This window comes from Pleurodeles waltl, chromosome 12 (assembly GCF_031143425.1).
Source record: "Pleurodeles waltl isolate 20211129_DDA chromosome 12, aPleWal1.hap1.20221129, whole genome shotgun sequence".
Classification (NCBI taxonomy): domain Eukaryota; kingdom Metazoa; phylum Chordata; class Amphibia; order Caudata; family Salamandridae; genus Pleurodeles; species Pleurodeles waltl.
This window is the reverse complement of record NC_090451.1, coordinates 26,078,579-26,222,757: the sequence shown is the minus strand read 5'-3', so window position 1 is coordinate 26,222,757 and position 144,179 is coordinate 26,078,579. Positions and strand designations below refer to the sequence as shown.

At 49.4% G+C, this 144,179-nt stretch overlaps 1 protein-coding gene across 1 annotated transcript; it reads left to right on the top strand.

Moving 5' to 3' along the window:
• The first annotated feature begins 56,011 nt into the window (after positions 1 to 56,011).
• FSTL3 (follistatin like 3) lies at positions 56,012 to 131,265 on the top strand. Its single transcript, XM_069216373.1, has 5 exons — positions 56,012 to 58,071; positions 69,310 to 69,495; positions 96,337 to 96,552; positions 120,070 to 120,300; positions 124,752 to 131,265. The coding sequence occupies exons 1-5, from the start codon at positions 57,993 to 57,995 to the stop codon at positions 124,802 to 124,804; spliced, it is 765 nt and encodes a 254-aa protein (XP_069072474.1). The 5' UTR covers positions 56,012 to 57,992; the 3' UTR covers positions 124,805 to 131,265.
• The last annotated feature ends 12,914 nt before the right edge of the window (positions 131,266 to 144,179 follow it).

Here is a 144,179-nt window from a genome sequence, read left to right as displayed (position 1 = left end):
GCCTTTCCGAATCACTGGGGAGACATCAGCCCTCATACCTGAGCAAAGGCCTGTGATCTGGTTCAGCATCTGCAACGAGGCAGTCAGCGTCTAGTTGTGGTTCTCTGGTCGGAATCTCCCTCTTGCGTGTATTGGGACAAGGAAGTGATTTTATAACTAACATGTCATTGTGATCACAAAATGTCCCTACACAGGAATGCCAAATCTAAACTCCTACCACGTCTATCGGCAATGTACCAGACTGTATCCTTGACTGAAGCACAGAGCGAATATGTTATGGAGAACTCCAGTGCTGAAGTAGGCAAAACAGTGTGATATGAATAAAAAACAACACCGTAGAACTGGCTATCTCAAAAATAACAGTACGAAGCCTAATAAAAAGCATTTAGAGTAAAGTGCACAGAGGCTCTAAGCTGTCAGCAAATGAATAAAATACATTCAGGGCAAAGTGCACAAAGGCCTAAAGCCTGAAGCTAATGCGCAAAGGATACGTAAAACTAACCACACTACACCCTCCCCTTGTCGGTAGCAAGTGGTTCCAATAATATAAAAGCATGCCCCAAATATAAACAATATATTTCGACAAGGTAAGAAGACAACAAAGTCATAAATTTAGGAAACATGTGACGATAAAGCCAAATTCAATATAGTGTCAATTTTGCCGGAGAGAAAAAAAAAATCCAATTGTCAGACAGAAGCAATAGAACGTAGGAGCTCCTCCACTTCGATATATGTTAATATCGGAAGATCCACACCACAAAGTACCATGGAGCAGGTGTGTTCCAAAGCCCCAAAACCATTCAGGGCGGCACCCCGTGCAGGGCCTATGAAAGAGACAATACCATCTTCCTCCAGGAAGGGAATCTCATAAACCGCCTCACGAAGCAAACGCAACCGTAGTGCACAAGTCTGGGAATGAGCCCTAACCGGGAACATCAACAGATCAGGATCGACCACTGGAGGGCGCTGCAGTGAGAGACAGAAAGCCAGTGCATGTTCAAACGAGCACCAAAGGCACCGAAACATGGGTTGCACACAATCCAAAACCGGTCTGAATGTCAGAGACCAGTCACACTCCAAATGGCCCAGGAGTGTAGCTCCAAAATGCTGCATCATGCGTTCACGACACAGCTGCGCTGATGGGAGCAGCAATATAGGATCTCATCGTGGCTGGACAGCCATTGCGAAAAAATAGCAACAATAGCAAGACTCCAGCCAACAAAGCCAAAGTAATCGGGAAACCCCCAAAAATGCTTCCGAAAATAGAGTGCATAGCCGAAGGTATCAAACCGAATATGGAAGAGAAGGTGTGAGCGAAACCAACACCAACGGCTTTGAAAAAATGAGCAATACCAGCAGTGCTGGATGCATTTATATATACGTCCCACAAGTTCACCGAAGTGACTTGGAAAGTTAGTATTCAAAAGGGACTGTATCTCCGCCGATGACCTTGCCACCTGAAGTGCGTAGGTCTTGCTAGCAGATGTAAGGGCCACATGCTTTTGAAACAATAAAGCTTTCAGCCGACTCAACTTGTCGAAATCAACCTTGGAAGTAGCAATATGAGGCCAGATGTCCGCTACCTCCCTAATTTGAGTGGGGGGAAACAACACATTCCCGCAGCACGTAACGGCCTTGTTGACAACGACAACGTAAACTATTCCGGCACGCATGCCACAGCAGCGTTCGCTGTTAAGAACAATGTAACTGCCGTTAGAAAGCACCTGGAAAGTGTTTTTAATAACCGGGACTGGAACACCCTTCAAATAACAAGCTAAGTTAGCAATCGAAGCGTTACACGCTCCGTGCAAGGACAGCTGTTTACAAACCATGGAATGGCTGACAGAAGCTTCGCATTCGCTACCGCTAAGAAAAACTTCCCTCAAACCATTAACACATCTGTATTGAAAGGGAAGCTCCCACACCTCGTGTATGTAACTAGCTCCCAATAGTTCATATCTACCCACCGGAATGTGCTTCAAACAAGAAGTAAATTGCAGAGTGGAGATAGGCAAATTCATAACCCATTGAATCAACCACTCAGCTGACGGAATCTCAGCCACCGTGAAAGGCAGTTTCTCCAATTTCTCAATATTCAACATAACATATGTCACTTCCTTTTTAGCCATCAACTGTTGTTGACGAGTCAAATTAAAGGAGATAAAGATCTCTCTGGCACGAATGTGCTGCCATGGAACGCGACCCGCCTTCAAGGTTTGAAGAGTCCAACCCAGCTGCATGATGGACCGCATCTGACTCTGCCCATGATATAAAGAAGACATGTCCGATTTAATAATGTCAATAGCAGAGGAAACAATGCTGTCAATCGTGTAAACACGGTCAGAAAGGGTATGCATGCCATTATCAACAACAGACAAAGGGGGTCATTCCGACCCTGGCGGTCCATGACCGCCAGGGCCAGGGACCGCGGAAGCACCGCCATCAGGCTGGCGGTGCTTCCTGGGCCATTCTGACCGCGGCGGTAACGCCGCGGTCCGAAAAGGGCAACCAGTGGTTTCCCGCTGGTTTACCCCTGGCCCAGGGAATCCTGCGCCGCCATGGGGATTCCGACCCCCTTCCCGCCATCCTGTTCCTGGCGGTTTTTACCGCCTGGAACAGGATGGCGGGAACGGGTGTCGTGGGGCCCCTGGGGGCCCCTGCACTGCCCATGCCACTGGCATGGGCAGTGCAGGGGCCCCCTAACAGGGCCCCATAAGGATTTTCAGTGTCTGCTTTGCAGACACTGAAAATCACGACGGGTGCCACTGCACCCGTCGCACCCCTACAACTCCGCCGGCTCCATTCGGAGCCGGCTTCATTGTTGAGGGGGGTTTCCCGCTGGGCCGGCGGGCGGCCTTCGGGCGGTCGCCCGCCGGCCCAGCGGGAAAGCCAGAATGGCCGCCGCGGTCTTTTGACCGCGGTGCGGTCTTTCGGCGGTTCCCTCTAGGCGGGCGGCTCCCGCCGCCCGCCGGGGTCAGAATGACCCCCAAAGTCTGCAGCAGATTTTCCTGATCAATCTGCCTCAACCGGGCTGCAGCCTCCTGTTGTGAAACTTTCCAAATCTCATTATAAACTTCGTATAAAAACCTTTTCTTCCGTGGTACCTTGGGACCTGACAAAAAATCTTGTAAATCAGTACCATTAGACAGTAACTTGAGATGTGACTTAACTGCATCCAGCGTGGATGACTTCAACCATTGTTGACAAAGCTTCCCCACGCTGTACGTAGTTATAATATCAGCATGTTCTGGTGAAATGTAACGAGGGTCTGCCCTACTAGTCCTGAACCCCCCTGAAGAGGTGACAAAACGTTGATGACACTTATTAGTGTCTACAGGCCATAATAACCACCCGCCCGGATGTAACGATGAAGTGTTAAGCGTACCATTCTGGACCCAATGTGTAAATTCACTAAAAGTAGCATTCACATAGTGCTGCCAGTTGTTTAATTTGGAAGGGACAGGTATACTAGGCAAATTCAACTCTCTAATTGTCGCCAAGCCCAAACAGCTAGTCTGTTGTATTGTGTCATTGAGGAAAATCATCTGCTCAGGGATAATACATGCTCTAAATAATGTATCCCTGCCTTGCATCTGCCAATTTTTCGTACCCCAAACACTTTTCAAGTCAACAGTCCTAAACCAGTATTCATACCCCTCGACCGAAAGTTTAGATACAAACAAATTTGAATACAGTAATTTAGTATCGGTCAATAAAATTTGCTTAGTAGAATACGGAGTAACTTTAAAATAGTAAGACTTAGCATTCTGTTGATTATGCCCAGAAAAATATGCAAATTTATCATAATACGTTTTAGAACTCCCCTGTGGAGGAGTTGGGCAATGTTCCCATTGCACATAATCAAATATGGACTTAGGGCTACTTGCTTTATGAATAAAGTGGTGTCCATAATAGTTGTAGCAAAACATGTCACCATTATTATCTCTAAATAGGTAAGCATCTTCATCGTCATAGACAGTATAATATTGCAAATCCTTCAGCATAGAATCTACTGTCTTCACATCCCAATCATCAGAAACAATGCCTGGTATAACAATATCATTCATTGATAACTTGAGGACATACGGTATTTGAATCAATTCAGTGGGACCATATATATCAAACATTACTTTATCCCACACAATCCCATCCGGAATCGGAATAGCAGAAATATTCACATTGGACAAGTCTCTTCGAACCATATGAGACGAAAAATGTGGTCTCAACACAGTCTCCACGTGCTCAATGTCTGATCGATCAGGAAGAAAATGACCATGTATTACTAGAAAAAAAGTAACTACAAATCCCAACCATAAAAAAAGAGTCATTACAGCAATAAAAAGCCACAAATAGTTCCAAGGAATAACAAAATATGTACGTTTAAGCCAACTCAGTAGCTTACGTGGACCTCGGACAGAAGACATCGATGACGAAGAGCTGGATACAACTGCATCCGCGTCGTTGAAGCAGCCAGAGGCAGTTCCTGCAAAAGGTGCAATTGTGAACAAAGAAGCAGATGGAGGCTCTCTCCTAGGCACGCTATAAACCACATGTTCAGAAACATCAGTAGAACGTACAGCAACTTGATCAAAAGATTCCATATTAACCGTTGTCTGTGGAACAATCGCAAGATCATCTTCCACCCTCCCCAAGCTCGCAGAGGAAACAGCGTCGGTGTAAATCACCTGCAGCGGGACTTCTTCCCCAGTAGTGAAAGGGATGCCGGAACTACTGGGTGTCCCTCTTGGTCTGCTGTGCAGAATCGGCCACATGTTGTAACTTGACATTATCAATGGAAATAAAGCGATTTCCTTTGGCCCCTTGCAGCGGCGGTAAAATCACAGTTCTCGTGCCGCTCACCCCTAACACAGGGACAGGTGCTCGATAAGAAGGACCAAATTCTTTCTTTACTGCGACCTTTTCACGCACTAGATCCCCAATCCTGGGTATCCAACCAGTAGGTGTTACTGGCTCATCCTTAATTCCTGAGGAGGCAGCACTTGCAGAAGAGTTATCTTCACGGAATTGTTGTAAATCCTGCAAAACAGTGACACGATCATTTATGTCAAAGGGCGTAACTGCCGCCTCCACACCAGGACCATCTAGATCAGGAACATACATTCGTGTTCCAAACAGGCACTCATATGAAGTACGACCCCCCAGTGACCGTCTAGGCAAGTTATTAAGTGCTCTCTGTACTCCATACAGGTGGGCTAGCCAACTACGACCCGTGCCTATAACTCTGGCCGTTAAGGATTGCTTTAAATCACAATTTAAATGCTCCACGACAGAATTTCCCTCGGGATGAAATGGAGACGAGAATTGGAGTTGGACCCCCAACGAAGCCATGGTGTCCCTGAATGTCTTAGAGGCGAAAGCAGGGCCCTGGTCCGAATGAAAAGCCGCAACTGCAAATGTATCGACAAAGATGCGCAAATCTTTAATAACAGTCCGAGCGTCAGCCGAGCGTTGTGGCCATACCCACACAAATCTGGAGCACGAATCTACAACAACCAATATATATTTGTATGCACTATCTGGTGTCAGCGGACCACAATGATCCAAGTACACACACTGTAAAGGTTTGTTTGAAATCAGAAGGGGCGTCTGCTGCGGGCGTCTAGCCGACAAAGCTTTAATCTGTTGACAAACGTCACAACAAAGGACATATTGCTTTGTCTCTTTATAGAGACCAGGCCACCAGTAACGAGCCTGTAAAAGTGAAATCGTGGCATCCACACCAGCATGTGCAGATGCCACCCCCTCATGTGCTGCAGAAATTAATCGAGGTCTCTCAATTTTATTGGGTAGTTCGCGTACACCAATGCCTGGAATATTAACAACAGCATTTAGCGCACTACTCAAGCAGTAACCATATTTAGAAGGAAATCCTATAGGAAACGGCGTGCCATCAGCCGTAGCTTTTATGGCAGCCGAAATCTCTGTGTCTGGTTTGGAACTCGAACGAGTCACTGCGGCCACAGTGGCGACAGCCACTGCTGACTTTGCGGCTTCATCAGCCAAAGTATTCCCAGCAACATGTATTCCAACGCGCTGGTGTCCAAGTGTATGCACAACATGGACCTTAGGAAGCGTTTCTTTCAGATCCGCAACCTTACCACACAACAATTTATGTTTAATGGTGTTGCCTTTAGAATCTCCGAACCCATTCAACTTCCAATAGTGCAGATATTCATTGAAAGACTGAACACAGTAGTAGGAGTCACAGACCAGCAAGGTCAAAATCGCCGGATCCGCGTGCTCCAACGCTAACAATAGAGCTTTGAGCTCAGCCAGCTGCGCCGTGCAATCTCCCAAGGTTTTAGTATAAGTATGTCGGGGGCAGAACACTTCCCCCTCCATAGTGCCGCTTACCACCGCACATGCAGCAGAATACTGTTGTTTAGTCCCAACCGCTGGTTGCGCAGAGCCATCGGTATACATGACCACCTGATATTGGTCAATAGGCAATGTGCCAGCAGGAACTGGGTACTCTATTTCATATTGAAGAAATTCTTGAGTCTGCAGTTTAGGGTCAAATATGTAATCTACATCAGTGGCTGTCAAAGACGTAGCCCATTGTATCCATCGCGGGTGTAAAGCTTTCGAATTAGGAACACTCGCTTTTGTAACAGCCTCTAAAGCCGGAATCGGGGAAACGACAATAATGCGTTGGCCCTGGGCAAGCGGTCTTTCTTTAATCACAGCCATCTGTACTGCAGTGAGTATTTTCTCAGTCTGTGCAAATCGTTGTTCTGCAGCAGAATACAAGTGGGACTTGTATGCAATCGGGACTGTCTCACCCTCATTAAAGGTGACATACGTAAACGCAACAGCCCCAGGTATCACCCTGATGACTAAATGTGTCTTATTGTCCCGTGTGTGTAAGTGTTTAACTGCCAAGAGATCAGTCTGTAACTCTCGCAGTATGTGTGTATGCTCAATTGTCCAAAATCTACTCTAAAAATTCGGGCGAATCAGTTCGTATAAGGGTTTTATACGCGTAGCATAATCAGGAATGTAAGTTCTGCCAAAATTCAGAAACCCCAACAATGACTGGAGCTTCCGAACCGTATTAGGAGGCTGCAATAAAGCACATTTCTCCAAAAAATGTGGCGCTAGGCTCTTGCCCTCACTCGACAACTCATATCCCAGGAAAATGACGCTGAGGAAGGCAATCTTTGATTTCTTAAAATTAAACTTATAGCCAATATCAGTAAACCCCACAACAATGCGCGATACGCGCCTTAGATGTTGCAGAATCTCATCGTCTGTCAAATATGTCATCAACATATGATAACGCTTCAGGGTCCAACTCGTGCACCATTTCAGTCACACGAGCCGAAAACAGTCCTGGGCTATTCTTATACCCCTGAGGCAAACGACAAAAAATTTCTGAGAGCCAAACGCACTGAAACTGGTATAGTCCCGACTTTCGGGCGCTATATTTTGGCAGAAAAATCCATTCGAGATATCCAACGTTGTTTTGTATTTCTTACGCACTATATTGTTCATAAGCGCTGCGCTATGTGAATTCTGTATTGCATATGTGCGTGTGTGACTATTCAAATGTCTGTAATCCACCACTATCCTATATGAATGGTCCGGTTTAGCAACCGGAAATAAGGGATTATTCATCGGTGAGACACAGGGCTCAATTACACCCTGGTACTCCAATTGTGTAAGAATTTTCCTAACCGATGCCCTTGCCTCAAATTTAATAGGATACTGCGGCTGTGGCTGAGGTGTGCCCTTTATTGGAATTACATGATAAGGTGATTGTCTATCCCACCCCACGTTATTTCTATATAGGTCGGGAGCCTGTGCTAGAGCCCATGAGTTACCATAGGACTCCGCTAGCTCTCTCGGAACAAGTGGTGAGAAGGAAGGTACTATAACATCCTCTCCAACCGGACAGTCGCGAACAAAGTCAGGTGGCCAATCCTGTTCGGCCAACAGAACATCATATGATTTTACCACATGGTCCCAAAAGATGGCGTGTACAATGCGGTCAATGTCCCCTTCTAATCGTAGAGTCACTTGATATACTCTATCAGAGACTCGCATGTCCGCCGTTTCGACTTGTATGAAGTCATCAGTTGCTTTCACCTCCAGATGCTCTAGAAGACTCCGGCGAACTATTGTGACCTCTGCCGCGCTGTCTAACAGTGCTAACGCCCATGTCCTGTTCGTCAAGAGAACTCTCTTCTTGAGCGGCATGTCTAACTGAGACTGCTGCCACTTTCTTCTTTTTAAATTGCTGTTTTTGTTGCAGCAGTTTCTCTTCTTGTTTAACAGAAACCTCCGCTGAGCGTTGTGAATCCTGTCACGGTTTCACGTACTCCGTCCTCCGCTCTGACCGCCCACCTCTCTCACTTCTCTTCTCTGAGGAGTCCTGAAAGGAACGAGATTGGCGTGTATCAGTATATTGATATCTATCAGGCGTCTTCAAATTATCCCTATTCCTGAGATTATACCTATTCTGCGGGATCTCCGGTTGCGGAGACTGTCCCCCATCTTTTTTAGGTGTTTGCTGTTTCTTTTCCCAGCGCTTTTTTGTACCCTCAGGTTGCTGTTGCTTAGCATTATCCTTATTATTGTTACCCTGCAATTGGGGTTTCTGCGGTCTAGCCCCTAGGCTATCGCGACCAATACTGGAATATGTCTCTGTTATTATTCTCGGAAGTTCCCGCTCTTGATCAATCTGCGGAACATCCCGAAGACGCATCCGCACTGCTAGTGCTACTGCCTCTCCCTTGAGATTACTCAAAATAATAGAAGAAACCGTGGCAAAATTGCCCATTAACTGCATGCCCAAATCTAAGGCAGGGGCAGCCCCATATTCATCTTGAATTTGTTTAAGCACTTCCGGTAAATTAGCTAAAGTCGGTGTACCGTGTGCTGTAGTGTAGAGCGCGGCAAACACCGTGCCCCAGGTATTACAAAGGTCCACCGGAGGAACCATCCCATACGGCAAACACATCGTCAAAATTCTATGTTTATCCTGAGGTCCCGTATGGGGAAATACTGCTTCCAGCGTATTAATTTTTTGCGCCAGCCAAAATGGAGTCTCCTCATGTTTAGCCGGTACCTTACCCATAACTGAGTGTACCGTGGCCGGATTGATTCCCGGAACCACTGCTTGTGGGTGCGCCGGAGCAGCACGCGCTGCATTAGTATTTAATGTCTGCATTACAAACTGAACCAGTCTTCTGTATGTTGTTGCTAAGTCTATATATAAACGACGCACATCAGCCACTGCCAAATTTGCAACCGCAGGATATGGTGTGTAAGTAGCCAATAAAGGCCAGGTCGGACCATCATTACTCAACGGACCTAACCTCACTTGTGCTACTTTATGTGGGAGGGCGCCATCAAGCCAATTATGGTGTTCTTGATAAGATAGAGGTATCTCTAAGTAAGCGTAAGCCCTGTATTGTCCAGGGACATTCGCAACAGTGTATTCGTGAAAAGTATTTGTACCCCCATCAACTGCTGGAAATACGACCCAAGAATAAAAAAGTTCTGTCCTATAGGCTGCATGGGCGTCCACCACAAAAGTGACTGGGCCCCCCTGGACTGTCAGTCCATGTGCTATCAGATGTCCTGTGAGCGAGTGACGCATATTGATTGCTATATTCACTACATTAGGATTCGCCATTTGTTAGAAAAAAATAAAACAAATAGCTCTAGGTCAGAGAAGGCACACCAATATTGGGGTTTTTCCTTTCAAAGTTCAAGCTTGAACAACCAACCACTAAGCAATAGGACGTACCTATCCCGTAGTGGCGGAAACCCTCAGCCCCACGGACGTCTCCACGTACGGAACCGAGGAGTCAAAATATATATGAGACCGAGAGAGTCAGTCGGACCTAAACATTAGAGCCAGACCAATCGTTGGCGGCGCCATGTCGCGTGGGCTCTCATTATCCTAAATGAGACTACTGGATTTCTAGGCAGCAGGATCTATAACGGTGTGGGGGACTGAGTCTGACCCACTTGTAAAGAACTCTGTCACCCTAAATCTGGTTTTTGCTCCCGCTAACTAGCAGTGCCTCATTTCTCCCACGGGGAAGAAATGATTAGGCAGCCGAGCGCATGACATCTTTTGAACTTCTCAGGGAAGTCGTGGTCACTCAGATCCAAACCAACTCTCTCATTTACAATATGATCTCAAATACAAATGACAAAGACAGTATAAGTTTTATATAATGTTTTAATAAAACAACTGTATTTTAGATAATAAGGCGTGAGCCGCAATAACCAGAACAATACAACACAGTAGGATTGAAATAGTCACCAGGAGAGTAAAACATAAGAACAAAGCTATCATATTTCCTAACAGTTTCTACTCTCCCTCTGCTAGTTCTATTTAGAGCACAGCATGTTAAGCTTCTAGCTTGCCTTTCCGAATCACTGGGGAGACATCAGCCCTCATACCTGAGCAAAGGCCTGTGATCTGGTTCAACATCTGCAACGAGGCAGTCAGCGTCTAGTTGTGGTTCTCTGGTCGGAATCTCCCTCTTGCGTGTATTGGGTCAAGGAAGTGATTTTATAACTAACATGTCATCGTGATCACAAAATGTCCCTACACAGGAATGCCAAATCTAAACTCCTACCACGTCTATCGGCAATGTACCAGACTGTATCCTTGACTGAAGCACAGAGTGAATATGTTATGGAGAACTCCAGTGCTGAAGTAGGCAAAACAGTGTGATATGAATAAAAAACAACACTGTAGAACTGGCTATTTGAAAAATAACAGTACGAAGCCTAATAAAAAGCATTTAGAGCAAAGTGCACAGAGGCTCTAAGCTGTCAGCAAATGAATAAAATACATTCAGGGCAAAGTGCACAAAGGCCTAAAGCCTGAAGCTAATGCGCAAAGGATACGTAAAACTAACCACACTATAGTTTAAGGTCATAACATTTATGGACAAAGGGTATGGGTGGTGATTGAGCCATGTGATGTCAGGCTTATGCCTCATGGGACATGTAGTTATTGTTTTTCTGTATTTTGATTGGCTGCTGTTTCGAGTTAGTAAAGAAGGAGATAGCATAATCCTCGCGTTCGTGTCCTTAATAGAATTGAAAATTCTTGACGCGTAAGCTAGAATTTTTTTTATTTTGTGCGAAGCCGCTTGCTCCGGGCATGGAGATGGAGGATGGATTGGTGTCTTGGCCCCATGGCTCAGCTCTGCAGAATGTTGTGGATGGCCTCTTGCTCAGGGGCATGGAGATGGAGGAAGGACTGGTGTCTTGGCCCCAAGGCTCAGATCTGCAGAATGTTGTGCGAGGCCTCTTGCTCGGGGCATAAGGATGGAGGAAGGACTAGTGTCTTGGCCCCAAGGCTCAGCTCTGCAGAATGTTGTGCGAGGCCTCTTGCACAGGGGCATGGAGATGGAGGAAGGACTGGTATCATGTCCCCATGGCTCAGATCTGCAGAATGTTGTGCAAGGCCTCTTGCTCAAGGCCATGGAGGAAGGACTAGTGTCTTGGCCCCACAGCTCAGATCTGCAGAATTGTGTGCGAGGCCTCTTGCTCAGGGGCATGGAGATGGAGGAAGGACTGGTGTCTTGGCCCCATGGCTTAGCTCTGCAGAATGTTGTGCGAGGCCTCTTGCTCAGGGGCATAAGGATGGAGGAAGGACTGGTGTCTTGGCCCCAAGGCTCAGCTCTGCAGAATGTTGTGCGAGACCTCTTGCACAGGGGCATGGAGATGGAGGAAGGACTGGTGTCTTTACCCTATGGCTCAGATATACAGAATGTTGTGCAAGGCCTCTTGCTCAGGGGCATGGAGATGGAGGAAGGACTAGTGTCTTGTCCCCATGGCTCAGATCTGCAGAATGTTGTGCAAGGCCTCTTGCTCAAGGCCATGGAGATGGAGGAAGGACTAGTGTTTTGGCAATCTTCAGAATGTTGTGCAGGGCCTCTTGCTCAGGGGCATGGAGATGGAGGAAGGACTAGTGTCTTGGCCCCAAGGCTCAGATCTGCAAAATTTTGTGCGAGGCCTCTTGCTCCGGGCATGGAGATGGAGGAAGGACTAGTGTCTTGTCCCCAAGGCTCAGCGCTGCAGAATGTTGTGCAAGGCCTCTTGCTCGGGGGCATGGAGATGGAGGAAGGACTGGTGTCTTGGCCCCACGGCTCAGATCTGCAGAATGTCATGCGAGGCCTCTTGCTCGGGGGCATAAGGATGGAGGAAGGACTGGTATCTTGGCCCCATGGCTCAGCTTTGCAGAATGTTGTGCGAGGCCTCTTGCACGGGGTCATGGAGATGGAGGAAGGACTGGTATCATGTCCCCATGGCTCAGATCTGCAGAATGTTGTGCAAGGCCTCTTGCTCAAGGCCATGGAGATGGAGGAAGGACTAGTGTCTTGGCCCCAAGGCTCAGATCTGCAGAATTTTGTGCGAGGCCTCTTGCTCCGGGGCATGGAGATGGAAGAAAGACTGGTGTCTTGGCCCCATGGCTTAGCTCTGCAGAATGTTGTGCGAGGCCTCTTGCACAGGGACATGGAGATGGAGGAAGGACTGGTATCATGTCCCCATGGCTCAGATCTGCAGAATGTTGTGCAAGGCCTCTTGCTCAAGGCCATGGAGATGGAGGAAGGACTAGTGTCTTGGCCCCAAGGCTCAGAGCTGCAGAATTTTGTGCGAGGCCTCTTGCTCCAGGGCATGGAGATGGAGGAAGGACTGGTGTCTTGGCCCCATGGCTTAGCTCTGCAGAATGTTGTGCAAGGCCTCTTGCTCAGGGGCATGAAGATGGAGAAAGGACCTGTATCTTGGCCCTCGGCTGAATGTTGTGCGAAGCCTCTTGCTCGGTGGCATGGAGATGGAGGAAGGACTGGTGTCTCTGCCCAATGGCTCAGATCTGCAGAATGTTGTGCGAGGCCTCTTGCTCAGGGGAATGGAGATGGAGGAAGGACTGGTGTCTTGGCCCCAAGGCACATATCAGCAGAATGTTGTGCAAGGCCCCTTGGTCAGGGGCAGCATGGAGATGGAGGAAGGGCTTGTGTCTTGGCCCCATGGCTCAGCTCTGCAGAATGTTGTGCAAGGCCTCTTGCTCAAGGACATGGAGATGGAGGAAGGACAGGTGTCCTTGCCCTATGGCTCAGATCTGCAGAATGTTGTGTGAGGCCTCTTGCTCAGGGGCATGGAGATGGAGGAAGGACTGGTATCTTGGCCCTCTGCAGAATGTTGTGCATGGCCTTTCGCTCAGGGGCATGGAGATGGAGGAAGGACTTGTGTCTTGGCCCCATGGCTGAGATCTGCAGAATGTTGTGCAAGGCCTCTTGCTCAAGGCCATGGAGATGGAGGAAGGACTGGTGTCTTGGCCCCATGGCTCAGATCTGCAGAATGTTTTGCAAGGCCTCTTGCTCAGGGGCATGAAGATGGAGGAAGGACTGGTATCTTGGCCCTCTGCAGAATGTTGTGCATGGCCTTTTGCTCAGGGGCATGGAGATGGAGGAAGGACTTGTGTCTTGGCCCCATGGCTGAGATCTGCAGAATGTTGTGCAAGGCCTTTTGCTCAAGGCCATGGAGATGGAGGAAGGACTGGTGTCTTGGCCCCATGGCTCAGATCTGCAGAATGTTCTGCAAGGCCTCTTGCTCAGGGCCATGGAGATGGAGGAAGGACTGGTATCTTGGCTCTCTGCAGAAGTTGTGCAAGGTCTCTTGCTCAGGGGCACCGAGATGGAGGAAGGACTGGTCTCTTGGCTCTCTGCAGAAGTTGTGCAAGGTCTCTTGCTCAGGGGCACGGAGATGGAGGAAGGACTGGTATCTTGGCTCTCTGCAGAAGTTGTGCAAGGTCTCTTGCTCAGGGGCACGGAGATGGAGGAAGGACTGGTATCTTGGCTCTCTGCAGAAGTTGTGCAAGGTCTCTTGCTCAGGGGCATGGAGATGGAGGAAGGACTGGTGTATTTGCTCTGGGGCTCAGATCTGTTGTGCGAGGCCTCTTGTTCACACTGGAAATATTGAATCATGGTTTCACAGCTGTACCTGCCCTGGTATGTCAGCCCCTTCCTCTGCCCTCCCCCACCTATTTAAAGAGTGAATGACGTTACCGTATGTTCTACAACCTAACTTCTTGGAGACATTTCTGGAGTCCACCTTAAGGCACCTCAGCACACGATGCACCTGGTTCTGTGACAGAAAGAAACAGACTGAGAGGCTGTGAGAAGGTAGCCTCTTTCTAGCCTTGTTACCCCCACTTTTGGCCTGTTTGTGAGTGTATGTCAGGGTGTTTGTCACTGTTTTCACTGTCTCACTGGGATCCTGATAGCCAGGCCTCAGTGCTCATAGTGAAAACACTATGTTTTCAGTATGTTTGTTATGTGTCACTGGGATCCTGCTGGTCAGGACCCCAGTGCTCATAGGTTTGTGGCCTATATGTATGTGTCACTGGGACCCTGTCACACAGGGCCCCAGTGCTCATAGGTGTGCATGTATATGTTCCCTGTGTGGTGCCTAACTGTCTCACTGAGGCTCTGCTAACCAGAACCTCAGTGGTTATGCTCTCTCATTACTTTCAAATTGTCACTAACAGGCTAGTGACAAATTTTACCAATTTACATTGGCTTACTGGAACACCCTTATAATTCCCTAGTATATGGTACTGAGGTACCCAGGGTATTGGGGTTCCAGGAGATCCCTATGGGCTGCAGCATTTCTTTTGCCACCCATAGGGAGCTCTGACAATTCTTACACAGGCCTGCCACTGCAGCCTGAGTGAAATAACATCCACGTTATTTCACAGCCATTTTACACTGCACTTAAGTAACTTATAAGTCACCTATATGTCTAACCTTTACCTGGTAAAGGTTAGGTGCAAAGTTACTTAGTGTGAGGGCACCCTGGCACTAGCCAAGGTGCCCCCACATTGTTCAGAGCCAATTCCCTGAACTTTGTGAGTGCGGGGACACCATTACACGCGTGCACTACATATAGGTCACTACCTATATGTAGCTTCACCATGGTAACTCCGAATATGGCCATGTAACATGTCTATGATCATGGAATTGCCCCCTCTATGCCATCCTGGCATAGTTGGCACAATCCCATGATCCCAGTGGTCTGTAGCACAGACCCTGGTACTGCCAAACTGCCCTTCCTGGGGTTTCACTGCAGCTGCTGCTGCTGCCAACCCCTCAGACAGGCAGCTGCCCTCCTGGGGTCCAGCGAGGCCTGGCCCAGGATGGCAGAACAAAGAACTTCCTCTGAGAGAGGGTGTGACACCCTCTCCCTTTGGAAAATGGTGTGAAGGCAGGGGAGGAGTAGCCTCCCCCAGCCTCTGGAAATGCTTTGTTGGGCACAGATGTGCCCAATTCTGCATAAGCCAGTCTACACCGGTTCAGGGACCCCTTAGCCCCTGCTCTGGCGCGAAACTGGACAAAGGAAAGGGGAGTGACCACTCCCCTGACCTGCACCTCCCCTGGGAGGTGTCCAGAGCTCCTCCAGTGTGCTCCAGACCTCTGCCATCTTGGAAACAGAGGTGCTGCTGGCACACTGGACTGCTCTGAGTGGCCAGTGCCACCAGGTGACGTCAGAGACTCCTGCTGATAGGCTCCTTCAGGTGTTAGTAGCCTTTCCTCTCTTCTAGGTAGCCAAACCCTCTTTTCTGGCTATTTAGGGTCTCTGTCTCTGGGGAAACTTTAGATAACGAATGCATGAGCTCAGCCGAGTTCCTCTGCATCTCCCTCTTCACCTTCTGATAAGGAATCGACCGCTGACCGCGCTGGAAGCCTGCAAACCTGCAACATAGTAGCAAAGACGACTACTGCAACTCTGTAACGCTGATCCTGCCGCCTTCTCGACTGTTTTCCTGCTTGTGCATGCTGTGGGGGTAGTCTGCCTCCTCTCTGCACCAGAAGCTCCGAAGAAATCTCCCGTGGGTCGACGGAATCTTCCCCCTGCAACCGCAGGCACCAAAAAGCTGCATTACCGGTCCCTTGGGTCTCCTCTCAGCACGACGAGCGAGGTCCCTCGAATCCAGCGCCACCGTCCAAGTGACCCCCACAGTCCAGTGACTCTTCAGCCCAAGTTTGGTGGAGGTAAGTCCTTGCCTCACCTCGCTGGGCTGCATTGCTGGGAACCGCGACTTTGCAAGCTACTCCGGCCCCTGTGCACTTCCGGCGGAAATCCTTCGTGCACAGCCAAGCCTGGGTCCACGGCACTCTAACCTGCATTGCACGACTTTCTAAGTTGGTCTCCGGCGACGTGGGACTCCTTTGTGCAACTTCGGCGAGCACCGTTTCACGCATCCTCGTAGTGCCTGTTTCTGGCACTTCTCCGGGTGCTACCTGCTTCAGTGAGGGCTCTTTGTGTTGCTCGACGTCCCCTCTCTCTGCAGGTCCAATTTGCGACCTCCTGGTCCCTCCTGGGCCCCAGCAGCGTCCAAAAACGCCAAACGCACGATTTGCGTGTAGCAAGGCTTGTTGGCGTCCATCCGGCGGGAAAACACTTCTGCACGACTCTCCAAGGCGTGGGGGATCCATCCTCCAAAGGGGAAGTCTCTAGCCCTTGTCGTTCCTGCAGTATTCACAGTTCTTCAGCCTAGTAAGAGCTTCTTTGCACCAACCGCTGGCATTTCTTGGGCATCTGCCCATCTCCGAGTTGCTTGTGACTTTTGGACTTGGTCCCCTTGTTCCACAGGTACCCTCAGTCAGAAATCCATCGTTGTTGCATTGCTGATTTGTGTTTTCCTTGCATTTTCCCTCTAACACGACTATTTTGTCCTTAGGGGAACTTTAGTGCACTTTGCACTCACTTTTCAGGGTCTTGGGGAGGGTTATTTTTCTAACTCTCACTATTTTCTAATAGTCCCAGCGACCCTCTACAAGGTCACATAGGTTTGGGGTCCATTCGTGGTTCGCATTCCACTTTTGGAGTATATGGTTTGTGTTGCCCCTATCCCTATGTTTCCCCATTGCATCCTATTGTAACTATACATTGTTTGCACTGTTTTCTAAGACTATACTGCATATTTTTGCTATTGTGTATATATATCTTGTGTATATTTCCTATCCTCTCACTGAGGGTACACTCTAAGATACTTTGGCATATTGTCATAAAAATAAAGTACCTTTATTTTTAGTATAACTGTGTATTGTGTTTTCTTATGATATTGTGCATATGACACTAAGTGGTACTGTAGTAGCTTCACACGTCTCCTAGTTCAGCCTAAGCTGCTCTGCTAAGCTACCATTATCTATCAGCCTAAGCTGCTAGACACCCTATACACTAATAAGGGATAACTGGGCCTGGTGCAAGGTGCAAGTACCCCTTGGTACTCACTACAAGCCAGTCCAGCCTCCTACATTGGTTGTGCAGTGGTGGGATAAGTGCTTGAGACTGCTTACCACTCTTGTCATTGTACTTTTCATAAGAGAAAAATATACAAAACAAGGTCAGTGTATATACACATAGCCAAAAAGTTTTGCATTTCCTCTTTTCACTCTTTTCTAAGTGCTGAAAAGTACTTCTAAAACTTTCAAAAAGTTCTTAAAAGTTTAAAAAGTTTTTTTTCTGTCTTTCCAAAAAGTTCTGAAAACTTTTTTCTCTTTTCCTATCACTTTAACTCTCTCTAAAAAATGTCTGGCACAGGAAAAAATGTTGAACTGTCCAAACTTGCATATGATCACCTTAGCTGGAAAGGAGCAAGGAGTCTCTGCATAGAGAGAGGTTTGAGTGTAGGGAAGAATCCTTCCTTAGAACTGTTAATTAATATGCTTAGAGTACAGGATAAGGCCATAAGTGCCCAATCTGGTGAAAAAGTAGCTAATGGTTCTCAATCTGATCCAGGGACTCCCCCAGGAAAAGGTTCAGGAAAGAAACTTCTCAGCCTGCCCATTACTAGACAGTCTAGCATAGTTGGTACAGAGGTTGAATCACACCATACTGATGGTGTGCTCTCACATTATACTGGTAGCCAAGCTGTTAGGGTGCCCTCTGTAAGGGACAGGTCTCCTTCTGTTCATTCCCATCATACCTCTGTATCTAGAAATGTCCCTCCCACCCACCCTGATGACAGATTGTTAGAAAGGGAGCTCAATAGATTGAGAGTGGAACAAACCAGACTGAAGCTCAAGAAGCAACAGCTGGATTTGGATAGACAGTCTTTAGAATTAGAGAAGGAAAGACAGAAGTTGGGTTTAGATACCCATGGTGGCAGCAGCAGTATTCCCCATAGTCATCCTGCAAAAGAGCATGATTCCAGGAATCTGCACAAGATAGTTCCCCCTTATAAGGAGGGGGATGACATTAACAAGTGGTTTGCTGCACTTGAGAGGGCCTGTGCTGTACAGGATGTCCCTCAAAGGCAGTGGGCTGCTATCCTATGGCTATCATTTAGTGGAAAGGGTAGGGATAGACTCCTTACTGTGAAAGAAAATGATGCCAATAATTTTACAGTTCTTAAGAATGCACTCCTGGATGGTTATGGCTTAACCACTGAACAATACAGGATAAAGTTCAGAGAGACCAAAAAGGAGTCTTCACAAGACTGGGTTGATTTCATTGACCATTCAGTGAAGGCCTTGGAGGGGTGGTTACATGGCAGTAAAGTTACTGATTATGAAAGCCTGTATAACACAATCCTGAGAGAGCATATACTTAATAATTGTGTGTCTGATTTGTTGCACCAGTACCTGGTAGACTCTGATCTGACCTCTCCCCAAGAATTGGGAAAGAAGGCAGACAAATGGGTCAGAACAAGGGTGAACAGAAAAGTTCATACAGGGGGTGACAAAGATGGCAATAAGAAGAAAGATGGTGAAAAATCTCAAGATAAGCATGGGGATAAGGGTAAAACCAAAGATCCCACTTCAAATCTTAAACACTCTTCAGAGGGTGGGGATAAAACAAATTCTTCCTCTTCTTCCCAACCTGCACACATTAAAAAGCCTTGGTGCTTTGTGTGTAAAAATAGAGGCCATAGGCCAGGGGATAAGTCCTGTCCAGGTAAACCCCCTGAGCCTACCACCACTAATACATCAAGCTCTAGTGCCCCTAGCAGTAGTGGTACTAGTGGTGGGACTGCTGGCAACAGTCAAGCAAAGGGTGTAGTTGGGTTCACTTATGGGTCCATAGTGGAAACTGATGTCATCAGTCCCAAGACAGTTTCTGTCACACCTAGTGGCATTGGCCTTGCCACACTGGCTGCTTGTCCCCTTACAATGGATAAGTACAGGCAGACAGTTTCAATAAATGGTGTTGAGGCCTTGGCCTACAGGGACACAGGTGCCAGTTTCACTTTGGTGACTGAAAACCTAGTGCACCCTGATCAACACATCATTGGACAACAGTATAAGATTATTGATGTCCATAACTCCACTAAGTTTCTTCCCTTAGCTATAATTCAGTTTAGTTGGGGTGGAGTTACTGGCCCTAAGCAGGTGGTGGTATCACCTAGCTTACCTGTAGACTGTCTCTTAGGTAATGACCTAGAGGCCTCAGGTTGGGCTGATGTAGAGTTTTATGCCCATGCAGCCATGCTGGGCATCCCAGAGGAATTGTTCCCTCTCATTTCTACTGAAATGAAAAAGCAAAGGAGAGAAGGCCTGAAAACTCAGGATCCCTCTCCATCAACAGGTAAAAAGGGTATCACAGTATCCCCTAACCACCCTACCATTCAGGATACTATTCCTGTGGTGGGAGAAACCTCTCCTGGGGTGGCACCTGTTCCAAGGGAATCATCAGTTAGCAAAACTGTACTCCCTGAGGTGGAAGTACCTCTCTGTGGGATAACTAACATTGGTGAGAAAAAGAACACCATTTTAGTTAACATGGAGCATCCCTCCAACCCTCCCAGAGAAACTTTAGTGCAGAAACTCTGCACTGCCTCACAACACTTAGGACAGCATCCCTGCCCTAGTGTGGAGCTGATAGGACAGCATCCCTGCCCTGCTCCAACCCAAGAGAAACAGCATCCCTGTTCTCTCTTCCAGCCATATGGACAAAGTTTTTGCCCAGCTATGGCTTTTCTGAGACAGCATCCCTGTCTGGCATTTCCATCACTACAAATAGGTTCAGTGGACAATTCCCACTGCTCTAAACTAAAACTTACTGATAGAAACTCTGAAAATACATCTTCACATTGTTGCTTAGCTAAAAAACTTCAAACAGGGTGGTTTACATCCCCACAGGGAAGTAACCATATAGTGGATGATAAAGGGAGTAACCAGTCTATTGCAGAGCTACTCTCTACTTATCACCACTTAGACAATAAAGTCTCAACTGGCCAAGGTTAGCCTTATTGTCCTTCGTTTGGGGGGGGGTTGTGTGAGAAGGTAGCCTCTTTCTAGCCTTGTTACCCCCACTTTTGGCCTGTTTGTGAGTGTATGTCAGGGTGTTTGTCACTGTTTTCACTGTCTCACTGGGATCCTGATAGCCAGGCCTCAGTGCTCATAGTGAAAACACTATGTTTTCAGTATGTTTGTTATGTGTCACTGGGATCCTGCTGGTCAGGACCCCAGTGCTCATAGGTTTGTGGCCTATATGTATGTGTCACTGGGACCCTGTCACACAGGGCCCCAGTGCTCATAGGTGTGCATGTATATGTTCCCTGTGTGGTGCCTAACTGTCTCACTGAGGCTCTGCTAACCAGAACCTCAGTGGTTATGCTCTCTCATTACTTTCAAATTGTCACTAACAGGCTAGTGACAAATTTTACCAATTTACATTGGCTTACTGGAACACCCTTATAATTCCCTAGTATATGGTACTGAGGTACCCAGGGTATTGGGGTTCCAGGAGATCCCTATGGGCTGCAGCATTTCTTTTGCCACCCATAGGAAGCTCTGACAATTCTTACACAGGCCTGCCACTGCAGCCTGAGTGAAATAACGTCCACGTTATTTCACAGCCATTTTACACTGCACTTAAGTAACTTATAAGTCACCTATATGTCTAACCTTTACCTGGTAAAGGTTAGGTGCAAAGTTACTTAGTGTGAGGGCACCCTGGCACTAGCCAAGGTGCCACCACATTGTTCAGAGCCAATTCCCTGAACTTTGTGAGTGCGGGGACACCATTACACGCGTGCACTACATATAGGTCACTACCTATATGTAGCTTCACCATGGTAACTCCGAATATGGCCATGTAACATGTCTATGATCATGGAATTGCCCCCTCTATGCCATCCTGGCATAGTTGGCACAATCCCATGATCCCAGTGGTCTGTAGCACAGACCCTGGTACTGCCAAACTGCCCTTCCTGGGGTTTCACTGCAGCTGCTGCTGCTGCCAACCCCTCAGACAGGCAGCTGCCCTCCTGGGGTCCAGCCAGGCCTGGCCCAGGATGGCAGAACAAAGAACTTCCTCTGAGAGAGGGTGTGACACCCTCTCCCTTTGGAAAATGGTGTGAAGGCAGGGGAGGAGTAGCCTCCCCCAGCCTCTGGAAATGCTTTGTTGGGCACAGATGTGCCCAATTCTGCATAAGCCAGTCTACACCGGTTCAGGGACCCCTTAGCCCCTGCTCTGGCGCAAAACTGGACAAAGGAAAGGGGAGTGACCACTCCCCTGACCTGCACCTCCCCTGGGAGGTGTCCAGAGCTCCTCCAGTGTGCTCCAGACCTCTGCCATCTTGGAAACAGAGGTGCTGCTGGCACACTGGACTGCTCTGAGTGGCCAGTGCCACCAGGTGACGTCAGAGACTCCTGCTGATAGGCTCCTTCAGGTGTTAGTAGCCTTTCCTCTCTCCTAGGTAGCCAAACCCTCTTTTCTGGCTATTTAGGGTCTCTGTCTCTGGGGAAACTTTAGATAACGAATGCATGAGCTCAGCCGAGTTCCTCTGCATCTCCCTCTTCACCTTCTGATAAGGAATCGACCGCTGACCGCGCTGGAAGCCTGCAAACCTGCAACATAGTAGCAAAGACGACTACTGCAACTCTGTAACGCTGATCCTGCCGCCTTCTCGACTGTTTTCCTGCTTGTGCATGCTGTGGGGGTAGTCTGCCTCCTCTCTGCACCAGAAGCTCCGAAGAAATCTCCCGTGGGTCGACGGAATCTTCCCCCTGCAACCGCAGGCACCAAAAAGCTGCATTACCGGTCCCTTGGGTCTCCTCTCAGCACGACGAGCGAGGTCCCTCGAATCCAGCGCCACCGTCCAAGTGACCCCCACAGTCCAGTGACTCTTCAGCCCAAGTTTGGTGGAGGTAAGTCCTTGCCTCACCTCGCTGGGCTGCATTGCTGGGAACCGCGACTTTGCAAGCTACTCCGGCCCCTGTGCACTTCCGGCAGAAATCCTTCGTGCACAGCCAAGCCTGGGTCCACGGCACTCTAACCTGCATTGCACGACTTTCTAAGTTGGTCTCCGGCGACGTGGGACTCCTTTGTGCAACTTCGGCGAGCACCGTTTCACGCATCCTCGTAGTGCCTGTTTCTGGCACTTCTCCGGGCGCTACCTGCTTCAGTGAGGGCTCTTTGTCTTGCTCGATGTCCCCTCTCTCTGCAGGTCCAATTTGCGACCTCCTGGTCCCTCCTGGGCCCCAGCAGCGTCCAAAAACGCCAAACGCACGATTTGCGTGTAGCAAGGCTTGTTGGCGTCCATCCGGCGGGAAAACACTTCTGCACGACTCTCCAAGGCGTGGGGGATCCATCCTCCAAAGGGGAAGTCTCTAGCCCTTGTCGTTCCTGCAGTATTCACAGTTCTTCAGCCTAGTAAGAGCTTCTTTGCACCAACCGCTGGCATTTCTTGGGCATCTGCCCATCTCCGAGTTGCTTGTGACTTTTGGACTTGGTCCCCTTGTTCCACAGGTACCCTCAGTCAGAAATCCATCGTTGTTGCATTGCTGATTTGTGTTTTCCTTGCATTTTCCCTCTAACACGACTATTTTGTCCTTAGGGGAACTTTAGTGCACTTTGCACTCACTTTTCAGGGTCTTGGGGAGGGTTATTTTTCTAACTCTCACTATTTTCTAATAGTCCCAGCGACCCTCTACAAGGTCACATAGGTTTGGGGTCCATTCGTGGTTCGCATTCCACTTTTGGAGTATATGGTTTGTGTTGCCCCTATCCCTATGTTTCCCCATTGCATCCTATTGTAACTATACATTGTTTGCACTGTTTTCTAAGACTATACTGCATATTTTTGCTATTGTGTATATATATCTTGTGTATATTTCCTATCCTCTCACTGAGGGTACACTCTAAGATACTTTGGCATATTGTCATAAAAATAAAGTACCTTTATTTTTAGTATAACTGTGTATTGTGTTTTCTTATGATATTGTGCATATGACACTAAGTGGTACTGTAGTAGCTTCACACGTCTCCTAGTTCAGCCTAAGCTGCTCTGCTAAGCTACCATTATCTATCAGCCTAAGCTGCTAGACACCCTATACACTAATAAGGGATAACTGGGCCTGGTGCAAGGTGCAAGTACCCCTTGGTACTCACTACAAGCCAGTCCAGCCTCCTACAGAGGCCCACTGAAGTCAGAGACATGCCTAATGCAAAGTGTGAGCGAGCAGTGAAAGTATTCTAAGTGTGAATCTGCAGGGCAGCACAGCAGGGCTTTACCGTCTCAGCAGCTGGAGCACATCTGCACACGTCTTGTCCACGCTTTCTATAATGCAGGAAGTGGGGGCAGAAGTGTGAGGCAGTAGGGAACCCTAGAGAGAGGCAGGGATCAGGTGCCCAGCCCCTCCTGGGAAGAATGCAGGAAGGCCTTGATACAATGGGCTGCAGTACACAGCTGACGTCACTAAACCTGTGCTTCTCGCTTGTTTATGTCAACTTCAGAACGAGGCTAGGCTTCCTCGAGCTGACCGGCCAACCATGCAGGGCAGTGAGAAAAATGGAGGGCAGTGCATTTACATGTGTGTTCAATGGGAAACATTGATAGGACTTCACTCAGGTGTCAAATGATTTTACATCACCAAATAAATGCAAACTCCAAAATACATTTCCATCACAAATGTCTGATAAAAGGGTTCCTGGTGCTCCCCGTCCTCGCTATCTCCATACCATGCTTGGATTACTGGAACAGCGTCCACACTGGCCTCTCTCTCGAAACTTCCGAGGGCCCAGATCTAGGCAGCGAGCTTGTCCTCTGGTCTTAAACACCAAAATCACTTGACGCCAGGGTGGGTGTCGCTGCATTAACTGTACGTCAGAGAAAGACCCTTTAAACTTTTGACTTTGGACCTGGTCCATTGGCCTGTAGTTTGCCAGCCAGCACCTCTCGTCTCCCTGACCATTAGAGAGGAGATTGACTGGCAGGTCCTTCCATGTGCGGGGTGTCTACCCGGGGCATCCATTCACCCTCAGTGAAATCCGATCAAATAAGGTCCGAGGGCCCCGAGATAACATCGACGAACAAAGGAGCGTGTCACCTGGTCGGCGGGGAAAGGCCGCGTTGTAAGAAGCGGTGCGAGGCGCCCTTCATGCCAGGAGCTTCACGGGGCTCTTGTTCAGTATCTCAGGGATGGAGGGACACACGAGGGGCTGTGGCGCTGAGGCGATTACACAGTCGTCACCTGTCACTGCACGTGCTTCCTTTGCGCACACTTCACATCAGGGTCTGCATGACATTGTCACACTTTTCAAGGAACCCACACCTGTAATGTGACTGCTCAAGATGTCTTCCTGAAGAACCGATCCTGCCTCCTGGTACATGACAGGTGAGTGCACAGCAGTGCTGTGGTCATACGTCCAGGTAGTTGTTTCACAGATCCTAATGTCTCCAGAGTTGGAAGTAGTCTTCTGTTATGATAGTTTTGGCCAAAGGTGATACTTCGAAGTAAAATGTGAAGATTATTTGTACTTTTTTAAAACCTGAATAATGTGTTTCTTCCTCCTGTGTGGGCATGTGACGTGATACAGGCAGTTCAGTCCTCCCTGTAGTTCGTTCTGCAGAGCATTCAGTCCTCCCGGCAGAACGCAGCATGTCCTTACAGGACAGTAGTGATGGAACAGCCAAGCCTTTCTAGGGTTCTGTTAAAGTCACGGATTATCGATCACACATTACTAATTGATGGCTCCAAGATGGCTTCACATCACCCTCATTGATCTTGCCACACTGAGGTCTAACAACGAGGCAGTACTCTTCAAGCTAGGCCTGTCTGGTCCTAAATAGTTACCCGATGGCTTCACAGTGGCAAAGAATAAATATCCGCTACCAAGTCACTGCTATTTGGGGTGCCCCTGAAATGCGGCATGACTCCGTGCTGGATGTCGGGGCTGTGGTCATCTTCTATGATTACAGAGGTAGTAATTGTGGTTTCTAGGCTGACACTGCAGAGAACATCACACCAGAACCATATTCCCTCAGCCATACAATGAATTTCAACAATTCAAATATCTTTTCTTCCACAGTAGAATCACATAGAGAGATGTATGGAATTAGTGGACACTCCACCGGACTTCAGTTCTCGAAGTGGAACCATCTATAAGAGTAAACAATTACCGGAACGCTTCTTAGGTCGAGCGCACAAGCGCCTTGACCCCTTGTAAGTATTGTTGACGTCTAATCATGCCCACCTCACGCCCATCACTTTCATTTGTTTGTGCGCCTGCTTTTTGAAAAATCCCTTGATGACATTATTAATTGCTTTACGTTTGTCCCGTCTTGGGGTGGTTTTGTTACCGCCTTGCAGACTGACCCTGTTACATGGATTATTGTACAATTGCCGATGTACTTCAGTGTGGGTGAACTATTTTTTCTTTTGTCTCTCCCCTTCATGCTCCATGGCAGCCATGCCCTCACAGCGCTCACAAACCAATAGTGCAAACTCCATCTGCGGAATTGGAGCGCTGGTCACATTGGTTACACTGGTCCTTAATCACAGGCATTTCTTTTGGCTCTCCCCTCACGCTCTACAGCTTTCTCAAAAACACTTCTAATTCATAAATGCTTTATGTAAAAAACACAGAAATCTGGGCAACAGCTCTCCTGGCACTGTGGGAGAGCCGATTCTACAATATTCACTGCATGCGGGAAAAGTCGCCCCATAATGCTTTGCAAGCATTCTTTTACAAAACATTTTTGCGCATAACTCAGCTTGTGGTAGTCCTAGGACAATGGGACCACCTTGAAAACATTAATCACTACGTACTCTTTCTGTTTCGGTCATCGCTGGGTCCCAATACTATGTTAGTGGGAACCCCAAAATAATAACCCCTCTCACCATTCAGTGTCTTTTTAAGCTCTCTCATGGTTGCATCGTTGTACAGGTGAGAATGGTTTGCATTTTAAGGCTCTTGTTTGTAACGTCATTGTAGTTGGCTTGCCATCTCTGAAAATGTGTAATGCACTACACTCTCCAGTGCTAAATTATGGTTACACTACAATACTTTCAATTATTTTGTTTTCATGTGGTTATGCCCTCTAGGGACTGACTATATGGTAACATGACCATGTTTCTTACAAATGGTATTTTCATTGTGCTATCATCTAGGGGCTATTCTCAGTTTTACTTTCTAATGCCAAACGTTTATTTCTTATAAAGGTTTTTATTGGGTCTATATGCTAATTGTATATGTTCTAATAATCTCTCCTGAATCAGGCCAATTTAACATCCTTATTACACTGTGATTGATTGAACACTCAATATGTTTGGGTGACCCTTCTAGTTTATTTCTACTCTGTGGCTGTCTTGTGTCTTTTTGTGGGGGAATTGTGTTACCCCGCCAGCAGCTCTGATGGTGGGTGGTGAAATTAGTAATCTATAGGAATTAGCATGGCAGATTTAAGTTACAATGAAAAATGGCAACATTATCATTTTTGGCTGTAGACAGAGGAAGAAGGTAAATGGAAGTGCTTTCGTTATATGCAGGGCCACTGAAATTATGTGGCATGAAAAGACCAAAATTATGAGACAGTGTTGACCAACGTATGTGGCAAGAAAAGTCCAGTTATGGATTTACAATGCCAATAGCTGTAACTCAAGCAAATGCGAGACCCTTTGGATTGGAAATGCTTGTTTACTTTGAAAGGATGCTCTCAGTAGATGGTGTGAGAGGTGCCAGCTCTCAGTACAGCTGATTAATCACTTTTGTTTACCTCTGACTACTGTGGGGGGTGGGGGGCTGATTTAGGTTCAAAGACCTCTGCTGTGATGAGACCACGGGAAGCCCCGCTCAGAGCCCCTGGATTCAACTAGACGTGCACTTATTGGTGGGTGTGATACCCAAACCCCCCCCCCCCCCAGAAGCTACGCTCCTGTCACCTACCAGGTTCCTGCATGTGGAAGGTTTGCTCCCTCGTGTGTTTCCTCGTAGCCAGAGTGCTCCGAGGCGTGTAGCAGCGCTATAAAAAACACCTAAATGAAACAGGATGTGATGGTTTTCACCAGAGTCCAGCGCTGGCCTTTGGGTGCTGTAAACCGTGACGTCTGATGGAAGGACACGCTTTATTGTGGTGCACAGACACTTACCCCACAGTGGACTAATGGCCCTCTTCCGGCGCACCCTGCACTCCCCCTCCTCAGCGGTGACCAGCCTTTCAACAGCACTTTACTGCTCCAGACCCACCGGGGGGGCAGACGGGCCCCGCAGAGGAGCCAGGCCCCGCTCACACCAGACACGGGTGCAGGGTCCGTGTGAGAGCAGCGCCGGAAGCACTGCACCAGAGCGGCAGGGATCCCCACGGAGTAGCCAGGCCACCGCTTGTAGCAGGCTGGCCTGGCTTATAGTGGGTACCAGAGGTACTTACACCTTGTACCAGGTCCAGTTATCCCTTTTTAGTGTAGAAGAGGTGTTTCTAGCAGATTAGGCTGATAGAAGGTAGCTATGGCAACGCAGCTTAGGCTGAACTAGGAGACATGTAAAGCTCCTACTATACCACTGGTGTCATATGCACAATATCATAAGAAAACACAATACAAAGGTACTTTATTTTTATGACAATATGCCAAAAGTATCTCAGTGAGTACCCTCAGTATGAGGATGCGAAATATACACAAGATATATGTACACAAACCAAAATTATGCAGATAATAGCAAAAAGAAGTAATGCAAACAATGTAAAGTTACAGTAGATTGCAATAGGAGCACATAGGTATAGGGGCAACACAAACCATATACTCCAAAAGTGGAGTGCGAACCACAAATGGACCCCAAACCTATGTGAGCTTGTAGAGGGTCGCTGGGACTGTAAGAAAACAGTGAGGGTTAGAAAAATAGCCCACCCCAAGACCCTGAAAGGTAGGTGTAAAGTGCACCTACTACCCCCAAAGAGCACAGAAGTCGTGATAGGGGGATTCTGCAGGAAGAACAAACAACAGCAATGCAACAACAGTGGATTTCTGGACCTGAGTACCTGTAAGACAAGGGGACCAAGTCCAAGAGTCGCGACAGTGTCGAGAGTGTGCAGGAGCCCAGTAAATGCTAGCTGAGGGTGCAAGGAAGCTGCCACCTGTTGGAAGAAGCTTAGTGTTCTGCAAGAACGAAGAGGACTAGGAACTTCCCCTTTGGAGGATGGATGTCCCACGTTGTGAAGAAACTTGTAGAGGTGTTCCCACGCAGAAAGACCACAAACAAGCCTTGCTAGCTGCAAGGGTTGCGGTTAGGGTTTTTGGATGCTGCTGTGGTTCAGGAAGGACCAGGATGTCACCACTTGGATGAGGAGATAGGAGGGGCGCCCAGCAAGTCAGGGAGCCATCACAGAAGCAGACAGCACCCGCAGAAGTACCTGAACAGGCACTTGGAAGAAAAGTGAACCAGAGTCCACCCGAAGTCACAAAAGGGAGTCCCACAACGCCGGAGGACAACTCAGAAGGTTGTGCACTGCAAGTTAGAGTGTCGGGGACCCAGGCTTGGCTGTGCATGAAGGAAATCCTGGAAGAATGCACAGGAGCCAGAGCAGCTGCAAATCACGTGGTACCCAGCAATGCAGTCTAGCGTGGGGAGGCAAGGACTTTCCTCCACCAAACTTGGACTGAAGAGTCACTGGACAGTAGGAGTCACTTGGGCAGAGTTGCTGAGTTCCAGGGACCATGCTCGTCGTGCTGAGAGGGGACCCAGAGGACCGGTGATGCAGTCTTTTGTTGCCTGCGGTTGCCGGGGGAAGATTCCGTCGACCCAAGGGAGATTTCTTCAGAGCTCCTGGTGCAGAAAGGAGGCAGGCTACCCCCAGAGCATGCACCACCTGGAAACAGTCGAGAAAGCCGGCAGGATGAAGCGATACAAGGTTGCTAGTAGTCGTCTTGCTACTTCGTTGCGGATTTGCAGGCGTCCTGAGCAGTCAGCAGTCGATCCTTTGGCAGAAGGTGAAGAGGGAGATGCAGAGGAACTCTGGTGAGCTCTTGCATTCGTTATCTGGTGAGATCCCCTAAGCAGAGACCCTAAATAGCCAGAAAAGGAGGTTTGGCTACCTAGGAAGGAGGATTGGCTACCAAGAGAGGTAAGAGCCTATCAGAAGGAGCCTCTGACGTCACCTGCTGGCACTGGCCACTCAGAGCAGTCCAGTGTGCTACAAACACCTCTGTTTTCAAGATGGCAGAAGTCTGGAACACACTGGAGGAGCTCTGGGCACCTCCCCTGGGAGGTGCAGGTCAGGGGAGTGGTCACTCCCCTTTCCTTTGTCCAGTTTTGCGCCAGAGCAGGGCTGGGGGATCCCTGAACCGGTGTAGACTGGCTTATGCAGAGATGGGCACCATCTGTGGCCATCAAAGCATTTCCAGAGGCTGGGGGAGGCTACTCCTGCCCAGCCTTCACACCTATTTCCAAAGGGAGAGGGTGTTACACCCTCTCTCAGAGGAAGTTCTTTGTTCTGCCTTCCTGGGCCAGGGCTGCCTGAACCCCAGGAGGGCAGAAACCTGTCTGAGGGGTTGGCAGCAGCAGCAGCTGCAGTGGAGACCCCGGAAAGGCAGTTTGGCAGTACCCGGGTTCTGTGCTAGAGACCCGGGGGATCATGGAATTGTCACCCCAATGCCAGAATGGCATTGGGGTGACAATTCCATGATCTTAGACATGTTACATGGCCATGTTCGGAGTTACCATTGTGACGCTGTACATAGGTAGTGACCTATGTACAGTGCACGCGTGTAGTGGTGTCCCCGCACTCACAAAGTCTGGGGAATTTGCCCTGAACGATGTGGGGGCGCCTTGGCTAGTGCCAGGGTGCCCACACACTAAGTAACTTTGCACCCAACCTTCACCAGGGGAAGGTTAGACATTTTTTTTTAAACCAGATTTTATTGATTTTATAGACATTTCAAAACAGTTTACATTGTACTTCCTTCTTCACATCATTCTGTATAATACATTGGATGAATTTATTTGTGTGCTTAAACTGGCAGAGATTGTTCCTAGTAAACATTATTTATTTGGTATCATCGCAATCCAACTCCCCACCTCCCTATTCCCACCCTAACCCCTTAGTCCGACTACTTATTTGGTGGAATCACATCTGCAATATGAGAGTTGGAGACTTTCAATTAACTTAACTAAGTCTCTGGGGGTAGTTTGCATGTGTAGGGGTCAGCTGATTTTGACTATTGGAGAGCTATGTTTTGTTTTTGACGGTTAAATGCTTTTGTGTATTTGTGCAGGTAACTTGGGTGTGGCTACGGAGTGTTGGGGGAGTGCTGTATGGTTAGTTCGGTTTTTAGTGAATCCATTATTAGTTCCCAGTTATCCGATACTTCAGGAGGTCTGATCCGAGTTCTGGCTTCTTTTTGTAATAGAGTACCTTCGGCAGTAGCCCACTTAAGTATTTCGTTTTTCCAGTTTGTTAGTTTGGGGCCCACAGGATTTTTCCAGTTACTGGCTATTTCTCTTTTCGCCAGAGTTAGGGCTAAGTCTAGGAATCTGTCTGATGCTTTATGCTTAGTAGAATGTGTAAATGTGTGTAAGAGGCAAGTGTCACCTGAGCATGCCACGGTCCTACCTAATATCTGGGATAATGTTTGGCAAATCTCAGACCAATAAGATGTTAGTGTCTGGCATTCCCAAAACATGTGGCTGAATTCTGCATCTATTGTCTTACATCTTGGACAACCCTCTGAGGTTTTGTTGAAGTATTTGTTAATACGGGCGGGTGTAAGATAGGCTTGATGTAAGACATAAAAATTGATCAGTTTAAATCTGGCATTCCGCGATGCTTTAGGTAAGTTCTGTAGCGTACGTTCCCATTCTGTTTTAGAGATATCTCTGTTAAAAGTTTTTTCCCATTGTTGTTTCAAGTATGGAAGGGGGGCTGTATTATCTGTTCTAATCAACGCATATAAAGTAGAAATAACCCTAGATTTGGGAGTTGAGGATGCCAGGTACGTGCACATACCCTGCGCTGGTGGTTCAGAATTTTTGGTTCGCCAGTGGTTGCCTATGCTAGCCTTTATGGTCCCGTAAGTTAGAAAATGCTTCGCTGGGATGTCATACTGTGCTCTAAGGGTCTCAAACGATTTCAACTTATTGTTCTCAAATAATGTGCCTACAGTATTAACCCCGGCCTCCAGCCAGTCTCTGAGCTCCAGTTCAGCCCTTTTCCGAGTTATTGCTTGCAGTGCGCTGAGAGGGAGTTCCGCTGAATAGGGAGTTTTAATTTTAGTTTTGCGTAAGTGGGATTTCCAACATTTAGCTATTATTTTCACTTCTGGGCTGTCCTGTTTTCCTTCTTTTGTGGAGTCTAGCAGTATTTCAAATAGTCTTGTTTTCTGTGGCAAGGAGGGCTCTGCATTAGGTTGTGACACTAGGCTGGTGGAGATCCAAAGTGCCAGCTATTGTAATTGAGCTGCAATGTAATATGACTCAAAGTCAGGTGTTGCTAGGCCCCCACTTGGCATCTGTCTCTGGAGCTTTATTAGAGCCACCCTTTTCCTGCCTTTACCCCAAATAAATGAGCTTACTGTTGAATTCATATCCCTGAAGAAGGTCTTAGGAATCCATATCGGAAGGGCTGCTAAATGGTATAACAGTCTCGGTAGTACTATCATTTTAAGGATCGCGATGCGACCCATCACCGAAAGAGGGAGAGTTTGCCAGAATGTCATGCAGGATTTTATGGAGCGGAATACGCCGCCTAAATTTCCATCAAAAATGTCTCTAGTCTCATGATATATTTTTACTCCTAGGTATGGAAGCCCATCTGGTATCCATCTAACCATTCCCAAAGTCAGTGGGGGTTGATGATGTTTCACCAGGGGGAATAGACCTGTTTTGTCCCAATTTACCTTTAGGCCTGAATGTTTTTCGAAGTTGGACAGCATTAGTTGAGCTACAGGAAGATCTCTCTGCATGTCACCTAAGAATATCAGGAGGTCGTCTGCATATAAGGCTCTGAAATGTCTTACATTCCCGATCAGTATTCCAGGTCCCCCCAGTCCCGCCCTGGCCGCCGCAGCCAGAGGTTCCATTGCTAGTGCAAACAACAGGGGGGAGAGGGGGCAACCTTGTCTCATTCCGCGTTCCACTACGTATCTGGATGATATAATATGTCCTGTACGGACTCTTGCTGCAGGATTAGTATAGAGCAGTTTCACCCATGCAATATAATCATGGCCAATTCCCATTTGTGCCATGACCTTATAAAGGAAGTCCCATTCTAGACTATCAAAGGCTTTTTCGATGTCTACCGCCAATATGCCCAGAGACTCAGTTGAGGGGGTTATTCCATTCATGACTGCAAAGAGCCTGCGTATGTTTCCTGCTGTGTTACGACCTGGGATGAAGCCCGTTTGGTCTGGGTGGATAAAAGAGGGCATCAGCGGTAGCAGTCTAGTTGCCAAGATTTTGCTGAGTATCTTATAATCAAGGTTCAGCATGGAGAGGGGCCTGTATGCCCCTATCCCAGTTGGGTGCTTGCCAGGTTTGAGCAGCGGGACTATCATGGCTTCCCTAGTGGTTTCCGGTAACAGGCTCTGGTCTTTGGCGCATTTAAACATTTTTTCCAAGCAGGGTGTTAGTATCTCAGCAAACGTTTTGTAAAATTCGGCGGGCAGACCGTCGGTACCAGGTGTTTTTCCCCTTGCCAGGACTTTCACAGCCCTTTTGATTTCTTCTGGTGTAACGTTTCCTTCTAGTGCATCAGTGGGTGTTGGTTCCCAGGGTTTTAAGTTTATGGTTAATAAATATTGCTCAGTTAGGTCCCTATTTAGGTTGGGTCTTTTTCGGTATAGTGATTCATAAAAAGCCAAGAACTGGGCGTTAATCTGTTTAGGGTCATGTATTTGGGTCCCATCACTTGCGGTCAGGTTCACTATGGGGGGGGATTTTTCTGACTGTGATACTACCCAGGCAAGCAGTTTACTCGCTTTATCTCTTTCACCATGCACTCTTGCGAGATACTTCTTATGGTCGAAACATCTGAGGCGTTCAACACAGTGTGCTACTTTTGATCTGTTTTCCTGTATTTGGGGTTGTAAATGAGGGTTCCCAGGCCTATTTTTCTCTGTTTCTCTTAGTATATCCTCGGCCTTCTCAGTCTCTCCCAATAAGGTCCTACGAATTCCTACAGTTTCAGCAATGCATCTCCCTCTTATTACTACTTTAAAGGCATCCCATTCTACCAGCCCGCTAGTCGAGGTATTGTTGTTTTCTTTAAAATAGTGTTCTATGGCTTGGTGGATATCATCTCGGAAGGGGGGATCTTCTAGTAATTCGGGTCTAAGCCCCTCATTCCGACCCTGGCGGTCCTAGACCGCCAGGGCCGCGGGCAACGGAAGCACCGCCAACAGGCTGGCGGTGCTTCATTGCCCATTCTGACCGCGGCGGTAAAGCCGCGGTCAGAAAAGGGGATCCAGCGGTTTCCCGCCGGAATACCCCTGGCAGGGCTGCACCTCCATGGCGGCGCTGCAAGCAGCGCCGCCATGGGGATTCCGACCCCCTTCCCGCCACCCTGTTTCTGGCGGTTCTTACTGCCAGGAACAGGATGGCGGGAACGGGTGTCGTGGGGCCCCTGGGGGCCCCTGCACTGCCCATGCCACTGGCATGGGCAGTGCAGGGGCCCCCTCACAGGGCCCCAGCATGATTTTTACTGTCTGCATAGCAGACAGTGAAAATCGCGACGGGTGCAACTGCACCCGTTGCACCCCTGCAACACCGTCGGCTCCATTCGTAGCCGGCTTCTGTGTTGCAGGGTCTTTCCCGCTGGGCCGGCGGGTGCTCCTTTGGCGGGCGCCCGCCGGCCCAGCGGGAAAGCCAGAATGGCCTCTGCGGTCTTTTGACCGCGGAGCGGCCAAATGGCGGTGACCGCATGGCGGGCGGTTACCGCCGCCCGCCGCGGTCAGTATGACCGCCTAAGTCTCCATGTGGGTATACATGGGATGGGGGACCCCCATCCGAATGACAGCAACTGGGGGTTATGGTCAGATATTGTGCGAGACAAGTATTCTGTGTTTAATACAAGTGTGTGTATGTCTGGTGAGCACAAGAAGGAGTCTAGTCTAACATGGAGCTCGTGAAGGGCAGAGAAAAAGGAGTAGTCTTTGGCACTAGGATGTAGTTTACGCCAGGTATCGATGAGGCCCCAATTTGCCTGCCAATTGGTGAACTGTTGAGCTAACATCACTAAGGGAGAATGTGGTAGGGGAGGATGTGATCTATCTGCACCTATGTCACTTACACAATTAAAATCACCACCCACTATTATCGGTGCTTGCAGGAATGTCGCTAATGAGTTGGATAGTCGAGTAAAGAAGTCGCCCTGTCCTGTGTTAGGGGCGTATACATTGATTAGTGCTATGTCCTTCCCCTCCAGTCTGCCTTTGATCGCTACGAATCTCCCCTCTGGGTCCACTTTGCTATCCGTCAACTGAAATGGGACCCCTGCTCGGATCCAAATCAGTGTGCCCCTCGAGTATGCCGAATAAGTAGTATAGAATGTCTGACCTCTCCATCTTTTTTGTAAGGCTTTGCCCTCTTTCGATGTTAAGTGAGTTTCCTGCAACATAGCTATTTGGATACCCCTTCTTTGTAGATAAGAAGATATCTTATATCTCTTGACTAACGAGTTCATACCCCTGATGTTCCAGGTAAGGATCTTATACGATTTGGGTGTAGTCATAATAGTGTTTTCGATGTTCTGCTGAGGGGCGGTTTCTGGTAACCTAGTATTATGAAGGGTTCCCTGGTGATTCCTTGCTCCCTGCTCCATTTTGCAATTTCTGTGGTGATTCTCGGACCAATATTAAACCCTAGAAAATTCCCCAACATAAAAACTCCCCAACTCCCCATCCTTAGGACAAAAGTTGAACCTTTCTCGCCCAAACTTGTGTGAAATAAAAGTTAACTGTCCAACAACGTGGGGGGTGCCTCGGATAGAGAACCGAAGCTCAGTAGGGCGACCTCTCCTCAGCCCCCGGGTGGAGGAAAAGCTGAAATTCAGTGGCTCCAGGATTTCGATTGTCGGGTGTCAGTGGGCTAGTCTCTTCTTGCAGACTCTTAATTTGATTTTAGAAGCCGTAGGTGTACTCCTTGTTGTCACTGGGGTTTATATGTATCATATCTCCCAGGAGATCTGTTTGTAATTCAAGAATGTACCTCAAATTATGGTGTCTGACGTCCCTGGGGTTACATCTGGGCCCTTTTGGTTAGGCGTGAGTGACAAATCTGATTCATGTTCTGAGTCTGATTGGTTTACGTCACTATGTGTTTGCTTAGGCGAACTCTGTTCAGAACAACCGAGGGATGCAGTTGCTTCCACTGCTTTTTGACGGTCGTTTAGAATCTCCAGAGGGGATGGACTGGTGCGTCTTGATGCATTTCTGCTGTTAGGATTTCTTTTAAGGTTTAGTTGGTGTTTTTCAGGGTTAATCCGTTTCTCATTGAGATGTTGCTTGTCCATCCAGTTCCAAACCTCCTCCGCCGAGTTAAAAAACTGTGAGCCTGTTGCGGTTATTATTCGGAGTTTGGCCAGGAATAGCATTCCGTATTGGACCCCTAGGTTTCTGAGTCTCTGTTTGGCCTCCCTGAAAGAAGCTCTCTGCTTTAACACCTCTCGCGAGAAATCGGGGAAGATCCGAATCACTTGGTTGTCCAATAAGCAATCTCCCTTTTTCCTGCTTTGGGTGAGTAAATGGTCCCTGTCTTTATAGTGCAAAGGTTTGGCCACCACCGGTCTAGCAGGAGCGCCCGGCGGAGGAGGACGTGCCGGGACTCTATGTGCTCTTTCCACTGCAAAAAATTGGGATAGTCCTTCATTCGCTATATTTTCTTTCAACCATTTTTCAAGGAAGTCAACCATGTTGGTTCCTTCGATTTTCTCCGGTAGTCCAATGATTCTGATGTTATTTCTTCTTGATCTGTTTTCAGCATCTTCCGCCCTCAGTTCCAAATCTTTTATTCTTTTCTCCATTTGTCTTGATGCTTTGGAAGCGCCTTGAAGCTCGGGTCCTAATTCTTCCAGCTGTTTTTCTGCCGAGGTCACTCTTTCTGCTAGGTGCCGGTGATCGTCTCTGAGCACTGTGAAGTCTGACGCTAGAGAGTCTATTTTCATCTCAAGAGCGGTTCTGGAGGCAGTGATAGCCTGTATTACATCCTGCAGGGTAGGCTCTTTTGTGGCTCCTTCCTCCACAGAGCAAAATTTCCCCACAACCTCCTGTTCTGGGGGAGCATTGCCTGTTATGTCCTTAGCATTATCGGCTTCTCGCCTTCTATTTGGTTTGCCCATCTCTGGCGGTGTGCAGCGCTTTTGTTGGTGGTCGCTTAATAGTGTAACGGCAGTATAGAGCCGATGACTGTGTTTACCTGTTTTCCAAAAGTTGCTGGATGGGCCCACCTGGGTCCAGCACCTGGGGGGTGGAGGTCTGTCGATTGTTAAGCCAAATGTCTTAATTACAGATTATAAAGCTGGATTGGAGAACAATCTGTTGGACCATCTGATTTGAGCTGATGACTATTTTTATTAACGTGCCGGAACATAGGGGTAAAGCGTGGAGCCGGGCTGTATTTTTAAGTTACGCCACTGTTCCTTTCTTTGTTCGATCGCTAGTTGAGTCATCTATTAGAAAGGTCTGATTTGGGTATCAGTAGGTCGGTGTCTTCCCAGCACCCGTCTTTCAGTGTTCCGGTTTTGGGGGGCGACCCTCTGCTCTGGTTACCTGTATTGTTGGCCCGGTCGATCTCCCACCCCTCCTTTAGTAGTCTTACTGGGTTTCAGCCTGGGGGGTGGAGGCCTGTCGTTTATTGAGCCAAATGTCTTAATTACAGATTATAAAGCTGGATTGGAGAACAATCTGTTGGGCCATCTGATTTGAGCTGATGGCTATTTTTGTTAACGTGCCGGGACCTAGGGGTAAAGCGTGGAGTCGGGCTGTATTTTTAAGTTACGCCACCGTTCTTTTCTTTATTCGATCGCTAGTTGATTCATCTATTAGAAAGGTCTGATTTGGGTATCGGTAGGTCGGTGTCTTCCCAGCGCCCGTCTTTCAGTGTTCCGGTTTTGGGGGGCGACTGTCTGCTCTGGTTCACTATATTGTTGGCCCGGTCGATCTCCCACCCCTCCTTTAGTGGTCTTACTGGGTTTCAGCCTCGTTACGTCAGGCCCCTTCTCACATTCAATTGTTTTCTCGCTACTCGGGTCTTCTGGTTGCGGTACCCCGGGCCAACTCCTCCCGGTGGGTTTATCACAGTCTACGGTGTCGGAAGGTTGCGCCCTCGATCCCCTCTTGACGCCAGGCCACCTCACCTCCTCTTATAACGTCTTCGCTGTGTCGGGTCGCCTCCTCCGGCATTGCTTGTCTGCCGGTTTCTTTCTTCGTTTTGCTCGTCTTGGACCAGTAAGGTTCGATCTAGGCCTCCGTGTTTCCGTCAGTCAGCTGAGGTGACGCCCAAGGGTGCTCTCCCGGCCGCCCAGGTCCCGGAGTGCTTGGCAGCCGCCATCTTGTCCCCTCAAGCTTTCTTCTGACTCGCATCTAGCCCGTTCGTATTAAAGCCCAAACTAGTGGTTTTCAGGGGGACAAAGCCAAACATCGATAGCCCGGAGGGGCACCACGCATTCCGCTCCAACTGTGCGGAATCTGGAGCCGAATTGAGTATTATCGCCCCGGGGGTGAGGAGAGAGAGACGGGAGCCTCAAGAAGAAGCTGCTACCACCATGGCGCCAAGCCACGCCCCCGGGAAGGTTAGACATATAGGTGACTTATAAGTTACTTAAGTGCAGTGGTAAATGGCTGTGAAATGACGTGGACGTTATTTCACTCAGGCTGCAGTGGCAGGCCTGTGTAAGAGCTCCCTATGGGTGGCAAAAGAAATGCTGCAGCCCATAGGGATCTCCTGGAACCCCAATACCCTGGGTACCTCAGTACCATATACTAGGGAATTATAAGGGTGTTCCAGTATGCCAATGTGAATTGGTGAAATTAGTCACTAGCCTGTTAGTGACAATTTAGAAAGCAGAGAGAGCATAACCACTGAGGTTCTGGTTAGCAGAGCCTCAGTGAGACAGTTAGGCATCACACAGGGGACACATACAGGGCACATACTTATGAGCACTGGGGCCCTGCCTGCCAGGGTCCCAGCGACACATAGACTAAAACAACATATATACAGTGAAAAATGGGGGTAACATGCCAGGCAAGATGGTACTTTCCTACACCGCTCACCCCAGACACGGGTGCAGGGTCCGTGTGAGAGCAGCACCGGAAGCACTGCACCAGACCGTCAGGGAGCCCCGCAGAGGAGCCAGGCCCCGCTCACCCCAGACACGGGTGCAGGGTCCGTGTGTAAGGAGCACCTGAAGCACTGCACCAGAGCGGCAGGGCTCCCCGCAGAGGAGCCAGGCCCCGCTCACACCAGACACGGGTGCAGGGTCCGTGTGAGAGCAGCACCGGAAGCACTGCACCAGACCGTCAGGGAACCCCGCAGAGGAGCCAGGCCCCGCTCACCCCAGACACAGGTGCAGGGTCCGTGTGTAAGGAGCACCTGAAGCACTGCACCAGAGCAGCAGGGAGCCCCGCAGAGGAGCCAGGCCCCGCTCACACCAGACACGGGTGCAGGGTCCGTGTGAGAGCAGCACCGGAAGCACTGCACCAGAGCGGCAGGGAGCCCCGCAGAGGAGCCAGGCCCCCGCTCACACCAGACACGGGTGCAGGGTCCGTGTGAGAGAAGCACCGGAAGCACTGCACCAGAGCGGCAGGGAGCCCCGCAGGAAACTCCCCCTCAGGCAGGGATGGGACAAAGCAGGCCCGATCAGACAGAACTAAACACACACACACTGATGCAGAGACAGGACCAGCACACGCCCACACCGGCACAGGGAGGCAGAGATCTGGAAACACCGCACACATACACACAGATCTGGACACATGACACACAGAGAGCTACACATACACACACACACACACACTGATGCAGAGACAGAACTAAAGACACACACACTGATGCAGAGACAGGACCAGCACACGCCCACACCGGCACAGGAAGGAAGAGATCTGGACACACCTCACACACACACACAGATCTGGACACATGACACACAGAGAGCTACACATACACACACACACACACACACACTGATGCAGAGACAGAACTAAAGACACACACACTGATGCAGAGACTGGACCAGCACAAGCCCACACAGGCACAGGGAGGAAGAGATCTGGACACACCTCACACACACACACACACAGATCTGGACACATGACACACAGAGACCTATACATACACACACACACACACACATACACTGATGCAGAGACTGGACCAGCACAAGCCCACACAGGCACAGGGAGGCAGAGATCTCAACACACCGCGTACACACACACACATCTGGACACATGACACACTGAGACCTACACATACACACACACATATACACTGATGCAGAGACAGAACTAAACACACACACACACTGATGCACAGACAGGACCAGCACAAGCCCACACAAGCACAGGGAGGCAGAGGTCTGGACACATCGCACACATGCACACACACACACAGATCTGGACACATGGCACACAGAGGCCTACACATACACACACACATACACTGATGCAGAGACAGAAATAAACACACACACACTGATCCAGAGACAGGACCAGCACACGCCCACACTGGCACAGGGAGGCCGAGATCTGGACACACCGCACACACACACCAACACACACACACACAGATCTGGATTCATGACACAGAGAGACCTACACATACACACACACATACACTGATGCAGAAACAGAACTAAAGACACACTGATGCAGAGACAGGACCAGCACACGCCCACACCGGCACAGGAAGGCAGAGACCTGGACACACTGCACACACACACATACACACACACACACAGATCTGGATTCATGACGCACAGAGACCTACACACACACACACACACACACACACACTCACACACAGAGATCTGGACACATGACACACAGAGACCTACACACACACACACATACACTGATGCAGAGACAGAAGTAAACACACACACACACACTGATGCAGAGACAGGACCAGCACACGCCCACACAGGCATAGGGAGGCAGACATCTGGACACACCGCACACATACACACACACAGATCTGGGCACCTGACACACAGAGACCTACACATACACACACACATACACTGATGCATAGACAGAACTAAACACACACTGATGCAGAGACAGGACCAGCACACACCCACACAGGCACAGGGAGGCAGAGACCTGGACACACCACACACACACACACACAGATCTGGACACATGACACACAGAGTCCTACACACACACACCCACACACATTGATGCAGAGACAGAACTAAACATGCACACAGTGATGCAGAGACAGGATCAGCACACGCCCACACAGGCACAGTGAGGCAGAGATCTGGACACACCGTGTACACACACACACACAGATCTGGACACATGACACACAGAGACCTACACATACAAACACACTGATGCAGAGACAGAACTACCACACACCCACACAGATAGAGAGAAACAGAGATCTAGACACATGGCACACAGAGAGACCCGCACACAGACACTGATGCAGAGACAGAACTACCACACGCCCACATAGACAGAGGGAAACAGAGATCTGGACACATTGCACACAGAGAACTGCACAGACACACACACACATTGATGCACAGACCGAACCACCACACGACAACACAGGCATAGGGAGGCAGAGATCTGGACACATGATACCCAGAGCACTGCATGCACATACAGACACTGAGGCAACATGCGCATACACACACTGATGCAGAGACAGGACTAAATACACACAAACACATACTTAGGCAGAGACAGGACCAGCACACGCCGACGCTGGCACAGGGAGGCAGAGATCTCAACACACCACACACACACACAGATCTGGACACATGACACACAGAGACCTACGCATACACACACACACACATACACTGATGCAGAGACAGAACTAAACACACACACACTGATGCAGAGACAGGACCAGCACACGCTCACACAGGCACAGGGAGGCAGAGATCTGGACACACCGCTCACATACACACACATAGATCTGGACACTTGATACACAGAGACCTACACATACACACACACCTACACTGATACAGAGACAGAACTAAACACACACACACACTGATGCAGAGACAGGACCAGCACACGCCCACACAGGCACAGGGAGGCAGAGACCTGGACACACAACTCACATACACACACATAGATCTGGACACCTGACACACAGAGACCTACACATACACTCACACCTACACTGATGCAGAGACAGAACTAAACACACACACACACACACTGATGCAGAGACAAGACCAGCACACGCCCACACAGGGAGGCAGAGATCTGGACACACGACGTACACAAACACACAGATCTAGACACACGACACACAGAGACCTACACATACACACACACGCATACACTGATGCAGAGACAGAACTAAACACACACACACTGATGCAGAGACAGGACCAGCACACACCCACACAGGCACAGGGAGGCAGAGATCTGTACACACCACACACATACACACACACACACAGATCTGGGCACATGACACACACAGACCTACACATACACACACACACATACACTGATGCAGAGACATAAGTAAACACACACACAGTGATGCAGAGACAGGACCAGCACAAGCCCACACAGGCACAGGGAGGCAGAGATCTGGACACACCACACACATACACACACACACACACAGATCTAGAAACATGACACACATAGACCTACACATACACACACTTACACTGATGCAGATACAGAACTAAACACACACACACACACTAATGCTGAGTCAGGACCAGCACACACCCACACAGGCACAGAGAGGCAGAGATCTGGACACACTGCACACACACACACACACAGATCTGGACACATGACACACAGAGACCTACACATACACACACACACATACACTGATGCAGGGACAGAACTAAACACACACACACTGATGCAGAGACAGGACCAGCACACACCCACACAGCCACAGGGACACAGAGATCTCGACACACCACACATACACACACACAGATCTGGACACATGACACACAGAGACTTATACATACACACACACACACACAGACTTATACATACACACACACACATACACTGATGCAGAGACAGAACTAAATACACACACACTGAGGCAGAGACAGTACCAGCACACGCCCACACTGGCACAGGGAGGCAGAGATCTGGACACACAGTGTGCACACACACACACACACACACCCACAGATCTGGAAACATGACACACAGAGACCTACACATACACACACACACACACACATACACTGATGCAGAGATAGGACCAGCACATGCCCACACTGGCACAGAGAGGCAGAGATCTGGACACACCGCACACATACACAAACAGATCTGGACACCTGACACACAGAGACCTACACATACACACACACACTGATGCAGAGACATGACCAGCACACTACCACACAGGCACAGGGAGGCAGAAACCTGGACACACTGCGCACACACACACACACACTGATGCAGAGAAAGGACCAGCACACGCCCACACTGGCACATGGAGGCAGAGATCTGAACACACCGCACACACACACATACACTGATGCAGAGACATAACTAAACACACACACTGATGCAGAGACAGGACCAGCACACACCCACACAGGCACAGGGAGGCAGAGATCTGTACACACCACACACATACACACACACACACAGATCTGGGCACATGACACACACAGACCTACACATACACACACACACACATACACTGATGCAGAGACATACGTAAACACACACACAGTGATGCAGAGACAGGACCAGCACAAGCCCACACAGGCACAGGGAGGCAGAGATCTGGACACACCACACACATACACACACACACACACAGATCTAGAAACATGACACACATAGACTTACACATACACACACTTACACAGATACAGAACTAAACACACACACACACTAAGGCTGAGTCAGGACCAGCACACGCCCACACAGGCACAGAGAGGCAGAGATCTGGACACACTGCACACACACACACACAGATCTGGACACATGACACACAGAGACCTACACATACACACACACACACACACATACACTGTTGCAGGGACAGAACTAAACACACACACACACTGATGCAGAGACAGGACCAGCACACACCCACACAGCCACAGGGACACAGAGATCTCGAGACACCACACATACACACACACAGATCTGGACACATGACACACAGAGACTTATACATACACACACACACACACAGACTTATACATACACACACACACATACACTGATGCAGAGACAGAACTAAATACACACACACTGAGGCAGAGACAGGACCAGCACACGCCCACACTGGCACAGGGAGGCAGAGATCTGGACACACAGTGTGCACACACACACACACACACCCACAGATCTGGAAACATGACACACAGAGACCTACACATACACACGCACACACACACATACACTGATGCAGAGATAGGACCAGCACATGCCCACACTGGCACAGAGAGGCAGAGATCTGGACACACCGCACACATACACAAACAGATCTGGACACCTGACACACAGAGACCTACACATACACACACACACTGATGCAGAGACATGACCAGCACACTACCACACAGGCACAGGGAGGCAGAAACCTGGACACACTGCGCACACACACACACACACACTGATGCAGAGAAAGGACCAGCACACGCCCACACTGGCACATGGAGGCAGAGATCTGAACACACCGCGCACACACACATACACTGATGCAGAGACATAACTAAACACACACAGTGATGCAGAGACAGGACAGCACACACCCACACAGGGAGGCAGAGATCTGGACACACTACACACATACACACACACAGATCTGGACACATGACACTCAGAGACATAAACATACACAAACACACACACACACACACTGATGCAAAGACAGAACTAAACATACACACACTGATGCAGAGACAGGACCAGCACACGCCCATACAGGCACAGGGAGGCAGAGATCTGGACACACTGTGCACACACACACACACACACAGATCTGGACACATGACAAACAGAGACCTACACATACACACACACACACACACATACACTGATGCAGAGACAGAACTAAACACACACACACTGATGCAGAGACAGGACCAGCACATGCCCACACAGGCACAGGGAGGCAGAGACCTGGACACACCACACACTCACATACCCAGATCTGGATTCCCGACACACAGAGACCTTCAGATACACACACACACACATACACTGATGCAGAGACAGAACTAAACACATACACACTGATGGAGAGACGGGACCAGCACACGCTGACACGGGCACAGGAAGGAAGAGATCTGGACACACCTCACACATACACACAGAGATCTGGACACCTGACACACACAGACCTACATATACACACATACATACACTGATGCAGAGACAGAACTAAACACACACACACACTGATGCAGAGACAGGATCAGCACACGCCCACACAGGCGCAGGGAGGCAGACATCTGGACACATGACACACAGAGAGACCCGCCCACAGACACTGATGCAGAGACAGAACTACCACACGCCCACGTAGAGAGAGGGAAACAGAGATCTGGACACATGGCACACAGAGAACTGCACAGACACACACACACACACACACATTGATGCACAGACCGAACCACCACACGCCGACACAGGCATAGGGAGGAAGAGAGCTGGACACATGATACACAGAGCACTGCCTGCACATACAGACACTGATGCAACATGCGCATACACACATTGATGCAGAGACAGAACTAAACACACACACACACATACTTAGGCAGAGACAGGACCAGCACACGCCCACACTGGCACAGGGAGGCAGAGATCTCGACACACCAATCACACACACAGATCTGGACACATGACACACAGAGACCTACACATACACACACACACACACACACACACACACATACACTGATGCAGAGACAGAACTAAACACACACACAGTGATGCAGAGACAGGACCAGCACACGCTCACACAGGCACCGGGAGGCAGAGATCTGGACACATCACACACACACACACAGATCTGGACACATGACACACAGAGACCTATACATACACACACGCATACACTGATGCAGAGACAGAAGTAAACACACACACACACACTGATGCAGAGACAGGACCAGCACACGCCCACACTGGCATAGAGAGGCAGAGATCTCGACACACCACACACACACACAGATCTTGACACATGACACACTGAGACCTACACTTACACGCACACACATACACTGATGCAGAGACAGAACTAAACACACACACACTGATGCAGAGACAGGACCAGCAGAACGCCCACACAGGCACAGGGAGGCAGAGATCTGGACACACTGCACACATACACACACACACAGATATGGACACATGACACACAGAGACCTATACATACATACACACACACACACATACACTGATGCAAAGACAGAACTAAAAACACACTGATGCAGAGACAGGACCAGCACACGCCCACACTGGCACAGGGAGGCAAAGAGCTGGACACACCGCACACACACACACACAGAGACCCACACACACACATAGATTGATGCAGAGAGAACTACCACACGCCCACACACACAAGGAGGCAAATATCTGGAAATGACACACACACATACATACATATTGAAAGCTCCACCAATCAGCCCTGGATCACGCTCTAACCCTCAATGGAAAAATCCTAGTTTCCGGGACTGGCCTAATTAGTCCGTATTCCAAGGACCAAAAATCATAAATTCACTGTCCAGGGGTGCAGTTACCACCCAGAGTTGGTGATTCCAGCCCAATAATTTCAGCACCTCGGTACTGTGCAGCTGGTAACCAGCCCGTAGAAAGACTGAAGTTTAAAACGCAGCAGCCACACAATAAAACAAGCATATGTAATGCAACGGGTCTCGCATTTCGTCGAGTTAGAGCTATTAGCAATGCAAACTCCTAACCAGAGTTTTCTTGCCACATTAAATGGGAAAAAACAAGCATGATCACGCTGCAAAATAAAGAGAAAAAGTAGTCCAGAAACCATACGGAAAACATGGAGCCTTGTATGTTTCCAGTAGTTGGTCGGTGCACTCGAGGAGGGCTAAACACCAGAAAAGGCATGACATATGCATGCCTTACACTAATGAAAGCAAGCAGATTTTAAAAGGCAAGCTCACAAACCAATGTAGGGGACTGATGTGACATGGGCGTGGCTAGAAGCACAAGGAGAGATTACATCAGGGAACGGAGTGCTTTGCGCTCGCTCCTAACAAGATGCCAGATGCATTTTTAGGTCTTGTCTGAGACAGCGTGCATACACAATTGCTTGTGATGGTCTGTTGTTTCTAAATAAAAAGGGTCTTTTAGCCCACCCATTACTTACCATTGGTTGACTTCCCTGTCAATCTTAGCCCTGGAGCATGGACCAAGTACTGACTGATTTCTGAATTAGTATTCTTCTGTGTTGCCTGCCCGATTGTGATCGTTTTTTTCTATTTTTCCTTGCAAGACAACTTGAAAGCATTAAAATTGAAGCTCGTGCTTTGTACATGCGACTAATTTCTGAAATATATATTTTGGCCGCCTTTCGCGTTAGCACCAAGTTACCCTCACAAGTCACCCTCACCTCCCTTTACCTCTGCCCACCGCTGAATGCTCAAGTCACCCTCACCAGTCACTATCACCTTTCATTACCTCTGCCCACCGCTGAATGTTCGCCACCCTTACCAGTCACCCTCACCACCCTTTAACTCTGCCCACCGCTGAATGCTCATCACCCTCTCCTCCCTTTACCTCTTCCCACCGCTGAACGCTCATCACCCTCACCTCCCTTTATCTCTGCCCACTCTTAAACGTTTGTCACTCTCACCTCCATGTGTCACGACTTACGTGCTGCTTTACCCTGGGGGCCCCAGAGCGAGTGGCGTGGATCCTGTTCTTGAATGTTCGGCCTTGGCCCAAGTAGGGGTGACTCTTTCTGGTAGCCACGGTGCTGCAGGCAATGGGTATGCCAAGAGCAGGCCGTGTCCCTCAGAAGCTACTTGGCCAGAGGGAAAAAAAAACTGAAAGGGGAAAAAACCTCCACAAAGATAGGTTCCTACAACAGGAACAAAAAAGAAGAGGTAACAGCAGGAGCAAATACAGGAAAAAATATACTGGAACTGACGAGAACCAGCACAGGAATACAAGGAAGCAGGAGCGAAGACACCATTCAAACAGAAAGTGTTGCAGTGCAAGAAGAGAAAGAATCACAGTCCTTAAATACCAACAAACAGGAAACTACCAACAGGAAGTAAAAGGACGTCATCTTTGATAGGGAAAAGCACATAGAACAGAATGGACTAGGAACCATAGAGAATAGGGAACAAGGAATGCTGGGAAGAGAAGGGTAACATGGGAAGGGGGAAAAACATAAAGGAAGGCACAACCAGATGTCCAAAGAAAAGAAGAAAAGAAAAAAAAAGAACAGGTGAGTGGGGTGTCAGACCTGCCTAGACATGCGGTGCACAGAAAAAGAATGAGGCCCCAGGCCCTCCTAAAGTACAAAGCAAACTGGGGGCGCATCGCGTCTGAGGACCGCGTGCTGCGGCCTGAGCCGAATGTTCGGCTCGTGCTGCGCGCAGCGGCGCAACAGTAGGTCCCCCCCCGAAGGCCCAGGTTTGTGCGGAAACAAGCGGTGAAAATGACTAATCAGAAGAGGTGCGTGAACAGAAGATGCATCTTCCCAAGAACATTCACTGAGAGGGTAACCCTTCCAATTAATCAAATACTGAAGAAGTCTGTGAAAGATACGAGAATCACAAATCTCCTGTACCTCATATTCAGGTACATCATCCACTAACACAGGAGGAGGACAGGGAAACTGACGAGAGTAAGGATCAGATACATAGGGTTTGAGCTGAGAAACGTGAAAGACCGGGTGAATCCTCCAGGTACGAGGCAAGTGAAGACGGACAGTGACAGGATTAATCAGGTGAAGGATTCGGAAAGGACCATAGTAACGAGGTGTGAACTTATTCTGAGAAAGGCGTAAAGGTAGAAATGTTGACGAAAGCCAGACTTCATCCTGAAGGTGATATTCTGGAGCATCCCTCCGTTTCTTGTCTGCTATTCTCTTCATGTATCTCTTGGTGTTCAACAAGTTAGAGCGAACCAATCTATGGATCTGTAAAAGTCGTCTGGAGAATGAAGTAACAGCAGGAAGAGAAGAGGTAGGCTGAGAAGTAGTAGGAAAAGAGGTAGGATGATAGCCATGAGAACAGAAAAAAGGAGTGACCTTGGAGGCACTATGGACAGACTTATTGTAAGAGAATTCAGAGATAGGGAGGTAAGTGTTCCAGTTGCTCTGAGTAGAATTACAAAAGCAGCGAAGGTACTGCTCCAATCCTTGGTTGAGACGCTCAGTCTGTCCATTGGTTTGAGGATGGAAACCCGATGAAAGTGCTATGTTGATATTCAGTGTCCTACAAAAATGTTTCCAAAACCGGGAGATGTACTGAGGTCCCCTGTCAGATACAATGCTGTGTGGAAGTCCATGGAGACGGAAAATATGATGGATAAATATCTGACTTAGTTCTTGGGAATTAGGTAGTTTTTTCAGAGCAGTGAAGTGAGCCATCTTAGTAAAGGAATCTACGGTGACCATTGTAACCCGGTTTCCTGCTGATGGAGGTAATGAACACATAAAATCAGTCGAAATGGTGTGCCAGGGAGCCGGTGGAACAGGAAATGGTTGTAGTAATCCTGCAGGACTGGTACGGGAAATCATTACTTGAGCACATATGGGACAAGCCTGAACGTATCTTTCGACATCTGATTTCCCGGTAGGCCACCAGAAAGATCGCGAGAGTAGTTCTTGTGTGGCCTTAATGCCTCTATGACCAGCAACCGGCGAATCATGGCACATTTGTAGTGCCTTTTCTCTGACTCCATTAGTAGGGAGAAACAACACGTTTTTATTATAATAATACCCTTGCAGCTTACATATGTTCAGTTTCTTTACTTCTTGATCAGTCAGGTTGGAATATTCCAGTTGGGCTCAAGTAGATACTGTGATGGGGTAGAAGTACAATCTGGATAACGGCGAGACAGAGCATCAGCCAGAATGTTTTGGGATCCAGGAATATAGGTGACATAAAAGTCATACTGACTGAAGAAAAAGGCCCAACGAGCCTGACGACTGTTCTGGCATAAAAATTTACGTAAACATTGTAGATTACGATGGTCTGTTCGTACCTCGAAGGGCTCTTTGGAACCCATAAGAAAATGTCTCCACTCAAGGCAGGTTGTTTTCAGGGCTAACAACTCCCTTTCAAGTACTGAGTAATGTTGTTCTGACGCTGAAAGTACATGGGACAAATAGAACACAGGATGTTCAAGACCGTCATCTTCTTGTTGTTGGAGTAAGGTAGCTCCAATGGCTCTTTCAGAAGCATCTGTAACAACAATAAATTGTTTGTTGGTATCTGGGTGCCTCAATATCGGTGCCTGAGTGAAGGCCTTTTTTAGACCCTCAAAAGCTTGTTCAGCCGCCCTGGTCCAGACAAAGCCTTTCTTTAGATTTTCCTTCTTTAAAGTTTAAGTTATGTGGCTGGTTTGTTCTGCAAAGTCCAATATAAACTGCTGATAAAAATTAGCCAATCCTAGAAAACATTGTGTTTCCTTAATAGAGGAAGGAGAGGGCCAATCTAGGATGGCTTGTACCTTTTCTTGGTCCATAGCTATACCAGTGGGACTAAGGTGATATCCCAAATATTTGACTTTGGTCTTGTCAAAATCACACTTTTCCGGTTTACAGGACAGTTGATGTTCCCGGAGTCTTTGGAGGACCTGATTAATGTGAGAGGAATGAAGTTCAGGACGTTTCGAATAAATAAGGATATCGTCTAAATAGATAACGACCGTATGGTTCAAGAGATCAGAGAATACTGAATCCACAAATCTCTGGAAAATGGAGGGGGCATTAGTATGACCAAAAGGCATAACTCTGTACTCATAATGACTAAATGGGGTCCAGAAAGCGGTCTTCCACTCGTCTCCTTCTTTAATACGCAAAAGGTGGTAGGCTCCACGAAGATCCAGTTTGGTAAATCGTTGCGCCCCTCTGACTGCCTCTAGTATGTCCTTAATGAGAGGCAAAGGATAACGGTCTTTTATAGTTGTTTTATTTAGCCCGTGAAAATCCAGGCAGGGACAAAGATCCTTCGTCTTCTTGGGTACAAAAAAGAGAGGAGCCCCAGCCGGAGAGGACGATGGTACAATAAGACCGCTGTGTACGTTTTCTTGCAGATATTCCTTTAGTACTTCTCTTTCAGTTTCTGTGAGTGAATACATCCTCCCAAAGGGAACCATAGCTCTGGGTTCCAAGGGAATAGCACAATCGTAATCTCGATGTGGGGATAACACAGGTCTGGTTGGTTTTTGGAACACATCTTGAAATTCTAGATAGTGATCAGGAACTCCTTGAACTGTATTGATGGAACATCCAGTAATACTTTCCATAGGCATCAACCTCTTGGGTGACCAATAAGTGTCTGAAGCAAAGCAGTTCTCATGACAAAACTGTGAGGACAAGGAAATAGTCCGGATTTCCCAATTTACATAAGGGTTATGTTTTATGAACCACGGAATTCCCAAAATGATAGTATGACTGGGGGATGATATTAGATCAAAGGAGATGTGTTCTTGATGGATTCCAAATTGTAAACTCAGTGTCATGGTGGTGGTATCAACTGGTCCAGAGGATATTAAGGACCCATCCACTGTGTGAACTTGTTCTGGGGTTTCTTTGGGTCCTGTTGGTATTTGTTGAGTCGTGGCCCAAGTCTTATCCATATAAATGCTACTGGCACCACAATCAAGTAAAACCAGTGTTCTCTCTTGACGGCCGTCCGGTAAATGTAACGTCACAGGTAACATAAACAAAGTAGTGGCATTGTCCTTGAAAGAACTGATGGAAGGTATAGCTGATGATCCTGTCCCCTCCCTTCTTACAGAGGACGGGAAGTGGTGTTTCCCGATGGCCTTTGAGGACGCACGGGGCAGGTCTGGAGCATGTGGCCGGCAGCACCACCATACAGGCATAATCCCCTCCTACGTCTGTCTTCCCGCTCGCTAACGGAAAGCGGTCCTCGAGTGGTATCCACCTGCATAGGTTCGCCTTCGGTGTCTCTGGCGGGAGGACGAGGTTCCTCGAGACGATGCATAAAGACATGTGAAGTGCTTGGCTGAGAAGATCCTCTACTCTTTCTCTTCTCTATACGTCGCTCTTGGAGACGGTATTCGATGGAAAGAGCCTGATCCATCCAAACAGAAAGTGTTGCAGAGCAAGAAGAGATAGAATCACAGCCCTTAAATACCAACAAACAGGAAACGACCAACAGGAAGTAAAAGGACACCATCTTAGATAGGGAAAAGCACATAGAACATAATGGATTAGGAATCATAGAGAATAGGGAACAAGGAATGCTGGGAGGAGAAAGGTAACATGGGAAGGGGGGAAAAACATAAAGGAAGGCACAACCAGATGTCCAAAGAAAAGAAGAAAAGAAAAGAAAAGAAAAGAATAGAAAAGAAAAGAAAAGAACAGGTGAGTGGGGGGTCAGACCTGCCTAGACACGCGGTGCACGGAAAAACAACGAGGCCCCATGCCCAATTTGGGGCCTCTTAAAGTACAAAGGAGAGTGGGGGCGCGTTGCGTCTGAGGACCGCGTTCTGTGCCCGAGTCGAATGTTCGGCTCATGCCGCACGCAGCGGCGCGACACCCTGTGCCTCTGCCCACCGCTGAACGATCATCACCCTCACCTCCCTTTACCTCTGCCCACTGCTGAAACCTCGTCACCCTCACCTCCCTGTACCTCTGCCCACTGCTGAAACCTCATCACCCTCACCTCCCTTTACCTCTGCCCACTGCTGAACGCTCACCACCCTCACCTCCCTTTACCTCTACCCACCGCTTAACGCTCATCACTCTCACCTCCCTTTACCTCTGCCCACCGCTGAACGCTTGTCACCCTCACCAGTCACCTTCACCTCCCTTTACCTCTGGCCACTGCTGAACGCTCATCACCCTCACCTCCCTTTACCTCTGCCCACCGCTGAACGCTCATCACGCTCACCTCCCTTTACCTCTTCCCACCGCTTAACGCTTGTCACCCTCACCTCCCTTTACCTCTGCCCACCGCTGAACACTCGTCACCCTCATCTCCCTTTACCTCTGCCCACCGCTGAACACTCATCACCCTCACCTCCCTTTATCAATGCCCACTGCTAAACGCTCAAGTTGCCCTCACCAGTCACCCTCACCTCCATTTATTTCTACCAACCCCCGAACTTCCAAGGAGGAGAACTGACCAGATTGATGACATCAAGGAAGTGGGCAGGAGCGATCCTGAGCTGTACCCCTCACCCGTGGCCAGCACACTCACCCTGGCCCAATGCCTGACTTTAGTGCACGCCTCCAACAAGGGTAACTTCCTGTGGGGGCACCTGACCCTGATCTGGTGGCTACAAGACTGACCAACATTGGCCTCCTCCTGTTGTGGCCTCAGGGTTCAGGCAACACCCATTGTGCCACATCCAATGACCAAAATTCACAGTGACTACTCCCCAGAACAACAGGCCAAGGTCCTGCGTCCTGAAGGCCCCCTACTCTTAAGGTGTCTGGTCACCAAGAGACAGAGAGTACTCAGGAACTAGAAAACTCTGCTGCAATCAACAGATCTTGAGTTATGGGCTGTTAACCTCGCCTGTGCTCCTAACCATACCTGTGAGGTGCCGGCACCCAGTGGCCACCACTATATTCTGGCCCTATGTGCCCTTTACGTGCCTTTCAATGGTGCCCTGACCACGAGGTGCTGTGGCACGGGCGCTATTTCTATGTGTTGGAGGTGGGTGCAGACACTTTGGCCCTCACAGGGAGAGAGGGTAAATTAGTAATGCAGAAATGCCAAGGGCATGGAGCGGGGCTGTGACTGGGGCATCCACTCCAGCTGCTGTCCACCCTGCAGCAATGGCTTCCAGGAGCCACAACCACTTATAAAGAATCTGTCCAAGATTCACACTTTGAGAAGCTCAGAGAGGCCCAATGCACTGTGCTCAGGCAGGAAGCACTCACAGCTGCGGACGGTGAGATGTTTGCAATGCTGAAATGTGACATTCGCAAAAAGAACAGATGATGGACAGAATGTAGAACAAATCAAACATTCACCCCAGTCACAGATCTGGGTTTATTCCACTGTTCTCTGCTGCCCATGCCATTCCAGTTTGGACCCAGCCATATGCAAATGAGCCTTGACCCTGCTCCCCGTGGGAACAGTCCAGCCCCAACTGCCCTGGCGGGAAACAAGCATCCTGGGACCAGTTTCGGGGTGTCACTCCTCATCAGCCAGACCGTCCTGTGGTTGGTTGCAAAAGTAGGGATCGGTTGTGTCAGAATACTGCGCAGAAGAATATCGTCTGACAGCAATATCTTACTAACCTTGACGGTCCATCCTTCTGTAAATTATATCAAGGACATAGGATTTATCTTAATCGGGATTCTGCCTACGATGTTCTGCTACTGTACATTAAAGATGGAGGCTGCAGGAGACAACGGACATTCACGTTCGCATTGGCATTGCCATGTTTTAAAGAAAACAAGCATTGGCAAAGCCAAAAGATCTGATCTGGGCAAATGATTTTTTTTATTACACGCATATGCCATAAAAATGAAAGAACATGGAAGATAGTATGTGACCACCTAAGTGTGGCAGACACATGCTGGTGAAAAAGTAGATTTAAAAAATAATAAAAGCTATTTCCTATAACTTTAAAAGAACAGTACAGCTGTTTTGTTGAAGGCAGATGTATTAACAAAGGTATAAAATCCTGTATAATTCCAACGCGCCTCACAGGAAAACATGATTCCCATCGGCGGTAGGAAAAGGTCCTGTTGGCTTTGAGTTACTGTTCAACAGACAGAACAGAAAGTTCAAACACACAAGGATGACGAAAACAAGAAGAAAGAATGGAAAAAACATTGAGAAAGTGCTGCCCCCTCCAGCTCCGCACTTCTTTTTAGGCGGATGTGCACGTGTCCTGGAAAGAGATGCGGCCGCCATCAGTAGACGGGAGCCAGTGACCGCAGCGGGCTGACCCAGAACCCCTCGGCGACCGCGGGTTTTTATTTATGCTTTTTTTAAATAACATGATGCAAGTACAAAAGCTACCGCTAAGCCAGACTTAAAAACTGGCACGATGCGAAGGGTTGTGGTGGGAGCTTGCAGCTGTGCTCGGCTGTTGTGTGTTTTGAGCATTGACACACACACACAAATACACTACTACACACACAGACACACACCCTACGCATACACATACACTACTACACACACAGACACACACCCTACGCACACACACATATACACTACTATCCACATACACCTACACACACACATACACTACTATACACACACACCTACGCACACACATACACTACTATACACACACACCTACGCACACACACTACTATACACACACCTACGCACACACACACACACTACTATACACACACACACCTACGCACACACACACACTACTATACACACACACACCTACGCACACACACACTACTATACACACACACCTACGCACACACACACTACTATACACACACACCTACGCACACACACACACTACTATACACACACACACCTACGCACACACACACTACTATACACACACACCTACGCACACACACACTACTATACACACACACCTACGCACACACTACTATACACACACACACTTACGCACACACACACACATACACTACCATGCACACACACACCTACGCGCACACACAAACCTAAAGATACGGGAATAAGCAGATACACACACACACTAACTTACAGACACAAACATACAGAAAGAGACACACACTTAAACAAACACATAAATGCAGACACACTGGAACATAGCAAATGACACAAACAATGACAGGCACACACAGAGACTTAAAAACTGCCCCAACTCACAAACACACTAATTTATGCATATAGGCACAGACACTCTCATATAGCTACACACGCACACAAACACACACACTCAGGTGCACACATACAGACAAGCCGTAAGACAGTCATACATATACAAAATCTCAAAAGACACACAGGCAGACCCATAAATAGCACTGCCAGAACACAAACGTCACACTAACTTATTCATACATACATACATAGACATGCAAGCACACGCATGCACACACAGCAGTGCACACACATACAGACATAGACGCACACTGAAACATATAAAAACACATACCAGTGGCAGGCGCACAATACTTTCAGTGCCACTCAGAACCCGCCCTCTAGTCACAGACACCAATGTACACATATAGACATTTATAGTCACACACACACAAACACACAAAAACTACCATAATACAGGCAAACACTTAAACCCCACCCAAAGACACAGAAACACACCCTGGAACCTCCCTCCCATCACGCAAACACACACACTAACGTGCTCATGTACGCATGGAGACAGACACGCACACACGCCCGCAGACACGCCCAACCCTCACCCCCTGCACGGCCCCTCAGCCCACTGGCTGCCTCAGACCCGCCCCCGGAGCCTCTATAAAGGGGGCCGCCAGGCACATGAAGTGAGGTAGCAGAGCCCACGCGGGAGACTCACCACAGACCACCCAAGGCATCCAGAGGAGACCCACGGCAAGCAGCCGGACACTGTCCGTAAAGTGCAGACCCCCTGGGGACTCACCACAGACCACCCAGGGCATCCAGAGGAGACCCACGACAAACCAGCCGGACACCGTCAGTAAAGTGCAGACCCCCTGGAGGCTCACCACAGACCCACTGAAAAACACCACAGACCACCCAGGGCATCAAGAGGAGACCCACGGCAAGCAGCCGGACACCGTCCGTAAAGTGCAGACCCCCTGGAGGCTCACCACAGACCCACTGAAAAACACCACCGACCACCCAGGGCATCAAGAGGAGACCCACGGCAAGCAGCCGGACACTGTCCGTAAAGTGCAGACCCCCTGGGGACTCACCACAGACCACCCAGGGCATCCAGAGGAGACCCACGGCAAGCAGCCGGACACCGTCCGTAAAGTGCAGACCCCCTGGGGACTCACCACAGACCACCCAGGGCATCCAGAGGAGACCCACGGCAAGCAGCCGGACACCGTCCGTAAAGTGCAGACCCCCTGGGGACTCACCACAGACCACCCAGGGCATCCAGAGGAGACCCACGGCAAGCAGCCGGACACCGTCCGTAAAGTGCAGACCCCCTGGAAGCTCACCACAGACCACCCAGGGGAGACCCAAGACAAACCATCCGGACACCGTCCGTAAAGTGCATACCCCCTGGGGACTCACTACAGACCACCCAGGGCATCCAGAGGAGACTCACGACACACCAGCCGGACACCGTCCGTAAAGTGCAGACCCCCTGGAGACTCACCACAGACCACCCAGGGTATCCAGAGGAGACCCACGACAAACCAGCCGGACACCGTCCGTAAAGTGCAGACCCCCTGGGGACTCACCACAGACCATCCAGGGGAGACCCAAGACAAACCATCCGGACACCGTCCGTAAAGTGCATACCCCCTGGGGACTCACTACAGACCACCCAGGGCATCCAGAGGAGACTCACGACACACCAGCCGGACACCGTCCGTAAAGTGCAGACCCCCTGGGGACTCACCACAGACCACCCAGGGCATCCAGAGGAGACCCACGACAAACCTGCCGGACACCGTCCGTAAAGTGCAGACCCCCTGGAGACTCACCACAGACCCACTGAAAAACACCACAGACCACCCAGGGGAGACCCACGACAAACCAGCCGGACACCGTCCGTAAAGTGCAGACTCCCTGGAGGCTCACCACAAGACCCTCTGAAAACCACCACAGACCACCCAGAGGAGACCCACGGCAAACCAGCCGGACACCGTCCGTAAAGTGCAGACCCCCTGGAGGCTCACCACAGACCCACTGAAAAACACCACAGACCACCCTGAGGAGACCCACGGCAAACCAGCCGGACACCGTTCGTAAAGTGCAGACCACCTGGAGGCTGACTGAAGCCCAAGGAATATCTGAGTGCAGCATCCGATATAGACCTACTCCTGACCAAAGGAAGAGTAATTAACCACAGACCCACGAGAGGCCATCTGCAGACTCACGAGAGGCTATCCACAGACCGACGGGAGGTGATCTGCAGATCCAGGAGGAGCAATCCACAGACCCAGGCGAGACCACCCATAGACCCAGGAGAGGAGAGACCACCCATAGACCCAGGAGAGACCACCCATAGACCCAGGAGAGACCACCCACAGACCCAGGAGAGACCATCCACAGACTCAGGAGAGACCACCCATAGACCCAGGAGAGACTATCCACAGACCCAGGACAGATCATCCACAGACCCAGGAGAGACCACCCATAGACCCAGGAGAGGAGAGACCACCCATAGACCCAGGAGAGACCATCCACAGACCCAGGAGAGATCATCCACCGACCCAAGAGAGGCCCCTGAAGCAGGTGCACCGGCGAGTCTCGTGTCCACACGCCACCCTCGCCCTGGTCTGTGCCCCACAGCCCCAGCATGTCCGGTCTGCAGTATATGCTACTGCTCTGCTCTGCCCTCTGCTGGACACCCCTGGGGAGCGCCGAGGAGCCACGGAGTGAGTGCCTGGGGCCCGGGGGGTGGGGCTGGAGGGGTGGTTGGCAGGTGAAGCACAGTGGGCATGGATAGGGTTGGCAGAGGGGGAGGGGGGAGGTGCCCGGTAAGATGACTAACAAACACCTGTGGGCAGGGGGGCGGTTAACGGGGTTATCATCCCTGTATCTGGTGGGTGCGACCCCCCTCCCACCACCAGTCACTCCCAGTGGGAGCCTTCTCCCTGCCGGGGGGTCGTACACTACACACTCTCTCACCACCACACAACCTGCACAAAACACTCCCGCAAGAGGTAAACATCGTCCACACAGACTCACAAAGAAAGAGACACGACACGCAGACACACACAGGCAGACAACGACACGGACCTTTCCACACACACATACACACATCAGCCCACACACAGAGAGAAAGACACGGAGCCCACAACACTTACAAATACACACACACGAACACAGACACGCTCAGCAAAAGACACACACACACAAACACAAATACCATTGCACATTAATCGAAAGACTGACATTACCAGGGACATCAGGTGTGAGAGGGGACCGTGCAGGTAACAGACACAGGTACATCAATCTATAGACTGACATTACCAGGGACATTAAGTGTGAGAGAGGGGACCGTGCAGGTAACTGACACAGGTGCATCAATATATAGACTGACATTACCAGGGACATCAGGTGTGAGAGGGGGCTGCGCACATAACAGACACAGGTGCATCCATCTATGGACTGACATTACCAGGGACATCCGCTATGAGAGTGGGCCATGACGGTAACAGACAGAGATGCATCCATCTATAGACTGAAACTACCAGGGACATCAGGTGTGAGAGTGGGCCGTGCAGGTAACAGGAGCAGGTGCATCCATCTATAGACTGACATTACCAGTGACATCAGGTGTGAGAGAGGGGCTGTGCAGGTAACAGGGATAGGTGCATCAATCTATATACTGACATTACATGGGGCATCAGGTGTGAGAGGGGGCCGTGCAGGTAACTGACACAGGTGCATCAATCTACAGACTGACATTACCAGGTGCATCAGGTGTGAGAGAGGGAGCTGTGCAGGTAACAGACACACGTGCATCTATCTATAGACTGACATTACCAAGGACATCAGGTGTGAGAGGGGGCCGTGCAGGTAACTGACACGGGTGCATCAATCTATAGTCTGACATTACTAGGGACATCAGGTGTGAGAGGGGCTGTGCAGGTAACAGGGACAGGTGCATCAATCTATAGACTGACATTACCAGGGACATCAGGTGTGGGAGGAGGCCGTGCAGGTAACTGACACAGGTGCATCAATCTATAGACTGACATAACGAGGGACATCAGCTGTGAGGGGGCCGTGCAGGTAACAGGGACAGGTGCATCAATCTATAGACTGACATTACCAGGGACATCAGGTGTGAGAGTGGGCCGTGCAGGTAACAGGGACAGGTGAATCAATCTATAGACTGACATTACCAGGACATCAGGTGTGAGAAGGGCTGTGCAGGTAACTGACACAGGTACATCCATCTATAGACTGACATTACCAGGGACATCAGGTGTAAGAGGGGGCAGTGCAGGTAACAGACACAGGTGCATCAATCTATAGATTGACATTACAAGGGACATCAGGTGTGAGAGGGGGTGTGAAGGTAACAGACACAGGTGCATCCATCTATAGACTGACATTACAAGGGACATCAGGTGTGAGAGGGACTGTGCAGGTAACAGGACAGGTGCTTCTATCTGTAGACTGACATTACCAGGACATCAGGTGTGAGAGGGGGCCGTGCAGGTAACAGGACAGGTGCATCAATCTATAGATTGACATTACCAGGACCGCAGGTGTGAGAGGGACTGTGCAGGTAACAGGGACATGTGCATCAGTCTATAGCCTGACATTACTAGTGACATCAGGTGTGAGAGAGGGGGCCGTGCAGGTAACAGGGGCAGGTGCATCAATCTATAGACTGACATTACCAGGGACATCAGGTGTGAAAGAGGGAGCTGTTCAGGTAACAGGGGCAGGTACATCAATCTATAGACTGACATTACCAGGGACATCAGGTGTGAGAGGGGCCGTGCAGGTAACAGACACAGGTGCATCAATCTATAGACTGACATTACCAGGGACATCAGGTGTGAAAGAGGGAGCTGTTCAGGTAACAGGGGCAGGTGCATCAATCTATAGACTGACATTACCAGGGACATCAGGTGTGAAAGAGGGAGCTGTTCAGGTAACAGGGACAGGTGCATCAATCTATAGACTGATACTACCAGGGACATCAGGTGTGAGAGGGGCCGTGCAGGTAACGGGAAGGTGCATCAATCTATAGACTGACATTACCAGGGACATCAGGTGTGAGAGGGGACCGTGCAGGTAACAGACACAGGTGCATCCATCTATAGACTGACATTACCAGGGACATCAGGTGTGAGAGGGACTGTGCAGGTAACAGGACAGGTGCATCCATCTATAGACTGATATTACCAGGGACATCAGGTGTGAGAGGAGGCCGTGCAGGTAACAGGACATGTGCATCAATCTATAGACTGACATTACCAGGACATCAGGTGTGAGAGGGACTGTGCAGGTAACAGGGACACGTGTATCAGTCTATAGACTGACATTACCAGGGACATCAGGTGTGAGAGGGGGCGTGCAGGTAACAGGGACAGGTGCATCAATCTATAGACTGACATTACCAGAGAAATCAGGTGAGAGAGGGACTGTGCAGGTAACAGGGGCAGGTGCATCAGTCTATAGACTGACATTACAGGAGACATCAGGTGTGAGAGGGGCACTGTACAGGTAACACACAGGGGCATCAATCTATAGACTGACATTACCAGGGACATCAGGTGTGAGAGGGGGCCGTGCAGGTAACAGGACAGGTGCATCCATCTATAGACTGACATTACAGGAGACATTAGGTGTGAGAGAGGAGCTGTGCTTGTAACAGGGACAGGTGCATCCATCTATAGACTGACATTACCAAGGACATCTGCTGTGAGAGGAGCTGTGCAGGTAACAGGATAGCTTAATTAATCTATAGACTGACATTACCAGGGACATCCGCTGAGAGAGGGGCCTGTGTAGGTAACAGACACAGGTGCATCAGTCTATAAGCTGACATTACCAGGGACATCAGGTGTGAGTGGGGGGGCGTGCAGGTAACAGACAGGGGCATCCATCTATAGACTGATATTACCAGGGACATCCGCTGTGAGAGGGGGCCGTGCAGGTAACAGGGGCAGGTGCATCAATCTATAGACTGACATTACCAGGACATCAGGTGTGAGAGGGGCCGTGCAGGTAACGGGAAGGTGCATCAATCTATAGACTGACATTACCAGGGACATCAGGTGTGAGAGGGGACCGTGCAGGTAACAGACACAGGTGCATCCATCTATAGACTGACATTACCAGGGACATCAGGTGCGAGAGGGACTGTGCAGGTAACAGGGACAGGTGCATCAATCTATAGACTGACATTACCAGGGCCATCAGGTGTAAGAGGGACTGTGCAGGTAACAGACACAGGTGCATCAATCTATAGACTGACATTACGAGAGACATCAGGTGCGAGAGGAGCTGTGCTTGTAACAGGGACAGGTGCACCAATCTATAGACTGACATTACAGGAGACATCAGGTGTGAGAGGGGGGCTGTACAGGTAACACACAGGTGCATCAATCTATAGACTGACATTACCAGGGACATCAGGTGTGAGAGGGGGCCGTGCAGGTAACAGGACAGGTGCATCAATCTATAGACTGACATTACAGGAGACATTAGGTGTGAGAGAGGAGCTGTGCTTGTAACAGGGACAGGTGCATCACTCTATAGACTGGCATTACTAGTGACATAAGGTACGAGAAGAGCTGTGAAGGTAAGAGGGACAGGTGCATCAATCTACAGACTGACATTACCAGGGACAGCAGGTGTGAGAGAGGGGGCCGTGCAGGTAACAGGGCAGGTGCATCAGGCTATAGACTGACATTACCAGTGAGATCAGGTGTGAGAGGGGGATGTGCAGGTAACAGGACAGAGGTGCGTTCATCTGTACACTGACATACTAGTGACATCCACTGTGAGAGGGGGCCATGCTGGTAACAGACACAGGTGCATCCATCTATAGACTGACATTACCAAGGACATCTGCTGTAAGAGAGGGGACCGTGCAGGTAACAGGATAGGTGCATCAACCTATAGACTGACATTACCAGGGACATCAGGTGTGGGAAAGGGGACCGTGCAGGGAACAGGATAGCTTCATTAATCTATAGACTGACATTACCAGGGACATCTGCTGAGAGAGGGGCCTGTGTAGGTAACAGACACAGGTGCATCAGTCTATAAGCTGGCATTACCAGGGACATCAGGTGTGAGAGGGGGCCATGCAGGTAACAGGGGCAGGTGCATTAATCTATAGACTGACATTATCAGGACAACAGGTGTGAGAGGGGGCCGTGCAGATAACTGACACAAGTACATCAATCTATAGACTGACATTACCAGGGACATCAGGTGTGAGAGGGGGCCTTGCAGGTAACTGACACAGGTGCATCAATCTATAGACTGACATTACCAGGGACATCAGGTGTGAGAGGGGCCGTGCAGGTAACAGGGGCAGGTGCATCAATCTATTGACTGGCATTACTAGGGACATCAGGTGAGAGAGGGACTGTGCAGGTAACAGGATGGGTGAATCAATCTACAAACTGACATTACCAGGGACATCCGCTCAGAGAGGGGTGTGTAGGTAACAGGCACACCTGTATCAGTGTATAGACAGACATTACCAGGGACATCCGCTGTGAAAGGGGGACGTGCAGGTAACAGACACAGGTGCGTCAGTCTATTATCTGGCATTACCAGGGACATCAGGTGTGAGATGTACTGTGCAGGGAACAGGATAGGTGCATCAACCTAAAGACTGACATTGCCAGTGAGATCAGGTGTGAGAGGGGGCTGTGCAGGTAACAGGACAGAGGTGCATTCATCTTTACACTGACATACTAGTGACATCCGCTGTGAGAGGGGGCCATGCTGGTAACAGGCACAGGTGCATCAACCTATAGACTGACATTACCAGGGACATCAGGTGTGGGAAAGGGGACTGTGCAGGGAACAGGATAGCTTCATTAATCTATGGACTGACATTACCAGGGACATCCGCTGAGAGAGGGGGCTGTGCAGGTAACGGACACAGGTGCATCAGTCTATAAGCTGGCATTACCAGGGACATCAGGTGTGAGGGGGGGGCCATGCAGGTAACAGACACAGGTTCATCAAGCTATAGACTGATATTACCAGGGACATCAGGTGTGAGACGGGCCGTGCAGGTAACAGGGGCAGGTGCATCAATCTATAGACTGACATTACCAGGGACATCAGGTGTGAGAGGTGGCTGTGCAGGTAACAGGATGGTTGAATCAATCTACAGACTGACATTACCAGGGACATCTGCTGAGAGAGGGGTGCGTAGGTAACAGGCACACCTGTATCAGTCTATAGACAGACATTACCAGGGACATCCGCTGTGAAAGGGGGCCGTGCAGGTAACAGACACAGGTGCATCAGCCTATAAGCTGGCATTACCAGGGACATCCGCTGTGAGAGGGGGCTGTGCAGGTAACAGAGGCAGGTGCATCATTCTACAGACTGGCATTACCAGGGACATCAGGTGTGAGAGGGGCCGTGCAGGTAACAGGAAGGGTGAATCAATCTACAGACTGACATTACCAGGGACATCCACTGTGAGAGGGACGGTGTTGGTAACAGGCACAGGTGCATCAATCTATAGACTGATATTACCAGGGACATCAGGTGTGAGAGGGGGTGTGCAGGTCACAGGACAGGTGCATCAATCTATAGACTGACATTACCAGGGACATCAGGTGTGAGAGGGCTGTGTAGGTAAGAGACACAGGTGAATCAATCTATAGACTGACATTACCAGGGACATCAGGTGTGAGAGGGGTGTGCAGGTCACAGGACAGGTGCATCAATCTATAGACTGACATTACCAGGGACATCAGGTGTGAGAGGGGGCTGTGTAGGTAAGAGACACAGGTGCATCAATCTATAGACTGACATTACCAGGGACATCAGGTGTGAGAGGGGGCTGTGTAGGTAAGAGACACAGGTGCATCAATCTATAGACTGACATTACCAGGGACATCAGGTGTGAGAGGGGTGTGCAGGTCACAGGACAGGTGCATCAATCTATAGACTGACATTGCCAGGGACATCAGGTGTGAGAGGGGGCTGTGTAGGTAAGAGACACAGGTGCATCAATCTATAGACTGACATTGCCAGGGACATCAGGTGTGAGAGGGGGCTGTGTAGGTAAGAGACACAGGTGCATCAATCTATAGACTGACATTACCAGGGACATCAGGTGTGAGAGGGGTGTGCAGGTCACAGGACAGGTGCATCAATCTATAGACTGACATTACCAGGGACATCAGGTGTGAGAGAGGCCTGTGTAGGTAAGAGACACAGTTCCATTACTCTATAGATGGACACCACCAGGACATCAGGCGTGAGAGGGGCTGTTGCAGAGACTTCTATAAACCTCTGAACATGAACTGGAATGAATCCACTAGCCTGACTTCCTAGCACTCTTGAGTAGATACTGAGGCAGCCAGGCTATGTGGTTGCCAAGGGTTTGCCACTTCAACAGGACATTTCACTTGTCGACATTTCACATCTCTTGCAAAGCCAAGGTTACAACTTTATCAGAGTTCACCACAGTGACTCGCACACAAGACACCAATGACGCATGACTGATTCATCCCACACAACCAACCCTCACAAACCCAACAGGACATGCTAGCTGAAGCCTACCACGCCTGGGGGAGTCCAGAATGGTGTTGAACTTATACAACTGGTAACCAGGCAGCTCAGCAGCACCAACACCTCAGGTCACCCACTCATAAACCAATAAAGGCTTCAGCCGACACACACACCTAGGGGACTTATCACAGATCCCTGCACCATTGGACATGCCATATACACCCCAGTGGGGGGAAACAAATCAACTATAAACAGACCATTGAACAAATCTATCTTCAATCCCCCAAATCCTTGATTTTACAAGACCACGAGTCCAGTCAAGGAGAAACCCAGAACTTTATCTGAAAAATGCTCCAACGCCTAACATCGGTACAAAGCCGTACAAAAGGCTGACGCGCAGTTCGAATGTTGGTACCACAGCCTCATAAATGGGTGTCCAACATGGGTATGGCAGGTAGGTCCACTTCAGATTTTAAAGCTAGCCGTATCACAGAAATGTATATGCAAACAGACCTAATTTACACAGTGAATGGTTAGTCTGATAATCTGACATTGACGTGGCCTGGCTGGTCCTACACCGGGCCACCTGGCATCTTATTGGATGTTTCAATAAATTGCCCCATTGGTGTTTCTCAAAGGATGTCCTGAAGGGACGCTTCTATTGGGTGATGCTGTGGGATAGAACTCACGGCTCTTCCAATCAGATGTTAGAGAGGCTATTCCCGTGAGAGACTTACACAGTTTAATATTATTGGCTGCTGCAAACAGGGGCAGGCGCATCAATCCATAGACTGACAATGGCGTGTCTGTTTCTGGGATTTTCTCAGAGTGTGTTACAAAGTTTTCTCAGACTGATACTCCTACAACCTTTGCCCGTGGCATATTAACTCAAGATATTCAGTGGCATTTTTGGATGTAGGATCTTCTCAGAGTGATTTTCCTACAGGCTTCACCCATGGTGCGCTAACTTATCTTTCAACGGTATGTCCTTGGACAAGAGATGCTCAAAGATAGATTCCACATGATATTACAAGCGGGTTTCCTATGTGTTTCACCCATGGTGCGCTAACTTATCTTTCAATGGTATGTCCTTGGACAAGAGATGCTCAAAGATAGATTCCACATGATATTACAAGCGGGTTTCCTATGTGTTTCACCCATGGTGCGCTAACTTATCTTTCAATGGTATGTCCTTGGACAAGAGGTGCTCAAAGATAGATTCCACACGATGTTACAAGGGGGTTTCCTACATGCTTCACCCATGGTGCGCTAACTTATCTTTCAATGGTATGTCCTTGGACAAGAGGTGCTCAAAGATAGATTCCATACAATGTTACAAGCGGGTTTCCTACATGCTTCACCCATGGTGCACTAACTTATCTTTCAATGGTATGTCCTTGGACAAGAGATGCTCAAAGATAGATTCCACATGATATTACAAGCGGGTTTCCTATGTATTTTACCCATGGTGCGCTAACTTATCTTTCAATGGTATGTCCTTGGACAAGAGGTGCTCAAAGATAGATTCCACGCGATGTTACAAGCGGGTTTCCTACGTGTTTCACCCATGGTGCGCTAACTTATCTTTCAGTGGTATGTCCTTGGACAAGAGGTGCTCAAAGATAGATTCCACACGATGTTACAAGCGGGTTTCCTACGTGTTTCACCCATGGTGCGCTAACTTATCTTTCAATGGTATGTCCTTAGACAAGAGGTGCTCAAAGATAGATTCCACACAATGTTACAAGGGGGTTTCCTACATGCTTCACCCATGGTGCACTAACTTATCTTTCAGTGGTATGTCCTTGGACAAGAGGTGCTCAAAGATAGATTCCACACGATGTTACAAGCAGGTTTCCTACAGGCTTCACCCATGGTGCGCTAACTTATCTTTCAACTGTATGTCCTTGGACAAGAAGTGCTCAAAGATAGATTCCACATGATATTACAAGCGGGTTTCCTACGTGTTTCACCCATGGTGCATTAACTTATCTTTCAATGGTATGTCCTTAGACAAGAGGTGCTCAAAGATAGATTCCACACGATGTTACAAGGGGGTTTCCTACAGGCTTCACCCATGGTGCGCTAACTTATCTTTCAATGGTATGTCCTTGGACAAGAGGTGCTCAAAGATAGATTCCACGCGATGTTACAAGGGGGTTTCCTACAGGCTTCACCCATGGTGCACTAACTTATCTTTCAATGGTATGTCCTTGGACAAGAGGTGCTCAAAGATAGATTCCACACGATGTTACAAGGGGGTTTCCTACATGCTTCACCCATGGTGCGCTAACTTATCTTTCAATGGTATGTCCTTGGACAAGAGGTGCTCAAAGATAGATTCCACACAATATTACAAGCGGGTTTCCTACGTGTTTCACCCATGGTGCACTAACTTATCTTTCAATGGTATGTCCTTAGACAAGAGGTGCTCAAAGATAGATTCCACACAATGTTACAAGCGGGTTTCCTACAGGCTTCACCCATGGTGCGCTAACTTATCTTTCAATGGTATGTCCTTGGACAAGAGGTGCTCAAAGATAGATTCCACGCGATGTTACAAGGGGGTTTCCTACAGGCTTCACCCATGGTGCACTAACTTATCTTTCAATGGTATGTCCTTGGACAAGAGGTGCTCAAAGATAGATTCCACACGATGTTACAAGGGGGTTTCCTACATGCTTCACCCATGGTGCGCTAACTTATCTTTCAATGGTATGTCCTTGGACAAGAAGTGCTCAAAGATAGATTCCATGCGATGTTACAAGGGGGTTTCCTACATGCTTCACCCATGGTGCACTAACTTATCTTTCAACGGTATGTCCTTGGACAAGAGGTGCTCAAAGACAGATTCCACACAATATTACAAGCGGGTTTCCTACAGGCTTCACCCATGGTGCGCTAACTTATCTTTCAATGGTATGTCCTTGGACAAGAGGTGCTCAAAGATAGATTCCATGCGATGTTACAAACGGGTTTCCTACAGGCTTCACCCATGGTGCGCTAACTTATCTTTCAACTGTATGTCCTTAGACAAGAAGTGCTCAAAGATAGATTCCACGCGATGTTACAAGGGGGTTTCCTACATGCTTCACCCATGGCGCGCTAACTTATCTTTCAATGGTATGTCCTTGGACAAGAGGTGCTCAAAGATAGATTCCACACGATATTACAAGTGGGTTTCCTAAGTGTTTCACCCATGGTGCACTAACTTATCTTACAATGGTATGTCCTTAGACAAGAGGTGCTCAAAGATAGATTCCACACGATGTTACAAGGGGGTTTCCTACATGCTTCACCCATGGTGCGCTAACTTATCTTTCAATGGTATGTCCTTGGACAAGAGGTGCTCAAAGATAGATTCCACACAATATTACAAGCGGGTTTCCTACGTGTTTCACCAATGGTGCACTAACTTATCTTTCAATGGTATGTCCTTAGACAAGAGGTGCTCAAAGATAGATTCCACACAATGTTACAAGCGGGTTTCCTACAGGCTTCACCCATGGTGCGCTAACTTATCTTTCAACGGTATGTCCTTAGACAAGAGGTGCTCAAAGATAGAGTCCACGCGATGTTACAAGGGGGTTTCCTACATGCTTCACCCATGGTGCACTAACTTATCTTTCAACAGTATGTCCTTGGACAAGAGGTGCTCAAAGATAGATTCCACGCAATGTTACAAGGGGGTTTCCTACAGGCTTCACCCATGGTGCACTAACTTATCTTTCAATGGTATGTCCTTGGACAAGAGGTGCTCAAAGATGGATTCCACACGATATTACAAGTGGGTTTCCTAAGTGTTTCACCCATGGTGCACTAACTTATCTTTCAATGGTATGTCCTTAGACAAGAGGTGCTCAAAGATAGATTCCACACTATATTACAAGCGGGTTTCCTACAGGCTTCACCCATGGTGCGCTAACTTATCTTTCAATGGTATGTCCTTGGACAAGAGGTGCTCAAAGATAGATTCCACACGATGTTACAAGGGGGTTTCCTACATGCTTTACCCATGGTGCAGTAACTTATCTTTCAATGGTATGTCCTTGGACAAGAGGTGCTCAAAGATAGATTCCACGCAATGTTACAAGGGGGTTTCCTACAGGCTTCACCCATGGTGCAGTAACTTATCTTTCAACGGTATGTCCTTGGACAAGAGGTGCTCAAAGATAGATTCCACGCGATGTTACAAGGGGGTTTCCTACAGGCTTCATCCATGGTGCACTCATTTGTGATCTTTCAATCATCTGCCCTTAGATCGGAGGTCCTCAAAGATACATCCTACCCGATTTCACAGTGGGGGTTTCTTGCAGGCTCCTCCTTTGGGATCCAGTGCTCGGTGACCTCTGCAAGGAGGGGAGGGCTCCAGTGGATCTCCTTGGCCTGTGATAGGTGTCTCATGAGGTTTGATTTCTTTCTCTCTCCCACAGATGGCATCTGCTGGTTGCAGCAGGGCAGGGATGCCAAATGCAGCCTGGCCCTGATGATGTCTGTCACGCGGGAGGAGTGCTGCAGTGGGGGGAACGTGGACACCGCCTGGTCCAACTTCACCGATCCGGCCAATAAAATCAGCCTGTTGGGCTTCTTGGGCCTCGTGCCCTGTGTCCCTTGCAAAGGTGAGTATGTGCTAAGCTCAAAGCCAATGGTTCATTGCACCCCACGTAACCCCCAGATAATGCCAGGGTGCCCGGTGGCCATCGAGCATGGAACAAAGCCCAGTTTTACCATCCAGAGAGGCGTGTGTTCAAAGCTTTTCTGCATTGTACAATTCCACGTTGGGCTTTGAGGGACATGCCTGACTTTCTCTGCACAGGTAAGTGGCATGTTGGATTCAGAGGCAAAGTGACCCCATTCCCACAATGCCAACTGCAGGTGTACCCCCCTTCCCGTGTAGACGCGGAGGCTGATATTTACTAAACTTTAACGCGTGCTCTCATGCTATGCAACTGGGTGCTACATGCCACAGAGTTGTGCAAACCACAGCATGAATCAACTTTTGCGCAAAAGGGTTTTTGAGCCAAATTGTGGCACAATCACAGAACTGACACAGCACTGCATCTGGTAGCCCATGGTGACCTGTGCAGAGAATGTGTGATGAGAATCCTAGCATCACATAAAGACAGATGTGAATTCTGGGCTATCCCCGTGCATAGTTTGTGTAATTTCCGCACAATGATACTTATTACACGGCTTGCCCCTAGGATGTTCTCAGGGCACAGGGCTCTGCACTGGAAGGTGTGCTTTGAGGGAAAAACTCATGGAAGGCCGGCATCTCTGGGTTTAGTGTCAGGCAAAGAAGGTACTCTTTAGAGGCGTGCAAAATCCCCTTAATTGGCTTTAGTGTAGTTATGTAAAATTGCTGCAGAATCACGTGAAATTATGCACAATTACCTGAAATGCAAATGTGATTTCACACCATATTTTAGAATGAAATGCGTCCTCACGCCAACTTTTGGCACAAGATTCCATTTCATAACAAGCAGCGCAAAGAACCGTGTCTCGCGCTCTGTTGTTCCCAGGGGTTTGCAGTACATTCTTAAAGCTATTTGCTCATTTGCGGTTATTTTTCTGCAAATGCACGAAATTACTTGAAGTGGCGTAATGGAGTAATGTGGGTAATTTTGCGTAAGAAGCGTGACACGAAATTCCCAAAGGATGTGAATGATGCTGTTTCGGACAGGCGTGGTATTTTTAGATGTGTGACTTCACCATACATCGTAATTACAGTGCTGTGCAGATTATTGCCAGGTGTGCAACGTAGCACTGCAGGGTTGTGTGCACTATTGCACTGCGGGGTGCTGCTAAGGTTTGCATTGCAGGCGGCTGCGTCGGCGTAAAGCCTTGCGCAGCCGCCTGACAGCGCAGCCGCTGCCACGTTTAGGGCTGGTGTTGGTATGGGGAAGCATGCGGGACCCTGGAATATGCTGAAATATCCCTCACCTTCATGGAGAAACCTCCCTGAGTGTCAGAGACATCTGCCAGCTCTGCTTTGGGGCGTTGTGGATAAAACCGCAGAGTGGGTGCTCGAAGATGGCAGAGGCCTCCGCTTTCATCGCTAACGTGCCAGGCTGCTGAAGATTTCTAGACATGGTGGGCAGCTCTGTGCCAGGGGGGCGGATGCCAGGGCCTCCAGAACCCGGAAGGCTGCCTGCCAGGGTATGAATGACCCCCAAGAGTCACAGACTTTAATTGTGTCTGCCCCAGGAATGTTAGAAATTCCAGACTTCTATTTTTGTGTGGGTGAAGTTGGCAACACGTGGGAATTTCTGTTGTTGGGGAGCCTGAAAGTGCGCAGTATTCGCATGTGACCACAAGGTAATTTGTTTCAGTGGCTGCATTCTGGGCCCCAGACATGCACACATCTTGTAATTACGGTTTCCGCCCGCCCTTCCGGAGACATTGCGTGGGAACCCTGCCTTCCAGACGCCGCCTGCCTGCTTCCTGCTAATTTGATTTTACTCTTACGAGCAGTACTAACCCCGCAGGAGGGGGGTCAGCGCAGGGTATTTGTAGAACCCAAACAATATAAAGGGGTGCACGGAATGCTCGCGAACGTCTGCTCCTCTGGCACCGGCCGCACCCTAACCCTTAGGTTTTTGTGCCCACAAAACCACTTCGGGGCTGGAGTGGCCGTAAGTGGCAGTGGCCCAGCTCCAACAGGAGCAGTATAGCGCCTACTGCCGAGCAACACCCCCTGGATGGGAACACGAGCAACTCCAGACCGACTTCAGCCTCGGTGGGCCTCATCGGGGATCGAACCTGCACCCCTGTACGGTCCCCAAAACTTCCAAGACTTTAGCTATTAAATCCACGCCCTTTGCCCCGGAGTGCTTTCATACTCACCTTGCTGGTGAGACTGGACTGACTCTTTCTCAGGTTTAGAAGGAATGACAGTTTACGAGTGAATGCGTATGAGGAGTGCAGATACTGCTTTTCGCTCCTTCAGTTTGACTGATCCTTGCCCTCCCTCAGTCACTGCCAGTCACCCACACAGGCCTCGTTCCACTGATGCCAAGTCGTTAGCGGGTAGAAGGTGGCTGTGACTTGTGACTGAATTTGGTGTCAATTTAAAGCAAAATATCCTGAATCTACAAGCTTCGCAATTGTAGGGTCGCAATCTGGGATCACTGACAGAATCTGGGGCCAGATGTAGGAAAAAATCAAATTCCGACTTGCAATTTGCGAATCCGTGCGACTCTCATATTGCAACTCGCAAATTGCTATGCAGAACGGTGTCTCAGACACCGACTGCGACTCGCAATGGGGTCGCAAAGACCCACCTCATGAATATTCATGAGGTGGGTCGCAGTTTGCGACCCCATTGCGAGTATAGGCACTCGCTAACATGGAGGCCTGCTGACGTCAGCAGGCCTCCATGTTAGCGACCTGCCTTTTCAATAAAGGTTTTTTTTTTTTTTGAAGTGCAGCCCGTTTTCCTCACAGGAAAACGAGCTGCATTTCAAAAAATTCCGAAACCTTTTGTTGCGGTTTTTTCAGGGCAGGGAGTGGTCCCTTGGACCACTCCCTGCCCTGAAAAAATGTTTTGGGGTCCATTCACAAAGCGGAAGGGGTCCCATGGGGACCCCTTCCCGTTTGCGAATGGGTTACCATCCACTTCAAGTGGATGGTAACTGCGACTCCATTTGCGACCGCATACGCGGTCGCAAATGGAATTGCATACCATTGCGAATCGTAAATAGGAAGGGAACACCCCTTCCTATTTGCGATTCGGAAATGCATTTTGCGAGTCGGTCCCGACTCGCAAAATGCATTTCTGCATAGGAATCACGCATTTGCGAGTCGCAAACGGCAAATTTTGCCGTTTGCGACTCGCAAAGTGCTTCCTACATCTGGCCCATGGAAACATAAATATTGTATGGACAGAATATTGCGTCAAAAATATCGAGGACCAAAATATCGAGATGGTGAGTCCCAATCGGTAGGTATAAATGTACTATTCCTAACTGCACGTCTGCGTACCTTCAAGGCATATATGTCGTCATGCTATATATATATGCGGAGTAATGCATAGTAAAACTTTGCTTACCTATAGAAACTTCCCCTCACAATATTTTTGTTTCGATATTCAGTCTAGGCGCTGTTGTTTGAGCCGGGATGCTTTGTCCTGGTGCTGCTAGGCCAGGGCTCTGGTTCAGGGAGTTGTAGCGCTTTGTGTGAGGCCCTAGGATAACTCTACAAAACTCTCTAGAGCAAACTGTGTGAGCAGGAGTTCGGGGAGCTGAGATCCGGGCACCCCGCCTTCTTGCCTTCTCCTGGACTTTGCCCCATGGATGTTGCATCATTAGAATGTCAAGTTCCTTCACCTTGTGATGACGTCACAGGGGTTCCCTTGACCCACCCTTGGCACCGGTGGCAGCGTTGGGGACCCTCTAGGGTGTGGACAAGGCGGAGAGGCCTCTTTGTATTCTCTGCTACTGTTGCCCCTTCGGGACTTCTGAGACCAGGAGTAGGAAAGGCTCTGCCCGGGGCAAGCTGGGGGGGTCTACCCCAGTCACTGCGCATGCGCAGCCCCTGGCGTCAGAGGGTTTTGGAGGAGCTCTACACCAGAGTCCTGTGCCTTCCCCCTCTGAGACCAGTAAGACCCCCAGTCCTGACCCTACAACCCAGGGCTGGGAACCTTAGACTCCTGCTCAGGGACTCTGCAACCTACACGTCTATAGGTCGGTCGGGAATGTAACCCTCGTCTCCATTGGCCGAGGGTGGAGCGAAAGCTGCCTGGCGAGGGGGTGCTCCTCCCTGGGGGAGGGGGTGACTGGCGAGGGGGTTCACTCCCTCACACTCCCAGACACTACCTGGGAGCGGCTTCCCTCTTCTAAAGGCCCTTGAAACGCTTCAATGGACCGTCAGCATAGAGGGGAGGGGGGGGCATTTCAGAATAGGGTAGAGCAGAGGGTGAGAAGGAAGTGAAAAGGCCAGAGAGGAAGAGATGGAATGGAGATGGAAAAGGAGCAAGAGACAGAGAGAAATAGGGAAGCGAAAAGAGGAAGGTGGGAGAGCCAGAGAGGGACAAGGAAAGAGAGAGTGGAAGGTGGGAGAGTGAGAGAGGGCCAAAGAAAGAGAGTGTAAGAGAGGAGGGTGAGAGAGGGCCAAAGAAAGAGAGAGGAAGGTGGGAGAGTGAGAGAGGGCCAAAGAAAGAGAGTGTAAGAGAGGAGGGTGAGAGAGGGCCAAAGAAAGAGAGAGGAAGGTGGGAGAGTGAGAGAGGGCCAAAGAAAGAGAGTGTAAGAGAGGAGGGTGAGAGAGGGCCAAAGAAAGAGAGAGGAAGGTGGGAGAGTGAGAGAGGGCCAAAGAAAGAGAGTGTAAGAGAGGAGGGTGAGAGAGGGCCAAAGAAAGAGAGAGGAAGGTGGGAGAGTGAGAGAGGGCCAAAGAAAGAGAGTGTAAGAGAGGAGGGTGAGAGAGGGCCAAAGAAAGAGAGAGGAAGGTGGGAGAGTGAGAGAGGGCCAAAGAGAGAGTGGAAGAGAGGAGGGTGGGAGAGGGCCTAAGAAAGAGAGAGGAAGGTGGGAGAGTGAGAGAGGGCCAAAGAAAGAGAGAGTGGAAGAGTGGAGGGTGGGAGAGGGCCAAAGAAAGAGAGAGTAGAAGGGTGGGAGAGTGAGAGAGGGCCAAAGAAAGAGAGAGTGGAAGAGAGGAGGGTGGGTGAGCCAGAGAGGGCCAAAGACAGAAAGAGTGGTAGGTGGGAGAGTGAGAGAGGGCCAAAGAAAGAGAGTGTAAGAGAGGAGGGTGGGAGAGGGCCTAAGAAAGAGAGAGGGGAAGGTGGGAGAGTGAGAGAGGGCCAAAGAAAGAGAGAGTGGAAGAGTGGAAGGTGGGAGAGTAAGAGAGGGCCAAGGAAAGAGAGTGTAAGAGAGGAGGGTGGGAGAGGGCCTAAGAAAGAGAGAGGGGAAGAGTGGAGGGTGGGAGAGGGCCAAAGAAAGAGAGAGGGGAAGGTGGGAGAGTGAGAGAGGGCCAAAGAAAGAGAGAGTGGAAGAGTGGAAGGTGGGAGAGTAAGAGAGGGCCAAGGAAAGAGAGTGTAAGAGAGGAGGGTGGGAGAGGGCCAAAGAAAGAGAGAGGGGAAGGTGGGAGAGTGAGAGAGGGCCAAGGAAAGAGAGTGTAAGAGAGGAGGGTGGGAGAGGGCCAAAGAAAGAGAGAGGGGAAGGTGGGAGAGTGAGAGAGGGCCAAAGAAAGAGAGAGTGTAAGAGAGGAAGGTGGGAGAGTGAGAGAGGGCCAAAGAAAGAGAGAGTGTAAGAGAGGAGGGTGGGAGAGGGCCAAAGAAAGAGAGAGGGGAAGGTGGGAGAGTGAGAGAGGGCCAAAGAAAGAGAGAGTGGAAGAGTGGAAGGTGGGAGAGCCAGAGAGGGCCAAAGAGAGAGAGTGGAAGAGTGGAAGGTGGGAGAGCCAGAGAGGGCCAAAGAGAGAGAGTGGAAGAGTGGAAGGTGGGAGAGCCAGAGAGGGCCAAAGAAAGAGAGAGTGGAAGAGAGGAAGGTGGGAGAGCCAGAGAGGGCCAAAGAGAGAGAGTGGAAGAGAGGAAGGTGGGAGAGCCAGAGAGGGCCAAAGAGAGAGAGTGGAAGAGTGGAAGGTGGGAGAGCCAGAGAGGGCCAAAGAAAGAGAGAGTGGAAGAGTGGAAGGTGGGAGAGACAGAGAGGGCCAAAGAGAGAGAGTGGAAGAGTGGAAGGTGGGAGAGCCAGAGAGGGCCAAAGAGAGAGTGGAAGAGCGGAGAGGGCGATGAGGAAGAGGCGGGTGAGAGTGGTGTAAACGAAGAGCGAGAACGGGTGAGGGAGGGGGCCGAGACGAGGAGGCGGAGAGGATGGGTGGTTCTAGTGAGAGAGACACAGAGAGCATGGCACCTGAACCACAGACCTGTGGGCGCAGAGCCACTGTCAGGTGCCACTGTGTGGCCACCAGGAGCAGCTCCGTTGGAGGCAAGCGGGGTGTCTGCGTGCAGAGCTGAGCTGGGGGTACTCTCCTTGGAAGCCAAGGCCTTGCTGCCCACCCACCTGGACCACTTACCCTTGGCACACACTGGCATGCCAAGGGGGCACAGCACAGACATGGGAGTCTTTTGTGATTCCCACATCTCTAACTGCTCATAGCAAGTTTAAAGGCGCTCATCTCTAAAATGACTGATCCTGGTCAACTTCTACTGCTTCAAAGGGGGGTCGCAGATCCGGGGACACAGGAGGAGGAACCATGCATCTTGCAAGATGTGTCTTCATGAGGTGACTGGATCCCCACAGTCTCTGACAAACTCATCCCTCTCAAAACATCAATGAAACCTTAACGATGGTGCCCACCGCCCTGGGCCAATGAAGGATCATAGACCATCAAACAAATGGCTGTGCTCCAACGCCATGGATCAAGCCCACCTCCCGGGGCTCAGAGGATCTACAAGCCTGCGGTAGATACTGGCGGACGAGTTACTCCATCACAACCGCGACAGATATCCCCCGCCGAAATCTAAACCCCATTCAATCCTATGGGATTTAGATTTGGTGGATGGGGTATCTTTCACCGTTGTGACGGAGTAGCTCGTCCGCCAATATCTAAATCAGGCCTGAGTTTTTATGAATAAATATAATGGGCCTGGTCGCTCGACCAGAATATCTGGTGGCAAGTGTCCAATGAAGGAACTCCACAGGGTCCTCACAGAGTCAAGGGACAGAGGTCAACAGAGGGCAGGGGAGAGTAAGAGGTGGAGAATAATATGCAGAGAGAGAAGAAACAGTGGAGGGGATGGAGAGACTCAGAAAAAAAGAGGAAGTGCGAGAGTCGGAAGGAGCAAAGAAGTGAGAGGCAGAGAAAGAGAGGTTCAGGTGATGTGAGGGGAAGGGCCAGAATGAAAGACACTGCAGGGGCGGAGGAGCGTCGCCCCACTGGATTGTGGGGAAAGGAAAAATAAAATGATAATGACGCAATGTTATTATCATTTTACTTTCCTGGGTATAAGGGGCGGGGTGGAGCTGTTTTTTTCTGCACACAGTGCACATGACGCTTTGGGTGGCCGCGTCGGACCGACCCAACGGTCATGCGCACTTTGCATGTTCTCTGCCCGGCTGTCTTGCACTGCCGAGTGACACTTTGGGTGGCCGCGTCGGGCCGACCCAACAGTCATGCGCACTTTGCATGTTCACTGCCCGGCTGTATTGCTCAGCCGAGTGGAGAAGATGCCCATGCTCCCAGGCTGCGCAGCGAAGCAGGCCGCTCACACCAATCATGACCCTGCTGTCAGCAGCGTTGTGATTGGCTGGGAGTCTGTGTGAGCCCGAAAGAGGACGGAGGGGAGACAAATGAGTCTCCCCCGAAGGTAAGCTATTTAAAAAAAAGTTTATTTCCCCTCCCCCGTCCTGCCCCGCCACCCCCGTTGAGTGCCAGCTGCCACTGGTGAGATGTGATGGAGTGGTAGGAACCGAGCAAGAGAGAGAAAGAAAACGCAATAGGTAGCAAGAGAGAGAGAGAGGCAGAAAGAGAAAGGGAAGAAAGAAAGAAGTAGCGGAGGAGAGTGTGCGAAAGAAAGGGGTACAGGAAGAGAGAGTATGAAACACTGAGAGATAGAGGACGGTAGGTAGGGCACGAAGGCACACACAGGAGAAAGAGGTTTAGGCAGAGAGAGAGCGTGGAAGAGGAAGGGGTGAACACTAGCACCCGCGCCCTCCCTTTCCCCGTCTCCCTCTCCCTCTCTTCTTCCTCCTCTCGCCCTCTCTCCCTTTCTCTGTTTCTCTCTGTCTCTCTTCCTCCTCTCTCCTTAGCTCTCTCTCTAGCTCTCTGTCTCTCTATCTCCCCCGCTCTCTCTCTCTTCCTCCTCTCTCTGTCTCAGTATCCTTCTCTCTCCCCGCTCTTCCGCTCTCTCTGCCATTTCTCGCCCTCTCTGTCTATCTGACTCTCTCTGCTTCTCTCTCTTTCCCTCTTGCCTTTCTCTCTTTCTTTCTATCTCTGTGTCTCTATCTGCTCTCTCCCTCTCTTTTTCTCACCCTCTCTCTCTTTCTCTCTTTCGTCCAGGAGCCCATCTCGTATACATCCCTCCCGGAGCAGGTTGACCCAGGGTAGACTTCAGATCCTGGCATGTTTGGGGACACTGAGAGTGAGTGTTGGCTTCTGCCCGTGTTGGCCAGGAGCTGCCCTCTCTGTCTCTCTCTCTCTCTCTCTCTCTCTCTGTCTCTCTCTCTCTCATCTCACCCTCTCTCTATCTGTCTCTCTCTCTGTTTCTCTCTTCCTCTCTGTCTCCCCCTCTCTGTTTCTCTCTCTCATCTCTCCCTTTCTCTCTGTTTCTCTCTCTCAGCTCTCTCTTTGTCTCTCTGCCTGTCTCTCTCTGTTTCTCTCTCTCTCTGCCTCCAGCTGGCCAGGAGCCCATCTCATATACATCCCTCCCGGAGCAGGATGACCCAGGGTAGACGTCAGATCCTGGCCTGTTTTGGAGACTCTGAGAGTGAGTGTTGGCTTCTGCCCATGTTGGCCAGGAGCTGCCCTCTCTGTCCCATTCTGCAGCTTGCAACTCTGATGTTAAAAGGCTCCTCCTGGGGCCTCGCTCTATTTATCCCAGATTTCACAGCCTTGTCAACACTTATTGTCACTGTGACATGACTTTACCTATATAAATTTGTAGGAAGTTGGCTCTGTATATACTATTTAAAAGTAAGAAATAGTGTGGACATAGTCCAAGGGCTCCCCTTAGAGGTAAGATAGTGGCAAAGAGAGAGAATTCTAATGCTCTATTTCGTGATAGTGTGGTCGAGCAGTAGGCGTATCAGAGGGTAGTGTTAAGCATTTGTTGTACACACACAGGTAATAAATGAGGAACACACACTCAAAGACAATTCCAGGCCAATAGTTTTTATATAGAAAAATATATTTTCTTAGTTAATTTTAAGAACCACAGGTTCAAGCTTTACAAACAATACTTTAAATGAAAGGTATTTCACTCAGGTATTCTAGGAACTTTGAATAATCACAATAGCATGTACAGTTTTGACAGAAATGGCAATAAGATATTTTAAAAGTGGACACTGCAAAAATCAACAGTTCCTGGATGAGGTAAGTAATTGTTAAGTTCACAGGTAAGTAAAACACGTACAGGGTTCAAAGGTGGGTCCAAAGTAGCCCACCGTTGGGGGTTCAAGGCAACCCCAAAGTTACCACACCAGCAGCTCAGGGCCAGTCAGGTGCAGAGGTCAAAGAGGTGCCCAAAACACATAGGCTTCAATGGAAACAGGAGTGCCCCGGTTCCAGAGTACCCGCGTCCTCGGAGGGCAGACCAGGGGGGTTTTGTAGGGCACTGGGGGACACACAAGCAGGCACAAAAAGTACACCCTCAGCGGCACAGGGGCGGCCGGGTGCACAGTGCAAACAGGCGTCGGGTTTCTGATAGGAATCAATGGGGAGACCCGGGGGTCTCTTCAACGATGCAGGCAGGCACAGGGGGGGCTCCTTGGGGTAGCCACCACCTGGGCTAGGCAGAGGGTCACCTGGGGGTCGCTCCTGCACGGGAATTCGGTTCCTTCAGGTCCTGGGGGCTGCGGGTGCAGTGTTGGTTCCAGGCATCGAGTCCCTTGTTACAGGCAATCGCGGTCAGGGGGAGCCTCTGGATTTCCTCTGCAGGCATCTGGCTACACACTGGCTCGCAGTCACCAGGGAGACCTCCCTGTAGTGTTAGTTTTCCGCAGGTTGAGCCAGGGGCGTCGGGTGCAGAGTGGCAAATCTCACGCTTCCGGCGGGAAACGTGGGGTCTTTAAAGCTGCTTCTTTGTTGCAGAAAGTTGCAGTTTGTTGAACAGGGCCGCTGTTCTCGGGAACTTCTTGGTCCTTTGGATGCAGGGCAGTCCTCTGAGGCTTCAGAGGTCGCTGGTCCCTGTTGGATGCATTGCTGTTGCAGTTTTCGTAAAAGTAGGGAGACAGGCCGGTGGGGCTGGGGCCAAATCAGTTGTTGTCTCCGTCTTCACTGCAGGGCTTCAGGTCAGCAGTCCTTCTTCTTTAGGTTGCAGGAATCTGTCTTCCTCGGTTCTGCGGGCCCCTAAATACTGAATTTAGGGGTGTGTTTAGGTCTTGGAGGGCAGTAGCCAATGGCTACTGTCCTTGAGGGTGGCTACACCCTCTTTGTGCCTCCTCCCTGTGGGCAGGGGGGCACATCCCTAATCCTATTGGGGAAATCCTCCTTCTACAAGATGGAGGATTTCTAAAAGTAAGAGTCACCTCAGCTCAGGACACCTTAGGGGCTGTCCTGACTGGGGGGGGGGGGGTGACTCCTCCTTGTTTTTCTCATTATCTCTGCCAGCCTTGCCACCAAAAGTGGGGACAGTGGCCGGAGGGGCGGGCATCTCCACTAGCTGGGATGCCCTGGGGCACTGTAACAAAAGGGGTGAGCCTTTGAGGCTCACCGCCAGGTGTTACAGTTCCTGCAGGGGGAGGTGAGAAGCACCTCTCCCAGTACAGGCTTTGTTTCTGGCCACAGAGTGACAAAGGCACTCACCCCATGTGGCCAGCAACATGTCTGGTGTGTGGCAGGCTGGCAAAACTAGTCAGCCCACACTGGAAGTCGGGTTTGTTTTCAGGGGGCATCTCTAAGATGCCGTCTGGGTGTATTTTACAATAAAGTGCACAATGGCATCAGTGTGCATTTATTATGCTGAGAAGTTTGATACCAAACTTCACAGTTTTCAGGGTAGCCATTATGGTGCTGTGGAGTTCGTGTTTGACAGACTCCCAGACCATATACTCTTATGGCTACCCTGCACTTACAATGTCTAAGGGTTTGCTTATACACTGTAGGGGCACAGTGCTCATGCACATATGCCCTCACCTTTGGTATAGTGCACCCTGCCTTAGGGCTGTAAGGCCTGCTAGAGGTGTGACTTACCTATGCAGCAGGCAGTGAGAGGTGGGCATGGCACCCTGAGGGGAGTATCATGTCGACGTAGTCATTTTCTCCCCACCAGCACACACAAGCTGGCAAGCAGTGTGTATGTGCTGAGTGAGGGGTCCCTAGGGTGGCATAAGACATGCTGCAGCCCTTAGAGACCTTCCCTGGCATTAGGGCCCTTGGTACCAGGGGTACCAATTACAAGGGACTTACCTGGGTGCCCGGGTTGTGCCAATTGTGGAGACAAAGGTACAGGTTAGGGAAAGAACACTGGTGCTGGGGCCTGGTTAGCAGGGTCCCAGCACACTTTCAAGTCATAACTTAGCATCAGCAAAGGCAAAAAGTCAGGGGGTAACCATGCCAAGGAGGCATTTCCTTACAAAATTACACCCAGAGAAATTTTAATAATGCTGCATAATTTCAGGACTTTCATAATATGCTTATGTGAAATTTCTAAAATTACGCCATGTTGTGTAGTTATGCTCTGTTTATTATTAATGTTACTGCGAATGCATCCGAATAACACAAACTGCAAGAGGCTGGGAGCTGCGGTTCACATTACTCTGCGCTTTTTACTGCAAAATGTATCCTTGTTGCAAAAAATTATGGAGGGACGCATCCTGCAAAAAAATATACAACTAAATGATGGATTTGTATTTTGTGTACATGTAATTGCACATCATTTTCTTGAAATTTAACAATTACATAAAAACAAATAATGAGAAATTTGCACAACATTAATATAAATTACAGAATAAACACTAAGGTTCACTGAGCAGCACTTTCTGTCTCCCTCATGGCGTCTAGTGGCATCTCTCTAATGTCTAAAGCCTCTGAGTGACAGCCGGCCACAGTGCACATCGGCCTCTCTCCATTGGCTGAAGCCTTTGAGGGACAGCTGGCCACAGTTCACATCGGCCTGTGTCCATTGGCTGAAGCCTTTGAGTGACAGCTGGTCACAGTTCATATCGGCCTCTTTCCATTGGCTGAAGCCTTTGAGTGACAGCTAGTCACAGTTCACATGGCCTCTCTCCATTGGCTGAAGCCTTTGAGTGACAGTTGGTCATAGTTGACATGGGCCTTTCTCCATTAGCTGAAGCCTTTGAGTGACAGCTGGCCACAGTTCACATCGGCTTGTGTCCATTGACTAAAGCCTTTGAGTGACAGCTGGTCACAGTTCACATCGGCCTCTTTCGATTGGCTGAAGCCTTAGAGTGACAGCTAGTCACAGTTCACATGGCCTCTCTCCATTGGCTGAAGCCACCGACTGACAGCCGGGCATAGTTGACATGTACCTTTCTCTATTGGCTGGAGGCTTTGAGTGACAGCTGGTCACAGTTCACATCGGCCTCTTCATTGGCTGTAGCCTCTGTCTGACAGCCTGTAGCACCTCTGAGTGACAGCCATTCACAGCACACAGAGCCCCAGCAGCCCAGAGTCCGGTGTCCAGACACCATCATACAGGCAGACAGCTGAACCCACGCACATTGTCCCTGAAAAGCTGCTGCTTGTGAGGCCGGATGGTTGCAAGTGAGAGATGAGCGCAGTGTGAGTCAGAGCTCAGCCTGCGACTGCTAGTGCAGGGTCCGAGTGACCAGGCGCAGTCGGCCACCTTGTGTACTCACACCAGAAGCCAGCCAACTAGTGGGGGGTACTCAGCAATACAAGGCCCCTTTCCTAATGCTGAATGTATATGCGAGCGAGGAGCTGATTCAGAGGTTTGTGCAAAGTCCGGAGGTAATCTCTCTTATTACCGCCAGCCTTATGTGCTAGTAAGCGGGGTGGTCACCGGTGGTAGTGGGTCTGTGGGGGTACTCCGGAGGTACCCTCTGTTATTACCGCCAGCCTTATGTGCTAGTAAGCGGGGTGATCACTGGTGGTAGCGGGTTTGTGGGGGTACTCCGGAGGTACCCTCTGTTATTACCACCAGCTTTAGCCTTATGTGCTAGTAAGTGGGGTGATCACTGGTGGTAGTGGGTTTGTGGGGGTACTCCGGAGGTACCCTCTGTTATTACCGCCAGCCTTATGTGCTAGTAAGCAAGGGTGGTCACCGGTGGTAGTGGGTTTGTGGAGGTACTCCGGAGGTACCCTCTATTATTACAGCTAGCCTTAGCCTCGTGCTAGTAAGTGGGGTGATCACTGGTGGTAGTGGGTTTGTGGGGGTACTCCGGAGGTACCCTCTGTTATTACCGCCAGCCTTAGCCTTATGTGCTAGTAAGCGGGATGGTCACCGGTGGTAGCGGGTTTGTGGGGGTACTCCGGAGGTACCCTCTTTTATTACCGCCAGCCTTAGCCTTATGTGCTAGTAAGCGGGGTGGTCACCGGTGGTAGCGGGTTTGTGGGGGTACTCCAGAGGTACCCTCTGTTATTACCGCCAGCCTAAGCCTTATGTGCTAGTAAGTGGGCTGGTCACCGGTGGTAGCGGGTTTGTGGGGGTACTCCGGAGGTACCCTCTATTATTACCACCAGCCTTAGCCTTATGTGCTAATAAGTGGGCTGGTCACTGGTGGTAGCGGGTTTGTGGGGTACTCCGGAGGTACCCTCTCTTATTACCGCCAGCCTTAGCCTTATGTGCTAATAAGTGGGCTGGTCACTGGTGGCAGCGGGTTTGTGGGGGTACTCCAGAGGTACCCTCTGTTATTACCGCCAGCCTTAGCCTTATGTGCTAGTAAGTGGGCTGGTCACTGGTGGCAGCGGGGTTGTGGGGGTACTCCGGAGGTACCCTCTGTTATTACAGCTAGCCTTAGCCTTATGTGCTAGTAAGCGGGGTGATCACTGGTGGTAGTGGGTTTGTGGGGGTAGTCCGGAGGTACCCTCTGTTATTACCGCCAGCCTTAGCCTCATGTGTTAGTAAGTGGGCTGGTCACCGGTGGTAGTGGGTTTGTGCAAACTCCGGAGGTACCCTCTGTTATTACTGCCAGACTTAGCCTTATGTGCTAATAAGTGGGGTGGTCACCGGTGGAAGCAGGTTTGTGGAGGTACTCCGGAGGTACCCTCTGTTATTACCACCAGCCTTATCTTCTAGTGAGTGGGGTGATCACTGGTGGTAGCGGGTTTGTGGAGGTACTCCGGAGTTACCCTCTGTTATTACCGCCAGCCTTAGCCTTATGTGCTAGTAAGTGGGGTGATCACTGGTGGTAGTGGGTTTGTCGGGGTACTCCGGAGGTACCCTCTGTTATTACCACCAGCTTTAGCCTTATGTGCTAGTAAGTGGGATGGTCACTGGTGGTAGCAGGTTTGTGGAGGTACCCTCTGTTATTAACGCCAGCCTTAGCCTTATGTGCTAGTAAGTGGGGTGATCACTGGTGGTAGTGGGTTTGTGGAGGTACTCCAGAGGTACCCTTCTTATTACCGCCAACCTTAGCCTTATGTGCTAGTAAGTGGGCTGGTCACTGGTGGTAGCGGGTTTGTGGGGGTACTCCGGAGGTACCCTCTCTTATTACCGACAGCCTTAGCCTTATGTGCTAGTAAGTGGGATGATCACTGGTGGTAGCCGGTTTGTGGGGGTACTCCGGAAGTACCATCTCTTATTACCGCCAGCCTTAGCCTTATGTGCTAGTAAGTGGGCTGGTCACCGGTGGTAGTGGGTTTGTGCAGTAATGGCAGGTCAGTTTATGCAAATGACAACTTGACACAACATGTATTTCACCTTTGTTTATTTGGTTGGCAGTAGATGGTCACTGTGTGCCTGTGAAGACATGCTCCTGGCATCCGCCTGCTCAGTGGATGTGCTCATGGCTGCTTTTAAACCCAGTGCATGTGGTCATGACTGCCTCTGGCTGCTTGCAAGCTCAGTGCACTGCATAATGATACAGGGCTCAACGCTATAGAACTCGCCTCCCCTTGAGACTGGAGTCCAAACCTCATTAATAAAGTTCAGGAAAATGTTAAGACCTGGATCGCCCCTCTATTCATTTAAAGCGTGTTCCCTTGTGGCACAGAACCTGTTCTCTGCTTGTTACCTCCTAGAAACTCCTCTGGAGTGATAGCAGTGCTTTGCAAAACCGCAAAAATAAATGAATAAATAAATAAATCTGTTTCTAAAATGAGTGCCCCTGCTCATGACTCCTTCTAGACCCAGTGACCCTCCCCATGACTCAGTCTAGACCCAGTGTGTAGGAATAATGTCCCTCTTGGCATGGTTGCCCCCCACATTTTGCCTAGTGTTGATGCAAACTTTGAAAGTGTGCTGGGACCCTGCTAACCAGCCACCAGCACCAGTGCTCTTTCCCTAAAACTGAACCTTTGTTTCCACAATTGGCACAGACCTGGCACACAGTTATGTCCCTTGTAACTGGTACCCCTGGTACCAAGGGCCCTGTGGCCAGGGAAGGTCCCCAAGGGCTGCAGCATGTATTTTGCCACCTTGGGGATCCCTCACTCAGCACATGCACACTGCCTCACAGCTTGTGTGTGCTGGTGGAGAGAAAAAGACTAAGTCGACAAGGCACTCCCCTCAGAGTGCCATGCCCACCTCACACTGCCTGTGGCATAGGTAAGTCACCCCTCTAGCAGGCCTTACATCCCTAAGGCAGGGTGCACTATACCACAGGTGAGGGCATAGCTGCATGAGCAATATGCCCCTACAGTGTCTAAGCAAAACCTTAGACATTGTAAGTGTAGGGTAGCCATATTGAGTATATGGTCTGGGAGTTTGTCATTACGAAACTCCACAGTTCCATAATGGCTACACTGAATACTGGGAAGTTTGGTATCAAACTTCTTAGCACAATAAACCCACACTAATGCCAGTGTGGGATTTATCGAAAAATGCACACTGAGGGCATCTTAGAGATGCCCCCTGTATGTCAGCCAGCCTGGTAGTGTAGGACTGATCGGTCTGTGCCAGCTTGCCACTTCCAGATGAGTTTCTGACCACATGGGGTGAGTGCCTTTGTGTACTCTGTGGTCAGAAAAAAAACCTGTCCAGGGTGGAGGTGCTTCACACCTCCCCCTCCAGGAACTGTAACACCTGGCGGTGAGCCTCAAAGGCTCAGGCCTCGTGTTACAGTGCCCCAGGGCACTCCAGCTAGTGGAGATGCTCGCCCCCGGACAAGCCCCACTTTTGGCGACAAGTCCAGAGGGATAATTAGGAAAAACAAGGAGGAGTCACCCCTTCAGCCAGGACCACACCTAAGGTGTCCAGAACTGAGGTGACCCCTTCCTTGAGAAATCCTCCATCTTGCTTTGGAGGATTAGGAAAAAGGAATGTGCCCCCCTCCCCAAATCTTGTATTTAAGGGCTCCCTGAACCAAGAGATTTAGATTTCTGACGACCTTAAGAAAAGAAGGACTGCTGAGCTGAAAACCCTGCAGAGAAGAAAAGGAGACAACAACTGACTCGTCCCCACTCCTACCGGCCCGTCTCATGCTTTAAAGACCCTGCAAAAGAAAAGTGATGTGCTCTACAGGACCAGCGACCCCCAAAACGCTTCCAGGGGACTGCTTGCATCATCGAGGATCAAGAAACTCCTATGGACAGCAGACCTGTCCAAGAAGAAGAAAAGGAAACACCTTCCAAGGGACTCCCATCTCACTCCAGAAGCATGGGTCCAAAACCACCCTGTACCTGATGCCCACGGCCCGTGTCCAGGTGGCCCAACTATCCAGAGAGGACCCCCAGGTGATTCTGACCAAGTATCCACCCTGGGCTGACCTCTCCACCCCTCCACGGCGACGCCTGCAGAGGGAATCCCGAGGACCCCCCCCTGACCGCGACTGCCCAGGAAGAAGATTTCCGACGCCTGGAAAAGAACTGCACCCGCAGTCCCCAGTCTCGAGAGAAACCGACCACCGGTGCAGCAGTGACCAGCAGGTGGCCCTCCTCCCCGTCCAGTCAGTGGCTTGCCCGAGAAGCCCCCCTGTGTCTTGCCTGCCGCGCCTAAGTGACCCCCAGGTCCCGCCAGAGAGTTCCATTGGGAACCCAACGCCCAGTTTTCACCCTGCACCCGGACGCCCATGTGCTGCTGAGGGTGCATTTTTGGTGCCTACTTCTACACCAAGTGCACCTGACAGTAACTGTTTCCAGACCCAATGCACCTGATAATAACTGCTTCTAGACCCATTCATCTGATAATGACTGTTTATAGACTTAGTGCACAGCTAAGCGCTTCTAGACTCAATGTACCTGATAATGTCTGCTTCTAGACCCAATGCACTTGATAATGACTGCTTCTAGACCCAATGTACCTGACAATTACTGCTTCTACATCTACACCCAGTTCCCCTGATAATAACTGCTTCTAGACTAGTGCATCTGATAATGACTGTTATGACTGTATAGACTTAGTGCACAGCTAACCCCTTCTAGATCCAGTACACATGATAATGACTGCTTCTAGACCCAATGCACTTGATAATGACTGCTTCTAGACCCAATGCACTTGATAATGACTGCTTCTAGACCCAATGTACTAGATAATGACTGCTTCTAGACCCAATGTACTAGATAATGACTGCTTTTAGACCCAATGCATCTGATAATGACTGCTTCTAGACCCAATGTACCTGATGACTGCTTCTAGACCCAATGCATCTAAAACTGACTGCGTTTAAACCAAATACACCTCATGACTGCTTTTAGACCCAATGCACGTGATAATAGCTGCATCTAGACTAGTGCATCTGATAATGACTGTTTATAGACTTAGGGCCAGATGTAGGAAGGAAGGAATTTGCGAGTTGCAAATTGCGAGTCCTTCCGACTCGCAATTTGCAACTCGCAAATTGCTATGCAGTACGGTGTCTCAGACACCGACTGCAACTCGCTATGGGGTCGCAATGACCCACCTCATGAATATTCAAGAGGTGGGTCGCTAATTGCGGCCCCATAGCGAGTATAGGCACTCGCTAACATGGAGGCCTGCTGTAGTCAGCAGGCCTCCATGTTAGCGACCTGCTTTTCAATAAAGCAGTTTTTTTTTTTTTAAATGTAGCCCGTTTTCCCTAAGGGAAAACGAGCTGCATTTCAAAAAATCCGAAACCTTTTGTTTCGGTTTTTTCAGGGCAGGGAGTGGTCCCTTGGACCACTCCCTGCCCTGAAAAAATGTTTTGGGGTCCATTCACAAAGGGGAAGGGGTCCCGTGGGGACCCCTTCCCGTTTGCGAATGGGTTACCATCCACTTCAAGTGGATGGTAACTGCGACTCCATTTGCGACCGCATAATCGGTCACAAATGGAATTGCATACCATTGCGAATCGCAAATAGGAAGGGAACACCCCTTCCTATTTGCGATTCGGAAATGCATTTTGCGAGTCGGTAACGACTCGCAAAATGCATTTCTGCATAGGAAACACGCATTTGCGAGTCGCAAACGGCAAATTTTGCCGTTTGCGACTCGCAAAGTGCTTCCTACATCTGGCCCTTAGTGCACAGCTAATTCCTTTTACACCCAATACACCTGATAATGACTGCTTCTAGACCCAGTACATCTGATAATGACTGCTTCTAGATCCAATGCATCTGATAGTAACTGTTCTTTGACCTAAGCATCTGACAATGACTGCTTATAGAACCAATGCACCTAATAATGACTGCTTCTATATCCAATGCACCTAATAATGACTGCTTCTAGACCCAATGCACCTGATAATAGCCGCATCTAACCCAGTGCATCTGATAATGACTGTTTATAGACTTGGTGCACAGCTAATTCCTTCTACACCCAATACACTAATAATGTCTGCTTCTAGACCCAATGCACTAGATAATGACTGCTTCTATACCCAATGAATCTGATAATGACTGTTTATAGACAGTGCACAGCTAACTCCTTCTACACCCAATACACCTGATAAAATCTGCTTCTAGACCGAATGCATCTAATAATGACGGTTTCTAGACCCAATGCATCAGATAGTAACTGCTTTTTGACCCATGCATCTGATAATGACTGCTTATAGACCCAATGCACCTAAAAATAACTGCTTCTAGACCAATGCACCTGATAATAGCTGCTTCTAAACCAGTGCATCTGATAATTACTATTTATAGACTTGGTGCACAGATAACTCCTTCTAGACCCAATGCACCTGATAATGACTGCTTCTATACCCAATGCATCTGATAATGACTGCTTCTATACCCAATGCATCTGATAATGACTGCTTCTAGACCCAATGCACCTGATAATGACTGCTTCTAGACCCAGTGCACCTGATAGTGTCTGCTACTAGACCCAATGTGTCTGATGACTGCTTCTAGACCCAATGCACCTGATAATGACTGCTTCTAGACCAATGCACCTGATAATAGCTGCTTCTAAACCAGTGCATCTGATAATGACTATTTATAGACTTGGTGCACAGATAACTCCTTCTAGACCCAATGCACCTGATAATGACTGCTTCTATACCCAATGCATCTGATAATGACTGCTTCCAGACCCAATGCACCTGATAATGACTGCTTCTAGACCCAATGCACCTGATAGTGTCTGCTACTAGACCCAATGTGCCTGATGACTGCTTCTAGACCCAATGCACCTGATAATAGCTGCTTCTAAACCAGTGCATCTGATAATGACTATTTATAGACTTGGTGCACAGATAACTCCTTCTAGACCCAATGCACCTGATAATGACTGCTTCTATACCCAATGCATCTGATAATGACTGATTCTATACCCAATGCATCTGATAATGACTGCTTCTAGACCCAATGCACCTGATAATGACTGCTTCTAGACCCAGTGCACCTGATAGTGTCTGCTACTAGACCCAATGTGTCTGATGACTGCTTCTAGACCCAATGCACCTGATAATGACTGCTTTTAGACCCAATGCACCTGATAATGACTGCTTCTAGACTCAAATGCACCTAATAGCTGCTTCTAGACAGTGCGTCTGATAATTACTGTTTATAGACAGTGCACAGCTAACTCCTTCATCACTCAATACACCTGATAATGTCTACTTCTAGACACAGTGTACCTGATGACTGCTTCTAGACCCAATGCACCCGATAATGACTGCTTCTAGACCCAATGCACCTGATAGTGTCTGCTTCTAGACCCAATGTACCTGATGGCTGCTTCTAGACTCAATGTACCTGATGACTGCTTCTAGACCCAATGCACCTGATAATGACTGCTTCTAGACCCAATATACATGACAATGTCTGCTTCTAGACCAAATGTACCTGATGACTGCTTCTAGACCCAATGCACCTGATAATGACTGCTTCTAGACCGAATGTACCTGATGACTGCTTCTAGACCCAATGCACCTGATAATGACTGCTTCCAGACCCAATACACCTGACAATGACTGCTTCTACTTCTACACCCAGTGCCCCTGATAATAACTGCTTCTAGACCCAATACACATGACAATGTCTGCTTCTAGACTTAGGGCCAGATGTACCAAAGGATTTTACCCATTCTGTGTCTATGGGAAAAAGCTTTCGTACATATGGCCCTTAGTGCACAGCTAAGCGCTTCTAGACCCAATACACCTGATAATGTCTGGTCCTAGACCAAATGCACCTGATAATGACTGCTCCTAGACTCAATGCACTTGATAATGTCTCCTTTTAGACTCAATGTACCTGATGACTGCATTTAGACCCAATGCACCTGATAATGACTGCTTCTAGACCAATGCACCTGATAATGTCTGCTTCTAGACCGAATGTACCTGATGACTGCTTTGAGACCCAATGCATCTGATAATGTCTGCTCCTATACCCAATGCACCAGATAATGACTGCTGCTAGACCCAATGTACCTGATGACTGCTTCTAGACTCAATGCCTCTGATAATGACTGCTTCTAGACCCAATAAACCTGACAATGACTGCTTCTACTTCTACACCGAGTGCACCTGATAATAACTGCTCCTAGACCCAATGCACTTGATAATGTCTGCTCCCTTACCCAATGCACTTGATAATGACTGCTTCTAGACCCAATGCACCTGACAATTACTGCTTCTACTTCTACACCCAGTGCACCTGATAATAACTGCTCCTAGACCCAATGCACTTGATGATGTCTGCTTCTAGACTTATTGTACCTGATGACTGTTTCTAGGCCGAATGCACCTGATAATGACTGCTTGCAGACCCAATGCACCTGATAGTGTCTACCTCTAGACCCAAAATACCCGATGACTGCTTCTAGACCCAATGCACCTGATAATGTCTGCTCCTAGACTCAAAGCACTTGATATATGACTGTCTCTAGACCCATTGCACCTGATAATGACTACTTCTAGACCCAATGTCCTGATGACTGCTTCTAGACCCAATGCACCTGATAATGACTGCTTCTAGACCCAATGCACCTGAAAATGTCTGCTCCTATACACAATGCACTTGATAGTGACTGCTTCTAGACCCAATGCACCTGACAATTACTGCTTCTACTTCTACACGCAGTGCACCTGATAATAACTGCTTGTAGGCCCAATGCACCTGATAATAACTGCTTCTATACCCGTGCATCTGATAATGACTGCTTCTAGACCCAATGCACCCGATAATGTCTGCTTCTAGACCCAATGTAACTGATGACTGATTCTAGACCTAATGCACCTGATAATGCCTACTCCTACATCCAATGCACTTGATAATGACTGTCTGTAGACCCAATGCACCCGATAATGTCTGCTTCTAGACCCAATGCACTTGATAATGACTGCTTCTAGACCCAATACATCTGATGTATGACTGTGCCTGCATGTCTCTACCTGTCTATAGTTGTACACAAGTGCTGACAGTGCCTGCATGTCTCTACCTGCCTACAGTTGTACAAGAGTGCTGACAGTGCCTGCATGTCTCTACCTGCCTACAGTTGTACAAGAGTGCTGACAGTGCCTGCATGTCTCTACCAGCCTACAGTTGTACACGAGTGCTGACAGTGCCTGCATGCGCCTACCTGCCTACAGTTGTACAGGAATGCTGACAGTGCCTGCATGTCTCTACCTGCCTACAGTTGTACACGAGTGCTGACAGTGCCTGCATGTCTGTACCTGCCTACAGTTGTACAAGAGTGCTGACAGTGCCTGCATGTCTGTACCTGCCTACAGTTGTACAAGAGTGCTGACAGTGCCTGCATGTCTCTACCTGGCTTCAGCTGTACACGAGTGCTGACAATGCCTGCACGTCTCTACCTGCCTCCTACAGTTGTACAAGAGTGCTGACAGTGCCTGCATGTCTCTACCTGCCTAAAGGCAGGTGTTCCAGAGTGCTGACAGTGCCTGCATATCTCTACCTGCCTACAGTTGTACAAGAGTGCTGACAGTGCCTGTATGTCTCTACCTGCCTACAGTTGTACACGAGTGCTGACAGTGCCTGCATGTCTCTACCTGTCTACAGTTGTACACGAGTGCTGACAGTGCCTGCATGTCTCTACCTGTCTACAGTTGTACACCAGTGCTGACAGTGCCTGCATGTCTCTACCTGCCTCCTACAGTTTTAGAAGAGTGCTGACAGTGCCTGCATGTCTCTACCTGCCTCCTACAGTTGTACAAGAGTGCTGACAGTGCCTGCATGTCTCTACCTGACTACAGTTGTACAAGAGTGCTGACAGTGCCTGCATGTCTCTACCTGCCTACAGTCGTACAAGAGTGCTGACAGTGCCTGCATGTCTCTACCTGCCTAAAGTTGTACACGAGTGCTGACAGTGCCTGCATGTCTCTATCTGTCTACAGTTGTACACAAGTGCTGACAGTGCCTGCATGTCTCTACCTGTCTACAGTTGTACACGAGTGCTGACAGTGCCTGCATGTCTCTTCCTGCCTACAGTTGTACACGAGTGCTGACAGTGCCTGCATGTCTCTACCTGTCTACAGTTGTACACAAGTGCTGACAGTGCCTGCATGTCTCTACCTGGCTTCAGCTGTAGACGAGTGCTGACAGTGCCTGCATGTCTCTACCTGGCTTCAGCTGTACACAAGTGCTGACAGTGCCTGCATGTCTCTACCTGCCTACAGTTGTACAAGAGTCCTGACAGTGCCTGCATGTCTCTACCTGCCTACAGTTGTACACGAGTGCTGACAGTGCCTGCATGTCTGTACCTGCCTACAGTTGTACAAGAGTGCTGACAGTGCCTGCATGTCTGTACCTGCCTACAGTTGTACAAGAGTGCTGACAGTGCCTGCATGTCTCTACCTGGCTTCAGCTGTACACGAGTGCTGACAATGCCTGCACGTCTCTACCTGCCTCCTACAGTTGTACAAGAGTGCTGACAGTGCCTGCATGTCTCTACCTGTCTACAGTTGTACACAAGTGCTGACAGTGCCTGCATGTCTCTACCTGGCTTCAGCTGTAGACGAGTGCTGACAGTGCCTGCATGTCTCTACCTGGCTTCAGCTGTACACGAGTGCTGACAGTGCCTGCATGTCTCTACCTGCCTACAGTTGTACAAGAGTCCTGACAGTGCCTGCATGTCTCTACCTGCCTACAGTTGTACACGATTGCTGACAGTGCCTGCATGTTTCTCCCTGCCTGCAGTGGTATGGAACTGCCTGACAGTGCCTGCATGTCTCTACCTGCCTACTGTTGTACACGAGTGCTGACAGTGCCTGCATGTCTCTACCTGTCTACAGTTGTACAAGAGTGCTGACAGTGCCTGTATGTCTCTACCTGCCTACAGTTGTACAAGAGTGCAGACAGTGCCTGCATGTCTCTACCTGCCTCCTACAGTTGTACAAGAGTGCTGACAGTGCCTGCATGTCTCTACCTCCCTACAGTTGTACACGAGTGCTGACAGTGCCTGCACGTTTCTACCTTCTTACAGTTGTACACGAGTGCTGACAGTGCCTGCATGACTCTACCTGCCTACAGTTGTACACTAGTGCTGAAAGTGCCTGCATGTTTCTACCTGGCTTCAGCTGTACACGAGTGCTGACAGTGCCTGCATGTCTCTATCTGCCTACAGTTGTACACAAGTGCTGACAGTGCCTGCATGTCTCTACCTGGCTTCAGTCGTACACGAGTGCTGACAGTGCCTGCATGTCTCTTCCTGGCTTCAGTCGTACACGAGTGCTGACAGTGCCCGTATGTCTCTACCTGGCTTCAGTCGTACACAAGTGCTAACAGTGCCTGCATGTGTCTACCTGCCTACAGTTGTACAAGAGTGCTGACAGTGCCTGCATGCGCCTACCTGCCTACAGTTGTACAAGACTGCTGACAGTGCCTGCATGTCTCTACCTGCCTACAGTTGTACACGAGTGCTGACAGTGCCTGCATGTCTCTACCTGGCTTCAGTCGTACACGAGTGCTGACAGTGCCTGTATGTCTCTACCTGGCTTCAGTCGTATACGAGTGCTGACAGGGCCTGCATGTGTCTACCTGCCTACAGTTGTACAAGAGTGCTGACAGTGCCTGCATGTCTCTACCTGCCTACAGGCAGGCGTACAAGAGTGCTGACAGTGCCTGCATGTCTCTACCTGGCTTCAGCTCTACACGAGTGCTGACAGTGCCTGCATGTCTCTACCTGGCTTCAGTCGTACACGAGTGCTGACAGTGCCTGCATGTCTCTACCTGCCTACAGTTGTACAAGAGTGCTGGCAGTGCCTGCATGTCTCTACCTGCCTACAGTTGTACACGAGTACTGACAGTGCCTGCATGTCTCTACCTGGCTTCAGTCGTACACGAGTGCTGACAGTGCCTGCATGTCTCTACCTGGCTTCAGCTGTACACGAGTGCTGACAGTGCCTGCATGTCTCTACCTGGCTTCAGTCGTACACAAGTGCTGACAGTGCCTGCATGCCTCTACCTGCCTACAGTTGACCAAGAGTGCTGACAGTGCCTGCATGCCTGTACCTGGCTTCAGTTGTACACGAGTGCTGACAGTGACTGCATGTCTCTACCTGACTACAGTTGTACACGAGTGCTGAGAGTGCCTGCATTCCTCCACCTGCCTACAGTTGTGCAAGAGTGCTGACAGTGCCTGTATGCCTGTACCTGGCTTCAGTTGTACACGAGTGCTGACAGTGCCTGCATGCCTCTACCTGGCTTCAGTTGTACACGAGTGCTGACAGTGCCTGCATGTCTCTACCTGGCTTCAGTCGTACACAAGTGCTGACAGTGCCTGCATGTCTCTACCTGGCTTCAGCTGTACGCGAGTGCTGACAGTGCCTGCATGTCTCTACCTGGCTACAGTTGTACAAGAGTGCTGACAGTGCCTGCATGTCTCTACCTGCCTAAAGGCAGGTGTTCCAGAGTGCTGACAGTGCCTGCATGTCTCTACCTGCCTACAGTTGTGCAAGAGTGCTGACAGTGCCTGAATGTCTCTACCTGCCTACAGTTGTACACGAGTGCTGACAGTGCCTGCATGCCTCTACCTGGCTTCAGTTGTTCACGAGTGCTGACAGTGCCTGCATGTCTCTACCTGGCTTCAGTTGTTCACGAGTGCTGACAGTGCCTGCATGTCTCCACCTGGCTTCAGTTGTACAAGAGTGCTGACAGTGCCTGCATGTCTCTACCTGGCTTCAGTCGTACACGAGTGCTGACAGTGCCTGCATGTCTCTACCTGGCTTCAGCTGTACGCGAGTGCTGACAGTGCCTGCATGCCTCTACCTGGCTTCAGTTGTTCACGAGTGCTGACAGTGCCTGCATGTCTCCACCTGGCTTCAGTTGTACAAGAGTGCTGACAGTGCCTGCATGTCTCCACCTGACTACAGTTGTACAAGAGTGCTGACAGTGCCTGTATGTCTCTACCTGCCTACAGTTGTGCAAGAGTGCTGACAGTGCCTGTATGCCTGTACCTGGCTTCAGTTGTACACGAGTGCTGACAGTGCCTGCATGCCTCTACCTGGCTTCAGTTGTACACGAGTGCTGACAGTGCCTGCATGTCTCTACCTGGCTTCAGTCGTACACGAGTGCTGACAGTGCCTGCATGTCTCTACCTGGCTTCAGCTGTACGCGAGTGCTGACAGTGCCTGCATGTCTCTACCTGGCTACAGTTGTACAAGAGTGCTGACAGTGCCTGCATGTCTCTACCTGCCTAAAGGCAGGTGTTCCAGAGTGCTGACAGTGCCTGCATGTCTCTACCTGCCTACAGTTGTGCAAGAGTGCTGACAGTGCCTGAATGTCTCTACCTGCCTACAGTTGTACACGAGTGCTGACAGTGCCTGCATGCCTCTACCTGGCTTCAGTTGTTCACGAGTGCTGACAGTGCCTGCATGTCTCTACCTGGCTTCAGTTGTTCACGAGTGCTGACAGTGCCTGCATGTCTCCACCTGGCTTCAGTTGTACAAGAGTGCTGACAGTGCCTGCATGTCTCTACCTGGCTTCAGTCGTACACGAGTGCTGACAGTGCCTGCATGTCTCTACCTGGCTTCAGCTGTACGTGAGTGCTGACAGTGCCTGCATGCCTCTACCTGGCTTCAGTTGTTCACGAGTGCTGACAGTGCCTGCATGTCTCCACCTGGCTTCAGTTGTACAAGAGTGCTGACAGTGCCTGCATGTCTCCACCTGACTACAGTTGTACAAGAGTGCTGACAGTGCCTGTATGTCTCTACCTGCCTACAGTCGTACAAGAGTGCTGACAGTGCCTGCATGTCTCTACCTGGCTTCAGCTGTACACGAGTGCTGACAGTGCCTGCATGTCTCTAGTGATAAGGAAGTGCCTGCCAGTGCCCGCACCGCCTCCACTAACGCCTGTTCCTTGCCCCTAGAGTCCTGTGAAGGTGTGCAGTGCGGTGCCGAGAAGCAGTGCCAGATGTTGCAGGGCCGGCCGCGCTGCATGTGTGCCCCTGACTGCACCGGGGTGGTCCTGGGGCTACCGGTGTGTGGCTCGGACGGCAGAACCTACGGCGATGAGTGTGAGCTGATGCTGGCACGGTGCCAGGGCCACCCGGACCTCCAGCTCATGTACCACGGGACCTGTAAAAGTGCGTACCCACCTCTCTGTGTCTGTCTGTCTCCGTGCCCCTAGTTCCATCTCTCTCTATGTCTGCCAGTCTGCCTCTCTCTCTGTCTGTTTGCACCCCGACGCTCTCTCTTTCCCATATGTCTACTAGTCTCTCTCTCTCTCTCATCTTTATTTCTCTATATCTGCCAGTCTCTCTCTCTCTCTCTTCTTTATTTCTCTATCTCTCTCTCTCTCTCTCTCTCTGCACTCTGGCCTGTTGTAATCTCTCTGTGGGCTTTTAACCCCACCCACTGCTGCTATTCATTCCTTGGTGTGCTTGTCCTAAATGCTTCATTTCTATTGGTGCATTTTGTGAAATGCCCCTCCTTTGTGTGCTGAGCTCCCTCCCAGGCGATTTGACTAAGTGAACATTTTTGTTGGCCATCATACTATGTCAGCGTGTGATGGCCCCTCCTCCGGTTTGCTTTCATCCTAGCCGATCCTTTCTAGACATTCACAAGGGAGCAAATAACTCTCACGCTCATGGTGGCCGTGGCGCTTTGAATCGGCTCACTTATGTCCACTATTTTTGTTTTCATTTTCAATTTATGTGCCAAGAAAAGTCCAGTTAGGAATTTACAACGCTAATACCTCTAACTCAAGCAAATGCGAGATCCGTTGCATTGCAAATGCTTGTTTATAGAGCTGTTTGGCTCTCCATAGAGCCTCATGGTACTAGACTGACTCACGAGCCTCACAGAGGTGAAAACACATGAACCTTAAGAGTCTGGTAGAGCCCATCAGCGACAGTGTACCTGAGCGTAGCTAGCTCAGTGATGTCTCTCCAGTGTACTAAAGCCCTGATCACAAGTGTAAGGAAACGCCTCCTTGGCATGGTTACCCCCTGACTTTTTGCCTTTGCTGATGCCAAGTTATGATTGAAAGTGTGCTGGGACCCTTCTAACCAGGCCCCAGCACCAGTGTTCTTTCCCTAAACTGTACCTTTGCTTCCACAATTGGCACACCCTGGCACTCAGATAAGTCCCTTGTAAATGGTACCTCTGGTACCAAGGGTCCTGATACCAGGGAAGGTCTCTAAGGGCTGCAGCATGTCTTATGCCACCCTGGGGACCCCTCACTCAGCACATGCACACTGCTTGCCAGCTTGTGTGTGCTGGTGGGGAGAAAATTACTAAGTCGACATGGCACTCCCCTCAGAGTGCCATGCCCTCAACCCACTACCTGTGGCATAGGTAAGTCGCCCCTCTAGCAGGCCTTATAGTCCTAAGGCAGGGTGCACTATACCACAGGTGAGGGCATATGTGAATGAGCACTATGGGGGTGATTCCTAGTTTGGCGGGCGGCGGTCGCCGCCCGCCAAGCGGGAACCGCCAAAAGACCGTACCGCGGTCAAAAGACCGCGGCGGTCATTCTGGCTTTCCCGCTGGGCGGGCGGGCGACCGCCAAAAGGCCGCCCGCCCAGCGGGAAACCCACAGCAACGATGAAGCCGGCTCCGAATGGAGCCGGCGGAGTTGCTTTTGTGCGACGGGTGCAGTGTGGGGCCCTGTTAGGGGGCCCCTGCAGTGCCCATGCCATTGGCATGGGCACTGCAGGGGCCCCCAGGGGCCCCACGACACCCGTTCCCGCCAGCCTGGTTCTGGCAGTCGAAACCGCCAGAACCAGGCTGGCGGGAAGGGGGTCAGAATCCCCATGGCGGCGCTGCCTGCAGCGCCGCCATGGGGGATTCTGCAGGCCAGGGGAAAACCGGCGGGAAACCGCCAGTTTCCCTTTTCTGACCGCGGCTTTACCGCTGCGGTCAGAATGGGCCTGGATGCACCGCCAGCCTGTTGGCAGTGCATCCGCGGTCCCCTACCCTGGCGGTCTCGGACCGCCAGGGTAGGAATGACCCCCTATGTCCCTACAGTACTAAGCAAAACCTTAGACATTGTAAGTGCAGGGTATCCATAAGAGTATATGGTCTGGGAGTTTGTCAAACACGAACTCCACAGTTCCATAATGGCTACACTGAAATCTGGGAAGTTTGATATCAAACTTCTCAGCACAATAAATGCACACTGATGCCAGTGTGGAATTTATTGTACAAAGAGCCCAGAGGGCATCTTAGAGATGCCCCCTGAAAACATACCCGACTTCCAGCATAGGCTGACTAGTTTCTGCCAGCCTGCCACACACCTGACATGTTGCTGCCCACATGGGGAGAGTGCCTTTGTCACTCTGTGGCCAGGAACAAAGCCTGTACTGGGTGGAGGTGCTTCTCACCTCCCCCTGCAGGAACTGTAACACCTGGCGGCGAGCCTCAAAGGCTCACCCCTTTTGTTACAGTGCCCCAGGGCATCCCAGCTAGTGGAGATGCCCGCCCCTCCACCCACTGCCCCCACTTTTGGCGGCAAGGCTGGAGGAGATAAAGAGAAACCGAAGGAGGAGTCACCCACCAGTCAGGACAACCCCTAAGGTGCCCTGAGCTGAGGTGACCCCTGCCTTTAGAAATCCCCTATCTTGAGTTTGGAGGATTCCCCCAGTAGGATTAGAGATGTGTCCCCCTGCCCTCAGGGAGGAGGCACAAAGAGGGTGTGGCCACCCTTCAGGACAGTATCCATTGGCTACTGCCCTCCTGATCTAAACATACCCCTAAATTTAGTATTTAGGGGCACTCCAGAACCCAGGAAATCAGATTCCTGCAACCTGAAACAAGAAGGACTGCTGACCTGAAAGCCCTGCAGAGAAGATGGAAGACAACAACTGCTTTGGCCCCAGCCCTACCGTCCTGTCTCCTGACTCGAAAAACAGCAACAGCAGCGCATCCGACAGGGACCAGCGACCTCTAAAGCCTCAGAGGACTGCCCTGAACCTAAGGACCAAGAAACTCCTGTGAGCAGCGTCTCTGATCAACAACGGCATCAATATTGCAACTTTTCTGCAACTTCTAAGGACTTCACTCTTCCCGCCGAAAGCGTGAGACTTCACCCTCTGCACCCGACGCCCCCGGCTCGAGCTCCAGAGAACCAACACCGCAGGGAGGGCTTCCAGGTGACTGCGACCTCGTGAGTAGCCTGAAACGACCCCCCTGGACCCCCACAGGGACGCATGCAGAGAGAATCCAGAGGCTCCCCCTGACTGTGATTGCCTGTAACAAGGAACCCAACGCCTGGACCAAGCACTGCACCCGCAGCCCCCAGGACCAGAAGGAACCGAACCTCAGTGCAGGAGTGACCCCCAGGCGACCCTCTGCCTAGCCCAGTCAGTGGCTGGCCCGTGAAGCCCCCCCTCTGCCCTGCCTGCACTGCAAGAGTGACCCCCCGGTCCCTCCATGAAATCCAATACAAAACCCGACGCCTGCTTTGCACACTGCACCCGGCCGCCCTTGTGCCGCTGAGGGTTTGTTTTGTGTGCCTACTTGTGTCTCCCCCAGTGCTCCACAAAACCTCCCTGCTCTGCCCTCTGAAGATGCGGGTACTTACCTGCTGGCAGACTGGAACCAGAGAACCCCTGTTCTTCATAGGCACCTATGTGTTTTGGGCACCTCTTCAACCTCTGCACCTGACCGGCCCTGTGCTGCTGGTGTGGTAACTTTGGGGTTTTCTTGAACCCCCAACGGTGGGCTGCCTATGCAAGTGTCTTACTTACCTGAAAAACTAACCATTACTTACCTCCCTCAGGAACTGTTGATTTTTGCAGTGTGTCCCCTTTTAAAATAGCTTATTGCCATTTTAAGAAAAACTGTATATGTTATTGCTCTAATTCAAAGTCCCTAACTTACCTGTGTGGAGTACCTTGCATTTTATGTATTTACTTCAAATCTTGAACTTGTGGTTCTGAAAATAAATTAAGAAAATATATTTTTCTATTTAAAAACTATTGGCCTGGAGTTAAGTCTTTGAGTGTGTGTTCCTCATGTATTGCCTGTGTGTGTACAACAAATGCTTAACACTACCCTCTGATAAGCCTACTGCTCGACTACACTACCACAAAATAGAGCATTAGAATTATATATTTTTGCAACTATCAACCTCTAAGGGGAACCCTTGGACTCTGTGCACACTATCTCTTACTTTGAGATAGTATATACAGAGCCAACTTCCTACAACAGGTGAATGACTCTGCCCCAGCCCTGCTGGCTATCCAGGGGCCTCGTCTTTCACAGTCTTCACAATACTAGCTTCTTAAGGAGCAAACTCGTTTTTTCAAGTTACAACTAAGATCACATGATAAACCCCAAATTCTAAACACCCCAACACCTGCCACACACACATTCACACACCAGGGCACCACAGCCATGCTCCACTTCCAGTTCTGGGGCTAAGAACCACACGCAGCTCCTCCAAAGCACCTGAGTTATGGCCAAAACAACTCATACTATGTCAGTGCTGGCAACTACACACAGCTCTGCTAGTGCACCCCAGTCATACGCAGCTCTGCCAGTGCACCCCGGTCCTACGCAGCTCTGCCAGTGCACCTCAGTCCTGGCCAGCCGCACCCACTGCTGTGTCAGTGCTGGCACCCACACGCAGCTCTGCCAGTGCACCTCAGTCTTATGCAGCTCTGCCAGTGCACCTCAGTCCTGGCCAGCGGCTCCTGCTGCTGTGTCAGTGCTGGCACCCACATGCAGCTCTGCCAGTGCACCTCAGTCTTATGCAGCTCTGCCAGTGCACCTCAGTCCTGGCCAGCGGCTCCTGCTGCTGTGTCAGTGCTGGCACCCACATGCAGCTCTGCCAGTGCACCCCAGTCCTGGCCAGCAGCACCTGCTGCTGTGCCAGTACTGGCACCCACACGGCGCTCTGCCAGTGCACCTCAGTCCTGGCAAGCGGGACCCGCTACTGCGTCAGTGCTGGCACCCGCACGCAGCTCTGCCAGTGCACCTCAGTCCTACGCAGTTCTACCAGTGCACCCCAGTCCTGGCCAGTGGCACTCGCTGCTGTGTCAGTGCTGGCACCCACACGCAGCTCTGCCAGTGCACCCCAGTCCTACGCAGCTCTGCCAGTGCACCCCAGTCCTACGCAGTTCTACCAGTGCACCTCAGTCCTGGCCAGCGGAACCTGCTGCTGCGTCAGTGCTGGCACCCACACGCAGCTCTGCCAGTGCACCTCAGTCTTACGCAGCTCTGCCAGTGCACCCCAGTCCTGGCCAGCAGGTGCCAGTGCACCTCAGTCCTACGCAGCTCTGCCAGTGCACCTCAGTCCTGGCCAGCGGCTCCCGCTGCTGTGTCAGTGCTGGCACCCACATGCAGCTCTGCCAGTGCACCTCAGTCCTACGCAGTTCTGCCAGTGCACCCCAGTCCTACACAGCTCTGCCAGTACACCTCAGACCTACGCAGCTCTGCCAGTGCACCTCAGTCCTACGCAGCTCTGCCAGTACACCTCAGTCCTACGCAGCTCTGCCAGTACACCTCAGTCCTACGCAGCTCTGCCAGTACACCTCAGTCCTGGCCAGTGACACCTGCTACAGTGCTGGCACTCACACAGAGCTCCTCCAGAGCACCTTAATGTTAACCTGCAGGGCCCCTTCCATGTGGTGCACACTTCTGTCTATGCACCTCAAACCTGACCTGCAGCACCCCCTGCTGGTCCAGTACTGGGATAACACACAACTCTGCCAATGCACCTGAATCCTTACCTACAGCACCCCTGCTAGTACAGTACTGGGATGACACACAGCTCTACCAATGCACCTGATACCGTAACTACAGCACCCCTGCTGGTCCAGTACTGGGACGACACACAGCTCGGCCACTGCACCTGTTTCCTGACCTACAGCAGCCCTGCTGGTCCAGTACTGGGATAACACACGGCTCTGCCAATGCACCTGATACCTTACCTACAGCTCCCTTGCTGGCCCGTAGTGAGATAATACACAGCTCTGCCAATGCACCTGAATCCTTACCTACACCTCCCCTGCTGGCCAGTAGTGAGACAACACACAGCTCTTCCAATGCACCTCATTCCTTACCTACAGCTCCCCTGCTGGCCCAGTAGTGAGATAACACACAGCTCTGCCAATGCACCTGGTTCCTTACCAACAGTACCCTCTGCTGTTCCAGTACTGGGACAACACACAGCTCTGCCAATGCACCTGATTCCTTACCTACAGACCCCTGCTGGTCCAGTACTGGGATAACACACAGCTCTGCCAATGCACCTCAATCCTTACCTACAGCCCCCCTGCTGTTCCAGTGCTGGGATAACACACAGCTCTGCCAATGTACATGATACCTTACCTACAGCCCCCCTGCTGTTCCAGTGCTGGGATAACACACAGCTCTGCCAATGTACATGATACCTTACCTACAGTACCCCTGCTGGTCCAGTACTGGGATAACGCACAGCTCTGCCGATGTACATGATACCTTACCTACAGCCCCCCTGCTGTTCCAGTGCTGGGATAACACACTGCTCTGCAAATGCACCTGGTTCCTTACCAACAGCACCCCGGCTGGTCCAGTACTGGGACAACACACAGCTCTTCCAATGCACCTCAATCCTTACCTACAGCCCCCCTGCTAGTCCAGTACTGGGATAACACACAGCTCTTCCAATGCACCTTAATCCTTACCTACAGCACCTCCTGCTGGTCCAGTACTGGGACGACACACAGCTCTGCCAATGCACCTGATTCCTTACCTACAGCTCCCCTGCTGGTCCAGTACTGGGATAACACACGGCTCTGCTAATGCACCTGATTCCTTACCTACAGCCCCCTGCTGGTCCAGTACTGGGATAACACACAGCTCTTCCAGTGCACCTTAATCCTTACCTACAGCACCTCCTGCTGGTCCAGTTCTGGGACGACACATAGCTCTGCCAAAGCACCTGATTCCTTACCTACAGCCCCCTGCTGGTCCAGTACTGGGAGAACACACAGCTCTGCCAATGCACCTGATTCCTTACCTACAGCTCCCCTGCTGGTCCAGTACTGGGATAACACACGGCTCTGCCAATGCACCTGATTCCTTACCTAGAGCTCCCCTGCTGGTCCAGTACTTGGATAACACACAGCTCTTCCAATGCACCTGGTTCCTTATCAACAGCACCCTCTGCTGTTCCAGTAGTGAGATAACACACAGCTCTTCCAATGCACCTCAGTCCTTACCTACAGCTCCCCCGCTGGTCCAGTACTGGGACGACACACAGCTCTTCCAATGCACCTCAATCCTTACCTACAGCTCCCCCGCTGGTCCAGTACTTGGATAACACACAGCTCTACCAATGCACCTCAATCCTTACCTACAGCTCCCCCGCTGGTCCAGTACTTGGATAACACACAGCTCTACCAATGCACCTCAATCGTTACCTAGAGCTCGCCCGCTGGTCCAGTACTGGGATAACACACAGCTCTGCCAATGCACCTCAATCCTTACCTACAACTCGCCCGCTGGTCCAGTACTGGGATAACACACAGCTCTACCAATGCACCTCAAACTTTACCTGTAGCACCCCCTGCTCCACCTTCATGTAACCACCTCCAAGAAGCAGTGCATCTCCCAGGGTGCGGAGAGGGGGAGCTGCACTCCCAGGGGGCCTTGAGCGCCCCCTCTTCTGTCTCGAGCAGACAGCAGCTGTCACTGAGCCTCTGAAGGCTCCTGCTTCTTGGAGCCCAAACACAAGAAGAACCGAGAAGACTGCAGCGCTTGAGTTTTGTTTTCTTGGAAAATGGAAATGGGGGAAAAACATTGTGTGTGCTTAAAAAATCAAATCTGTCCAACCATGTTGTGGCTGCCAAGGAAGGAACGTGCTGTACTTCTGAAACAAATGCTGCTTTTTCTAAGAAAGTTCTGTGAGAGTAAGACAAGCAGCACAACAACATAGCTGCAGGCGTCCCAGGAGGGAGTGCTGCGGGGGCCACATGGGGGCCAGATCCCCCAATACAGCAGAAAGTGACCCTGCAGCGACGAGGAGCCGAGGTGCCCCCTGATTCCAAGAGTCATCCCTTCATTTTCAGAAATTCTACATGAAACCTCTCAGAATAAGCTGAAGGTGCAAAAGTCTGTTGGGGCGGGGCTTAAAGTAAATGAGTTAGAAGAAAGACTGGGATGTGAGCATGTCAGGGGAGCTGGCTCCAGCCCTGGAACTCACTGACACTTTGTCCTCCACACAGCTGTCCACAGCACAGACCCTGGTCACTACCTTGGTGTTTTTACCGCCATTTGTCCTAGTTTGAGCTACACAAATATGCACCTGAGCGGCCATCTTTGTTTGGGCAAGGCCTGGTTTCAGGGGAGTGGGTCTCCTCACGCAGGCTGCGCAGCCACAGCTCTTCTAATGTGTAGACCTGGCAGGAGTAGTTGGAGGGATCTGGGATTCCCTGTCTGCGGCTGCAAAACAATGGCACCAAAGGAGAGCTGGTGTCTACCCTACCTTATTACTACACAAAGCTGCCTGAGCACACCACTGGGGAGAAGTGAAGCAGGACACGGGCCAGAACGTCTTTCCCCATCCTCCATTTTCCTGACCTTGGCTCACTTGAAAGGGACTAGGTGTAGGAAAGTACCATCTTGCCTGGCATGTTACCCCCATATTTCACTGTATATATGTTGTTTTAGTGTATGTGTCACTGGGACCCTGCCAGCCAGGGCCCCAGTGCTCATAAGTGTGCCCTGTATGTGTTACCTGTGTGATGACTAACTGTCTCACTGAGGCTCTGCTAACCAGAACCTCAGTGGTTATGCTCTCTCTTTACACATTGTCACTAACAGGCTAGTGACCAATTTCACCAATTCACATTGGCATACTGGAACACCCTTATAATTCCCTAGTATATGGTACTGAGGTACCCAGGGTATTGGGGTTCCAGGAGATCCCTATGGGCTGCAGCATTTCTTTTGCCACCCATAGGGAGCTCTGACAATTCTTACACAGGCCTGCCAGTGCAGCCTGAGTGAAATAACGTCCACGTTATTTCACAGCCATTTACCACTGCACTTAAGTAACTTATAAGTCACCTATATGTCTAACCTTCACCTGGTAAAGGTTGGGTGCTAAGTTACTTAGTGTGTGGGCACCCTGGCACTAGCCAAGGTGCCCCCACATCATTCAGGGCAAATTCCCCGGACTTTGTGAGTGCGGGGACACCATTACACGCATGCACTATACATAGGTCACTACCTATGTATAGCGTCACAATGGTAACTCCGAACATGGCCATGTAACATGTCTAAGATCATGGAATTGTCAACCCAATGCCATTCTGACATTGGGGAGACAATTCCATGATCCCCCGAGTCTCTAGCATAGACCCGGGTACTCCCAAACTACCTTTCCCAGGGTTTCACTGCAGCTGCTGCTGCCAACCCCTCAGACAGGTTTCTGCCCTCCTGGGGTCCAGCCAGGCTTGGCCCAGGAAGGCAGAACAAAGGACTTCCTCAGAGAGAGGGTGTTACACCCTCTCCATTTGGAAAAAGGTGTCAGGGCTGGGGAGGAGTAGCCTCCCCCAGCCTCTGGAAATGCTTTGATGGGCACAGATGGTGCCCATCTCTGCATAAGCCAGTCTACACCGGTTCAGGGATCCCCCAGCCCTGCTCTAGCGCGAAACTGGACAAAGGAAAGGGGAGTGACCACTCCCCTGACCTGCACCTCCCAGGGGAGGTGCCCAGAGCTCCTCCAGTGTGCTCGAAACCTCTGCCATCTTGGAAACAGAGGTGCTGATGGCACACTGGACTGCTCTGAGTGGCCAGTGCCAGCAGGTGACGTCAGAGACTCCTCCTGATAGGCTCTTACCTGTGTTGCTAGCCTATCCTCCTTCCTAGGTAGCCAAACCTCCTTTTCTGGCTATTTAGGGTCTCTGCTTTGGGGAGTTCTTTAGATAACGAATGCAAGAGCTCATCAGAGTTCCTCTGCATCTCTCTCTTCACCTTCTGCCAAAGGATCGACCGCTGACTGCTCAGGACGCCTGCAAAACCGCAACAAAGTAGCAAAGACGACTACTGCAACCTTGTATCGCTGATCCTGCCGCCTTCTCGACTGTTTTCCTGGTGGTGCATGCTGTGGGGGTAGCCTGCCTCCTCTCTGCACTAGGAGCTCTGAAGAAATCTCCCGTGGGTCAACGGAATCTTCCCCCTGCAACCGCAGGCACCCAAAAGAACTGCATCACCGGTCTTCTGGGTCCCCTCTCAGCACGACGAGCGTGGTCCCTGGAACTCAGCAACTCTGTCCAAGTGACTCCCACAGTCCAGTGACTCTTCAGTCCAAGTTTGGTGGAGGTAAGTCCTTGCCTCCCCACGTTAGACTGGATTGCTGGGTACCACGTGATTTGCAGCTGCTCTGGCTCTTGTGCACTCTTCCAGGATTTCCTTTGTGCACAGCCAAGCCTGGGTCCCCGACACTCTAACCTGCAGTGCACAACCTCCTGAGTTGTCCTCCGGCGTTGTGGGATCTCCTTTTGTGACTTCGGGTGAGCTCCGGTTCACTCCTCTTCGTAGTGCCTGTTCCGGCACTTCTGCGGGTGCTGCCTGCTTCTGTGAGGGCTCCCTGTCTTGCTGGACCCCCCCTCTGTCTCCTCACGCAAGTAGCGACATCCTGGTCCCTCCTGGGCCACAGCAGCATCCAAAAACCCTATCCGCGATCCTTGCAGCTAGCAAGGCTTGTTTGCGGTCTTTCTGTGTGGGAACACCTCTGCAAGCTTCTTCACGACGTGGGACATCCATCCTCCAAAGGGGAAGTTCCTAGCCCTCTTTGTTCTTGCAGAATCCACAGCTTCTACCATCCGGTGGCAGCATCTTTGCACCCTCAGCTGGCATTTCATGGGCATCTGCCCAATCTCGACTTTGTCGCGACTCTTGGACTTGGTCCCCTTGTTCCACAGGTACTCTCGTCCGAAAATCCACTTTGGTTGCATTGCTGGTGTTGGTCTTCCTTGCAGAATTCCCCTATCACAACTTCTGTGCTCTCTGGGGTGCACTTTACAGCTACTTTTCAGGGTCTTGGGGTGGGCTATTTTTCTAACCCTCACTGTTTTCTTACATTCCCAGCGACCCTCTACAAGCTCACATAGGTTTGGGGTCCATATGTTATTCGCATTACACTTTTGGAGTATATGGTTTGTGTTGCCCCTATACCTATGTGCTCCTATTGCAATCTACTGTAACTTTACATTGCTTGCATTACTTCCTTTTGCTATTACTGCAAATTTTTGGTATTGTGTACATATATCTTGTGTATATTTGTCATCCTCATACTGAGGGTACTCACTGAGATACTTTTGGCATATTGTCATAAAAATAAAGTACCTTTATTTTTAGTATATCTGTGTATTGTGTTTTCTTATGATATTGTGCATATGACACCAGTGGTATAGTAGGAGCTTTGCATGTCTCCTAGTTCAGCCTAAGCTGCTCTGCTATAGCTACCTTCTACCAGCCTAAGCTGCTAGAAACACCTCTTCTACACTAATAAGGGATAACTGGACCTGGTACAGAGTGTAAGTACCCCTCGGTACCCACTACAAGCCAGACCAGCCTCCTACACTAGGACACTCTTTCATTGGCTCTGCTTTTCTACAAATTAACGTTGTTGTTTGGAAGACGCAGCCTCCATCTTGTCTGCCAAAGACACACAGGAGTCCAAAATGGCTCCCACATGCGCACAGTGAGTGTAGGAAAGTCCCTCTTTTTGACTGATGTCAGTGTGCTTCAACTGTTTTCACTGGGAACCTGCTAATCAGGACCCCAGTGATGTCCTCTCTCCTACAAATTTGGTTGTTTTGGTACTTCATACACCCAATTTGGCTTAATGGTGTACCCATGTATGTCCCTGGTATGTGGTACGTAGGTACTCAGGCCATTGGGGCACCAGGGGTCTCCCATTGGCTGCAGCATGTATTATGCCACCCATGGGGAGCCCATGCAAACTGTGTCTGCTGGCCTGCCATTGCAGCCCACGTGAAATGGTGCATGCAGCCTTTCACTTCAGGTCACTAGACCAAGTGTAGGAAGCTTCCCTGGTGTGTGATGAGTACCTATGGTATTATCACCTTATACCAGGTGTAGGAAAGTGCCCTTGTTGGCATGGATACCCCTCCCACTTTTTGCCTGATATTGATGCCAGCTTTGTTTGAGTGTGCTGGAATCCTGTTAACCAGACACCTCAGCACCAGTGTTTTTCCCCAAAACCTGTACCTTTGTGTACCCAATTGGCACACCCCTGGCACCCAGATAAATCCCTTGTAAAAGGTACCTTTGGTATCAAGAGCTCTGTGGCCAAGGAAGGTCCCAATGGGCTGCAGCATGTATTGTGCCACCCTGCGAACCCCTCACCAAGCACATACCTCACCTCTGCAGCTTGTGTGTGCTGGTGGGGAGAAAAAGGCAAAGTCGACATGGCACCCCTCTCAGGATGCCATGCCCACAAACCATTGCCTGTGGCATAGGTAAGTCACCCCTCTAGCAGTCCTTCCAGCCCTAAGGCAGGGTGCACTATACCACCGATGAGGGCATAGCTGCATGAGCAATATGCCCCTATAGTGTCTAAGTCCATTCTTAGACATTGTAAGTGCAGTGCCATATTGAGTATATGGTCTGGGAGTTTGTCATTACGAACTCCACAGCAACATAATGGCTTCACTAAATACTGGGAAGTTTGGTATCAAACGTCTCAGCACAATAAACCCACACTGATGCCTGTGTGGGAATTATTGAACAATGCACCTAGTGGGCATCTTAGAGATGCCCCCTGTATTTTACCCAATCCTTTAGTGCAGGACTGACTGGTCTGTGCCAGCCTGCCACTAAGAGATAAGTTTCTGGCCACATGGGGTGAGAGCAATTGTGCTCTCGGTTGCCAGAAACAAAGCCTACACCGGGTGGAGATGATTCACACCTCCCCCTGCAGGAACTCTAACACCTGGTGGTGAGCCTCAAAGGCTCAGGCTTCTTGTTACAGTGCCCCAGGGCATCCCAGCTACTGGAGTTGCCCGCCCCCTGGACAAAGCTCCAATTTTGGTGGCAAGTCCAGTGGGAAAATTAGGGAAAGCAGGGAGGAGAGACCACCCCAGCCAGTTCCACCTCTAAGGTGTCCAGAGCTGAGGTGACCCCCTTCCTGCAGAATCCTCCATCTTTGTTTGGAGGCCAGGGACCAATAGGGTTAGGTTTGTGCTCCCTCCCCAAAGGGAGTGGACACAAGAAGGGTGTAGCCACCCTCAGGGACAGTAGCCATTGGCTATTGCCCTCTGTCCCCTGAAATGCCCCTAAATCTAGGATTTAAGGGCCTCCCTGAACCCAACTTACCAGATTCCTGGTGACCTGACAAGAAAGAAGAAGGACTGCTAAGCCGAACCCCCAGCAGATAAGAAGGAAGGTGAAAACTCACATGGCCCCAGCCCTACTGGCCTGTCTCCTGCTTCAAAGAACCTGCAAAAAGAAAGTGATGCAACCTGTAAGACCAGCAACCTCTGCCAAGCCTCCAGAGGGCTGCCTGCATCACAAAGGACCAAGAACTCCTGTGGACAGAGGCCCTATCAAAGAAGAAACGACAGCCAAGGACTCCAGACCCTCCCCTGATCCGCTAATCCTGACCACTCTGCACCAGTCGCCAACGGGCTAGAGAGGACCCTCAGGTGATTCTGAGCAAGTGCCCACCCTGGGTTGTTCTCTTCTGCCCCCCGACGACGACACCTGCAGTGTGAATCCAGAGGACTCCCCTGACTGTGAAAGCTCCGGACGAAGATATCTGACGCCTAAATGTACACTGCACCTGCAGCCCCCAGGCCTTGGAGAACCTGACCTCCGGTGCAGCAACATTCAGCAGGCGGCCCTCCTACTTGTCCAGCCTGTGGATTTTCTGAACCAACCCCCTGGATCCAGCCTGCAGCATCTAAGTAACCACCAGGGTCCCCTTATAGGAAAGCATTAGGAGCCGAAAGCTCTGTTTGCACCCTGCACCCGGCCCCCACTTGCTGCTTAGGGTGTGAGTTTGATGCCTACTTGTGGTCCCCCCGGTGCTCCTCCAAACCCCTCATGTCTGCCCTTCAAAGACGTGGGTACTTACCTGCCAGCAGATCTGAAACCGAGTGCCCCCACTCTCCAAGAGGAGTCCATGTTAAACTTGCCTTGACTTTGACCGCTGCCCCTTTCCGGCCCCGTGTTGCTGGTGGTGGGTGTTTGGGATTAACTTGAACCCCAGCCAGAGGACTTCCTAACCCAAGGGACTGGAACTGTAAATGTTGTACTTACCTGCAAAACTTACTACATTTTCGACCCCCCAGGAACTGTTCTGAAATTGCAGTGTCAACTTTTAAAACAGAGTATTGCTATGTATTCAAAAACTGTACAATTTGCCAATTCTAATCAAAGTGGTATTGATACATATGTGAAATACTTATTAAGTTATGTACTTACCTGCAACTTGAATCTTGTGGTTTTAGAAGTAAATTAAGAAAATCTATTTTTGCTATACAAAAGCCACTGGACTCAAGTCATTGAGTGTGTGCTTCTTCTATTGCCTGTGTGTGCACAAAAAATGCTTTGCACTACCCTCTGATAAGCCTACTGCTCAACCACACTACCACAAAAGAGCATTAGTATTATCTACTTTAGCCTCTGTTAAGCCTCTGGGTAACCCCTGGACTCTGTGCACACTATGGCCCTCATTACAACCCTGGCGGACGGGGTTAAGTGGCCACCGCACATGCCAAACCACCAATGTACCACACTGTCCGCCACGACGGTAACGACTGCCAGGCTGGAGACCTCGGTCTCCAGCCCGGAGGCCGTTACTAGTCCGCCTGTGGGATCATGACCCCGCATAATGCCATGGATTGCATGGTTTTTGAACCACCACGAAAACCATGGCGGTAGTCCCTATCAGTGCCAGGGAATTCCTTCTCTGGCACTGATAGGGGTCTAGCCCGCCCCCCTCCACAGAGCCCGCCCACAACGCCCTTACCATCCCCCAAAGGTGGTAGGGCCCCCTCCCCTCCCCTTACCCCGACCTCCATGGGCCTCCCCAAACATACCCCCCCACTCACGCACGCACACAACACTCACACACATACACGTGCACATACATGCACACATGCACACATACATACACGTTACATCCCCACTACACACATCACACCCCCTGCAAACAAACACACACCCACACCCCCTCTAAACACTCACACCCCCATTCACGCACACACCACACAACACCCCCCTGCTCCCTCCCCTGTCGGACGTTCACCTTACCTTCCTCAGTGGTCGTCCGGGAGGGAAGGGGTTCCATGAGGCTGCTCCGCCGCCAGCACCCCGTCACCAGAACACTGCCACGCCGAATACTGAAGCGTATTTTGGTGGGCGGTGTTCTGATGACGTGATGGTGACGGAGGAGCAACCTCCACTGCACCGCCGACCGCCAGTATGGCTGCTGGCGGCTCTCCAACCAAAAAATGACGGAGGGTCGCCACCAGTCATAATATGGTTGGGGGAAGTCCGCCAACACTGGCGGTCTTCGGTCCTGCGGGACCTCGGCGGTCTTCAGCGAAGACCGCCGAGGTCATAATGAGGGCCCTTATGTCATTTTGATATAGTATATACAAAGCCAGGTTCCTACACCAGGTCCAGGTATCCCTTATTAGTGAAATGTAGGCAGTGTCTAGAAGCCAGGCTCTCTAGGGGTAGCTGAGCAGCCAAGGCTTAACTAGGAGACATGCAAAGCTCATGCAATACCACTGTAGTCACACAGCACTTACACACATTAAAGAAAATACTCAATGTTACGAAAAATAAAGGCTCTTTATTATAGTAACACAGTACTGAAACACTAGATAAGCAATACTCCCATAGGAGGTAAGTAAGCACACTATATATGTACAGTAGTAATCAGAAATAGGCATGAAAAGCAATAGAAAACAGTGAAAAGCAATAGGCAGTACTGAAGGCCTGGGGGGGGCACCAAACCATATAGTAAGAAAGTGGAATGCGAAGGTCGGGCAGACACCCAAGGACATGGAATCAGTAAAGGGGCGCTGGAGAATCCAGGAAATCCCAAAGGTAAGTATCAAGGTGCGCCCCAGCGACCAGGAGAGAAGAGGTAAGTTATGGGTTCTCCACAAACCAACCTAAAGGAATTCAGAAAAGAATATTGCAAGACCCAGATAAAACTTCAAGAAGCCAAAGGTAAATCCTGGAAGAGGAAGACCTGGAAAAGAAGGGGACCAAGTCCAGTTTCAGTTGGATTGTGTGTCCAGTGGTGGTAGGAGCCACTACCCACGTGTCTGTGGATGCAGGAGTTGGTCGACGGTGAGACGAAGACGGTCAGCAGTGCAGCACTGGAGTAGATGAAGAGTTCCTGAGTGATGCAGTCGACGTCCCACACCAGTCGAAGAATTGCAGTCAGTCTGGTGCGTAAAAACCACCAACAAGCCTTGGCAAAGGCACATGTTGAGGTCGGTGGAAAAGTGGAAAGATCCAAGGGGGACTCAACCCATGGGGATAGTCCTGGGCATACCTCGGCAGTGCAGAGAGTCCAAAGAAGAAGAGGCAGCCCCCACAGAAGACCCGCAAGCAAGAAACCCAGGAGTCGCAGAAAGGCCCATGGAGCCTTTATTCTGCATTCCTGGGCTTGAGCTGTTCAAGCAGCAGGAGGGCAGAAACCCGTCTGAGGGGTGGAAGCAGCGTGGGCTGCCCAAAAAACCATAGAAAAGCTTGTAGGAGCAATGCTGGGGGTCATCTATGGAGCCCCCAGAGTGCATGGGATCATAAAACCAATACTGGTTTGCCCAGGTTCAGAGTTACCATTATGTAGCTGGAAATAAGTAGTGACCCATGTCCAGTACACATGTAAAATGGCATCCCTGCACTCACGAAGTCCAGGAAAATGGAGCTGGAGTTTGTGGGGGCACCTCTGTTCATGCAGGGGTGCCCTCACACACAAATACCTGCCCCCTGCCCTCTGGGCTAGGACGGCCTTCCATAGGGGTGACTTATATCGTCCTGGTTCAGTAACCTGAAGTGAAAGGGTGCATCCACCTTTTCACGCAGGCTGCAATGTCAGGCATGCACAAACATTTTACATGGGCTCCAATGGGTGGCATAATACATGCTGTAGCCCATGGGGAACCCCTGGTGCCCCAATGGCCTGGATACCAGGGTACCATATACTAAGGACTTATAAGGGGGCACCAGTATGCAATATGTGGGGTGTTTGTGGTCCAGACAACCAAGTTTAAAGGGAGAGTGCACAGTCACTGGGGTCCTGGATAGCAGGATCCAAGTATACACAGTCAAAACATACTGACATTAGGCGAAAGTGGGGTTAACCATGCCAAAAAGAGGCTACCTTCCTACACAACCACACCAAACGAAGGACAATAAGGCTAACCTTGCCCAGATGAGTCTACATTGTCTAAGTGGAAATATCTGGAGAGTCCATCTGCATTGGAGTGGTTACTCCCAGGTCTATGTTCCACTTTATAGTCCATTCACTGTAGGGAAATGGACCACCTCAACAGTTTGGGACTTTCGCCTTTTATCTGTTTTAACCATAAAAGGGGCTTGTGGTCTGTCTGAACAAGGAAGTGAGTGCCAAACAAGTATTGCCTCAGCTTCTTCAAAGCCCAAACCACAACAAAGGCCTCCCTTTCTATAGTTGGCCAACACTTTTCTCTGGGGGTGGGGTCAACCTTCTGCTTATAAAAGCTACAGGTTGGTCCTGCCCCTCTGAATTATGTTGCGATAATACAGCCAAAACCCTTACATCAGAAGCATCTGTCTGAACTATGAACTGCTTGGAGTAAGCAGGGCTTCTTAAAATAGGTGAAGAGCACAGGGCCTGTTTAAGATGTTCAAAAGCTTTTTGACAGCTAGCAGTCCATAATAATTTCTTGGGCATTCCCTTTGAGGTGAGATCATTACGAGTGCCTACAATGGAGCCATAGTTCTTAATTAACCTCCTGTAGTACCCAGTGTGGCCTAAAAAGGCTCTCACCTGGGTCTGAGTAGTAGGGGGAGTCCAATCCAAAATGGTTTGGATCTTCCCCTGCATTGGCTGAATCTGGCCCTCACCTAGCAGGTGGCCTAGATATACAACCTTCTCCTGCCCTATCTGGCACTTGGAGACCTTGATAGTGAGGCCTGCCTTCTGCAGGGCCTCTAAACCATTCCATAGGTCGACCAGGTGATCCTCCCAGGTGGAGCTAAAGACAGCTATGTCATCCAGATAAGCTGCACTATCATCTTCCAATCCTTGGAGAACTGTGTTCACCTGCCTCTGAAATGTGGCAGGTGCATTTTGAGGCCAGAGGGCATCACTGTAAAGTGATAGTGCCCACCAGTGGTTAAAAATGCTGTTTTTGGCTTTGCATCCTTTGATCATTTAATCTACCAATAGCCAGCAGTTACATCAAAGGTGCACATATACTTGGCAGAGGCCAGTGTATCTATCAGCTCATCTGCCCTAGGGATAGGATGAGCATCTGTTTTTGTAACAGTGTTGAGTCCTCTGTAGTCAACACAAAACCGCATAGCTCTTTTGCTATTCTGGTAGTGAGATTTTGGGACAAGTACCACAGGACTAGCCCAAGGGCTGTCTGAGGGCTCAATGACTGCTAGGTCTAACATCTTCTGAACTTAAGATTTGATGCAGTCTCTGACATGATCAGGTTGCCTGTAGATTTTACTCTTAATGGCCAAACTATCCCCCGTGTCAATGGTGTGTTCACACCAAGTGGTTTGACCAGGTGTCAGTGAGAACAGTCCCAGGAGATTTCTGCAGTCTTCTTTTTGGGACACCAGAGAGGCACTCAGCAAGGACAACCCTATCAACTGAGCCATCTGCTTCAGTGTGGGAGAAGAGTTCAGGTAGCGGGTCACTTTCCTCTTCCTGTCCCTCATCAGTTGCCATGAGCATTGTCATATCAGACATGTCATAGAAGGGGTTTAGATGATTCACATTAAGCATCCTGAGGGTGCTTCTGGGAGTGCCTAGGTCTACCAAGTAGGTAACCTCACCCTTGTTCCCCACAATTGTGTGGGGACCACTCTACTTGTCTTGGAGTGCAATGGGAGCCACAGGCTTCAGGACCCACACTTTATGTCGTGGCTGGTATACAGTCAGTACCGCCTTCTGGTCATGCCCTTGTTTTTGTAACTCTTGGTTTTTAGTGGCCTTCTTCATGTATTCAACCATCCTAGATCTGAGGCCAAGTACATAGTCCACTATATCTTGCTTGGGAGGTTTGTGAGGTTGCTCCCAGCCTTCTCTTACAAGAGCAAGAGGACCCCTAAAATGCTACCCAAACAGAAGTTCAAATAGGCTGTAGCCCACCCCCTTCTGAGAGACCTCCCTATAGGTGAAGAGGAGGCATGGCAACACAACTTCCCATTTACTCCTGGGTTTTTCAGAGATTCCCATTATCATCCCTTTGGGAGTTTTATTACACCTTTCTACCAAACCGTTGGTTTGGGGTGGTTATGCGTGGTGAACTTATATGTAACACCACACTCTTTCCACGTTGCTTTCAGGTATGCAGGCATGAAGTTTGTTCCTCTGTCTGATACCACCTCTTTAGGAAAACCTACTGTTGAAAAGATTCCAAAAAGGGCTTTGGCTACTGCAGGGGTTGTAGTGGCACTAAGGGAAATAGCTTCTGGATACCTGGTGGCAGGGTCCACCACCACCAGTATAAATCTGTTCCCAGAGGCTGTGGGAGAGCCAAGGGAGCCAACAATATCAACTCCAACCATTTGAAAGGGTACCCCAGCCACTGGAAGTGGAATTAGGGGGGTTTGGCGTGCCACCTGTTGTGTCACTAGCTTGACAGGTGACACAGGAGTGACAAAACTCCTTGGTGTCTTCTGACATATCGGGCCAGTGAAAGTGAGGGACAAGCCTGTCCCAAGTTTTGCTTTGCCCCAGGTGACCTGCCAGAGGAATGTCATGTGCCAGGGTTAACAGAAATTGCCTATACTTCAGAGGGACCACAAATCTCCTGGTAGCACCAGGTTTGAGGTCCCTTGGCTCTGAGTAGAGAAGACTGTCTTCCCAGTACAATGTATAGGTGCCACTGACATTCCCTGCCTCTTGCGTGACAGCTTGAAGCCTTAAGCCCTCCAGTGTGGGACAAGTACTTTGTTCCCTACTGAATTCCTCCCTGGCAGGCACCCTTTACCTAGGAGCTCAGCTGTTTCAGCTTGCAGCTCCTCTGGTGTAGGTTCTACCAAGGGAGTGGATTCTTCCCCCTCTGGGGTTGATTCCTCACTGGAGGCTGGAGTAGGGGGCACTTTCTTGCCCTTCCTACTCTTGGGTTTGGGAAGGTATTGGGCCACTGTTCTAGGCTCCAAGTTTCCCTGATCTTTCTGTGGTTTGGCCTGTGCTCTTGTAAGGGCAAAAATATGCCTTGGGGTGCCCAGCATTGCTGCATGGGCCTCCAACTCTACTTCAGCCCAAGCTGAAGCCTCCAAGTTGTTCCATATTAGACATTCTACAGGTAGGTCTATGGACACTACAACCTTTTTAGGGCCAGTAACAACCCCCGTTGAAATCAATAACTGCCAGGGGGTGGCACACAGTGTTATTGTGAGCATCAGTCGCTTGGTACTGGTGACCAAGTAGGTGTTTCTCAGGAGACACCAGTTTTTCAGTCACCAAGGTGACACTGGCACCTGTGTCCCTGTAGGCCTCGGCCTCAACACCATTTATCAGAGGATGCTGCCTGTACTTACCCATGTTAAGGGGACAGGCGGCAAGGATGACAAGGTCAGTGCCCCCATCAGAGACTAACACTGCCTCAGTGGTCACGCTAAGCAACCCAGACCCTGCTCAGTCCCTAAAGTGAGCCCAGCTACACTCTTGGACTGACTACTGTTAGTAGTCCCACCACTACTGGTATTGCTAGGGGCACTGGAAGTAGAAGTAGGGTTGGTAGTGGTGGTGGGCTTGGTGCCTTTCTTGGGAGAGGAGCTGTGTTATGACCTTTGTTTTTACAAACATAGCACCAAGGCTCTTTGAAGGTGGAGGAAGAGGATTTGACCCCAACCCCCAGAGGAATTTTGTGGGCCTGATGGGGACTCATTAGATTTTTCTTTGCCCCACCCTTCTTCTGGTGCCTAACTGTGTCTTTCTTTTTGTGGTCACACTCTGTGTGAGTTTTCCTACTCACCCCGGTGCAGACCCATTTGTGTACCTTCCTTCCCAGTTCTTGGGGAGAGGTCAGATCAGAGTCCACCAGGTATTGATGCAACAGTCAGACACAGTTATTTAAAATATGCTCTCTCAAGATTAGGTTGTACAAGCCCTGATAATCACTGACTTTGCTCCCATGCAACCAGCCTTCCAGAGCCTTTACAGAACAGGCCACAAACTCTAGCCAATCTTGAGGGAACTCTTTCCTGGTCTCTCTGATCTTGATTCTGTATTGCTCAGTTGTGAGACCAAACCCATCTGAAAGTGCTGTCTTGAGAACTGTGTAGTTGTCTGCATCCTCTTCCCTGACAGTAAGTCAGAGAAGGAGAGCCACAAAATAGCTGCCTCCTGTCCATCTCCACTCCTAGGGTGGTGCCCAGAGCTCCTCCAGGTGGCCACTTGGCTCTGCCATCTTGAAACCAACATGTGCAGAGGCCCCTAGGAGCAGCTCACTGGGTAGGTCAGGTACCTGACGCCAGTGACCCCTTCTGATAGGTGGTCACCTCAGACAGTGACCAAACCTTCTTTTTGGGCTATTTAGGGACTCCCTTGTGGGTGGGTCCCCAGATTCATTGTGCAAGATACTGGAAGGAACTCTCTGCAAGACATCTTCTGCTCCTGGCCTCTGGAACCGCTGATGGGCTACACAGGAACCGCAAAGACTGCACCACCTGAGAAGACTTCTCTTTGCAACATTGTTTCTGTGGCTCCTGTCAGCACTCTGAAACATCTCCAAGGCTGCGCATCCTCTGGGGTCGGCAAGACTTCTACTCCACCAGGAATCTCCCTTGGAGTGAAGGAGTCACTCCCCTGCATCTGCAGGCACCTAAGGCAACGATGTCCGGCTGGTGGGTTCTTCTGTCCTTCGGATCTGCGAAGATTCTCCAAGACAGGTGGTAGTTCTGAGGGATCAACTGGGTCCTCTTGGCCTTCTTTCCATCATGGGAGATGGTGAGCCCTTGTCTCTGCCAATGGTACAGAACTCCTGTGCACTGCAGCTGTTGCTCCAACCAAGGCTTGTTGACTCCTGCTACGAGGGATCCTCAGGCTCCAAGTAGCCCCTGCCCTCAGCACTCTACCTCTGCAAGGACAGTCACCTCTCTGCAGCTCCAGCAACTGTGGGACTTCTATTCAAGTGTGCTGACTGGGCCTCACTGCAACTTAATATGACTGCTGCCAGTAGGTTGCTTGTGGGGGCTCCAACTACTTCTTCTGAATCTCCTGCATCTTGAGGACCAACCCTGACTCCCTTCCAAGGGTCGAGTGCCCAGGACCTTGCTGGTCCTCCACAGCTCTGCAAAACTTCCAACAGCTCCTTTTGCATTTGCCTGTGCTTGTTAGTGGTCCTCCTGACCACTGTCCTGTCTCCAATCCGGCGACCTTCGAAGGACAGCACGTAGGTGACTTCAGGAACTTCTGTGTAGCTCCTGGACCCCTCTGCTAGACTCCATCCATCACTGTTGACCTGGATCTTCAGCTAAAGAAGGGTTGCCATTGCCTCCTGCTCCACCTGGACACTCCTGTGTGGACTGGACTGCGTCCCTTTCTTTTGCAGGTTCTCCTCGCCCGGTTTGCGCCTTTGGGTTCCACCGGCCTGGTCCTGTTTCTGCATTTCTCTAATCATGACATCCCCATGTTAGCCTATGGGACGACGGGTAACTTACCTCTCTGCACCCGGTTGCTGGGGATCTTCTAGGTACGTACCTTTAGGTGTTCCACTCTTTCCCAGCCCTGGGCAAACCACTCTATACACTCTGGTTGGAAACACCCTTTCGCATTCCATTCTTTTAGTATATGGTTTGGCCCCCCTATAGAGCCCTTGCTAATGTATGCTTTGCCCTAGTACTTACCTGTGAATATTTTGTTTGTTCATACCTCCAGAGGGAGGTATACCTATGGTAGTCTAGTTTGGTGTGCCTATAATAAATTACTTTTATTTTTGCAGCACTGTTCCTTTCAGGTGTGATAAGCTACCTTGTGACTACTGTGGTATTGCAAGTGCTTCACATGTCTTCTAGATAAGCCTTGGCTTCTCACCACAGCTACCCAAGAGAGCCCTGGCTGTCTAGACACCGTAACACTATCTAATAAGAGTTGCCTGGAGCCATTATAAGGTGAAACACCATAGGTGCACAGTATGCTGAGCCATGCAGGGCTCGTGTCTGTCACACTAGGGGTGTCACCGCATTGTGGGGGTACACTAGCTGGAAAATAACAATCCCACTCTTTTCTAGTGCATAAAAGAGGGATTTTCACCCCCAGATCTCTTGATGTTGAAAAGATAGTGTAGGGTTTAATCCCCCCACCTCCGGGAGAGGCACCCCGAGTTGATGGCGCTGTGTTGGAGCTGCCATGCTTGACTTGTTCTCCGCTTTTTGCTTGGACTGTATGATTTTAGGGGGGGGCAGTGAGTTATAAAGTGCCCCTAAAGGCCCATTTCTCTCCACAGAGAGCTGCACTGCTGTTGTCTGTCCAGGAACCCACACATGCGTTGTTGACCAGACTGGCAGCGCCCACTGTGTGATATGCCGAGCGGCGCCCTGCCCAGATCCGTCCGACGCTGACCAGATGCTCTGCGGGAACAACAACGTCACCTACCCCTCGGCGTGCCACCTGAGAAGGGCCACCTGCTTCCTGGGGCGCTCTATCGGGGTCCACCACTACGGGAGCTGCGCAGCAGGTGGGTGCATGGCACCTCCATTCATGGGGGCCAGATTTAGGGGTGGGCGTAACTCCTGTAATTTGTGTAGTATAATCACACAAAATGACACCAAAAATATGACATTACACAGAAGTTTGCCAGGACCGTAATCCAGCATTAATTGCTATTTTCTTAGCGGAAAAAGCGCCCTTGCATGCACAATGGACCCGGTAAAGCATTGTTTGGTGGGAAACTAGGGCTAACTCCAAGCGAGCATGAACAGCGCGGCTGGCACTGTCTGTACCCACTAAGCTCATTGTGCCAGTCTGCCTTCAGCAGGAGTTGTGTACAAAAGCAGTCACAACTATGCGACTGGGAGTAATTGTATATTTTTGCATCAAAAAATGAATGAGACATTACCAAAGTGACCCTGGTTACTCCGTAGAATGAATATTTCGTCCAGACCTCCAGGTGATGGAGCGGACTGCACCCGCATCAAAACGTCTCCCAGTAGGCTTCTCAAAGGCCAGAGGGGTTGGGGTATGGTCAGTCACACGCCAAGATGTAATAAAGTTGGTTGCTCCGATCAGGAGTTTATATAAATATGTTTATTAATTAAAAATAGCCGCAACACAGAAACGATCCCTCGCCCACCTCCGTCTTCTCCATCGACTCCAACCGTCCTCTCCTGGAATGTAGAATTCTCAACATGCGCGTGCTTGTCGAGAATTCTACAACACAACATATCCACCCCCTTTACAAACAATGAATAACACAATAATGGATTGAAACCAATAATAGACCATAAAATAAAAAGATACAAATACAAATTGCACATTAAAACCATCGGCAATAACATTCATGGGGTTAAAACAAATTGGAATTGCACAACCCCATATATCTTGAAACTATATACAAAGTTTTACTAGATACACAACATATGTAGAATAATTCAGAATCAACTTCACTCAACATAATTTCGTAAATATTCTGGAGGTTTACGAGGTCTTGACCCTATTCTTTTAGTTTGAACATTCGCTTTATTCATATCTATAAGTGTTTTCATCTCTGTTTCATGTTGATTCCCATTTTGCACATTATCCCTCTCCTGTACATCCACTCTTCCTTTATCCAACAAATCTTCATCACTCATAAACAAAAAAACACTATTCTCGTCTGGAACCCATCTCTGAGAGCATACCTTCCTCTTTCCATTACCATTACCTCTGCAATACAAGGCTACTCTCCTCTTATTCCACCGTTCACCATTTTCCAAAACAACATGAAATGCACGTACATCTTTAACTAAGTAGGGCCCTCTAAATTTCATAAAACTATTTCCAGTATTCACCACTCTAATTTTCACCAAATCTCCCTTATTAATATCCTTTTCTGAAACTGATCGTGATGTCCCTGCACTCTTTTGGATCGAATCTCCTTCCTCTAACACTGACACCAACCATGATGGGTAAACTCTTGTACATGCTTTCCTGCCTCTCATCACCTCAAAAGGAATTCTACCCGTAACACTGTGCACAGTGGTGCGATACACCCACACAAGATCATCAACCATGGTACGTACATTTTTGCCATTCCTTATAGCCATGTTGATAACCCCTTTTACCATCCGATTGCACCTCTCTACCATGCCATTAGCCTGAGGATTGTACAATGCAGTACGTGAATGATGTATCCCTGCGTGTTTAAAAAATTGCTCCATCTCATGGGAAACTAACTGTGTCCCATTATCTGTAATGAGTTTCGTTGGATAACCTTCTTCATGAAAAATCTCCTGCATTGTGTTAATAGTTGCTCTGGTAGTGATCTCCTTCATAAATTTCACTGTCAACCATTTTGAATGCACATCAATCATTACTAACGCATACTTTAGATCCCATGGAACACCATTCAAAGGTCCAATGAAATCCATACACACTGTATGCCACATTATGCCAGGATCTGATATGGATCCCGATAAACCTTGTTTTCCCACTTTCAACCTCTTCTCACTCTCCACACAATCAACACACCTTCCGACCCAATTACTAACATCGTTATCAATCCCTGGCCACCAAAAATGTTCCTTTAGTCTCTTCTTCGTTAAAGTCTGCCCTAAATGACCTTCGTGAGCCAACCAAAACAGTTTATACCTCACGCCCACCGGAGGAACAAACTTGTCACCCCTCACAATGATATTCCTAGTAACTATAGACAATTCCTCCAGACTTTTTGCATAGGGTCGAACTTGAGGGTTCAACTACTCTCTCTCCTTTCTCCACCAACAATTAAATTCATTACGTCCTTTATCACCTCATCTTTTCTCATTTCCTCACACCATTCCTCACGCGATACCACACCTTGAGTGCATTCCAGCACGTCTTCAACACTTGCCACAGCACCTTCGTTCTCATAATCCTGCACACATTGTTTATCTACCTCCTGCCAATTCAATGGCAAGCGAGATAGGCAATCTGCCTGAACGTTACGCCATCCAGGAATGTATTCTATAGTAAACTGATACTCCTGTAACCTTGCAGCTAATCTGGCCAGGCGTGGAGACACTTTGTTGGCACCCCCAGGTAACAGTACTCTCAACAATGGTTTATGATCAGTGCGTAATGTAATCTTACGTCCCCAAACATAAGTTCTGAAATACTCAATGCCCCACGATGCAGCCAATGTCTCTTTTTCGATGACTGAATAATTTCGTTCCGAATTGGTCAATGACCGTGATGCAAAAGCTACAGTCTCTTCACCTTTGTCAGAGTTCTGCGAAAGTACAGCTCCTAGTCCAATTGCACTCGCATCCACTGTTATAATAGTTTTAGCTTCAACATTGAAAGGTACCAAAACTTTTGCTGCACACATTTCTTTCTTTATATTTTGAAAAGCCATCTCTTGATCACCCTCCCATTGGAATTTTTGCCCCTTGCGTAAGAGTTTTCTTATACTCTCCGTTTTGTCAGCAAAATTCTTTATGAATTTGGAGTAGTACTCAATGAGTCCCATGAATGACCTCAGCTGTGCTTTATCCTGGGGGGGGTGGAACTTTTTCAATGGCATCCAAAAGTTTCCTCATTGGTTTTACTCCTTGTTTAGAGAGGGTATAACCCAAATATTCAATTTCCTCAACTAAGAATTTAAATTTTTCTCTTTTTAGGGTTAGACCTGCACTCATAACTCTCTCTAATGCACACTTCAATACTTGGTTATGTTTTTCCAAGGTTTCCCCAAAAATTAGGATGTCATCTTGAAAATACAGCACATTATCAACCCCTTCAAATATATCACTCATTATTCTCTGAAATACACCTGCCGCTGAAGCCAACCCAAATGGCATCCTATTAAACTGATAAACCCCTTCCATAGTAATAAACGCGGTTAACTCTTTGGATTCATCATGCAATTTGACCTGGTGATATGCACTCCTAAGATCTAGCTTTGAAAAGTATTTCCCCCCTCTCAGGAGTAAAATCAACTCATTAATATTGGGCAATGGATAATTATCCACCACAATATTCTGGTTAAGTGTCCTGAGGTCGACACAGAATCTCAAAGACCCATCAGGCTTACTTGTGATGACCACTGGGGAAATCCAACATGATGTTTCAATGCGTTCTATAATACCCTCTTGTACCATGTCACAAATCATCTTTTTTACCTCACCCCTTGCCTTAATAGGAACCCTCCTCAATTTGTGCTGCACAGGAACAGCATCTTTCCTTAGCATGATCTTGTGTGTATACCCTTTAAGTTCTCCTACCTTATCAGCGAAAACTTCTTTGTATTCCTCCAATATATTACGTAAGTTATCATCTTGCAACAACATGACCGTATTGTCTGTCCTGGGATCCAATTTTATATGTAAATCATACTGGTGATGCCAACCAAGAATTGGTGGACCATTAGTAGCCACATATCCCACCCTCGTCGCCAATGTAATAAAGTTGGTTGCTCCGATCAGGAGTTTATATAAATATGTTTATTAATTAAAAATAGCCGCATCACAGAAACGATCCCTGGCCCACCTCCGTCTTCTCCATCGACTCCAACCGTCCTCTCCTGGAATGTAGAATTCTCGACATGCGCATGCTTGTCGAGAATTCTACAACACAACACAAGAGATGAAGCCTGTGCCCTCTCAGAGACTCTCACTGGCAGTAGATTGTGTTTCAGTTTGTGAAAGTCTCTACCCCATAACCCAGAAAAAAACATTTAAAAAAAATATATAATTTTTGGGGGCGCAGGGTCAGACATGGGGTATTCAGGGAGGAGAGAGACGGGTTTTCACCCCAGAGTAACAGAATCATTTGTGAGAAACCTAATAATAATGATAATTGCTGGCATTAGCTGTGACGTCACGGGCTTCATGGTCACAATACTCTCAAGGAACCTTCTGTTTGCGCGCGAGCCCGCTCTCTCTGCCCAGGGTCCAGTGCGCCCTCCCTGCCATTCTGCACCCTAACCCCCTCTCTCTCTCCCCTCTGCAGCTCCTACAAGACCCCCCATCGACCTGGGCGACATGGAGGACAACTACGTGTGAGACGGCGAGGGCGCCGCCAGCTCGGACAGGGCATTACATGTTCATACTGTACATATGTGGAGCTGCTATTTATTACCTCGGACACCCCCTATTTATGTCACCCTTGACCCCCGAGAAGTCGGTGTACTTCAGGAGAGTCCATTTAAAGCACTTATAATGCGCTGCAGTACCACTGACCCGAGGCGGGAGCCCCAAGGATGGCCATGGTAACTGCACTACATGGCGCCTGGTGTGGCCACGGAACCAGTCTGTGCCCATCTCTTGCTGGACAGAGGCTGCAGGGGTCCCACGCCAGGGGAGGACCAGCACAGCCAGATCGACCTCCCCGCCACAGAAAAGGTGGAGGTTGTGCATTAGCTACCCTGAAACCTTCGGAGTGCCACGAGTGGAAGAGCATTTGTCGAGGAGCTGGAGAAGGTCACGGCTTGTGGCAAAGCGCCATGCAGGCGTCCGATGATGGGAGACACAGCTGCCAGCCGGAGGTGGCATGCCACGTGGCATTATAGAGACGGCATCTCGAGGACGGGACTTTGACACCTCAGCTCGACAGCGCCTTTTTGAAAACCTTCAGTAAATGAACCAAAAGCCACCTGGCAAAGACTGACCATTCCAACATCGGGACTCTCACCTACTGGGCGTAGTACGGACAAAAAGTCAGTGGGTGGGCAGGAGGGTCACTGCAGGGCAGATGGGCAACTGGTCGCTATGTGTTGCCCTAACATGGGTACGGCCACTTATGGGATTGCAGCGCAGAACAGGACAGAGATAATGCAAACAGCACTGACAGCAGCAGTGCAAGCTTCCCTCACACACAGGCCAGATACAGCACTGACAGCAGCAGTGCAAGCTTCCCTCACACATAGAACAAGGACAGAAGAGGCACCAGCAGTGCAAGCTTCCCTCACACATAGAACAGGGACAGAAGAGGCACCAGCAGTAAAACAGGTAGAGCACTGAAAGCAGCAGTGCAATCTTCCCTCACAAACAGAACAGTTACTGACAGCAGCAGTTCAAGCTTCCCTCACACACAGGCCAGATACAGCACTGACAGCAGCAGTGCAAGCTTCCCTCACACACAGGATTGGTGCAGCACTGACAGCAGCAGTGCAAGCTTCCCTCACACACAGGCCAGATATAGCACTGACAGCAGCGGTGCAAGCTTCCCTCACACATAGAACAGGTACAGCACTGATAGCAGCAGTGCAAGCCTCCCTCACACACAGAACAGATATATCACTGACAACAGTGGTTCAAGCTTCCCTCACACACAGAACAGATACAGCACTGACAGCAGCAGTACAAGCCTCCTTCACACATAGGCCAGACACAGCACTGACAGCAACAGTGCAAGCTTCCCTCATGCACTGGCCAGATACAGCACTGACAGCAGTGGTGCAAGCTTCCCTCACACATAGAACAGGTACAGCACTGACAGCAGCAGTGCAAGCCTCCCTCACACACAGGACAGATACAGCACTGACTGCAGCAGTACAAGCCTTCCTCACACACAGGCCAGATACAGCACTGACAGCAGCGGTGCAAGCTTCCCTCACGCACGGGACTGGTGCAGCACTGGCAGCAGTGGTGCAAGCTTCCCTCACACACACAAAGAATGAAGAGCAGTGCAAGCTTCCGTCACACACAAAACAATACAGTGGCACAATCCCCATCAGTGGATACTTCCTTCAAACTGAACAGGTACATCATGGGCAGCAGCAGTGCAAGCTTCCTACACTCACAGAATAGCTACAATTTATGCAGCGAAGGAAGAAATACAATCTGATCTACATTTAAGGAGATGAGTCCTTGTAAGTGGCATCAGGGACACGATGCAAACTCAGATATAGAACAGCAAGCGAAGAACAGATGAGCCACAATCAGAGCTCACGATTACTGTAGCACACGCTCGCCACCAGATTACTACAGGTGAATAGTCCTGCCCCTCAATGGAGATCTAACTAGGGTTCAGAATGAGTCTGAAGACCAGAACCCAAATGCAGTGTGCCCCATTTAGAGACAACACGTAACCTGCATCGCTCCCACACAAATTTGGCTGTCAGGTCACCTGACCCACCCCTAAGGAGCACACCTGCCGAGTAAATCTTCATGCTTTTAACCACACATTATAACTTAGGGCAAACCTGGAAGTCAGGGGGCATCAACAAAAGACCTTTGATGGGTAGATCCAGAACTCAGTCCCACCTGCTGCAACAAGGAGACCTGAGTCCAATTAATTGGAAAGCATATGCCAAATAAAATCAAGTATCATACAGTATAGCTTTGATCTTCAGAAAACAACAAACAGCTTTCACAACACCATACGAGAGTGTGGCATTCCAACCTCAACACTCAACATCAGACACAAAATCACGTGACACCGAGCTTAACGCTGCACAGCAGCCCATAAACAGCACACCACGCGGCGACCCTTTAAGTAAAACCACAGCGACCACCCAACACTCCCCCTGATTCCAATTCAAACTCAGACTCCAACCGGCCCACACTTAATCAAAAGAGAGCTCAGTTCAGACCACCCCGAAGGAAGAATGGGGAGCGGGCGGGGTTTAGATGGATGAAGGCAGACAACAACGGAGAGAGAAGGTAGTCACCAAGATGTAACGGAGCAGGGGCAGTCGGGTTTCCAATATTTCACTGTAATTATCACAGAGTATAACAGACCTACCAACTTTGAAATTTGTTTCTCCATGTGAGGAGGGGTGGGGTCAGAAGCGAGGGGTCTTCAAGCCCATTACAACCTCACCAAAAATGGCGGGCATCGGGGCCCAAGGACGGGGGCCAGGCTTGGAGCAGAGCCCTGTTCATGGAGACCCGCCCACTCTCCACCCAAAACAAATTACACAGATCTTTGGAGGCTGGGGTGGAGGATCCCTGATGGATGCAACTGGAAACCCACTCCCTGAAGGGCTTTCTATCTCACTTTGTGGTCATCGTGTGATATCGGCTGTTGACCAGGAGACCGTGCGAGGAGAGCCGATATTGTGGCTCCATGTGAGTTCACAAGTCTGTTATTAGCTCACCAGCATTAGATCATTCCGCGGTTTATACCAGGAAGCTGAGAAATATTCACGAATCCCGGATAATGCCTTTGTGGGTAGATTGACTGTTCAATTTGGATTTTCTTGATGAATTTTACATTTTTTAATATGTTTTGCTATAAAACTTTTGTAATTATCTACAGATAGGCTGTATGGTTCTGAATGGGGTTTCTTATACCTGTTTGTGATTCTATGTATTTGAACCTTAGGTAATAAACACCATTTAGCTATATGAAGTTCCATATAAGGATATGTGCACTAAAAAGCCTGTAGATGTGCAGTTCAATATTCTGGAGTCTGTATATGTGCTGTTTGACATTATGGAGCCTGTATATCTACAGTTCAACATCCTTGAGTCCATCTATATGTGATTCAATATTCTGGGGTCAATCTATGTACGATTCAATATTTTGGAGTCAATCTATGTGTGGTCCAGTAGTCTAGAGGGAATCTATGTGTCATCTAATACTCTAGAGTCAATCTTTACTTGATTTAATATTCTGGAGTCCATCTATGTGTAATTCAATATTCTAGAGTCTATCAATATGTGATCCAATATTCTAAAGTGAATCTATATGTGATCCAATATTCAAGAGTCAATCTGTATGTGATCAAATATTCTAGAGTTAATCTTTAAGTGATTTAATATTCTGGAGCCCATCTATGTGTAATTCAATATTCTAGAGTCAATCTATATGTGATCCAATATTCTAAAATTAATCTATATGTGATCCAATAATCTAGAGTCAATCTGCATGTGATTCAATATTCTAGAGTCAATCTTTATGTGATTTAATATTCTGAAGTCCCTGTATGTGTAATTCAATATTCAAGAGTCAATCTATATGTGATCCAATATTGTAAAGTTAATCTATATGTGATCCAATATTCTAGAGTCAATCTTTATGTCATTTAATATTCTGGAGTCCATCTATGTGTAATTCAATATTTTAGAGTCAATTGATATGCGATCCAATATTTTAAAGTCAATCAGTATGTGATCCAATATTCTAAAGTGAATCTATCTGTGATCCAATATTCAAGAGTCAATCTGCATGTGATCCGATATTCTAGAGTCCATCTTTATGTGATTTAACATTCTGGAGTCCTTCTATGTGTATTTCAATATTCTAGAGTCAGTTGGTATGCAATCCAATATTCCAAAGTCAATCGATATCTGATCCAATATTCTGGAGTCCAACTTTATGTGGGTTAATATTCTAGAGTCCTTCTGTGTGTGATTCAGTATTCTGGAGTCTATGTGCGGTTCAGTATTCCGGAGTCAGTCTATGTGCAGTTCAGTATTTTTGAGTCCATATATGTGCGGTTCAGTATTTCGGAGTCTGTCTATGTGCGGTTCAGTATTTTTGAGTCCATATATGTGCGGTTCAGTATTTCGGAGTCTGTCTATGTGCGGTTCAGTATTTTGGAGTCCATATATGTGCGGTTCAGTATTTTGGAGTCCATATATGTGCGGTTCAGTATTTGGGAGTCTGTATATGTGTGGTTTGAGATTCTGGAGTCCGTATAGCTGGAGTTGAAAATGTCAGAGTCCATCTATAAGTGGTTGGATTGTTTTGGAGTACATATATGTGCAGTTTGATATTCTGGAGCCCATATATCTACAGTTGACTATTCTAGAGTCCATCTGTGTATGATTCAATATCATGGAGCCTGTAAATGTGCATTTTGATATTCAGGAGTCCATATATGTGCAGTTCAGTATTCGGGAGCCTGTATATGTGCAGTTCGATATTCTGGAGTCTATATAGCTGGAGTTTAATATTTTAGAGTCCATCTATGAGTGACTGGTATTGTGAGAACATATATGTACAGTTCTATGTTCTGGGGGCCAGATATCTACAGTTGAATATACTAGCGTCCATCTGTGTATAATTCAATATTCTGGAGCCTCTCTATGACTAGTTCAGTATTCCGGAGTCTGTCTATGTGCAGTTCAGTACTCCAGGGCCTGTCTATGTGCAGTTCAGTATTCCGGAGTCTGTCTATGACTAGTTCAGTATTCCGGAATCTGTCTACGTGCAGTTCAGTATTCCGGAGTCTGTCTATGAGCAGTTCAGTATTCCGGGGTCTGTCTATGTGCAGTTCAGTATTCCGGAGTCTGTCTATGACTAGTTCAGTATTTCGGAGTCTGTCTACATGCAGTTCAGTATTTCGGAGTCTGTCTACATGCAGTTCAGTATTCCGGAGTCTGTCTACGTGCAGTTCAGTATTCCAGAGTCTGTCTATGAGCAGTTCAGTATTCCGGGGTCTGTCTATGTGCAGTTCAGTATTCCGGAGTCTGTCTATGACTAGTTCAGTATTTCGGAGTCTGTCTACATGCAGTTCAGTATTTCGGAGTCTGTCTACATGCAGTTCAGTATTCCGGAGTCTGTCTACATGCAGTTCAGTATTTCGGAGTCTGTCTACATGCAGTTCAGTATTCCGGAGTCTGTCTACATGCAGTTTAGTATTTCGGAGTCTGTCTACATGCAGTTCAGTATTCCGGAGTCTGTCTATGTGCAGTTCAGTATTCCGGAGTCTGTCTATGTGCAGTTCAGTATTCTGGAGCCTGTCTATGTGCAGTCAGTATTCTGGAGTTTGTCTATGTGCAGTTCAGTATTCCGGAGTCTGTCTATGACTAGTTCAGTATTCCGGAGTCTGTCTATGACTAGTTCAGTATTCCGAGCCTGTCTATGACTAGTTCAGTATTCCGGAGTCTGTCTATGACTAGTTCAGTATTCCGGAGCCTGTCTATGACTAGTTCAGTATTCCGGAACCTGTTCAGTTCCGTATTCCGGGGTCTGTCTATGTGCAGTTCAGTATTCCGGAGTCTGTCTATGACTAGTTCAGTATTCCAGAGTCTGTCTCTGACTAGTTCAGTATTCCGGAGCCTGTCTATGACTAGTTCAGTAGTCCAGAGCCTGTTCAGTTCCGTATTCCGGGGTCTGTCTATGTGCAGTTCAGTATTCCGGAGTCTGTCTATGACTAGTTCAGTATTCCAGAGTCTGTCTCTGACTAGTTCAGTATTCTGGAGCCTGTCTATGACTAGTTCAGTATTCCGGAGCCTGTTAAGTTCAGTATTCCAGGGTCTGTCTACATGCAGTTCAGTATTCCGGAGTCTGTCAATGCGCAGTTCAGTATTCCAGGGTCTGTCTATGTGCAGTTCAGTATTCCGGAGTGCTGTAATTTTAGACAGAATGAAATTCACAGATCCCCACTTAAACCTGTCTTCACCACGTCTCTGGATTACACTGTGGTTTTGTTTTGATGCTGCAGTTCTTTGGTGGGAGGATGTTACTTACATTTGCACCACAGGATCTTTGGGTTTGCTGTGCTTGTTTGATTTTGCTGTTGTGTTGTGTCCTTACTAAATAAAGGGTTATTCTTTTTATATAGACTGCATCTGATCGGCTTCCACATTTATTGAGCTGTATGTGAGTGTGTCACTCATGTCCTCTAAGTACCAATCTCTGCACCACCTTTAGTAATCCACGACTACCCAAGCTCACTTGCCCGGTGATGTAGGTCATAAAACAACCCCTGGCACTTTTGAGTGGTATCCGGACCACCTGGAGTGACCAGAGCAAGCAAAAGCATTGATACTAGCATTGCCCAAGACCCCGCAGCTGAGAACTCTAGATTCCAGAAAATCAATTAAACACACTGCAATGACACTGTGCCCTTATCATGAGATGCAATCACACTGTGCCCTCATCATGAGATGCAATCACACTGTGCCCTCATCATGAGATGCAATGATGTGGTGTCCTCATTATGAGATGCAATGACACTGTGCCCTCATCATGAGATGCAATGACACTGTGCCCTCATCATGATCTGCAGCGACACTGTGCTGTCATCGCGAGCTGCAATGACACTGTGCCCTCATCATGAGCTGCAATGACACTGTGCCCTCATCATGCAATGCAATGACGCTGTGTCCTCATCATGAGCTGCAATGACGCCTTGCCCTTATCATGAGCTGCAGTGACACTGTGCCCTCATCATGAGATGCAATGACACTGTGCCCTAATCATGAGCTGCAGTGACACTGTGCCCTCATCATGAGCTGTAATGGCGCTGTGCCCTCATCGTGAGCTGCAATGACACTATGCCCTCATCATGAGATGCAATGACACTGTGCCCTCATCAAGAGCTGCAATGACACTGTGCCCTCATAAGCTGCAATGACACTGTGCCCTCATCATGAGATGCAATGACGCTGTGCCCTCACCGTGAGCTGCAATGACACTGTGCCCTCATCATGAGATGCAATGACACTGTGCCCTCATCATAAGCTGAAATGACACTGCGCCCTAATCATGAGCTGCAGTGACACTGTGCCCTCATCATGAGCTGTAATGGTGCTGTGCCCTCATCGTGAGCTGCAATGACACCGCGCCCTCATCATGAGATGCAATGACACCGCGCCCTCATCATGAGATGCAATGATGCCGATCCCTCATCATGAGATGCAATGACACCGTGCTCTGATCATGAGATGCAATGACACTGTGCCCTCATCATGAGATGCAAGGACACTGTGCCCTCATCATGAGATGCAATGACACTGTGCCCTCATCATGAGCTGCAATGACACTGTGCCCTCATGAGATACAATGACACCGTGCCCTCATCAAGACCTGCAATTAGACTGTGCCCTCATCATGAGATGCAATTACACTGTGCCCTCATCATGAGATGCAAGGACAATGTGCCCTCATGAGATGCCATGACACTGTGCCCTCATCAAGAGCTGCAATGACACTGTGCCCTCATCATGAGATGCAATGGCACTGTGCCCTCGTCATGAGCTGCAATGACACTGTGCCCTCATGAGATGCAATGACTCTGTGCCCTCATCATGAGCTGCAATTACACTGTGCCCTCATCATGAGATGCAATGACACTGTGCTCTCATCATGGGCTGTAATGGCGCTGTGCCCTCATCGTGAGCTGCAATGACGCTGTACCCTCATCATGGGATGCAATGATGTCCTGCCCTCATCATGAGCTGCAATGACACTGTGCCCTCATCATGAGATGCAATGACAAAGTGCCCTCATCATGAGCTGCAATGATGCCATTCTCTCATCATGAGCTGCAATGACACCGTGCCCTCATCATGAGCTGCAATGATGCCTTGCCCTCATCTTGAAATTCAATGACACTGTGCCCTCATCATGAGATGCAATGATGCCTTGCCCTCATCATGAAATGTAATGATGCTGTGCCCTCATCATGGGATGCAATGACACTGTGCCCTCATAATGAGATGCAATGACGCTGTGTCCTCATCATGAGCTGCAATGACACCATGCCCTCATCATGACATGCAATGACACCATGCCCTCATCATGAGCTGCAATGACACTGTGCCCTCATCATGAGATGCAATGACACTGCACCCTCATCATGAGATGTAATTACGCTGTGTCCTCATCATGAGCTGCAATGATACTGTGCCCTCATCATGAGCTGCATTGGTGGCGTGCCGTCATCATGAGCTGCAATGGCACCGTACCCTCATCATGAGCTGCAATGACACTGTTCCCTCATCATGAGCTGCAATGATGTCTTGCCCTCATCATGAAATTTAATGATGCCGTGCTCTCTTCATGAGGTGCAATGACACTGTGCCCTCATCATTAGATGCAATGACACCGTGTCCTCATCATGAGCTGCAATGACACTGCGCCCTCACCATGAGCTGCAATTATGCCTTGCCCTCATCATGAGATGCAATGACACCGTTCCCTCATCATGAGATGCAATGACACCGCGCCCTCATCATGAGATGCAATGACACCGCGCCCTCATCATGAGATGCAATGATGCCGATGCCTCATCATGAGATGCAATGACACCGTGCTCTGATCATGAGATGCAATGACGCCGAGTCCTCATCATGAGCTGCTATGACACCGTGTGAGCTGCAATGACACCGTGCCCTCATCATGAGATGCAATTACGCCGTTCCCTCATCATGAGATGCAATGACACCGCGCCCTCATCATGAAATGCAATAACGCGGTGTCCTCATCATGAGCTGCAATGACACTGTGCCTTCATCATGAGATGCAATGACACTGTGCCTTCATCATGATCTGCAATGATGCCTTGCCCTCATTTTGAGATGCAATGAATCTGTGCCCTCATCATGAGATGCAATGACGCCGTGCCCTCACCATGAGCTGCAATGATGCCATGCCCTCATCATGAGCTGCATTGATGCCGTACCCTCATCATGAGATGCAATGACACTGTGCCCTCATCATGAGCTGCAATGACAGTGTGCCCTCATCATGAGCTGCAATGAGGCCTTGCCCTCATCTTGAAATTCAATGACGGTGTGCCCTCATCATGAGATGCAATGATGTGGTGTCCTCATTATGAGATGCAATGACACTGTGCCCTCATCATGAGATGCAATGATGCCGTGCCCTCATCATGAGCTGCAATGACTCCGTACTTTCATCATGAGATGCAATGACACAGTGTCCTCATCATGAGCTGCAATGATGCCGTGCACTCATCATGAGCTGCAGTGATGCCGTGCCCTCATCATGAGCTGCAATGACAGTGTGCCCTCATCATGAGCTGCAATGATGCCTTGCCCTCATCTTGAAATTCAATGACGCTGTGCCCTCATCATGAGATGCATTGACACTGTGCCCTCATCATGAGCTGTGATTACACTACAACCCCATCATGAGATGCAATGTCGCCGTGCTCTCATCATGAGATGCAATGACGCCCTGCCCTCATCATGAGATGTAATGACTCTGTGCCCTCATCATGAGCTTCAATGACACTGTGCCCTCACCATGAGATGCAATTATGCCGTGCCCTCATCATGAGCTGCAATGACTCTGTGCCCTCATCATGAGCTCTAATGACGCCGTGCCCTCATCATGAGCTGCAATGACGCTGTGTCCTCATCATGAGATGCAATGATACGGTGCCCTCATTATGAGATGCAATGGCGCCATGCCCTCATCGGGAGCTGCAATGATTCTGTGCCCTCATCATGAGCTGCAATGACGAAGTGCCCTCATCTTGAAATTCAATGACACTGTGCCCTCATCATGAGATGCAATGATGCCTTGCCCTCATCATGAAATGTAATGATGCCGTGCCCTCATCATGGGATGCAATGACACTGTGCCCTCATAATGAGATGCAATGACGCTGTGTCCTCATCATGAGCTGCAATGACACCATGCCCTCATCATGACATGCAATGACACCATGCCCTCATCATGAGCTGCAATGACACCGTGCCCTCATCATGAGATGCAATGACACTGCACCCTCATCATGAGATGTAATTACGCTGTGTCCTCATCATGAGCTGCAATGATACTGTGCCCTCATCATGAGCTGCATTGGTGGCGTGCCGTCATCATGAGCTGCAATGGCACCGTACCCTCATCATGAGCTGCAATGACACTGTTCCCTCATCATGAGCTGCAATGATGTTTTGTCCTCATCATGAAATTTAATGATGCCGTGCTCTCTTCATGAGGTGCAATGACACTGTGCCCTCATCATTAGATGCAATGACACCGTGTCCTCATCATGAGCTGCAATGACACTGCGCCCTCACCATGAGCTGCAATTATGCCTTGCCCTCATCCTGAGATGCAATGACACCGTTCCCTCATCATGAGATGCAATGACACCGCGCCCTCATCATGAGATGAAATGACACCGCGCCCTCATCATGAGATGCAATGACGCCGATGCCTCATCATGAGATGCAATGACACCGTGCTCTGATCATGAGATGCAATGACGCAGAGTCCTCATCATGAGCTGCAATGACACCGTGTGAGCTGCAATGACACCGTGCCCTCATCATGAGATGCAATTACGCCGTTCCCTCGTCATGAGATGCAATGACACCGCGCCCTCATCATGAAATGCAATAACGCGGTGTCCTCATCATGAGCTGCAATGACACTGTGCCTTCATCATGAGATGCAATGACACTGTGCCTTCATCATGATCTGCAATGATGCCTTGCCCTCATCTTGAGATGCAATGAATCTGTGCCCTCATCAAGAGATGCAATGACGCCGTGCCCTCATCATGAGCTGCAATGATGCCATGCCCTCATCATGAGCTGCATTGATGCCGTACCCTCATCATGAGATGCAATGACACTGTTCCCTCATCATGAGCTGCAATGACGCCGTGCCCTCATCATGAGCTGCAATGACAGTGTGCCTTCATCATGAGCTGCAATGATGCCGTGCCCTCATCATGAGCTGCAATGACGCCTTGCCCTCATCATGAGCTACAGTGACACCGTGCCCTCATCATGAGCTGCAACGGCGCCGTGCCCTCATCATGAGTTGCAATGACACTGTCCCCTCATCATGAGCTGCAATGACACCGTGCCCTCATCATGAGCTGCAATGACACCGTGCCCTCATCATGAGATACAATGACGCCGTTCCCTCATCATGAGATGCAATGACACGTGCCCTCATCATGAGCTGCAATGACACTGTGCCTTCATCATGAGATGCAATGACACTGTGCCCTCATTATTAGCTGTGATTACACTACACCCTCATCATGAGGCACAATGACAGTGCACTCTTACCATAAGCTGCAATGACGACGTGCCCTCATCATGAGATGCAATGATGCAGTGTCCTCATTTTGAGCTGCAATAACACTGTGCCCTCAACATGAAAAGCAATGACGCAGTGTCCTCATTATGAGCTGCAATGACACTGTGCCCTCATCATCAGCTGCAATGATGCCGTGACCTCATCATGAAATTCAATGACGCTATGCCCTCATCATGAGATACAATCACACCATGCCCTCATCATGGGATGCAATGATGCCTTGCCCTAATCTTAAGTTGCAATGACGCTGTGCCCTCATCACGAGCTGTGATAACACTACAACCCCATCATGAGATGCAATGTCGCCGTGCTCTCATCATGAGATGCAATGACGCCCTGCCCTCATCATGAGATGTAATGACTCTGTGCCCTCATCATGAGCTTCAATGACACTGTGCCCTCACCATGATATGCAATGATGCCGTGCCCTCATCATGAGCTGCAATGACTCTGTGCCCTCATCATGAGCTGCAATGACGCCGTGCCCTCATCATGAGCTGCAATGACGCTGTGTCCTCATCATGAGATGCAATGATACGGTGCCCTCATTATGAGATGCAATGGCGCCGCGCCCTCATCATGAGCTGCAATGATTCTGTGCCCTCATCATGAGCTGCAATGACGACGTGCTCTCATCATGAGCTGCAATGACGCCGTACCCTCATCATGAGCTGCAATGCCGCTGTGCCCTCATCAACAGCTGCAATGCCACGGTGCCCTCATCATGAGATGCAATGACACCGTGCCCTCATCATGAGATGCAATGATGCCGTGCCCTCATCATGAGCTGCAATGACGCTGTGCCCTCATCATGAGCTGCAAAGACGCCGTGCCCTCATCATGTGGTGCAATGATGCTGTGCCCTCATCATGTGCTGCAATTACGCCGTCCCCTCATCATAAGCTGCAATGACGCCGTGCCCTCATCATGAGCTGCAATGACGCTGCGCCCTCATCATGAGCTGCAGTGACGCCGTGCCCTCATCATGTGGTGCAATGATGCTGTGCCCTCATCATGTGCTGCAATTACGCCGTCCCCTCATCATAAGCTGCAATGACGCTGTGCCCTCATCATGAGCTGCAATGATGCTGTGCCCTCATCATGTGCTGCAATGATGCCGTGCCCTCATCATGTGCTGCAATGACGCCGTGCCCTCATCATGAGCTGCAATGATGGCATGCCCTCATCATGCCCTCATCATGAGCTGCACTGATGCTGTGCCCTCATCATAAGATGCAATGAAGCCTTGCCCTCATCATGAGCTGCAATGATGCCATGCCCTCATCATGAGATGCAATGATGCCTTGCCCTCATCATGAGCTGCAATGACGCAGTGCCTTCATCATGAGCTGCAATGATGCCGTGCCCTCATCATGAGCTGCAATGACGCCTTGCCCTCATCATGAGCTACAGTGACACCGTGCCCTCATCATCAGCTGCAACGGCGCCGTGCCCTCATCATGAGTTGCAATGACACTGTCCCCTCATCATGAGATGCAATGACACCGTGCCCTCATCATGAGCTGCAATGACACCGTGCCCTCATCATGAGATACAATGACGCCGTTCCCTCATCATGAGATGCAATGACACCGTGCCCTCATCATGAGCTGCAATGACACTGTGCCTTCATCATGAGATGCAATGACACTGTGCCCTCATTATTAGCTGTGATTACACTACACCCTCATCATGAGGCACAATGACAGTGCACTCTTACCATAAGCTGCAATGACGACGTGCCCTCATCATGAGATGCAATGATGCAGTGTCCTCATTTTGAGCTGCAATAACACTGTGCCCTCAACATGAGAAGCAATGACGCAGTGTCCTCATTATGAGCTGCAATGACACTGTGCCCTCATCATCAGCTGCAATGATGCCGTGACCTCATCATGAAATTCAATGATGCCATGCCCTCATCATGAGATACAATCACACCATGCCCTCATCATGGGATGCAATGATGCCTTGCCCTAATCTTAAGTTGCAATGACGCTGTGCCCTCATCATGAGCTGCAATGACGGCGTGCCTTCATCATGCCCTCATCATGAGCTGCAATGATGCTGTGCCCTCATCATGAGATGCAATGAAGCCTTGCCCTCATCATGAGCTGCAATGATGCCGTGCCCTCATCATGAGATGCAATGATGCCTTGCCCTCATCATGAGCTGCAAAGACGCCGTGCCCTCATCCTGAGATACAATAACGCCATGCCCTCATCATGAGATGGAATGATACTGTGCCCTCATCATGAGGTGTAAAGACAGTGTGCCCTCATCATTGTATGAAATGAAACTGCGCCCTCACCATGAGATGCAATGACACCATGCCCTTGTCATCAGATGCAATGACGCTGTGCCCTCATCATGAGATGCAATGACGTCTTGCCCTCTGTAGGAAAGTCCCCCTTTTTGGCATGGTTACCCCCACTTTATGCCTGTTGTCAGTGTGTTTAGACTGAATTCACTGGGATCCTGCTAACCAGGACCCCAGTGATTGTGCTCTCTCCTCTACATTTGGTTACCTTGGTACCCTTTACACCCCACAATTGGCATATTACTGTACCCCTGTAAGTCCATAGTATATGGTACTTAGGTACCGAGGGCATTGGTACACCAGAGTTTCCCCATGGGCTGCAGCCTGTATTATGCCACCCATGGGAGCCCATCCAAACTGTGTCTGCAAGACTGCCATTTGCAGCCGGCATGAAAAGGTGCATGCACTCTTTCACTTCTGGTCACTACACCAGGTCACTGTAAGTCACCCTATTGTAGGCCCTTCCAGCCCAAATGCAGGGTGCAGGTCCCTGTGTGTGTGGGCACCCCTGCACGAGCAGAGGTGCCCCTACAAACTCCATTTCCAATTCCCTGGCCTTCATAAGTATGTGGAAGTCATTTTAGCTATGTACTGTGTTAGGGAAACTATTTTTCAACCCTCCTCAGAGTGACACAAAAAAAACATAAACACCAGGCAAGGCTCCAGAACAGATGAAATGTTTCTTGAGGTACCAAGGTTTATTGGTAGGCCAAGGCAGAAGGCAGACACACATCCCAGTGTTACGTCTTACAAGCTGGCATCTTCTGCCATGAAGCATATAAGTCAGGCAGTTATATATGTTATTAAGTGCCGTCACAGCAAAACCCCAAAAAGGGACATAGTCAAAACATGTGCACGCATATACAAAAGAAATGCTTCACATACAAAAGAAATGCTGCATATACAAAACTTAAAGTCCATAGAGTAAAAATATACATAATGCAGTGTGAGCATGAACAGGGGAACAGATAACAGGTGGACCCTAAAGAAAAAGGGGGCTGGGTTGCTGACTAGCTGAACTTAAAGTGTGAGACCAAGCTAAACTTAACAATGTGGTTTGGAGAGGTTTGTTTGCACAGCTGGCATAGGTGTCAGAGATGTCAGCAGGGAAGTCTTACTGGGATTCAGATAATGGAGGAGAGAATTGGAACTAAAGTATCATATCTATAGATACATGCATGTGAATATATATTTTTCTCCCCAATCCCTCCTTTTTGATAGTAATATTATACATGATTGCAAAAATATATTATATAGATGGCAGAAGCATAGTAATAACAATGTATCAATAAAATACATATCCTCGGATGGCATTACACATTTTTTTAGATGAAATACAGATATTATCATCTAGCTATACACCTACGAGATATTCATTATTCAAACATAGACAAAATGGTAAGCTAGTATCTAATGCATTTATGTGTTATGGGTCTATAGCCATTAAATCAAACATTTCTTTATGTGCTTCCTCTACATCTTGGTGTACTCTAAGATATCTGTGGGCTAGCTCCTGCTCTGTAGGAGGAAGAACTTTAACTGCAGAAATCGAATGGCTGCTCTTACTACAGAATTGCTGGAGCACTGCAAAAGTTATAGATATAGATATGAAGTCTTTCTGTTACTCAGTTCTAAGCTACTTTATCTACTTGTCAGTGAAGCAATGGCACGCAGTGTGTTGTCCTCTGCTTCTCCTACTGGTCTGCATTTGTCTTGTTCAAGGGACGTTTCATGGACCTGCCCTGCGGTGTCCTCTTCAGTCTATTTTTCCGCAGGTGTGACCACCACCCTTCTTCGAGACTATGTTGTGTGCTTCCCTCAACTGCATCAGTTGGTGTCACCTGACATTTGATGAGGAGCTCTCAGTGTGGTTCTTAGGAATGGTCTGGTCTGTCTCCCCCTTTTATGGTATGTTGTGCTGCTCCACAGGTTGCAGGTGCTCATCTGTTGCAGGCACCTCTGTCTCTGTTGTTGTTGGTGCGGGTCTGCACCTAGTGCTGTGAATCCACTCAAGACCTCCCTGTACCTTTGCCGCCGTCCGTGTCACCAGGAGCACGAGGTGTGGTCCAGTCCACCTAGAACTAAGAGAAACATCTTTTATTTTTCTCACCATGACCATCTCTCTAGCTTTAAAAGGATGTGTGGGGTCTGAGGACGGATGGGGCAAAGCTTCCTTCCCCTGGAGATGGTGATGCCTCAAGACCGATGACAATTTTATAGCATAGTCAGAAATGTTTTCATTAATCCACAGCAGTGCTGCTTCAGATGCTGGGAGAGGCAACTTCAACCCCACAGACAGAGGCTGCCCCATCGGCAACTCATGGGGGGACAAAAGGGTTGTTCTAGATGCCGTTGCCCTTATGGCATACATCATTAAAGGCAGTGCATCAGGCCATTTCAGGCCTGTTGCATCAGTTGTTTTTGCTAATCTATTTTTTTATAGTGGAGTTCATCCTCTCCACCTGTCCTGAACTTTGAGGGTTGTAAGGGGCATGCAGTTTCAACTCTATTCCCAAACATTCACACATCATTTGCACAACTGCAGCCACAAAGTCACCCCCTCTGTCACTATTTATGCCCTGGGGGACCCCAAATCGGGGTATGATATCTTTCATCAAGTATTACACCACTGTTGCCTCATCATTCTTCCTCGTGGGAAATGCCTCCACCCATTTTGAAAATTGATCCACACACACCAGCAAATATTTGAATCCATTCACTGGGGGCATATAGGCAAAGTCTATTTGGACATTGGTAAACGGCCCCTGTGGTACTGGTAAGTGATCATGTGGAGCAGGGGACCGGCCCTTAGTATGTTGGGCATAGACAAGACATTGGGAGCAGAATTGTGCAGTGAAGCTATTATCCCTGGTGCAAACCATTCCTGTCTAATTAGCTCATTCATCTCCCCTTGTGCTATTGGACTGGGTCCATGAGCAAGCCCTCTAAGAGGAAGGAACCTACTGCGCGGAGCCTCAGGTCTCCCATCCTGGTAGACCCATCCTCCCTCATCATTTTGCTCACATCCAGCATCAATCCACACTCCCTCCTCACCTGGTGTTGCAGACCATTGTGCTTCTTTCACATCATCTAGCAACAATTGTCTCTGAATAAGCTGAATTTTTAGAATGCTTTTTGCAATTAGGAGGACCATCTGTACTGGCTGTAACATGCTCTCTCTTACTGCTGTGTCAGCCATGGCATTTCCTCTGGCTATCTTGGTATTAGCTCCTGTATGGGCCTTGCATCGAGCTGCACTTTCAATTATGATGTCTACTGTTGTTATAGCTTACCCTGCTCTGTAATCGGTGTCTGTTAGTCTGCTGGAGGAACCATCAGTGAACTATTCATAGTCTGCCTTTTCTAATGGTGTCTATTGTAAATCTGGTCTGGAGGTGGTGCGTGTTTCTACAACCTCAACACAATCATGGTCAGGGGTCTCATAAGACTCACCTATTGCAGGTAATAATGTTGCCAGATTAACAGGTGGGCATTTTTTAATGGTAATATCAGTGTTAGACAACAACTTGACCTCATAAACTGTGCGCCTGGATGCCGAAAAATGCTATGTTGCTGCTGATGACAACAACAACTGTACCAAATGTGGCACATAAACAATACAAGGGTAGTCCATCACAATGGGAGCCGACCTCTCTACCATCACAGCGGCTGCCGCCACTGCTCGCAAACAGGCTGGATGCCCACTTACTGCCAAAGGCAAAGTCACAGAGTAATACGCCACAGGTCTTTTGCCAGCGCCATGCTGCTGTGTCAGTACACCATTTGCAATGCCATTTTGCTCTGACACATAGAGATGGAAGGGCAGTTTGTAATCAGGCAGCCCCAATGCTGGCGCAGTACACAATGTCCCTTTCAGTCTCTTGAAACATTCTGCAAGTTGGTTAGTCCATACAATGTTGTTGGGTGCATCTTGTGGTGTGCATCTCCTCAAGATCACACCATAGGATCTATACTCAGGGATCCACTGGCGACAGTAGATCATCATCCCCAGGAAGGACATAATTCCTTTCTTGGTGGACGGCGGCTGCATGCTTTGAATCATTTTTATTCTGTCAGGTGATATACAGCGTGTACCCTTAGATACCACATAACCAAGGTAAGTCACTTCTTTTTGGCAGCACTGAAATTTTGACAATGAGGCTTTGTGGCCTTTCTCCTGGGGGTGGTTCAGCAGAGCTACAGTGTCTCTTTCACAGGCCTCAAGTGATGGAGATGCCACAAGGAGATCATCAGGGTACTGCAAGATGACACTGTTGCCTTCCAGGTGTAGGCTGTCCAGGTCTCTCTTTACTGCCTGTGCATAGACCGTGGGACTCTCTGTGAAGCCTTGGGCCAGTCTTGTGAAAGTGTACTGAGTATCTTTTATTGTGAAGGCAAAGAAGTACTCACTCTCTGAATGGACTCTAATACTGAAAAACAAACTTGCAAGACTTAACTGAAGCGTACTCTGCTTCTGCAAGTGCAGAAGATAATATAGGCCCTCATTACAACCCTGGTGGTAAATGCCGCCAACCGCCGTGCTGACGGCCGCCAACATACTGTGACCGCGGCGGTAATCTGCCACGGGTATTATGACCCACACATAGAAATTCGCCGCTATACAGATACCCACACAAGTCTGCCAGACCAAAGGTCAGTGATAAACTGGCGATAGCAAAACCCACACCGTTACACCAACAGGAATACACCCACAGTATCACGACCCACGAATCACCGTGGCAGTCTTTCAATCGTGGTAAACTATTGGCGGTATATACTGCCGCGCTCAAAATACACAAACACTTAGAAAACCACATTGGACAATTCAAACTATACACCTGACACACATGCACACACCACACCCACACACCCAATCTAATATAAAACACACACCCACATTACCCGCAACCCCTTCCACGAAAAATAAATTGGGAACAGAGAGAGACAAGCAAGGATCACCCAGTCAATCAGAGGCACAGAACACCATCACCCATACACCATCCACGCACATCACAACATACACCACAACACATCACCCCATACATCCTCACACATATCACTCGCACCACATCCATGGAACCCCAAAGACACCCCAGGTTCTCTGAGGAGGAGCTCAGGGTCATGGTGGAGGAAATCATCCTTGTAGAGCCACAGCTATTCGGATCACAGGTGCAGCAGACGTCCATTGCAAGGAAGATGGAGCTATGGCGGAGATTAGTGGACAGGGTCAATGCCGTGAGACAGCACCCCAGAACAAGGGATGACATCAGGAAGAGGTGGAGCGACCTACGGCAGAAGGTGCGTTCCGTGGTATCCAGACACCAGATTGCTGTACAGAGGACTGGCGGCGG

Bases quoted from the DNA above. Each gene is read 5' to 3' on its own strand.
- FSTL3 (XM_069216373.1), top strand. From the start codon at position 57,993: ATGTCCGGTCTGCAGTATATGCTACTGCTCTGCTCTGCCCTCTGCTGG. The intron at 58,072-69,309 runs GTGAGTGCCTGG...TCTCTCCCACAG, and splicing joins GAGCGCCGAGGAGCCACGGA to ATGGCATCTGCTGGTTGCAG. The intron at 120,301-124,751 runs GTGGGTGCATGG...TCCCCTCTGCAG, and splicing joins CTACGGGAGCTGCGCAGCAG to CTCCTACAAGACCCCCCATC.